A 144,179-nucleotide genomic window follows, 5' to 3' on the forward strand; every position below is an offset into this window, starting at 1 on the left:
AGGCAATTACGATATCTTTAGCCAAAAACAGAATAAAAGGACTCACCTTGCACCACTGACTAATGTGATACCAGACAGTCGACGCTACCCTGCACGAACAAAGAATGTGTTCTGCTGTTTCATCGCCATCTTCACACAGACAACATTTCACGTATCCGCCCCAACAGTTCCGATCCCGAAGTGCAGTCAGCGTGGGAATACGATCTAAAACCGCCTTCCAAACAAAAATATTGCATTTTTGGGGACCTATTTCGACCATTTCACAACGTGCCTGCTGCTGAAATCAGAGCCGCTATACAGGAAGTTTTTGACAGTCTTGACCGAAAAATCAGAGTCATTACCTCCCAACCATTCCCAACCATCTTTGCCATTGGACAAAGTGACATTATCGAGGAGCTCGATCAACTCGTGCCCATTCCAGTAATTCTTCAGCCGAGTTTGGGCTTCTCGACCAATTCCAAACACACATAAAGCTTCTATTATCCAGATCGTGCTATCACAACAATCGCCCCTAATCCCTCAAAAATTATATACATCACACCATTTTCACTAATGCATATATGAAACTAAAATTTAAGCCTCATATTCACATATAAAAGATCTGAATCGACCATTAAGCGTCATTTTAACATATAAACGTGCAAAACATAGTGTATAAACTTACAAATTCACAGAATGGTGTAATGACGCTGGATATTCTGACAACAAGCGAGTTCATTGGACGTTTGTTCTTCAAATTCTCCCTAATTATGCCACAATCTTCAATGATTTTATTCTTATTGCCCTAATTTCGCATATATGGTGATTTTTCAACAAACGGTTTAACTAATAGTTTAATAATATAAAAGATAGTATTAATTTTCCATACTATTTTTAGAGTTTCAATAAGTGTATATTTATTTTGAAAATATATATAAATACTTGGTCGAGTATGAGTTTCAATGGATATGGAATAGTTTTCCAAATAATAAATATATTACTCAGAAAATATATTTATTAAATGATTGGAATGTGTGTTGCGGCACAAATTTTCAAACCTGGTTTCGGGATGCGATCCCGACGTTGATGGAATCTATATGTTAATATATGTTATGTGAGAATGTATGTAATGGTAAAATGGATACCAACCATCAAAGGGTGGTTAAGTTAAACGTTTTCATACGAGTAAACATCTAATTTGATCAGTCTAGCGAGTTGGGTGAACAACTTGCCGTGTGGACACATCGATGAACCTTTAGTGTCTTATATGTTTTAGGAGATGTATATGTCAGGTTTTCATTTTCTAGGATGTTTTATTGTTAACACTTGCACGGAATTCAAGATGAGTTTCACGACCCATCTTATTGTTTTCATGCTTTGAGAGAAAAACATACTAGTTTTATGCTAAAACATACGAGTTTATGAAATGCATACAAGGTTTACAAAAACATTCAAAGTTTACATAAAGCATGTTTTCATTTATGTTCTACAGTAGCATGAGAATGAAATCTCTTGTATCATTTATGTGCGTATGAGTTGTTTCATATATCGTTGAGCTCAGGAAGTCTTCGTGTTGTTTTAACTATAGCCACTAGTCACTATGAGACTATGGAAGAGTCGAATAATACTATAGGGATTGACACCCCCTCGCTCTTGGTTAGTTGCTTGAACCCGATAAAGACAAAAGAGTTCGATGTATCCAAAATCGTTTGCATGTACGATGTGCGATGCAAATATCATTGTCATGGTTTGATTATAGGGTCATGTAGGCACATACGTTAGTGTCCAAGTTAGGCATTGATTTGATCATTATGATTTTCATTGGCTACCAGTACATTTTCGTAATCAAGTACAATGTTTGTTCAAATATTCAAGAGGGGATGGGTAACGAGTTTTCACGGGTATCCCACAGGAATGTCTTGTGTATTTAAGTATTCAAAGGGAATGACTCACATCTCACAAAATATTCCAAGGAATATCCTACGGGGGTTCCAATGGAAAGGTTTTCACAAATATTACCACGAATACCCTATAGGGATTCCAAAGGAATGGTTTTCATGAATATTTCAAGGAATACCCTACGGGGATTTTAAGGGAATGAGTTTCACAAATATACCAAGCGATACCTAGTGAAGATTTCAAGGGAACGATTAAATGATGTTCGAGTAACGGTTTACAAGCTTTCTTAAACGATTTGCTAGACTTTCAAATTATATTTTGAGAAAATGGTTTACGATGACACAAAACATGTGAACTCACCAACATTATGGTGACATTTTAAACATGTTTTCAGGTGTTTAATTCAAGATGGAGAAACTACATTCTGAGTTTGCATGCATACCGAGCTTTTAGACGAGTTTCATATTTACCTATCAGTGTAGGCTTGTATGTAGGCTTGTATCTGAGTCTTAGTGATTGAAACGATTTGTAAAACCTTTGGTATCAATGTGATGAAGTGTTTGCTTAGTCATATGCTTCGAAAACCTTTTTAGTTGCACCCTCATGTTTCCATTTTGATGGGGTGTGACCGATTGTTAAAAGATGTTAGAAAACTAAAATGAAAGGGCTTAAAGGTAAACACTTTATATAACTTTAATAGTTGTTTAACCTTTGGAAAATATATATTTGATAGTTATTTTGTTACTTTGAAAAGAGATTTGTTTGGTATATCATCAAAGCTACTTTGTACATCATTACATAATTAATACATATAGACTATACACTAAATAACGTAACACACGAAAGCATACTTGATGACGTAACAAGTTATCTTAGTCTTTATTATTTTATCAATATTAAATAACTTTAACCAAAATAAAAGTATGAATATATTAATCATTTTTGAAAACCAATATAATAAGATAAGGGATAGGAAGATAACTCGAAATTGGTATCCACTCTCTATCCCAATACATCTCACCGAAAGCCTTTAGCATCTCTACTACTGTATAATAATAATAATAATAATAATAATAATAATAATAATAATAATAATAATAATAATAATAATAATAATAATAATAATAATAATAATAATAATAATAATAATAATAATAATAATAATAATAATAATAATAATAATAATAATAATAATAATAATAATAATAATAATAATAATAATAATAATAATAATAATAATAATAATAATAATAATAATAATAATAATAATAATAATAATAATAATAATAATAATAATAATAATAATAATAATAATAATAATAATAATAATAATAATAATAATAATAATAATAATAATAATAATAATAATAATAATAATAATAATAATAATAATAATAATAATAATAATAATAATAATAATAATAATAATAATAATAATAATAATAATAATAATAATAATAATAATAATAATAATAATAATAATAATGTAGTAATAACAATAGTAATAGTAGTAATAATAATAATAATAATACTAATAATAATAATAATAATAATAATAATAATAATAATAATAATAATAATAATAATGATATTGTATTAAAATAATTATTCACTTAAAATTGTTTTTTTTAAATTAAATCCTTAGTTTCATGATATTGTTCAAAAACTTGTTTATTACATTTATTATCTAGAAAATATATAGAGAAAATTTGTTGATATGCATTTGGAAATTTTAAACACATAACTATTTGCATTTATTATATGATGATGAGTTTTTTTTTTTGGTTAACTCCTTTGTTTCTATTGTATAAAATATGAGTACTTAAGGTTATAGATCTTTATCATCAAACAAGATAGAATGAAAACAAAAAAAAAGTAAAAAAGTACATGTCAAAATAAAAATAGCATAAAAATTAATCTAAAGCAACTAATCAAATGCCATGATTTGTTTTGATCTTATCCTTAACAAACATCCTTTTGACTAATGGCAAGAAATTGATCAAATGACATTGGATTTTCTTTAATTACATAGATAACTAAGTCCAATATTTCATAAACTTAGAAAAATATTCAACAAAGCTATAGTTTGGATGTTTAAATATTTAAGAAATAACGACATATATGTTGATATTTTATAAGTTAAAGAACTTTATCATGGAGAAAACGTATATTTGTTAAAAAAATCGAAGAGCTTTTTGTTGAGTTTTAATTTACAAGTTAAAATATTTAAGTATGTACAGTTATAGTTGAAACTTATGTGATAATTTAATATTATCAATCACAATCATTAATCATTAATTAATTATAAAGGAATATTAAACTTTACAACTTTTACAGGGGATATGTTCATGCATTCTTTTAAAATCATTAAAACTTTCATATTTCTTAAGTCTACTAAAAATATATACCCATACAAAGTCCGACGGTTCTATCTTAAATGGAATAGAATCTTTAATATTTCTATGTATGTCAAAGTTTGTCCAAATCCTAAATATACATCAAGTATACATCAACTTACAAAAGTAAAAAAAACTAACATAAAAAAGTTAACGGATATAAAAAATATAAGTGTTGAAGATGGACTGATGATCGCAGATGAGTCAGATGTAGCAAGATCCGCATACAATGAACTATTCGATAAGAACCCCTCCAATGGACCGGATTTGCTACCGTTTGTAGGTTTCGTCAAATCCTTTCCAGATTTCCCACTGTATTAAAAAAAATGAGTGGTTAAGGATTTAGAACGTTAAATATTTTAATTTTGTACTCAAGTGATTAAAATCACTAAAACACATAAACTCAAAAAGTAATTTATTCGAAAAAATAATATGATGTTAAATAAACATTTAAAGTCTCATATGGAATCAAATCCTTTTGAAAAAGCTGGATAGAATGAAAAATATACAAATTAAAAATTGTGTTAGAAATTAAAATTACAATTATATTAAAAAAAATTAAGGTTGTTAAAAAAGTCAATTTTGAGAGTGAAAAGTTACCTTGGAAGTGAGGGACAAAAGGTTATTATATAATCAGCAGCTGTACATGTGAACGTACTTGTCGCATCATCGTACGCGTAGCTGTACGACCTCGGACACGCCATCTTAAAAACCTGCGAGTAGGCCGTAGGCCTACACGATTCTGGTGAACCAAACGCTCCCTTACAACAATACTCTGGAGTCCCAAACGCCTCACATGCACTTCTACATGCGCCGCCGCTGGCCACTTTCAACTCGTTTGGACACCGTCGGTTCAAGTCATTGACACACCCAGTCGTCCCACAACCACCCGACCCACCGTTAACCTCCACTATCATTTGTATATTATAGCCGTCGACGAGGCTGACGTCGTAGAAATCCTGTGCGGACGGACCTGAGCCGAGGGTGAATTCCGCTAGGGTGGCTGGAGGAGTTGCTCCAGCACCCTTGCACTCTATTTCTCCGGAACCGCAATCAGCGGTTCCACATGACCCGTGGCCGGATCCATCAAAATTGCAGCCCGTTCTGCCCCAGAACCGGCCTGACCAGCCGGCCGGAGCTTGTAGGGAACGTGAGTTCCCTTTTATAAGCTCAAATCCCGTGGTGTCAAGAACGGGCTGCCCGAGGATTCCTGGCCACACTGTGTAACTACACTTGTTCACGAATGTAAAAGTAGCCCCTGAAACGCCTACAAATGATCACACCGACCAAAATAATTAGAATTTCTTTCAAAATTAATCAACAACAATAGTAATAATAACGATAATAGTAACCGTAACAATAATGATAATGAAAATAACAGTTTTAACAATAACATTAATAATAGTAAAACCTGAGTCCAATATATAAAATTTGGACAAGTTTACCTTTGAGAATGAAAACAAGAAATGTTGCTACCAAAATCTGCATGAGTAGGCTGGAGCTACACATATGTAAGATCACGAGATGAGAGATCGGATTGTGTCACAAAAACAAAATTTGTTCAACACAAATCGATGAAAAACTAAGAACTATCAACTATGAAGCAGATAGGGTTTAATATAAGTGGAATTTTTCGCGTAAGTCTTCAAAGAAGTTATAAGGAAGAAGGGGAGGGAATGTTGAAGAAATGAGAGTATCTATTTATAGAAATTGCAAGCTAACCTGCCGATGCTTGAACAAGAAGAAAAGATATGGCCAACACCTTTTTTGAAAAGGCGATGATGATGATAATCTATTAATATTTATGCATTAGAATCAATATGTATATAAGAAATATATGAAGAAAAGGTTAATGGACCAAGAGTCTCAAGGATTTTTTCTGATAATAGATCAATAGCTTTATAAAAGTGTTATTGCATATTGGCTTTTGCGTGCGTATCGTATGTATACCCGTTACTACATATCCATCCGTGACTTGTAGTCATGGATAAACTTTTCACACTCCTAGCATCATGTAGTTCTCTTCGTTAGTAATTAACTAACAAAAATCCAATACCTACACGAATGTGACTCAAGTATTGTTCATTTTCGTCATGTTCAGTATCGGTAACGGCAACCCAATGCTTCGTGATATTAAACATATTCGTGTGATCTTGTTTTTTGTTGCTGATCCCGTAAAATTTGAATATTGATCTCTTGTTTGGTTGACGCCCACCTCAACCGTAGCATCAACCATATGTTCTTTTGATGTAATAGTTATATGATTTTTAATACGAATTGAAATGGTTACACAATTAGGTTTAGAAAAGGGTATTCACCGATGTACTAAAACAAACAAGACAGGCAAGTGTATCTATCAAAATGTAATATAGTAAAGAGTACACTGCAATTTTCGTACCTGTGGTATGATGGCGGGATCAACTTGTGTCCCTAATTTGAAAATCTCGCTACTTGAGTCCCGATGGTTTGCATTTCGATGCACTATCACTATGAGTATTTTTTTGGCAACGGTGTTAATTATTTAACGGAATGGGGGTATTTCGGTCAATTAACACATAAACACAAACCCTATATACCTCATTTATCATACCCCACCGTTTCACCCCCCTTCCATTTGCACCCCCACCTTACCACCCCCCCCCCCCGCCCCCCCCCCCTTTTACAATGATCGACATCCCACCGAACTCTAGTGATGGACACTCACCGAACCAACAATCAACCTTGTTCCTTCAACACCAGCAATTATTGACACCCACCGAACCAACGATCGACATTTACCGATGCCTAATCAAACCCGCTCCTCCGACATCTAAATGAACCTCCGATGGCTTTGTAACACCAGGCAGCCATGGATACACAATGCATGGCAGGTAATGACGTGTTCTTGATTACTACTTTTTTATTAGTGTAGTTATCTTGAAAATTGAACTTGATACAAGTTGAACATTTGTAGCCAGAATTAGGGTCAATGATACCATGAGCCACCTCCGACTGAACTTTGTAACATCCGTCAAAATCAGATCTTCAAAATCCAACCCGGATTTGGAAAACCGGACCCATTTCAATTTAATAAAAATAAGAATTTTTAACACATTCTATTATTTTTAATATTACATTGTCACGTATTAATTTAATTAAGCACGTATTAAAAATATTAGTTATGTATATAAATGTTAATTATAAATATAAATCTCTGTTATAATCGTTAAATATATAAACGGGGCTAAACTTGTAAATTAGAATTACAGAGTTAGCTTTATGTAGACCTGGCAAACGGGTCGGTTCGGGTCGGGTCGGGTCATGGGTCAAAACGGGTTCGGGTCAAAACGGGTCAATTACAAAAAGGGTTGTTTTGGTTCGGGTCGAAACGGGTTCGGGTTGGAACGGGTTCGAGTTGGAACGGGTCCGGGTCGAAACAGGTGCGGGTCGGAACGGGTTTTGGGTCGGGTCGGGTCAGTTAAAAATTGCTTTCTTTATAAAAAGAGGGAGGTTGTACATCAGGGGCAATTTTGTCCGGTCAGAACGGGTTTCGGGTCGTGTCGTGTCGGGTTGGTTAAAAATCACTTTCTTTAAAAAAAAAAAAAGAGAGATTGTACAATTGTTATACGGTTGTACATTTTCATAATACATAGGGATGATACATAGACTGACTGTATAACAAAGATGAAGTAATTCATGATTAACAACTTCATAATAAGAAGTCAAAAGATCTGTTTTTTATCAGCATATAGACTGTTTCAGTTTTTTAATTTTTGCTATTAACAACAACTAGCAGCGTAGTAATGAAGTTCACGATCAGCAGCTTTATAATAAGAACTAACAGCATATGTAGTAATGAAGTTTATGATCAATAACAAAACTATCAACTGTTTCTGTTTTATATTTTAACTAAATGAACTAATGATTATGAAAGAAGAGAACGTCAACAAGAATTTCTTACCAATACCCATGTACGTATTGACCCTAAAAATTCGCTATTATGGCGAACGAAATTCAGTGAATTGAAAAAGGAAATTCAATGAATTGATGCAGGAAATTCGCAGAATTGAATAGTATGATGCGCTGAATTGATGGAGCGAATTCGCGAATTGGAACCGTATTATACGCATACGTATTACGTACGGTACGCGTCGAAACGGTTTGATTCGAAACGGTACGGGTCGAAACGGTTCGATTCGAAACGATACTAGTCGAAACGGTACGGGTCAATTCGAAACGGTGCGGGTCGAAACGGTTCGATTCGAAACGGTACTGGTCGAAACGGTACGGGTCGAAACGGTTCGCGTCGAAACGGTTCGATTCGAAACAGTACGAAACTCGTCCGGACCCGAAACTCGTCTCGTGCGGAAACTCGTGTCGGCACAAAACCCGTTGCGATCCGAAACCCGTCCTGTGCAGAAACCCGTGTCGGCCCGAAACCCGACCGAACCGACCCCGTTCCGATCCAAAACCTGCGTCGTGCCGAAACCCGTCTCGGCCCGAAACTCAATTGGAACTGAACCCGTTCCGATCTAAAACCCGTTTCGTGCCGTAACCCGTCTCGTGCAAATACTTGTGCCGGCTCGAAACCTATTCCGACCCGAAACCTTCCCTGTTTCTTTAAGACACTAACCCACATCGACCCATTTATTTAATGTTGTCGACCCGCTTTGACCCGAAAATAACAAGGTGGAATTTCAAGTGACCCATTATGACCCATTTAGTTAAAATATCTTACCCAAACCAACCCATATAATTTTAAAAGCAACCCAAACTAACCCACTTGGAAGGCTTTAGGTCAAGATTGCCTCCCCTAGCTTTATAGAGTTGTTAAAGATTTATCAAATTTCCAAACGTCTTAAAATTTAAGGGAATAAACTTGTAAACTAGAATTAAAAAAAAAAAAAAAAACCTCATTCCTTTCATCTTTTCTTGAGAATGAGGTACACACCAGAAGAAGATTAATGAAATGAATCAATTTCTATAATTGCTATTAACTAAGGCAATAATTAGTGGAAGCCAGTGGTGAAGCTTGAGATTTCCGACTGCGGGGTCGAAAACATATATACTCAAAAATTTCTATAAAACGTGGGGTTGAAAACGTATATACCTAAAAATTTCTATACAAAAACTACATACTCTGCACTAATGAGCGAAAAGTTCTGGGGGTCAGCCGCCCCTTCCAACCCCCACTATGCTTCGCCAATGGTGGAAGCTCACGATCATTCAAAAGCGCAAAATCAACACCCGTTTCCACGTTATCACCGACCCACCATCCTAAACAAACCCGACGATCTTGCATCATGATTGGCATTCCTTTCCGACTCAGCTTAACAGTATGGAAACAATCGATCATCTCCGTTTGAGTTTTCAAGCCAATCTATTCGTCTGTTCCAAACCATAACAGACCGTCAACATAGCAATGTACATATGTGGCCAGCCATTAGTCTTTAAAGGGGTTGAGTGTAACAACTCGCGTTTTGGAAGTCAAAGTCAAAGTCAAAGGAAGAAAAGATTGCTAATTGCGATCTGTCACTCCTTGCTTGATTATTGATTGTACCCTTTGACCTGTAATCGATACTCTATTTTATGTTTCTTTAGTTGTATTATGTGGAGTATCTATAATAAATCGCCTGTTAATCGCTAATCTATTTGTCGATTTATCGCTAATCGCATCGCAACTCGAATTATGTGTTCTGAATATTGTTTTACGTGTGTGTGCTATTTATGTGTTACTTGTGCATGTTTATGTTATGTGTGTGGTGATTAATCGAAGACGTAATCGCAACACTATCACAACGCAATCTCATCGCGAACTGGAAATGCAAGTTTATTTATGTTGTTGTATGTTAGTTAGGTTATTGTGTAAATAGTGTTTAATCCTATCACATCGCTTACTCGCCACGCATCGCAACGCTCAACGCACGAAACGAAACATCGAAACGCAACTCGCCGGAGCCCTTCGATCGAATGACCATTCGATTGAATGATCCGTCCGGATGACCATCTGATCGGATGGCCATCCGATCGGACTGCCCTCCGATCCGTTACACTCCGCCGCCTTTCCTCTTTCGGCATCTATACATAGCACCTGTCACATCACTTGCACAGTGATGTGACAGCTCTGGTGCGACCCTTCGACTTCCAGCCCTATTTTCTCTCGATTTCTCGTGATTCTTGTAAGTTTCTACCTCAAATCTTGTACTTCTATCATCTATACACACTCTTTCATCTTTTTCACCATCAAATCTTCATTTTTCACCAAGAAATCGACTGGTTTGAGGTGTTCTAGGATGATGTCATCATGGGGTTCTTATGAACTTCAAGATTTGACCTCATTCCACCAAGAATAACTCGGATCTAACAGATTTCTACAGTGTTTAAACGTTATTCACACTGATTTCGCATAAAACTAAACATTTTTGAAGGATTAAAAGAGTTGAAAGATGTTTTCATAACTTTTCTCATTCTTTTACACTCTTGCACTCAAAACCGATATAATCGGAGCTCGTTCAGGCCTTCCACTTCTTATCTAGTGATGTGTCGGTTAGAGATCCGATTCCTATTGACAAGATAACCGACTCAGTGGGTTGAACATGAACAACCGTCAAGAACAGTTAACTGATCGGATCAGGGTGATTCCCACCTCGATTGGACGACTCGGACATGATGGAGTTCCCATTGTTTAAACGTTGTCATACCGTCTCGGTCAATCCGCAAACTTTTCAAACTTAGCAAAATAATTCAAGTTTCAAACGATCAGGTCACTGAACGGACTGCCGTCCGATCGGATGACTTATGTTCTCAACACTTAAACATTTTTACAATTTTCCAAGATCATTAGTTTCAACGGATTGCCATCCGATCGGACAACTATCTGATCGAATGACCATCCTGCTGTGAACTTGTTCTCTGAGAGGTGCCTCACTGGACGGATCGCCATCCGATCGAACGACCGTTCGACCGGACGACCTGAAAGGTAGAGATATGTGACAACTGTGCTATGTAAACGATGTACGATGTAAAACAATATAAATTATCAATAAAACGATGTGTTTTGGTGTTATTATATGAGTATTTGTGTTTGATGATTTTACGATTTGATTCGAGTTCGATTTCCATCTTTAAATCGCTTTCTTGAAAGTTATACGCAAACTGATGCATAAACGTAATTAGTTTAACGCAACAAGCACACCAGAATAGTGAAATAGGCTTAACATACCTTAAATAACCTTTACAAAACTTAGAAATAAGTTTTGGATGGTTTGGTGTGTCGAAAACAAGTTTATTCGATCGCAGGGACTATTTATGTCGAACTGCGAAAAACTATGCCTATTTGTACTGTAACGAACATTCCGGAACTTGATCATAAGCTAAACATACCCTAAATATTCTTTACATAGCTTAGAAATAGGCTTTGATGGGTTCGGTATGCGAAAATAAACTTATTTGATCAACAGGGACTAAAAGCATCAAAAAGTGCATAAGTTTGCATTTTCGCGCATATTTTACGTTATTAACATATCCGGACATCCAAAATTTTTGTAGTCATTAAAATATTTTATTTTAGTGATTGGAATGCAAAAATACCATTTATCGCGTAATTTGGATCGTTTTTTCGTCCGTTCGAGTTGTCGTTGTAATTAACCGAATAACGCAACCGTACGACCAAACGAACCGACATCCGAGATGTTTTCAAGCGTATTTTAATTTCCTATACTTTAACTTCATTTTAGAGCCTTGAAATGAGGTTAACGGGGCGTAAACCTGCCAAAAATCAAGTTTTAAGCATGCATGGACCTGTTCTGCCAATTTGGGAAACTTTAAACTGACCTCCCCCGTGCCACGCGCCAAGCCCAGTGTAACCTGGCATGCCACGCTACAGGGACCAAAACTCAGCAGCTTATTTTCAGCATCCAGCTTGATTTCCAGGGTTAATTATGCAAAATTCTCAATAACTTGAGCTGGTTTTGGACTTCCATTGTATTTAAAAACCATGTCCCGAAATGTATGGCTAGGATTGATCCTTCTAAACACATGTAATGATCTCATTCATCCTAACTTCCTATAAATAGAAGCGGGTTCTTGGCCATTTTTCCTCACATTTGATTTCAAACTTGCTCTAAGTTGGGGTTCTACACTTCATACCTGAGCAATTTGAATCAAAATCTTCATTGCTTGGACCTTTTGTAAGCTTCTTTCATGCTTTTTATGTAAGCATGAAAGTCAAACAGTGTTTGACTTTCTGCTTTGACCATGAATTGGTCAACACAAAGTTCGTTTGAACTTTGCAACGTGAGCGTAATCACGATGGTTATAGTCCCTTGTGACTGTACCTACTGATTACCACGTCGATTAGTCGAAGTCACGAGTCAAAGTTTCGTTCAAAATACGTGTTTATGCGTATTTTGCATCGAAGCTATTTTCGGGTATCAAAACACTTTGTTTTGATATCAAACCTGTTTTCTAATTTAGTTAAACATGTTTTAACATGTTTAACTCGTCACTTTTAGTCTAGTGCTTGTATAGGGTCGTAAGATAAGCGGTCTTAACAACCGCTTAGACTTTCGAACCCCACCCCTTTGGTCGATCGTTAGGATCCGACCAAGCACATTTAGTGACCATAGTTGTATAGGGAATAAGCTTCCGAGGTTATACCTTATGGTCACTTAGTTTAATTAGTTGTATGATAAGTAGTTTATATGCCTTAGGTAATGACCAAAATGCCCTTTTTATGCATAATTGGATTTTAAGCATATGTAACTTAACTTTGGTCACCTAAACTGATTATGCAACATATTTAAACATGTTAAGGCATATAATACTTGTCATAGGACTAGTTAGGCGTCTCGAATGTGCTTTTGCGCGAACGACGCATTAACGTAGCATAATATACCTTAATGGGTCATAAGGGTCGAAAGTACTTATGATAGGTTCCGATTTAGAATGTAGTCTTGTTAAACCATATCACATGAGTCCCAATACTCATTTGGTTTATGAGACCTCTTTCTACCCGATCTTCCGATTTAGGTGGCGATTTATTAAACTTCCGATTACTAGGTGCAACTTGAATTCCTTGGTTTACTCGAGCTTTGCTAGTTCATTTAATCAAGGATACTTTGCACTTCGATGTGAGTACATAGTTCCCCTATTTTACTGTTTTAAATTGTTTTGGGGTGATTAATATGTGTTAAACGATTTCGATGCTTTTAACGACGATTTCAAAAACGAATACTATGGTTTATAGTAAACAAAGAACAATTTCGATAATGTGAACGAACTTGTTGGAGTATTTACATAACGAATATCATTCATTAGCTTTGGCCAAGCCTACCAGTATTAGGTTATGGTACCATAGGATCTGACAAATCCCGTTATCGGACTGCACCCATGGTTATGTATGGGGGTTATGTGGGTAACGACTGCAACTGTTAATTATTAACTTACCGTTTGGTGGTTTGTTAATACGAGTTGAACGATGGACGAGTTACGAAGGTTTGAATGTATTCCACGAGACGACCAAAAGTAGTTTTCACAATTAAAACGAGAACGATTGAACGATTATGAACGATTGAACGATTTGAACGATTTAAACAAATGAACGATGGTCTATAACGAGAATGAGTTAAACGATTTACACGATTTAAATGATGGGTTTTTGGTTAGTGTTTAGATAACGAGACGGGTGTAATGTGATAAAAGCATGGTAGATACGCCGCTGGTACTTCTTATATATAAGTGTTTTTATCATATTATATGTGACAACTCGAGTTTCCAAGATTTCCATCTTCGCATTAATTGTGCGAGTTGTTTGTTTACACGACTTGTTTGTTTCACAACTGTACACGTTTGTAATAATGTCAAATCGTATTGTGATTAATATGTTATACATGGTGTGCCTTGTAAGTGTGTATGTTGTTATATGTCTTATATTAATATATGTGTTGTATGATTAATAAAATGGAGCCTTGGCCGAAATGACCCCACATGAAATCACCTAGCCGAAAACCCACTCCCCCCTACGAAATCACTAAGTGTTTTCGTCAAGTGGATGGTCGACAAAATCAAATGGGCTTTAGGCCCAGTAGTGAAGCAGTTATATTATTCCCAATCTTTACTTAAAAAGTCTAATCGTCAAACCCTAAAGCTTCCCTTAATCGCACGATTTCAGCAACAGACCCCCCCCCACCTCGAGACATCATCTTGTTCGACCTTGTTACTGGTTAGTAAACCCATACTTGTACTAATTGTTAAGTGTTAGTGACTGTGTGTTAGAATGATTAGTGTGTGTTTGTTAATAGAACAGTAAAGCCGAGATGATGATAAATCTATGATGAATGAACACTTGATTATTGGAAATACATGCTTGGTGTTTGAATCCAGTTACCGTGCTAACAATAAAGATGATTCTGATGTATAGTACTAAGTGATGATATCTGTGTTTGTTTTAAACTATCGATGAAAATTTGATTTGACTAATCATACACTATTATGGAAATCGCACAAGTCTTGGTGGTTTTGGGCCGGTTACATTTTTGGATTGCACAATCATAGCTAGTCATGTATCACTATTGGACCATGCACTTAAAATCAGGCCACACACATCTATTTTGGGCCGCACACTCACATAGAACTAGAACTGGGCCATGTATTTCTTTGGGTCACACACTTACGTGGTTTTGTATACATGATGGACTGCCTTAGCTATTGTTGGGTTAATAGGCTTGTATTATAAATCGGTAAGTGGCCCGACTATTTATTTATGTTGTCACACCCCGACCACGTAGAACATACAAAACGTGGCGGAAACGTCGGGGAGTGTTGTAACAGAATCAATTGTTTCAAATCCATGGCAAATGAAGTTTCGTTTTATAAATCAAACATGAAAGTTTACATTGTCTGAACAAGAATCAAAGTGTATATAACATGAATTAACTAGTTCTTGTCTCGTTTTAAGTCACTAAGGCACAGGTCCGCCTAAGTATGTCTTGATAAGTCCTATGCATCATCTCCTGAAAACACATGTGAAAATAGGTACGTCAGCATAAAAATGCCTGTGAGATACATTGGTTTTGTGAAAACGGAATTCATGACTTGAGTTTGAGAAAATGTTTAGTCATGAACCTCGTATTTTGCTTTATCTTGTAAATCATTTGAAAAATGGTAAGATCAAATGATATGTATAAATAAGAGAACAATGCCTGGTTAACTGAATAACCATGTAAAAAGAGTTTGTATAAGATTTGTTGTTTGTAAATCAATGTCTTGTGAAAAGCGTGTTATTTGTATAAAATGTTCTATGTCTCAAATTGAAATGATTCAAATAACGCTACGATATGTAATACCATACAAACACTTATATATAGGAAGTACCAGCGGCGTATCCACCATGCTTGTATCATATTACACATGCCTCGTTACTTAAATCACTTACTCAAACCAAACCATCAAGATGAAATGTTTAACAATGGTAGAAATGTTCATGTATAGTCAAATGTCTATTGTCAAATGTAATCCATGTCAACGGATACAACTGGTTTACACGGTTCAATGGTTACAGACGGTTCATGAAATCAAAGGGGTAAGACGGTTCACATAGTCAAATGGTTACAACGGTTCAAAATGTAGTGTAATGTGTTCATATGCTGGATGAGCATATGCAACAGACATGCAATGTGAAACAATGTACTACGTATGCACACAATGGGCGTACGTAGCATGAAATGTATTGTAGAGTACAACGGCTCAAAATGTAGTGTAATGTGCTCATATGCTGGATGAGCATATGCAACAGAAATGCGATGTGTAACAATGTACTACGTATGCACATAATGGGCGTACGTAGCATGAGATGTGATGTAAAGCAATGTACTATGTACGCACACAATGGGCGTACATAGCATAAACGCAATGAAATCATGTACTATATATGTACTATCGAACATAGCAATATATGATGTGAAAACCGGAAAGCATAAAAGTAGCAAGTAGGCACATGTGTTTCACCCCAAGACAGTTTGGAAAACAGTAAAAGAGGGGTTCAATGTACTCACCTGAGATTGCTTTGGAGTTCTTGTATAATAACCAGATAATGCTAAAGATCACGGGATATCAAACGGCACCTAATAGGTAGCTATGTTAATATACCGGACCAAATCGGAAGGATCGGACAGTACGCGGGTTCGAAAACCAAACGAGTATCGAGACTCGTGTAATATGGTTTAACAAAGCCTACATACTAAAATGGAACTTAACCTAAGTGCTTACGGTCCATTACGACCCGTTTAGGTAGCTTATGCCACCTTACGCGTCGTTCGCGTAGAACGCGTCTGGAACGCCTAACATCGTGACCACAAGGTATAACCTCGGAAGGTTATAGCTATGGTCACCTAATGTGTTTGGTCAGGTCCTAATGACCGACCAAATGGGTCGGGTTCGAAAGTATAAGCGATGGTTTAGATCGCTTACCTTACGACCCTATATAAGTACTAAACTAAAAGTGACGAGCTAAGCATGTTAGAACATGCTTAACTAAGTTTAGAAACAGGTTTGACATCAAAACAAACGGCCTTGATGCCCACGAGTAGTTTGGTTACAAAACATGCAAGAATGCACATTTTGGCCGAAACTACGACTCGTCACTGAGCCTAGATAACGTGGTGATCAGTAGGTATGGTTACTACGGACCATAACCATCGTGATCACGCTCACGTTATGAAGTTCCATGAACTTCGCATCGACCATAGGCTGGTCAATGCAGAAAGTCAACAAAACGTTGACTTTCGGACTCGAAAAGCGAATAAAAGAGCGAAAGAAGACTTACGGAGGGTCCCCGAGTGCTAATCAAGACCAAATAGCTCAGGTATGAAACAATGGTTTCAACTTAGAGCTTTAGGTCTGATTTTGTGGGTTTTAACTCAAATGGGGGGGGTATTTATAGGAAAGGTGGAACCGTTAGGATCGTTTTATCGAATATCGTGCCTTGATCTCGTGCGTACACGTGTCCCTGAATTAAATACACTGAATCTGACCCTTGGCCCTTCATTTGGGTGAAAAGGCATTGCCCTTTGATCGTTCGAAAGGCCAGATTTTGCATTAAATGCAAAATCTTTCTGTCAGACATGTTCACGCGCCCCGCGTAAGGATTTGGTAAATCCTTACGCGCCCCGCCTAAGGTTCCCAGACCAGAATTTTCAATTTTGGTCCCTGCACTTCAGAAACACGTAATTTGGCCCATTTTTGGCACTTTTAAGCCCCGTTAACCTCATTTCAAGGCTCTAAGATGAAGTTAAAGTGTAGGGGACTTGAAATATGCTCAAAAATATTCCGGATGTCGGTTCGTTTGGCCGTACGATTGCGATGTTCGCTTAATTACGACGGAATGCGCATAAGCGCGAAAGACGATCCAAATGACGCGACGAATGGATTTTTCTCATGCCCAACACTAAGGCATAATATAGGGATGCTTACATAAATTTTTGGATGTCCGGATGTATTCAGAACGTAAGTTATGCGCGAAAGTGCAAACTTGTGCACTTTTTGACACTTTTAGTCCCTGAATGATCCAAAAGTTTGTTTTAGCATACCAAACACCTCAAAGCCTATTTCTAAGCTATGTAGAGGATATTTAGGGTATGTTTAACTTATGAACATGTTCCGGAATGTTCGTTACAGTTCAAATTGGCATACTTTCACAGTTTGTCAAGTTTAGTCCCTGTAAGCGAATTAACTTGTTTTTGCTATACCCAAGCCTTCAAAACTTATTTCTAAGTTATGTAAAGGTTATTTAAGGTATGTTGAGTATATGTTGATGTTCCGGAGTATTTGTCGCATTAAACTGAGTACGTTTACGCACCAGTTTGCGTATAATGCTCTAGAAAGCAATGTAGAGTTTGAAATTGAACAATAATTGATATGTGCAAAGCATACACATATTTGTACAAGATTCCAAGTATGAAATACAATATTTCATCGGCTTGGTATTTGTTTGATGGTCGCGGTGACACAGGTGTCACAGTCTCCCCTACTTTAGGAAATTTCGTCCCGAAATTTATTTGTAGGAGTCTATTTGTGAATTTGCCAAATAACCACCAATGATATGTAAGGCAAAATCTTGTCATTTCCTTAACGGTCATTCTTCCGAAACGAAAATGAACAGACGGGTCATTTTCAATGGTTGCTTCATCAGAATTGGAAATGAAGGATTACACAACGGATATTCATTTCCTCAACGGATAATCTTCAGAAACGAAAATGAACAAACGGGGTCATCTTCAACGGTTGCTTCCTCAGAGTGGGAAATGAAGTATTACACAACGGATATTCATTTCCTCAACGGATAATCTTCAGAAACGAAAATGAACTAACGGAGTCATCTTCAACGGTTGCTTCCTCAGAGTTGGAAATGAAGGATTACACAACGGATATTCATTTCCTCAACAGATAATCTTCAGAAACGAAAATGAACAAACGGGGTCATCTTCAACGGTTGCTTCCTCAGAGTTGGAAATGAAGTATTACACAACGGATATTCATTTCCTCAACGGATAAATCTTCAGAAACGAAAATGAGCTAACGGAGTCATTTTCCTCGACGGGTATTCTTCAGATTTGGAAATGAAGGATTACACAACGGATATTCATTTCCTCAACGGATAATCTTCAGAAACGAAAATGAACTAACGGAGTCATCTTCAACGGTTGCTTCCTCAGAGTTGGAAATGAAGGATTACACAACGGATATTCATTTCCTCAACGGATAATCTTCAGAAACGAAAATGAACAAACGGGGTCATCTTCAACGGTTGCTTCCTCAGAGTTGGAAATGAAGTATTACACAACGGATATTCATTTCCTCAACGGATAAATCTTCAGAAACGAAAATGAGCTAACGGAGTCATTTTCCTCGACGGGTATTCTTCAGATTTGGAAATGAAGGATAAACGGATATTCATTTCCTCAACGGATATTCTTCAGAAGTGAAAAATGAATAGCTAGTTCATTTTTCCTCAACGGATGCTTCATCAGAATTGGAAATGAATAGGGTTAACTCTAGACACATGACAGAACTTGCTGTGATTTCTGTGCACTAAATTCCATAATTATGTATGCATCCATAATTACGTAATCCCTTGCACAGTCCGCACAGTTTGTTTTGTAATGTTTTGGGGAAGGATATCAAACTTGTGACGAGGGTGACTAGGCTTCCATCGGTTCCTTTTAATTAGATCGACAGGGGATCCTCTTGGTTAGGCCACCAAGGAGTCCTTCCAGCTATATCATCACATGATATCCCTAACCAGATTTTTGGATGAATCTGTTTAGCTAGACCACTCAAGGGGTCTAATTATGAAGTAGTACTTTATAATCCGAGGGACTTAACTATAACATAGAAGTCCATTGAGGATTTTAAGTAATACCTTTGGGCATCCTACTATGAATCTCTTGTACACAGACATGTAAGATTCTACGAAGATTTGGATAACATAATTTGGATCACACAACAATACATAAGGAAACACATAAGCACATAGTCACATAATTGTTTAACTTGATCATAATTTGTTATTAACTTGTTATCGATTGAATACGGATATGGAAACCTGTCGACGGATCTCAATGTTCACTGGTATCTACCTGAGAAGGTAGAAAGATCTCCCAAAATTCGATTTTTTGATTACAAGGAATCACCACATTCGAATGAAGGTATACAACAATTAAAGACTTACGGGAAATTCCTGGGTACCCTATTAAGGATTTATAGTGGTACCTTGGGTATTCGTCTTGTGTTGTAACCTGCGCCTTGTACTTCGTTTCCTTAGAATAAACGGGTACTTAGGAATTCCGTGGAAGATGCAAGCGATTATAGAATGGGAGAATTTTGGGGGTAGTTTGTTCTTCAAGGAATACGGTTCCTTGATTGTCGGTATTGCAAGGGATATGTCGTTTATACATGCAACCATCGAAATACATTGCAATGTAAATGAAAGATTTATTTATAAACAACGATATCAACTGTTCCTTGGATCTTGACAACAAAAGAAACTTAATACATATGATTATTTCTAAACGATGTTGTCTTCTAGTCAGTCGGGTGATCATCCTTGTGCTGGATTTGCATTAGCAAGCTTTGGGCAATTTCTTCGGAAATGACCCATCCCGCCACAGTTGAAACAAGAACCTGGTAGGAAACGACCTTGAGCGGGATTGTTGCCAGCTTGGTTTGGTGCAGCTGCAGCTGGGCAGATTCTTGTTGTATGGCCTATGAGTCCACAAGTTTGGCATTTGCGGCACTGTACATTGGCGTGATGATGGAGGCTACATTGGTTGCACAAGGGTGCAGTTCCATTGTATGGTTTTCTAGCAGGGGGTTGAGCTGGTTGGTTGGGGACGGCTTGACCATTGTGAGCGACCACGGCGAAGTTCTGAGAAGCCTTTCGCTTCCTTGACTTCTTAGGAGATTCAGTCCGTTCATCCATGGTCTTTGATTCCTCGATTGGGTTCGATTCCCCGGCTGATTTCTTGTCACCTTTTCGAAAAAGTTTATGCTTTCTGATCTGCGATTCAGTCAAGGTTGCAGATAGCTCAATGGCCTGACGGAGTGTGGTAGGGTTGCTACCAGTGACAATGTCTTGTACCGAGTCAGGCAGGCCGTCGATGTACCTTTCGATAGCCTTGTCGAGTGGGGCGACCATAGTCGGGCAAAGTAGACTCAACTCCTCAAACCTATCAGTATATGCCCTGTGTTCGCCACTATCTTGTTTCAAATCATCAAACTCCTTCTCCAACGCTCGTTGTTCACACTATTTAGGACCCAAAACTTTGACGGGAGTTTTGAAAATTCAAAGGGGTTCAAAACCTTATAACAAAGGGTTCAAAACCTTACAATAGAGGGTTCAAAACCTAGTAATCAATCATCCTAGAACAGATGATTAGCTTTCAAGGCGGTTTTGAAATTTATGTTCTCGTTGTGGTCGTCGCCTAAGGATAGGTGACGGTATTGTTTTGTGACTAAACGCAAGTAAACTCGCGTTAGGTTCCTAGGAAGGTTATAGACTAGGTCAAAGCATTACTAATAACCTAATTCCCTATAACCATTGGCTCTGATACCATCTTTTCTGTCACACCCCGACCACGTAGAACATACAAAACGTGGCGGAAACGTCGGGGAGTGTTGTAACAGAATCAATTGTTTCAAATCCATGGCAAATGAAGTTTCGTTTTATAAATCAAACATGAAAGTTTACATTGTCTGAACAAGAATCAAAGTGTATATAACATGAATTAACTAGTTCTTGTCTCGTTTTAAGTCACTAAGGCACAGGTCCGCCTAAGTATGTCTTGATAAGTCCTATGCATCATCTCCTGAAAACACATGTGAAAATAGGTACGTCAGCATAAAAATGCCTGTGAGATACATTGGTTTTGTGAAAACGGAATTCATGACTTGAGTTTGAGAAAATGTTTAGTCATGAACCTCGTATTTTGCTTTATCTTGTAAATCATTTGAAAAATGGTAAGATCAAATGATATGTATAAATAAGAGAACAATGCCTGGTTAACTGAATAACCATGTAAAAAGAGTTTGTATAAGATTTGTTGTTTGTAAATCAATGTCTTGTGAAAAGCGTGTTATTTGTATAAAATGTTCTATGTCTCAAATTGAAATGATTCAAATAACGCTACGATATGTAATACCATACAAACACTTATATATAGGAAGTACCAGCGGCGTATCCACCATGCTTGTATCATATTACACATGCCTCGTTACTTAAATCACTTACTCAAACCAAACCATCAAGATGAAATGTTTAACAATGGTAGAAATGTTCATGTATAGTCAAATGTCTATTGTCAAATGTAATCCATGTCAACGGATACAACTGGTTTACACGGTTCAATGGTTACAGACGGTTCATGAAATCAAAGGGGTAAGACGGTTCACATAGTCAAATGGTTACAACGGTTCAAAATGTAGTGTAATGTGTTCATATGCTGGATGAGCATATGCAACAGACATGCAATGTGAAACAATGTACTACGTATGCACACAATGGGCGTACGTAGCATGAAATGTATTGTAGAGTACAACGGCTCAAAATGTAGTGTAATGTGCTCATATGCTGGATGAGCATATGCAACAGAAATGCGATGTGTAACAATGTACTACGTATGCACATAATGGGCGTACGTAGCATGAGATGTGATGTAAAGCAATGTACTATGTACGCACACAATGGGCGTACATAGCATAAACGCAATGAAATCATGTACTATATATGTACTATCGAACATAGCAATATATGATGTGAAAACCGGAAAGCATAAAAGTAGCAAGTAGGCACATGTGTTTCACCCCAAGACAGTTTGGAAAACAGTAAAAGAGGGGTTCAATGTACTCACCTGAGATTGCTTTGGAGTTCTTGTATAATAACCAGATAATGCTAAAGATCACGGGATATCAAACGGCACCTAATAGGTAGCTATGTTAATATACCGGACCAAATCGGAAGGATCGGACAGTACGCGGGTTCGAAAACCAAACGAGTATCGAGACTCGTGTAATATGGTTTAACAAAGCCTACATACTAAAATGGAACTTAACCTAAGTGCTTACGGTCCATTACGACCCGTTTAGGTAGCTTATGCCACCTTACGCGTCGTTCGCGTAGAACGCGTCTGGAACGCCTAACATCGTGACCACAAGGTATAACCTCGGAAGGTTATAGCTATGGTCACCTAATGTGTTTGGTCAGGTCCTAATGACCGACCAAATGGGTCGGGTTCGAAAGTATAAGCGATGGTTTAGATCGCTTACCTTACGACCCTATATAAGTACTAAACTAAAAGTGACGAGCTAAGCATGTTAGAACATGCTTAACTAAGTTTAGAAACAGGTTTGACATCAAAACAAACGGCCTTGATGCCCACGAGTAGTTTGGTTACAAAACATGCAAGAATGCACATTTTGGCCGAAACTACGACTCGTCACTGAGCCTAGATAACGTGGTGATCAGTAGGTATGGTTACTACGGACCATAACCATCGTGATCACGCTCACGTTATGAAGTTCCATGAACTTCGCATCGACCATAGGCTGGTCAATGCAGAAAGTCAACAAAACGTTGACTTTCGGACTCGAAAAGCGAATAAAAGAGCGAAAGAAGACTTACGGAGGGTCCCCGAGTGCTAATCAAGACCAAATAGCTCAGGTATGAAACAATGGTTTCAACTTAGAGCTTTAGGTCTGATTTTGTGGGTTTTAACTCAAATGGGGGGGGGGGTATTTATAGGAAAGGTGGAACCGTTAGGATCGTTTTATCGAATATCGTGCCTTGATCTCGTGCGTACACGTGTCCCTGAATTAAATACACTGAATCTGACCCTTGGCCCTTCATTTGGGTGAAAAGGCATTGCCCTTTGATCGTTCGAAAGGCCAGATTTTGCATTAAATGCAAAATCTTTCTGTCAGACATGTTCACGCGCCCCGCGTAAGGATTTGGTAAATCCTTACGCGCCCCGCCTAAGGTTCCCAGACCAGAATTTTCAATTTTGGTCCCTGCACTTCAGAAACACGTAATTTGGCCCATTTTTGGCACTTTTAAGCCCCGTTAACCTCATTTCAAGGCTCTAAGATGAAGTTAAAGTGTAGGGGACTTGAAATATGCTCAAAAATATTCCGGATGTCGGTTCGTTTGGCCGTACGATTGCGATGTTCGCTTAATTACGACGGAATGCGCATAAGCGCGAAAGACGATCCAAATGACGCGACGAATGGATTTTTCTCATGCCCAACACTAAGGCATAATATAGGGATGCTTACATAAATTTTTGGATGTCCGGATGTATTCAGAACGTAAGTTATGCGCGAAAGTGCAAACTTGTGCACTTTTTGACACTTTTAGTCCCTGAATGATCCAAAAGTTTGTTTTAGCATACCAAACACCTCAAAGCCTATTTCTAAGCTATGTAGAGGATATTTAGGGTATGTTTAACTTATGAACATGTTCCGGAATGTTCGTTACAGTTCAAATTGGCATACTTTCACAGTTTGTCAAGTTTAGTCCCTGTAAGCGAATTAACTTGTTTTTGCTATACCCAAGCCTTCAAAACTTATTTCTAAGTTATGTAAAGGTTATTTAAGGTATGTTGAGTATATGTTGATGTTCTGGAGTATTTGTCGCATTAAACTGAGTACGTTTACGCACCAGTTTGCGTATAATGCTCTAGAAAGCAATGTAGAGTTTGAAATTGAACAATAATTGATATGTGCAAAGCATACACATATTTGTACAAGATTCCAAGTATGAAATACAATATTTCATCGGCTTGGTATTTGTTTGATGGTCGCGGTGACACAGGTGTCACATATGTGGTACATGATATTATAACATGGATGCAATGTGTTAGATACGTGTAGGAGTACGTGAATTACTTGTATACAAAACCTAACTAATATTGGTAACCATAATAGGGTGTGGTTGACTAACATAACACGAGTAAATTGTATACCGAGCAAACCAAAGTGAGTTCACACTCTTACTAAGGCATGGGATTCCCGGGGAATAGGGAATGGGTTGAATGATGGAATTGAACAATTACGTGTACATACACGGTTACTAGACTATCTACCATGGTCCTCGGGTTAAGCAGGACACTTACGTAAAACCTACGTAAACAGGAATATGCTACTGTCTTCCGGAGTCAGGAAGGACACTTACGTAAAACCTACGTAAACAATAACATGCTACTGTCTTCTGGAGTCAGGAAGGACACTTACGTAAAACCTACGTAAACCCCACGCGTACCACTGTCCTCGGGTACAGAAGGACACTTACGTAAAACCTACGTAAAGCTTGTACGTACTACTGTTCTCGGTTGTGAAGAACACTTATGGTTACGAATAGTCTAGTGAATATGCAACATGGGAAGCCCCCACCAATAGAACATACTATCGGCCCAGTAGAGCCACATGTTACAAACGAACTTACTATTACGCATTTACTTTCTGTGAACTCGCTCAACTAGTTGTTGATCCTCTGTTACATGCCTTGCAGGTTGTTAGGTACATGGAGCTTGCACAAGGAGGAGCTGGTCGTTGTGGGCAAGGATCGTGAATGTTTCATTAAACATTTTATGACATTTCACACTTATTTATGTTGGGTTTTTATTTATACGCTTCCGCTAAACAGTGATATCATACTTGTGTTTTGAACACCTTTCATATTGGTGATTGAATGGCATTTACTTTTACTTATTAATTACATGTTCAATATGATTGGTGGCTTGATCCTGGTCAGTCACGCTCCCAAGCGGTGATATTCCGTAGGTGGATTTTGGGGGTGTGGCAGATTGGTATCAGAGCCATTGGTTATAGAGAACTTGGTTTTAATATGGGAAAACGTTTTTATTAAAACCAGACTATAACCAGAACAGTGCTCTCAACGATCCACAACGACGCTTTACTCCACGTGCAAGACTCAACATACTAGGTAATAAGGTTTATGTTTATTACCTGCTTGCTAGAAATATATAGAACTTTGCTCGTAGTATGATTAGATTACACTGCTCATTACTTGCTATTGCATGAGAACACCTATGTGCTTACACTCTTCTGTCATCGCACTATTCGCGAACCTCTCTCACTTACGTTACATTTGCTATGAAGATCATGGCCGGACATATCAACATGACACAAGCCCAGTTGACGGCTCTCATTAACGAACGAATTGCTGCGGCACTTGCAGCCATACAAGCAGGAGGTCAACACGCTCAGTCACCTGCTTGCACCCTCAAAAATCTCAAGGATTGCCAACCTAGTACCTTCAGTGGAACTGAGGGAGTTGAAGGCCTCCTCCACTGGTTCGAAAGGCTCAAAACTGACTTTGAGGTGTGTGATTGTCCTGAGTCTCGTAGGGTAAAGTTTGCTTCTAGAACACTCGAAGGTGCTGCATTAACCTGGTGGGAAGCTCAGGTTCAAATGTTAGGACTGGCAGCTGCTAATGCCACTCCCTGGAACGAGTTCAAGGATCTAATTAAGGAAGAGTTTTGTAGTCGAGAAGACATCCACAAACTAGAGGTAGAGTTCCTCAACCTGCAGATGGTGGGGTCTGAAATTGAAGTTTATACGAAGAGATCGAATGAATTAGCCACATTTTGTCCCACTACGGTAGACTCTCCCACCAAACGCATCGAACTGTATCTCAAGGGTCTGGTGCCCGAAATTCAGAGCCATGTGACTGCAGCTAACCTTGGCACTATCCAGCATGTCACTCGACTTGCTCATCGTCTCACAGACCAGGCTGTAGAACAAAACAAACTACCGAAACGTGTTAAAACTGATACTGCATGTGCTTCTAGTGATAACAAACGCAAGTGGGATGAAAACCTGAGCAAGGGATTAATTTTGGTCCAGCCTCTGGCGCTGCAACAAAAGATAGATGACTACCAAAGCCCCAGACAGCAGTTTTCTAGTAGTCGTGGGCAGAGTGGATATCGAGGAAATCATCCAAAGTGTAACAGATGCAATAGACACCACAGCGGTCAGTGCAACAAGGGTCGTTGCCAGAGGTGTTTCAAGATTGGTCATGAAGCTAAGGATTGTCGAAGCTCACGTCCTATAACTCAAGAACAGCTACGGCCGCCTCAACCTTCACAGAATCAGCAGCAACAACAAAGTTTTAAAGGATGTTTTCAGTGTGATGCTAAAGATCACTACAAGAGACATTGTCCGCATATAAACCAGGACCAGACGCAGAACCACGACCATGGAAACAGGGACGACAATGGGGATAGCGTTGGGGGAAGCAATGGAAACAATGACGCCGGGCCGCATGTATGTGATTGGTCAGGGTGACGCAAGGAACGATCCAAACGTAATAATGGGTAAGTTTCTTCTCGACGACTTTTATGTTACTGTCTTGTTTGATTTGGGTGTCGATACCAGTTATATGTTCCTGAAGGATAGTCAAATGTTACAACGTACACCAACTCCCTTGAACACCAAACCTGTCGTAGTGTTAGCTTATGGTACAAGTCTAGTGGCTATTCATAGTTCAGGATTGTAATCTTATCCTCGCTGGCTAGACGTTCCCTATCGACCTCATCCCTATAGTTTTGGACAACAGCTATATCCCACGCACCGTATCGCTTAGCTCCACCAGAATTGGAAGAACTATCGACGCAGCTACAAGAACTCTTGGATAAGGGATTTATCCGACCTATCTTTTCGCCTTGGGGAGCTCTAGTTTTATTCGTGAAAAAGAAGGATGGCACTTTCAGGATGGGCATTGATTACCGCGAACTGAACAAGGTCACAGTAAAGAACCGTTATCCTCTTCCACGTATTGACGACCTATTCGACCAGTTGCAAGGGTCGAGCTACTACTCCAAGATAGACTTGAGGTCAGGTTACCATCAGCTGAGAGTCCGGGATGAGGACGTCTCCAAAACCGCATTCAGAACTCTCTACGGTCACTACGAGTTTCTAGTCATGCCATTCGGGCTTACGAACGCGCCTGCAGTTTTCATGGATCTTATGAACAGGGTGTGCAAACTCTATCTAGACAAGTTCGTCATTGTCTTCATCGACGACATTCTGATCTACTCCAAGAGTCGGGAGGAACACGAGCAGCACTTACGTCTTATCTTGGAACTTCTTCGAAAGGAACAACTGTACGCCAAGTTTTCAAAATGCGACTTCTGGCTTCGTGAAGTCCACTTCTTAGGCCATGTGGTGAACAGGGATGGGATTCATGTCGATCCATCCAAGGTAGATTCGATCAGGAACTGGCCTGCACCGCGTACACCAACGGAAATACGCCAATTCTTGGGTTTGGCGGGGTAATACAGACGATTCATTAAAGACTTCTCCAAGATCGCACAGCCGCTCACTATGTTGACACAGAAAGGTGTTACCTATCATTGGGGCAATACACAAGAAACTGCTTTTCAGTACCTGATGGACAGACTATGCAGCGCACCTATTCTCTCATTGCCAGAGGGCACGGATGATTTTGTGGTCTATTGTGACGCAACGATACCGGGGCTTGGTTGTGTATTGATGCAGCGGGATAAAGTTATTGCCTATGCTTCTCGTCAACTCAAAGTTCATGAACGGAACTACACGACGCACGATTTAGAGCTGGGAGCTGTTGTTTTTGCGCTTAAGATATGGCGACATTACCTGTACGGCACCAAGTGCACTATTTACACCGATCACAGGAGTCTCGAGCATATCTTCAAGCAGAAGGAATTGAGCATGCGTCAACGACGATGGGTCGAGCTGCTTAATGATTACGAATGCGCCATCAAGTACCATCCAGGCGAAGCCAATGTTGTGGCTGACGCTCTCAGTCGAAAAGATACTTTACCTAGGCGTGTACGAGCCTTACAGCTCACTATTCAGTCTGATCTTCCTGCACAGATACGAGGTGCTCAGGTGGAAGCATTGAAACCAGAAAACGTAAAGGCTGAAGCTTTACGTGGTTCGAGGCAACGATTGGAACAAAAGGAAGACGGCGCCTACTATGTAACAGGGCGTATTGGGTACCACTATACGGCGGTTTACGAGAATTGGTGATGGATGAAGCTCATAAGTCTCGCTACTCGGTACATCCAGGTTCGGATAAAATGTATCACGACATCAGAACTACATATTGGTGGCCTAGCATGAAGGCCCACATCGCTACCTACGTCGGCAAATGTTTGACTTGTGCGAGAGTCAAGACAGAGTACCAGAAACCCTCAGGCCTACTGCAACAACCCAGGATACCACAGTGGAAATGGGAAGAAATTTCCATGGACTTTGTTACTGGCCTGCCTAGATCTCAGCGTGGGAATGACACTATATGGGTGATCGTGGATCGACTCACCAAGTCTGCACACTTCCTGGCTATTAAGTAAACGGATAAGTTCTCCACGCTCGCAGACGTTTATCTTAAAGAAGTTGTTTTGAGGCACGGGGTGCCCACCTCCATTATTTCGGATCGGGATGCACGATTCACCTCAGAACTATGGCAAGCGATGCACAAATCTTTTGGCTCTCGTTTAGACATGAGCACAGCCTATCACCCTCAGACGGATGGGCAGTCTGAGCGCACGATTCAAACTCTAGAAGACATGCTTCGGGCATGTGTTATCGATTTCAGAAACAGCTGGGAAAAGCACCTCCCGTTAGTGGAGTTTTCGTACAATAACAGTTACCACACCAGCATACAAGCCGCTCCATTCGAGGCATTGTACGGGCGTAAATGCCGGTCACTTCTCTGTTGGGCAGAGGTGGGGGATAGTCAGATTACAGGACCAGAAATGGTAGTTGATGCTACTGAACGAATAGCGCAAATACGACAACGCATGGCGGCAGCTCGTGATCGCCAGAAAAGCTACGCGGATAAGCGTAGGAAGCCATTGGAATTTCAGGTCGGGGACCGGGTTTTACTCAAAGTTTCACCCTGGAAGGGTGTGGTTCGATTTGGTAAACGAGGCAAGCTCAATCCACGGTATGTTGGACCATTCGAAATCACTGAAAGAATAGGCAAGGTAGCCTACAGACTAAACCTACCAGCTGAACTCGGTGCAGTTCACAACGTATTCCACGTGTCGAATCTGAAGAAGTGTCTGTCAGATGAGACCCTCATAATTCCTTTTAAGGAACTCACTATCGACGAGCAGTTGTACTTCGTCGAGGAACCTGTAGAAATCACGGACCGGGATGTTAAGGTCCTCAAACACAAGAGAATCCCTCTTGTTCGAGTTCGTTGGAACTCCAAACGTGGCCCAGAGTACACCTGGGAACGCGAAGATCAGATGACAGAAAAGTACCCCCAGTTATTCGGAACCAATGAAACCACTACTGAGACTGAAGCTACTACTACGGAATTTCGGGACGAAATTCCAAATCAACGGGGGGATGATGTGACACCCCAGGAAAACCAGTAACGATACAACTTACCTAGCTTCCTCAGTAACCACGTGCTAAATTTCGGGACGAAATTTCTTTCAAGTTGGGGATAATGTGACAACTCGAGTTTCCAAGATTTCCATCTTCGCATTAATTGTGCGAGTTGTTTGTTTACACGACTTGTTTGTTTCACAACTGTACACGTTTGTAATAATGTCAAATCGTATTGTGATTAATATGTTATACATGGTGTGCCTTGTAAGTGTGTATGTTGTTATATGTCTTATATTAATATATGTGTTGTATGATTAATAAAATGGAGCCTTGGCCGAAATGACCCCACATGAAATCACCTAGCCGAAAACCCACTCCCCCCTACGAAATCACTAAGTGTTTTTGTCAAGTGGATGGTCGACAAAATCAAATGGGCTTTAGGCCCAGTAGTGAAGCAGTTATATTATTCCCAATCTTTACTTAAAAAGTCTAATCGTCAAACCCTAAAGCTTCCCCTAATCGCACGATTTCAGCAACAGACCCCCCCTCTCTCGAGACATCATCTTGTTCGACCTTGTTACTGGTTAGTAAACCCATATTTGTACTAATTGTTAAGTGTTAGTGACTGTGTGTTAGAATGATTAGTGTGTGTTTGTTAATAGAACAGTAAAGCCGAGATGATGATAAATCTATGATGAATGAACACTTGATTATTGGAAATACATGCTTGGTGTTTGAATCCAGTTACCGTGCTAACAATAAAGATGATTCTGATGTATAGTCCTAAGTGATGATATCTGTGTTTGTTTTAAACAATCGATGAAAAATTATGCCGATAACTGTTTGGACGATAAAGATGATGAGGATTGAATATGTATAACTATGTGATTTGAATATGATGATTTTCATCCGTAATGTGTGATGTATTTTTAATGAAGGGTACAAAGCCTATTGTAATGGCCGACAACATTAAACAAATAAACGCATGGACTGAGTTGTTGTGAATGTGCATGATAATGAAATTTCATTGCTGCCTCTTAATGAATCAAGAATTCTAGAAACAAATGCACAAGCATTGTCTGACAACCTCACAACTATGCTAATTACTATTGGACCAAATTATCCACTCAATTGTTTTGAGAATTCATGGCTGACAAGTAAATTGAACTCTAAATGCTTATTGGACCATCATTAGTTAGTGGCCTAGTTTGTGATGAGTGCCCATGTGGTATGATAAATTCCTTTGTTTTGATAGTGGAATATGTTGCCAACTGTTAGAGGTTTAGGTTGTTGCCATGAGATTGGAATGTGTTATCAGATTGGGTGTATAAATTGTTTGAACCGAGATTTTAAAGGGGTGATCATATAGAGATAGGAAAATTTGATTTGACTAATCATACACTATTATGGAAATCGCACAAGTCTTGGTGGTTTTGGGTCGGTTACATTTTTGGATTGCACAATCATAGCTAGTCATGTATCACTATTGGACCGTGCACTTAAAATCAGGCCACACACATCTATTTTGGGCCGCACACTCACATAGAACTAGAACTGGGCCATGTATTTCTTTGGGTCACACACTTACGTGGTTTTGTATACATGATGGACTGCCTTAGCTATTGTTGGGTTAATAGACTTGTATTATAAATCGGTAAGTGGCCCGACTATTTATTTATGTGGTACATGATATTATAACATGGATGCAATGTGTTAGATACGTGTAGGAGTACGTGAATTACTTGTATACAAAACCTAACTAATATTGGTAACCATAATAGGTTGTGGTTGACTAACATAACACGAGTAAATTGTATACCGAGCAAACCAAGGTGAGTTCACACTCTTACTAAGGCATGGGATTCCCGGGGAATAGGGAATGGGTTGAATGATGGAATTGAACAATTACGCGTACATACACGGTTACTAGACTATCTACCATGGTCCTCGGGTTAAGCAGGACACTTACGTAAAATCTACGTAAACAGGAATATGCTACTGTCTTCCGGAGTCAGGAAGGATACTTACGTAAAACCTACGTAAACCCCACGCGTACCACTGTCCTCGGGTACAAAAGGACACTTACGTAAAACCTACGTAAAGCTTGTACGTACTACTGTTCTCGGTTGTGAAGAACACTTATGGTTACGAATAGTCTAGTGAATATGCAACATGGGAAGCCCCCACCAATAGAACATACTATCGGCCCAGTAGAGCCACATGTTACAAACGAACTTACTATTACGCATTTACTTTCTGTGAACTCGCTCAACTAGTTGTTGATCCTCTGTTACATGCCTTGCAGGTTGTTAGGTACATGGAGCTTGCACAGGGAGGAGCTGGTCGTTGTGGGCAAGGATTGTGAATGTTTCATTAAACATTTTATGACATTTCACACTTATTTATGTTGGGTTTTTATTTATACGCTTCCGCTAAACAATGATATCATACTTGTGTTTTGAACACCTTTCATATTGGTGATTGAATGGCATTTACTTTTACTTATTAATTACATGTTCAATATGATTGGTGGCTTGATCCTGGTCAGTCACGCTCCCAAGCGGTGATATTCCGCAGGTGGATTTTGGGGGTGTGACATTATATTCCGTGGCGTTATTTAGTTTACTTGGATGAACGATTTTCAAACGATGTCACTCAACGATGTTTATTAAACGATATAAACTATACGAGTTTTATTACGAGAATGATTTACAATGTAGTTTACTTAAACAAATGCTTTGAGTTAAGATTCATGCCATTGAGGTTTTATAAACTATAACCAATCTATTTTGAATCGGTTATTTATTTTATAATACAAACATTTTACAAAAGAAGGTTTTCTACTATCAAATAACAAAGTTGTACGAGTTATTTTAACATGTAAATGAGACATGAATTTGATACTCACACAAAACCTTTGTGCTCGCCAACATTTCTTTGCTGACTTTATTTTACATATGTTTCAAGTGGTGTCGAATGACGTTGATTGCAAATAGGATGCATGCTAACTTAGGACTGGACGAGGCCTTAGTGACTAAATAACAAATGATAGACGATGTTTAACTTGCTTTTTCAGTTTCAAAGACAATGTTAATGTTTAATATTTAATAAAACGAAACTTTTGAATCCATGGTTGTGAAACAATAATTTTGATGCTCCACTCCTCGACGTTTCCGCCGCGGTTTCGTTGTTTTAACGCGGTCGGGGTGTGACAGAAGAGTTGGTATCAGAGTCGATGGTTATAGGGAATTTAGTTATTAGTAATGTTTTGACCTAGACTATAACTTTTCTAGGACCCTAACGCTAGAAATTTGTGTTTAGATTCTAAAACAAAACCGTCACCTATCTTTAGGTGATAACCACAACGAGAACACAATAATGAATCCGTTTTGAAAATCAATCATCTATTCTTGGATGATTTATTATATGGTTTTAAACCCTCTAAATTTTCAAAATCTCGTCAAAGTTTGGGTCTTATAATGTGAACACGTGCAATCTGGAAAGGTGGGTGCCTGTATCCTGAGTTTTATGTCTAAGGCTAGAGTGTTCGTACAAATCCTCATAATCGGACCAGTCACTCTTACCTGGGAACTTTTGGGATGAGTTTCCACTTATAGGCTAAAGCATGTCTTCGCGATACATTATGTTGATCTATTTACTTTGATTAGTCACTGTGTATCGTTTGTTTGTTCGAGGTAACAAACGAATGATCGCATTCCTTATGTTTTGTCGATGTTTTCAATACCTCTTTTGTTTATCCAATTGTCGATCTCACTCGTTTCTCATGTTTCCTTGTTCTTTTTAGAATATGCCACCTAGACGTGATCCCGAACAGGATGCTGCAATCGCAGCCCTTGTCGCTCAGCAAATTGCAGCAGTGCTTCCGAACCTAGTAACTCAGATTAATCAAGCGAACAACAATAACAATAATGCTCAGTGTAGTTTCAAGAATTTCAATTTGGCTAAACCACTGAAGTTTTCTGGGTCTCAAGGAGCAACTGCGCTCCTACAATGGTTTGAAAGTTTGGAAAGCACCTTCAGACATGTGCAATGTTTGAATGAGCGTAAGGTTGAGTTTGCGTCAACTGTTTTTGAGAAGTGTGCTCTAACATGGTGGAATTGTGTGATGCGTGGTAAGGGTGCCGATGTGGCGATGGCACAAACGTGGGAAGAGCTTCGAGCTCTCATGATGAAAGAGTTCTGTCCCCATCACGAGATTAGGGCTTTGGAACGAGAATTTGACGATTTGAAACAAGATGGGGGAGAACACCGTGCGTATACGGATCGTTATGAGGAGCTCAGTTTGTTGTGTCCTACTATGGTTACCCCGTTGGAGAAAGCGATTGAGAGGTACATCGATGGTTTGCCTGATACTGTACAAGATATTATGACTGGTAGTAATCCTACCACTGTTCGTCAAGCGATTGAGTTGGCTGCTACTCTGACTGAGTCTCAAGTCAGAAAGGGTAAATTGACCCGCAACGGTGACAAGAAGCAGTCAGCTGATGCAACTCAAGACAAGGGTAAGGGCAAGGGCAAGGGTAAGAAAGGCGAGTCTTCTAGGAGGTCGAGGAAGCGCAAGGCTTCCCAGAACTTTGCAGTCACTGCACAGAATGCTCAGAACCCACCAACACAACCTCCTACGAAGAAACAATGTGCTGGTACCGCACCTCACTGCAATAGGTGCAATGGTCATCATGTGACCCAACAGGCTTGTAAATAGTGTACTACTTGTGGTAAACTTGGGCACTTGGCCAACATTTGTCGTTTGGGTCAAAATCAAGCTGTTCAGAATCAAGCTCCAGTTCAAGGGAATGCTGCTAGATTTCCACCTGGCTCGTGTTACAATAGCGGTGAAATGGGTCATTTCCGCAACAATTGTCCAAGGCTTACAAATCCGAATGTGAATGCGAACGCAAATGTGAATCCCGCTCGTGGACGAGCGTACAACTTGAATGCAAACGAGGCGAGGGCTGACAACAAGGTTGTTAATGGTACGTTCCTTGTTAACCATCGACCTGCATCTGTTCTTTTCGATTCTAGTGCCGATAGAAGTTTTGTTTCGTTATCTTTTGAGCCTTTGCTTGCGATACCTAGAACTAAACTGAGGAAACCTTTATCTGTCAAAGTTGCTACTGGTAAACCGATCATACTCGATTCTTTTATTCGCGATTGTCAATTGAACCTCGATAACCATCTTTTTCCTATTGACCTCACACCGATGCAACTTGGGAGTTTCGACATTATTGTAGGGATGGATTGGTTAACTAAGTTTCATGCTGAGGTTGTTTGTTTCGATAAGATTGTTCACATTCCTCTTTCGTCTGGTGAAGTTCTAGAAGTTCGTGGCGAGAAACCATCAGTTGGTTTGAAACTCATGTCGTGTACTAAAGCCCAAAGTTATTTGCGAAAAGGATATGTGGCTTTTCTGGCACATGTCACTGAGGAGAAAGGCAAGAACACGTGTATTCAAGATATTCCGATTGTTCGAGATTATCCTGAGGTGTTTCCTGATGAACTGCCTGGTTTGCCTCCAGTTCGTCAAGTCGAGTTTCATATTAATCTTGTACCCAATGCTAACCCAATTGCGAAAGCACCTTATCGTGTTGCACCATCTGAGATGCAAGAATTATCGAAACAGCTTCAAGAGTTATCTGATAAAGGATTCATCCGACCGCGTTATTCACCGTGGGGTGCTTTATTCCTGTTTGTGAAAAAGAAAGATGGGTCTTTTCGAATGTGTATCAATTATCGTGAGCTTAATAAGCTTACCATCAAGAATCGATATCCCCGACCACGAATTGATGATCTCTTTGATCAGCTGCAAGGTGCTACATGTTTTTCTAAGATCGATCTGTGTTCTGGGTATCATCAGCTTCGTGTACTTGAAGAAGATATTCCCAAAACTGCATTCCGCACTAGATATGGACACTACGAGTTTACCGTCATGCCTTTTGGTTTGACGAATGCCCCAGCTATTTTTATGGACTTAATGAATAGGGTTTGTAAACCTTATTTAGACAAGTTCATCATTGTGTTTATTGACGACATTCTCATTTATTCGAAGTCTCGAGCAGATCACGAACAACACCTTCGTTTGACAATGGAACTCCTGAAGAAAGATCAACTGTTTGCCAAATTCTCCAAGTATGAATTCTGGCTTAAAGAAGTTCAATTTTTGGGTCATATAGTTAACGAGCAAGGTATTCATGTGGATCCTTCCAAAATAGCTGCTATTAAGGATTGGAATACTCCTACAACACCTACAAAAGTTCGTTCTTTTCTTGGTCGTGTTGGTTACTATCCTCGATTCATTTTGAACTTCTCAAAGATCGCGGTTCCTCTCACTGCTTTGACTTAGAAGAATAAGCCTTTTGAGTGGGGACCTAAACAAGAAGAAGCGTTCCAAACGCTGAGACGAAAACTCTGTGATGCTCTTATGTTATCTTTGCCCGATGGAAACGATGATTTTGTTGTCTATTGTGACGCGTCAAATCTAGGCCTTGGTTGTGTTCTTATGCAACGAGGTAAAGTCATTGCATATGCGTCAAGACAGCTGAAAATACATGAGAAAAACTACACCACTCATGATCTTGAGTTGGGAGCTATAGTTTTTGCACTCAAAATCTGGAGACACTATCTTTATGGAACGAAATGTGTGGTTTTCACAGACCACAAAAGTCTCCAACACATTCTCAATCAAAAGGAGCTGAACATGAGACAACGACGCTGGGTTGAGTTATTAAACGATTACGATTGCGAAATTCGCTACCATCCTGGTAAGGCGAATGTCGTAGCCGATGCGCTAAGCCGAAAGGAACGAGTTAAGCTTAATTCTGTTCGAACTCTATCTGATATTCAAACTCGCACCTCTTAAGCTCAACATACTTGTGTTACACAAGACTTGATGGGTAAGGAATTACCACGTCAACTAGAGCTTAAACTCGAAACGAAGGACGATGGGTTATTCTATTTCAAGGATCATTTGTGGATTCCGAAACAAGAGGATCTTCGCACTTTAGTGATGGACGAATCTCACAAGTCCCGATCTTCGATTCATCCTGGTGCTGACAAAATGTACAAGGATCTTCGTACTCAGTACTGGTGACCTGGTATGAAGAAGGATATTGCTTTGTATGTATCGAAATGCCTAACTTGTCTCAAACTGAAGGCTGAACATCAACGACCATCTGGTTTGCTTGTACAACCAGAGATACCACTATGGAAGTTGGAGAACATTGCAATGGATCTTATCACTAAATTACCACGTACATCTAGATGTCATGATGCTATTTGGGTTGTTATCGATCGATTAACGAAATCAGCACACTTTATACCGATTCGCGAGGATCTATCTGCTGATAAACTTGCAAAGATTTATGTTGATGAGATTGTGTCTCGTCATGGTGTTCCTTTGGATATCAGTTCTGATCGTGATGCTTGATTTTCATCTCACTTTTGGAAAACCATGCAATCTGCTTTGGGAACCCGGCTAAATCTAAGCACTACTTATCATCCCCAAACAGATGGACAATCTGAGAGAACGATATAAACATTGGAGGATATGCTTAGAGCATGCGTGATAGACTTTGGTGGTAATTGGGATTCTCACTTGCCGTTGATTGAATTCTCTTACAATAACAGTTATCATGCTAGCATCAATATGGCACCGTTCGAAGCTTTATACGGTCGAAAATGTCGTTCACCTGTCTGTTGGAATGAGATCGGTGAAGCTCAGCTTACTAGACCTGAACTCATTCTAGAAACAACAGACAAAATCAAGAAAATTCGCGATAATCTTCTGACAGCTAGAAGCCATCAAAAGAGTTATGCGGATATGCGACGCAAGCCCTTGGAATTTCAAGTCGGAGACTGTGTCCTACTCAAGGTATCCCCTTGGAAGGGAGTGGTGAGATTTGGAAAGAAAGGAAAACTTGCACCACAATATGTTGGACGATTTAAGATTGTAGAAAGAATTGGAAAGGTTGCCTATCAACTTGAGCTACCTCCTGAACTTGGGAATATTCACCCAACATTCCACATGTCCAATCTACAAAAGTGTTTAGCCGATACTGATCTTCACATTCCACTCGACGAAATTCAAGTTGATGAAACGATGCACTTTGTCGAGAAACATGTGGAGATAATGGACCGGGCAGTCAAACAGTTGAAGAACAAGCGAATACGACTGGTCAAAGTTCGCTGGGAGTCCAAACATGGCCCAGAGTTTACTTGGGAATGTGAGGACCAAATGAAAGCGAAATATCCACATTTGTTTTCACAAGTTTTCTCTAGTTAAAATTTCGGGACGAAATTTCCTAAAGTAGGGGAGTCTGTGACAACTGTGCTCTGTAAACGATGTATGACGTAAAAAAATATCAATTATCAATAAAACGATGTGTTTTGGTGTTATTATCTACGTATTTGTGTTTGTGTTTGATGATTTTACGATTTGATTCGAGTTCGATTTCAAGCTTTAAATCGCTTTCTAGAAAGTTATACGCAAACTGATGCGTAAACGTAATCAGTTTAACGCAACAAGTACTCCGAAATAGTGAAATAGGCTTAACATACCTTAAATAACCTTTACATAACTTAGAAATAAGTTTTGGATGGTTTGATATGTCGAAAACAAGTTTATTCGATCACAGGGACTATTTGTGTCAAACTGCGAAACTATGCCGATTTGTACTATAACGAACATTCCGGAACATGATCATAAACTAAACATACCCTAAATATCATTTACATAACTTAGAAATAGGCTTTGAGGGGTTCGATATGCGGAAATAAACTTATTTGATCAATAGGGACTAAAAGCGTCAAAAAGTGCATAAGTTTACATTTTCGCGCATATCTTACGTTCTGAACATATCCGGACATCCAAAATTTTGTAATCATTAAAATGTTTTATATTAGTGATTGGAATGCAAAAATACCATTCGTCGCGTAATTTGGATCGTTTTTGCGTCTGTTCTAGTTGTCGTCGTAATTAACCGAATAACGCAACCGTACAACCAAACGAACCGACATCCGAGATGTTTTCAAGCATATTTTAAGTTCCTTATACTTTAACTTCGTTTTAGAGCCTTGAAATGAGGTTAACGGGGCTTAAACGTGCCGAAAATCAAGTTTTAAGCATGCATGGACCTGTTCTGCCAATTTGGGAAACTTTAAACTGACCTCCCCCGCGCCACGCGCCAAGCCCAGTGTAACCTGGCATGCCACGCTACAGGGACCAAAACTCAGCAGCTTATTTTCAGCATCCAGCTTGATTTCCAAGGTTAATTATGCAAAATTCTCAATACCTTGAGCTGGTTTTGGACTTCTATTGTATTTAAAAACCATGTCCCCAAATGTATAGCTAGGATTGATCCTTCTAAACACATGTAACGATCTCATTCATCCTAACTTCCTATAAATAGAAGTGGGTTCTTGGCCATTTTTCCTCACATTTGATTTCAAACTTGCTCTAAGTTGGGGTTCTACACTTCATACCTGAGCAATTTGAATCAAAATCTTCATTGCTTGGACCTTTTGTAAGCTTCTTTCATGCTTTTTATGTATTTCAAGCATGAAAGTCAAACAGTGTTTGACTTTTAGCTTTGATCATGAATTGGTCAACACAAAGTTCGTTTGAACTTTGCAACGTGAGCGTAATCACGATGGTTATAGTCCCTTGTGTCTATACCTTCTGATTACCACATCGATTAGTCGAAGTGACGAGTCAAAGTTTCGGTCAAAATACGTGTTCATACGTATTTTGCATCGAAGCTATTTTTGGGTATCAAAACACTTTGTTTTGATATCAAATCTGTTTTCTAACTTAGTTAAAAATGTTTTAACATGTTTAACTCGTCACTTTAAGTCTAGCGCTTGTATAGGGTCGTAAGATAAGCGGTCTTAACAACCGCTTAGACTTTCGAATCCGACCCGTTTGGTCGATCTTTAGGATCCGACCAAGCACAGTTAGTGACCATAGATGTATAGGGAAGAACCTTCCAAGGTTATACCTTATGGTCACTGAGTTTAGTTAGTTGAATGATAAGTAGTTTATATGCCTTAGGTAAATGACTAAAATGCCCTTTTATGCATAATTGGATTTCAAGCATATGTAACTTAAATTTTGTCACCTAAACTGATTATGCAACATATTTAAACATGTTAAGGCATATAATACTTGTCATAAGATTAGTTAGGCGTCTCGAATGCGCTTTTGCGCGAACGACGCATTAAAGTAGCATAAGCTACCTTAATGGGTCGTAACGGGTCGAAAGCACTTAAGATAGGTTCCGATTTAGAATGTAGGCTTGTTAAACCACATCACATGAGTCCCAATACTCATTTGGTTTATGAGATCTCGTTCTATCCGATCTTCCGATTTAGGTGGCGATTTATTAAACTGGCGATCCGATTACTAGGTGCTACTTGAATTCCTTGGTTTACTCGAGCTTTGCTAGTTCATTTAATCAAGGATACTTTGCACTTCGATGTGAGTACATAGTTCCCCCTATTTTACTGTTTTCAATTATTTTGGGGTGATTCATATGTGTTAAACGATTTCGATGCTTTTAACGACGATTTTAAAAATGAATACTATGGTTTATATTAAACAAAGAACGATTTCGATAACGTGAACGAACTTGTTGGACGTATTTACATAACGAATATCATTCATTAGCTTTGGCCAAGCCGACCAGTATTAGGTTATGGTACCATAGGATCTGACAAATCCCGTTATCGGACTACACCCATGGTTATGTGGGTAACGACTGAAACTGTTAATTATTAACTTACCCCATGGTGTTTGTTAATACGAGTTGAGCAATGGACGAGTTACGAAGGCTTGAATATATTCCATGAGACGACCAAAAGTAGTTTTCACAATTAAAACGAGAACGATTGAACGATTATGAACGATTGAACGATTTGGAACGATTTAAACAAATGAACGATGGTCTATAACGAGAACGAGTTAAACGATTTACACGATTTAAATGATGGGTTTTTGGTTAGTGTTTAGATAACGGGACGGGTGTAATGTGATAAAAGCATGGTAGATACGCCGCTGGTACTTCTTATATATAAGTGTTTTTATCATATTATATTCCGTGGCGTTATTTAGTTCACTTGGACGAACGATTTTCAAATGATGTCACTCAACGATGTTTATTAAATGATATAAACCATACGAGTTTTATTACGAGAACGATTTACGATGTAGTTTACTTAAACAAATGCTTTGAGTTAAGATTCATGGCATCGAGGTTTTATAAACAATAACCAATCTGTTTTGACTTGGTTATTTATTTTATAATACAAACATTTTACAAAACAAGGTTTTCTACTATCAAATAACGAAGTTGTACGAGTTATTTTAACATGTAAATGAGCAATGAATCTGATACTCACACAAAACCTATGTGCTCGCCGGCATTTCTTTGCTGACTTTATTTTACATGTGTTTCAGGTGGTGTCGAATGATATTGATAGCAAATAGGATGCATGCTCACTTAGGACTGGATGAGGCCCTAGTGACTAAATAACAAATGATAGACGATGTTTAACTTGCTTGTTTAGTTTCAAAGACAATGTTAATGTTTAATATTTAATAAAACGAAACTTTTGAATCCATGGTTGTGAAACAATAATTCTGTTGCTCCACTCCCCGACGTTTCCGCTGCGGTTTCGTTGTTTTAATGCGGTCAGGGTGTGACAAGATACTTCTCTGTTTTTAAAATGCTACAACGAAAACTTCAAAGCCATCATACACAAACACATCCATCCCAAACGAATGCCAATCCGATCGAATGACCATCCGTCCGGATTGTCATCCGATTGGATGACCATTCGTCACTCAGTACACTCGTCATCGTTTAACGCACTGTTCATCGCTTATGTTATCGTTCTGTAATCAGGCTAACTTTCCAGCGCTCCCTTCAATCCAAGACGGTGTTTATTTAATTAAACGCTATCTGTGAGTATACTCGATCCCTTTTTGCTTTACGCACTTTTGGGTGTTACATACGTTACATATACTAAATCACATCAATCACTCAACGCAACCACTTTTATACGCTAACCGACTCTGCATGTTATACGTGTTACTCGATGAATGCTCATTTGTTATGTTTACCCTATGATTGTTGCCTGACACCTTAGCAACGATAGTTCTATAGTTTGGACTCAGCACCTGTCGTGGACATGGGTTGTTAAAGGCTTTCTTCACGTGTCACAGTGGTGATATGTGTTGCGCATTCTTCAACTCGCAGTCACGTTTGTGCATATTTCATTGTCGATAACCTACTAGCTTCACTTTGCTACATGTAACATGCTGGCTATGCGTAAAACGATTTCGCTATCTACTATACTATTAAACTTGTATGCTCACCATTACACTATGTGTATTGACCTCTATTTCAACGTATGTGATAGGTGTTTGAGATGCTAGGATGCTTGCTATGTGGAATCAAGTAGGAGAGTCTAGAAACAAAAACAATTTATATTTTGAGTTGTCGGAACAACCTTTATTTGTCTTTGAGATGTTCTGTCTGTAATAATTATTTTACTAAATATGTTTTGGTATGGGACGTAACTTAAAAATATTTGGTAATACTAGTTGTTATAGATTTCTCCTGGACAATCTGTTTCGCTCAGTGTCGTGCCGCGATGTTTCCGCCATCGGTTGGGGTGTGACAGATTGGTATCAAAGTCATAACTATAGGGAATTAGGCAAGAGTCGACCTAGTCCGGGTCGATGTCTTAGAAACGAACTAGTCTATAGTCTATGTACCAACAGACCAACTTGTGCGAACCCAATAGGGGTTTTGTACGAGCCTACTTGTTATTCTCGCCTGCACTCGCTAGACACTATCACTTTGCCTTTCCTAAGGCTGGCAACACACACAACTCTAACAAAAAGAGAGGGAGATCTGTGTCGAGATTAGGTGTGAAAACCGCAAACTCTCGACTAAATCACCCAATCGACGCACAATTTTTAATTTAAACACGAGAATTTGCATTGAATTAGGAGTGAAATCCATACTTCGACATGAATTCCCTCTCCATCTCATCAAAAAAGGAATGTAGTCATTAAGTTAGGGGTGAAACCCAAATCCTGATGGCTTATTCCGCTATTTATAATGGTTTTACAACACTCTCACCAAAGTCTCGACGGACTCCAACGACTTGAAGTCACGCTGAAACTGAAAGGATGCGTGCCGTTCGCCCATATTGAGGCGAGAGCACAGTCCAGAAGGCCAAAGTGTGTATTTAAGGTCCTTGTGAATAGTCGGATCACTTTGGATAGTCGACGTCTCACACCTAGACACTCCCATCACTGATTTTATGTGTTTCGATTCTGGATTTCGCCACCGCTGACTCTGTAATTTATCGTTTTTATGTGGATTTTTATGTGTTTTATGTGGTTTTATATGTTTATGTGTTTCGATTTTTGGTGTTTTATACGCTTCTCGCTTTTCGCTTTGATTAACACACACAACTCGCACTTCACATCTATCTCAAACCGTTAACAAATCGCATTCTATGCTACTCGCAATCTCGCTATTCGAACTCGTAACTCTCGATCACAACTTTGAATGATAAGAGAACATGTCTACCATAGGCAGGCGAATACGTGCAATATAGGAAGGTGAATACGTGCAAAATACGTGCTTATGTGAACTATGTGCTTATGTGCTTCTGTGCTTACGTGGACTATGTGCTATGTGCCTGTGTGATATCGTGTCTAAGTGATTGGTGTGTCCCTGTGGTTTATGTAAAGTAGCTTACAGAGAGATAGTAAACTATACTCGACATAATCGAAATTGTGTTTGAGTCCTGTGGCGATGTATGTTGCAGACAATGTCCTTATTCGGATCTCACACTGCTCGCTCCGTTCGTCGAAACACTTAGGACAAACGTATCACTGCTCTAGTCGCAAAGCAGATGGCTAAGGTCATTCCGCAAATAGTCAGCGAGCTGAATGAAAACGCTAGCAAGTCCTCAGAGGAATCAAGGAGTGACTCGCCTAAGGGTACTTTTAGCTTCAAGGAGTTTAAAGCCTGCGGTCCCAAAGAATTCACCGGAGAATCTGGACCTACCGCCATGTTTCAATGGTTTGATTCTATTGAAGTCACCATGCGCCAAAGCGGCTGTCCTGAAAACCTATGCACTGTTAACGCCACCGGCGTTTTCCAGTCCAGGACTCTGGACTGGTGGACTGCCGAAAGAAACAAGCGTGGGAATGATGCAGCCTATGGGCTTACGTGGGATGAGTTGAAGGACATCATGATGAAGGAGTTCTGCCTTCCCCACGAGCTTCAGAAGCTAGAGGACGAGTTCTGGCACATCAAGCAAGAGGGTGGCGACAACGCTGGTTTAACTGCCCGCTTCAAGCAGCTGAGTATCATTTGTCCGAGTCAAGTTACTACTCCCGAGATCACCATCAAGAAATACATCCGTGCTTTATCGGATTGTGTGGCTGATTTCGTGCAAGCCGTGAAGATGACAACTATTGAGGAAACCTTCCTGCTCGCTGCCGAGATTAATGATAAGCGAGTTCGGGTTGGTTACTTTGATAAAGCCTCAAAGAATCTTCACCAAGTCACCACTGCTCCCACCGCTGAAACCGCCGCCGCTCTGCAAGCTTCAAAGTCCTCCCACCGCAAGAGAAAGAACAACAACAATAGTAGCAAGAATTGTGCCGTTATTGCTGCTCCATTTCAAGCTATCCCTGCTCAGCCGCAACCCCAGAACTGCCAAGTAACGGCCCCGGTGACCAATGCACCGCCAGCCAAGCGTGTATATACTGGTCCTCACCCGCTCTGCCCTACTTGTACCTATCATCATCCTACTGGGGTTGCTTGCAGATTCTGCGTTCACTGCAATCTGTATGACCACTTTACTGCTAACTGCCATACTGGTCCCCGTCAAGCTCCAGCTCAAGGTCAAGCTCCTGCACCACAAGCTCTCCTTCCTGCTCCTCAGGGCCAACAAGCAGTTCCTGCAACCGCTGCTCACGCTAGAGCTTGCTTTGCATGTGGTGATCCCAACTACTTTGCAAACATGTGCCCCAACAGAGTGGTGAAGCAAGAGCTACAACAGCAGCCGCAACAACATCAACAGCAGCAGCCTCAGCAGTAGCAGTAGCCAGCAGCCCGCGAACGTGCTTTCAACATCAACACCCGCCAGGCTCAAGCAGACAACAACGTGGTTATTGGTACGTTCCTTGTGAATGGTATATATGCTTCGTGTTTGTTTAATACTTGAGCAGATAACTGTTTTGTATCGTTTGAATTCGAGAAGCTCCTTAAGCGTAAACGCGCCCATCTCCCTACGACGTTCGGTGTTGAAGTTGCCACTGGAAGAACCGTCGCTGTCAATTCTGTTCTACGTGATTGTATGCTTGAACTCAACAATCACGTCTTCCCTATCGATCTTATCCCGATGCAACTTGGTAGCTTTGATATCATAGTAGGCATGGATTTTCTTCATGAAAATCGTGCTGAAGTCGTTTGTTTCGATAAAATAATTCGTTTCTCGCTCGCTAATGGTGATCAACTTTGTGTGTATGGTGAAACTCCTTCGAAAGGTCTCAAGCTCATGTCATGTATCCAAGCAAGCAAGTATCTCCACAAAGAATACAAGGCTTTCTTGGCTAACGTCGTAGTTGCGGAGAAAAAGGAAGAGAAGGCAATAGACAAGGTGCCTGTGGTCCGTGATTTTCCTAACGTCTTTCTTGATGATTTACCTGGTTTACCTCTGAGTCGTGAAATCGACTTTCGTATCGACCTCATTCCTGGAGCAAATCCTGTTGCTAAAGCTCCCTATCACCTCGTTCCGTCTGAAATGCGCGAACTCTCGAGTCAACTCCAGGAATTACTTGACAAAGGCTTCATTCGCCCTAGCACCTCTCCTTGGGGTGCACCAGTTCTTTTCGTCAAAAAGAAGGACGGGTCGTTCCGGATCTGCATCGACTACAGGGAATTGAATAAGTTGACCATCAAGAATCGCTATCCTCTGCCCCGAATCGATCATTTGTTTGATCAATTACAAGGTGCTACGTGTTTCTCAAAGATTGACTTACGCTCAGGCTATCACCAATTACGAATCTAGGAGGAAGATGTACCGAAAACCGCTTTCCGCACCCGATACGACCATTATGAATTCGTCGTAATGCCATTTGGTTTAACCAACGCACCCACGGTTTTCATGGATTTGTTGAATCACGTGTGTAAACTATTTCTTGACCGCTTCGTCATCGTGTTGATTGATGATATCATTATCTATTAGAATACGAAAACCGAACACGCGCAACATCTACGTTTGGTTCTCGAACTACTCCAGGGGAATCGACTCTATGCCAAGTTCTCCAAGTGTGAATTTTGGCTGGAGGAGGTTCAATTCCTCGGTCACATGGTCAATAGCCAAGGTATACACGTCGACCCCGCGAAGATCGAAGCTGTTAAGAGTTGGATTACTCCAAAATCACCATCCGAAGTTTGTTTGTTCCTTAGATTGGCAGGATATTACCGTTGATTCATTGCTGACTTCTCGAAAATCGCCGTTCTTCTTACTTCCTTGACGCATAAAGACAAGCCTTTTGTTTGGGGAACCAGACAAGAGCAAGCCTTCCAGACTCTGAAGCATATGCTCTGCAATGCTCCTGTGCTCGCTTTACCCGACGGAAACACTGACTTCGTTGTTTACTGTGATGCCTTGAACCTTGGTCTTGGTTGTGTTCTCATGCAACAGGATAAGGTTATCGCCTACGCGTCTCGTCAGTTCAAGATCCACGAGAAGAACTATACAACCCACGATCTCGAGCTTGGTGCAGTTGTTTTTGCGTTGAAGATTTGGCGACACTACCTTTACGATACCAAGTGTACGGTCTTCACAGACCATAAGAGCCTACAACACATCTTAAACCAAAAGGAACTAAATATGCGCCAACACCGATGGGTTGAACTTCTTAATGATTACGACTGTGAGATTCGTTATCATCCTGGCAAAGCAAATGTCGTTGCCGACGCCCTCAGCAGACGAAGCTATTTGCATAGCGTTCGTAATATTCACGCCCAACACAATCTCGAAGCTCTTATCGGCACCGGGATGAATAGGAAAGGATGATCAATAATGGCGAACAGTTAGTGAATAAATCGAATGGTATATTCCATTATCTAGACCGAATTTGGATTCCCAAGGGCACTAACTTACGACAAATTCTGCTGGACGAAGCCCTCAAGTCTCGATATTCTATTCATCCCGGTGCCGATAAGATGTACCAGGACCTTCGCTACAAGTACTGGTGGCCGGGCATGAAGAAAGATATCGCTATCTATGTTTCGAAGTGCCTGACTTACTCGAAAGTGAAGGCCGAACAGCAAAGACCCTCTGGCTTACTCGTTCGACCCGGGATTCCTATGTGGAAATGGGAAAGTATAGCTATGGACTTCATAATGAAACTTCCGTGCACGCCATCAGGTCACGACAACATCTGGGTTATCGTTCACCGTTTGACCAAATCTGCTCATTTCCTGCGGATACGAGAAGACTACAAGGTAGAACGATTAGCACGGATCTACACCGACGAAATCATCAGTCAACACGGGACGCCTCGTGATATCATCTCTGACCGCGATGGTTGGTTTACCTCGCGCCTTTAGAAAACGTTTCAATCTGCTCTCGGTACTACTCTTAATCTAAGTACCGCTTTCCGTCCCCAAACCGATGGTCAGACTGAAAGACCGATTCGTACCCTTGAAGACATGCTTCACTCGTGTGTCATAGATTTTGGTGGTAATTGGGACGCGCACTTACCTTTGGTCAAAATCTAGTACAATAACAGTTATCATTCTAGTATTCAAATGGAACCATTTGAGGCATTATACGGAAGAAAATGTCGATCGCCTATTATATGACACGAGGTCGGAGATGCGCAAATTACCGGTCCTGAGCTGTTGCAAGAAACGACTGACAAAATCCTCCAAATTCGAGACAATCTGCAAAAAGCTTAGAGTCGTCGGAAAAGTTACGCCGATAGACGTCGCAAGCCCCTTGAATTTGACGTTGGCGATCACGTACTCCTAAAGGTATCACCTTGGAAGGGTGTGATCAGATTCGGAAAGAAAGGAAAGCTCGCACCTCAATAAGTGGGACCCTTTAAAATCCTGGAAAGGATTGGCAAGGTGGCCTACAGACTCGAACTACCGGAGGAACTTAGCAACGTCCACCCGACTTTCCATGTATCGAACCTCAGAAAGTGCCTGGCCGAGCAGAATTTAGAAGTGCCACTTAAGGATCTACAAGTGGACGAAACATTACACTTCATGGAAAAGCCTATCGAAATCATAGACCGAGAAACCAAGAAACTCAGGCACTCATGCATTCCCACTGTGAAGGTTCGCTGGGAAGGCACACGCGACGCAGAGTTCACCCGGGAACTCGAAAGTGACATGAAGGTGAAGTATCCACAGTTGTTTGTTATGCCTGCGCCTTAATTTCGGGACGAAATTCCCTGAAGCAGGGGAGGCTGTAACAACCCGCGTTTTGGAAGTCAAAGTACAAGTCAAAGTCAAAGGAAGAAAAGATTGCTAATTGCGATCTGTTACTCCTTGCTTGATTATTGATTGTACCCTTTGACATGTAATCGATACTCTATTTTAAGTTTCTTTAGTGGTATTATGTGGAGTATCTGTAATAAATCGCCTATTAATCGCTAATCTATTTGTCGCTTTATCGCTAATCGCATCGCAACTCGAATTATGTGTTCTGAATATTGTTTTACGTGTGTGTGCTATTTGTGTGTTGCTTGTGCATGTTTATGTTATGTGTGTGGTGATTAATCGAAGACGCAATCGCAGTACTATCACAACGCAATCTCATCACGAACTGGAACACAAGTTTATTTATGTTGTTGTATGTTAGCTAGGTTATTGTGTAAATATTGTTTAATCCTATCGCATCGCTTACTCGCCACGCATTGCAACGCTGAACGCACGAAACGAAACATCGAAATGCAACTCGCCGAAGCCCTTTGATTGAATGACCATTCGATCGAATGGTCATCCGTCCGGATGACCATCCGATCGGATGACCATACGATCGGACTGCCCTCCGATCCGTTACACTGCACCGCCTTTCCTCTTTCGGCATCTATAAATAACACTTGTCACATCACTTGTACAGTGATGTGGCAGCTCTGGTACGACCCTTCGACTTCCAGCCCTATTTTCTCTTGATTTCTCACGATTCTTGTAATTTTCTACTTCAAATCTTGTACTTCTATCATCTATACACACTCCTTCATCTTTTTTCACCAATAAATCTTCATTTTTCACCATGAAATCGACTGGTTTGAGGTGTTCTAGGATGATGGAGTTCCCATTGTTTAACACGTTGTCATACCGTCTCGGTCAAACTGCAAACTTTTCAAACGTAGCAAAATAATTCAAGTTTAAAACAATCAGGTCACTGAACGGACTGCCGTCCGATCGGATTGCCATCCGATTGAACGACAATCCGATCGGATGACTTGTGGTCTCAACACTTAAATATTTTTACATTTTTCCAAGATCATTAGTTTCTAACGGATTGTCATCCGATCGGACGACCATCCGATCGAATGACCATCCTGCTGTGAACTTGTTCTCTGAGAGGTGCCTCACTGGACGGATCGCCATCCGATCGAACGGCTATTCGAACGGACGACCTGAAAGGTAGAGATACTTCTCTGTTTTTAAAATGCTACAACGAAAACTTCAAAGACATCATACACAAACACATCCATCCCAAACGAATGCCAATCCGACCGAATGGCCATCCGGCCGGATGACCATCCGTCCGGATTGTCATCTGATCGGATGACCATTCGTCACTCAGTACACTCGTTATCGTTTAATGCACTGTTCATCGCTTATGCTATCGTTCTGTAATTAGGATAACTTTCCAGCGCTTCCTTCATTCCAAGACGGTGTTTATTTAATTAAACGCTATCTGTGAGTATACTCGATCCCTTTTTGTTTTACGCACTTTTGGGTGTTACATACGTTACATATACTAAATCACATCGATCACACAACGCAACCACTTTTATACGCTAACCGACTCTGCATGTTATACGTGTTACTCGATGAATGCTCGTATGTTATGTTTACACAGTGATTGTTGCCTGACACCTTAGCAACGATAGTACTATAGTTTGGACTCAACACCTATCGTGGACAGGGGTTGTTAAGGGCTTTCTTCATGTGTCACAGTGGTGATATGTGTTGCGCATTCTTCAACTCGCAGTCACATATGTGCATATTTCATTGTCGATAACCTACTAGCTTCACTGTGCTACATGTTACATGCTGGCTATGCGTAAAACGATTTCGCTATCTACTATACTATTAAACTTGTATGCTCACCTTTACACTATGTGTATTGACCTCTATTTTAACGTATGTGACAGGTGTTTTAGATGCTAGGATGCTTTCTATGTGGAATCAAGTAGGAGAGTCTAGAAACAAAAACAATTTATATTTTGAGTTGTCGGAACAACCTTTATTTGTGTTTGAGATGCTCTGTCTGTAATAATTATTTTACTAAATATGTTATGGTATGGGACGTAACTTAAAAATATTTGGTAATACTAGTTGTTATGGATTTCTCCGAGACAATCTGTTTCGCTTAGTGCCGCGCCCCGATGTTTCCGCCATTGTTTGGGGTGTGACAAGTGTAACCAACTAAAAAGATGACGGGGTATAAACTTTGTATACATTTTTGTTTCCTTTTTGGTACTAAACTCCAAACATATTCTATGATGAAATATATTGTTACAATAATAACAGATATATGCCTACATACTTCTATCTAATATAATATTCTATTAAAATATGTTGATGGGATATATATGTTACTTTTATATCAATATGCTAATCAAATGCGTAACTTCTAAATTGCTTTAGGGAATACTAATTATTCAGAAATAGTAAGGTCTTTGTCCGCAGACAATCGATGTGGCAATCATATAGTTGAACTAATATTCGTAATGTAAAAATAGGTTCGCGTTCTGTTTGAGGATGACTTGACTTTTGTTTCACTTTGCTTCCTAAAATAAGGATAATTCCTTTGGATTCTCTCAACAGAAATCAACGACCTTGCGTGAACTTTTTTTAGTTTCGCAACTTGTGAGTAGATTCGAATCTTTTTCCCCATTTTTGTCATTAAATTTTAGGGTGTATTTTGCGTTTACTTTAAATTATTTATTTCTATTTTTAACATGTTATTCGATGTGTCACTACGTGTTCCATGTTGCTATGTATCATTGTTTCACAATATGTATATCTATGTGTTACTCGCTTTGTGTCACATGTTTCGCGTGGATCCACCTGGCTGACCGTTTCCCCACGGCTATGGGTTGAACTCGGTATCACCACCATTGTTTCGCAGATTCGCCTTTCGGGGCTTGAATCTCTATGTGTCTATGGTCACTAATACTGTTATGTTTGTGTTGTTTATGAGATATGTGTTGAATTCTTGTTATATTGAAAGACATAGTTTCACATTTGATAATGCATGTTATAAAATAAGGTTTTCTTTTTTTTTTTCTAAAATAGTAAGACATAAACATTTTTAAATAAAAACCGAATCTATTCACCAACATGTTTGTTGACCCAATACTCTTTTACGCATGATACAGGTACACAAGGGTGGATGGATTTTTAGTTGAAGACATATAGGACTACTTTAGTAATAAACCAACTATGATATGTTGCTTTTATTTATTGATTTTGTAACTTGGTATTAATATTTGAATTCTATGTGTGACAATTTAATATTGATGCTTTAAATACTTCAAATTTTAAATAGTTGTTATAAGCTTTAAGCAATCAATCATGCCCCGTACCATTCTACTGCGGGTCGGGGTGTGACAAAGTTGATGGTGGTTTTCAAGTTCTAGAACAACATGAATTTCAATTTCCTATTTCATTAAGGATGCAGAGAAGAAGTATGATCGAGTATCTTTGATGTACTATGTTTTTTGTGTATCATGTTTCTTAGTTGATCGGGGTATTTTGTTGATCATAATTTTTGATGATCTAGGTTTTTTACTGATCATGACTTTTCGTTGATTAAACTTGTTGATCAATTAGTTATATACCTTCAAACAAGTTTTTAGTTATTAACTTTGTTGATCAATTCACTATATATTTAGAAATGTAACTGTAATCATAACATTTTATTTTTGCCTTAATCTGCATCATGGTTTATGTTTTATGTGGTTAGGTAGTTATATCAGAGGTAATCAACTCGGTGATGCAGATAACATTGGGGTGTATATAGAGGAGTCGAAATGATTGTGTGTTAACGACAAGAGGCCGCAGGTAGAATGAGTGATCAAGGAGGTAATAGTTTTATCTTTCTTGTGGACTAGAAATCGTGTGAAAGTACCTTCCTTTACATGAGATAGTTGGGTTTGTTTTGATGTATCTTTTTTGGTGGGTTGTTATGTATGTCTTTTCTTGGTGCATGTAACAGTTGAATAATGGCTTATTGTTGGACCGTGTTCCCACCCTGAATAGTCAGTTGAGATAGTTCATCTTCACGTATAAAGGCGGAATCAATATATGCGAAGTAACACAGCTTTTCCTTTTCAATTCCTTCTCTTTTATTGCAATTTGAATCAGTTTTGACAGAGTTTTAGCACCAATACAATGATCAGGTTCCGCTTCAGTATACACGCATGAATGATCTAGTTTCGCTTCATCTGCCTATATATAGTCCAAGTGGTTTCGCTTATAGTGCATGACACATAAGCGAAACTATCTAAATGACAACCAAGCGAAACTAACAACTGACACACAAGCGGAACCTCTTGTACATACAAGCGAAACCTTAAAATAAAACCTAATTTTGACTTTCTAGACCCTATGTTGACATATCTTGACCTAAGACGTGATGTAAACGAAGTCAACAGACATTCCATGCATCAACACACTCCCCCTTGGATGTTGACGTAGTCTTCAGCTCCCGAGTCTTCAGTCTTGGTCTTTTCTTCAACTCTCTGTCTTCACATCATAAGAATTTCTTCACATGTTTAGAATCACAACCTGACTCCATCTTCAGACTTCCCTTTAGCTGTTGATCCAGACTCCCCCTTTCACAGACTCCCCTTCTCAGTATGCTGGGATCTGAGGTTTCTGGTTCAAGCTTTGACATTTAGCTATCATTGGGAATAATGAAGTCCAAACCTGTTACTCAATCAATAACATTACAAACTATCTTTCCAACAATAAATCATTAACACAAATTCAATCAGTCTTATAGAAATCCACTCAGGTATTCAGGTCTAAATTAATGACCCTGATTACTCAATTAATCTACCAAGTTCAATTTAATGACCTTGGTTGATTATTTGACGAAACAAACTGATTTTGTAAAAACATTTTCCCATTTTCTAAAAACAATGTAACAAGCATCAACTTAATGAACTTGTTTTAACATTTCGAGAATCAGACAATCAACTTTCCACTATGGTTTGTCTAAACTAAAGCAGAATTGAAAAATCTTTTTGGATTTTTAATGTGTTCTAAACTAAGAAATGAAATAACAGAAAACTTAAATTGTAGAAAATAAAGAAATTGAACTATATACAAACTTATTTTTGGCGAGCGTGTCAGGGAATCATATCAGCTTTTCAGACAAATTACTAGTACCGTTAAGCTTAATTACATGCTCAAACTTAAACAATTCACCTCGATTGTCGATATACTGATCCATCTTAAATTCTCACATAGATTTCAATCTATTCAGGATACGATTTAGATGTTTTATGCAGTAAGCTCAATTCATGTGTCCCACTTCTTGAATATACTCCCGTATCCAGAATCCCAATATTCAGTCTTACAGGTAATAATACTACAATGATATCTGTACATAAATTAGGTATGCGAGGGCCGAGGGATCTCAGGTCGATACTTCCGTATACGCAGAGAGATATCAGCTTCGACTTTTCAGTATGTCCCCTTTAGAGGATCTTTTCGATACAACAGCAGCGGCTATCAATTTTATTGTTTCATCTGCATGCTGAGGGTTTATGCTATGTTTCAAGCATTTGGTGAAAGTATTAGTCAAGGACTAGGTCAGAACTTCCGTTCAGCAGAAGTCCTGGAATAATACCCCCGACATCATTGAGTATAAAAACCTAGTATATCAGAATACGAGACCTTTCAAACGAGATTTCAGGGGTTACCTATATATCCAAGTAGTGTTCCCCACGAATTTCACAAGTTTGAAAGTTTAGGTTTATATCCCGAATAAATCTACTAAATGTGCGAAAACCTATCGACACATCATCAGTGAGATTGTTTAACTCATTTAGTCTTTACAATTCTTTAGCATACTGTAATTGTCTAGCTGATGTACTATTATTTTCCCTATATACACAAGCTCTTTTTCAGATTTTATCATGTTTTTGTATTTTTGCATTTTTTACTGTTTTTGTATTTTCTGAAAATATATCTATTTACAAACTATCTACTCCCCCTAAATACCAAAACACGTAAAAAATCGACAAACCATTGTAGATTGTTTCTCGTCTTCATCCGCAACAGTACTCTCATCAACGCTCACAATTCCATCCGACACCGAAAGCAATTTCATACCATTAAGTTTTAACAAATATTGAAATCGATTTTTATCAAAAGCTTTGGTATGCAAATCAGCTTTTTGTTCGTTAGTGTGGATTTTCTCAATTCGTATCAACTTTTTCTCGAAGCAATCGCGAATAAAGTGATGACGAATTTCTATATGTTTAGTTTTAGCGTGATGTACTGGATTCTTAGTTACATTTATTGCGGCCTCATTATCAACAAACAGAGGTGTGTTAAGAAACTGCAAACCGTAGTTGCGCATCTGTTGCTGTATCCACAGGATCTGAGAGCAGCAGCTGCTAGCAGAAACGTAGTCCGCTTCACATGTAGATAACGCCACAGACGTTTGTTTCTTACACTGCCAGGTAACCAATATAGGTCCAAAGAACTGGCATCCTGCAGCATCCGAAATCCGAATCGGAATACCCTTCGAGCGTAAAATCGCCTTTTCTAGGATACCACAACCCCAATGTGCGTGTTCCTTTCAAGTAACGTAATATCCTCTTGACAATGATCATGTGCGAAGCTCTCGGGTTAGATTGATATCTTGCTGCGAGGCACGTTGGGTACATGATATCAGGACGTGAAGCAGTTAGATACATCAAAGAACCTATCATGGAACGGTAAAACGTTTCATCAGCCCTGTCTCCGGTGAGATCTGGGTGAATCCCATGATTAGTCGCAAGTGGGGTAGCAGCAGGAGTAGAACTTGACATTCCAAATTTCTCAAGAATATCATGCACGTACTTCGTCTGGTGAATAAAAATTCCCTCAGGAAGTTGTTCAACTTGTAAACCCAGAAAGAACTTCATCTCCCCCATTGATGACATTTCGAATTTTTGCTTCATCACCTGTATCTTTGCACAATTTCTCATTCGTTGACGCAAAAATTATATCGTCTACATAAATCTGAACGATCAGAAGATGTCCGTCGACCTCTTTAGTGAAGAGAGTGGCATCCACTTTCCCTCTGATAAAGCTGTTAGCGAGTAGATGTTGAGACAAAGTCTTGTACCAGGCTCTCGGGGCCTGGTGTAAACCATACAACGCTTTGTCCAGCAGATAAACTTTGTTCTTGTGGATTGGGTCAGTAAAGCCCGACGGCTGACCGACATAAACCTCCTCTTTGACCTTCCCATAAAGAAACGCCGATTTAACATCCAACTAATAAACTTTGAAGTTCTTCCAAGACGCAAATGCTAGGAAAATTCTGATTGCCTCTAGTCGTGCTACAGGAGCATAGACTTCTGTAAAATCAATCCCCTCCTGTTGACTAAAGCCCTGAACAACGAGTCGATCTTTGTTCCTTACAACAACTCCTCTGTCGTCTCTCTTACACTTAAATACCCATTTTGTATTAATTTTCCTTTGACCATCCGGTAAATCCACTAACTTCCACCCTCCTAACTTTTCAAACTGACTTAACTCTTCTTGCATTGCTATGACCCAAGAGTCTTCAGTAAGCGCCTCTTTGTAAGTTCTCGGTTCGACCTGCGAGATAAAGCAACTTAATGAAAATTCAGTTTGTAAAGGTGCTACCGTAGAATAAAAACATGTTAAGCCCTGGTCTATTTGACGTCTTGTACGAACGCCTGAATGCAGTTCTCCTATGATTAACTCCTCTAGATGATAAGAAAGAGTTCGCGGCATCACTTCGCTTGGAACATCAACATTTCCCTCCAGATTAGTAACATTCTGTTCTGCATCTTGTTCACTAACTTGGTTTGTTTGACTTGAAAACTGGATCTGCTCCCCCTCAGAGTCTGAATCACCATGATCAAAAACTGGCATGTTTTCAGCTTCTTGATTATCATTCACCTCCGACTGATTTCCAGGAGCAACTTCATCATCATGTTCACCAGCATGACTAGGACCTGCTTCATCATCATTTGAAGTTTCCCGAGGTCTTCTAGAATACTCCGCTGGGAACCTTAGATGCGACTCATACTCTCGCAAAATATCCAGCTCATCAAGGAAATCTTCATCATCCTCTGATTCTTCTCTCATGTCAAACGAATCCCAAAGTTTATCATAATGATATTTCCATGAATCACCAGGATTCTGCGGCGGCATAGTGTAACCTTGACATTCAACATTTGTTGCTTCAATAATCCGCTTCTCACTTGGAACGAAGACACGTCGCATTGGATTGGCATAACCAACAAATATTCCCTCGATGCTCTTCGGACCAAACTTTCCATGAGGCTCTATAACAGTACATGGTGACCCGAACGGTTCTAGATACTTCAAGTTCGGTTTACGGTTATTGATTAGCTCAAAGCATGTCTTGTTGAACTTCTTGACAGTAAGAACCCTGTTGAGTGTATAGCATGCGGTAGAAACAGCTTCAGCCCAAAAATTAATTGGTAACTTTGAATCTGCGAGCATAGTTCTAGCCGTCTCGATTAGCGTCCGGTTTTTGCGTTCTGCTACTCCATTCTGCTACGGAGTGTATGGAGCACTAAACTCATGCAGTATACCTCGTTCATCACAAAATTCTTCCATCTTACTGTTTTTGAATTCAGTACCATTATCACTTCTAATTCTACTAATAGGCCTCTGGTACAAATTCTCAATTCTTTTAAACAACGCCATCAATCTGTCAAACATTTCGTCTTTCGTTTTCAAGAAAGAAACCCACGAAAATCTGGAATAATCATCAGTCACGACCAAACAGTAGTAATCTCCTGTAATACTCTTAACGTTCACTGGACCAAACAAATCCATTTGAAGTCTTTCCAATGGTCTCGAAACTGAATTGACTTGCTTTGTAGGGTGTGACTTTTTCTTCTGTTTGCCTTTGACACAACTAATGCACTCCCCTTCCAGATGAAAACCTTTGACATGAACTCCTGTCACCAAATCATTATGCACCAAGTGATTCATCTTCCTTAGGTGAATATGCCCCATTTTCCGGTGCCACAATCTTGATTCTTTCTCAGTTGCTCTTGACCACAAAACAATGAGCCTGACCCATGGTTGTAGTCGCTACGCTCATGTCCCACACGTACAGATCATTGACTCTTGGTGCCCTCATGATGATCCATTCCTCAGGTATCACAAATCCCGGTTTCAAGATCAAACATTCTTTGTCAGTGAAATGAGTAGTATACATCCTGTCACAGATCTGGGAGATACTCAGCAGGTTGTTCTCCAGCTCAGCGATGTAGTTAACTCTCTCAAACGTTATGATCCCGTTGGATAACGTTCCTTCACCTATAATCTTTCCTCCTTGATTACCCGCAAATCCTACGTAACCACCATTGATATTTCTCACATCATACAGTAACGCAGTCTTCCCCGTCATATGTCTCGAAGCTCCACTATCCATGATCCATCTGGATACTAATTTTGGAAGATAACAAACTATGACTTAAAAAACTTCAAGAAAGATGCCGATTCATGCTTCGCGATCCAGGAAGCTCCGGCAATTCAAACTGTTTAGTCAAACATCGAGTCCACCCAGGCCTCATCAGCCTTAGGTGTAACCTTGACTCTCGCAATTTGAGTTTTGAAATTTTCAGCCTTGAGAGGTGGAAAATTTGCATCATAATCAATCGTAATTGATTCTTCAGCGTTTTTCACCTCAGAAGTTGAAATTTTCTTCTCAATTTTTGGCTTCCAAACTTGTTGAGATAATGCAACCCTTTTGTAAAATTTGTCGTTTTTAGTTACCAACTTCTTTACGGGATCATTTTTCACAATCTTTTTCTCAACAATGATTGGTGTTTTACCCTTCACCGCAACTTTCTTCTGTTGAGTCTTCACAGTTTCAGTCTTAGGCTTCACATTGGTACACTTTCGTGCAATGTGACCAACTTGATTACATCTAAAGCAAGTTCGAGTATCAACACCTCGACTCGTTCCTTCAGACTGAGACTGAGAAGCTCCTTTCTCAAAGAACTCTTTGTTTGATTTTGAAAAAATTTCTTTTTCTTCATCAGCAAGTGAACTTGAACTGTTCACAAACTGTTTCTTTTCGACAAACCTCTTGTTTGGAACATTTCTTTTCTGATATGATTTACCCCCCTGATAACCACCCGATCAGTTGTTTCTGTTGTTATTATAAACACGTGGTGGATTAACAGATTTCTTGTTGTAAACCTTTTCTTTCTCAAACCTCATTTTACTTTTCTTTTGACTCAGATTGTTCACTGCTGACAACTCAACTTCGACCAGTTTGAAAACATTTGTCAATTTGTTCATGTTTACATTCTCAATCGGAAACTTTGAATCCGAAAACAACTTATCCGAACCCAACATCTTGTACATGACAAGATTTGATTCATCACTTAAGTTGTTCTTGGACTTTTGTTTCGGAATGTATTTGTCCAAGAAACACCCATCTTCCTCAGTAGTGTCACTATCTGTTTTTAGCACATTTTCAACAACACCTTTTACAATATCATTTTGGACACTATCGTCATTGGAAGATGTGAACGTGACATCAATGTTCTCCGGAAGTTTAACTTCACTTTCTTCCTCAATTTCAACCAACCCAGATTCCTTTTTCGTGTAATTATGCAAAATCGGCGGTGGAACTTTGTGAAAACCCACCTCGGTTCCATCAGAATACACGTCTTCTCCAGCGTGGTTTGTCGATAGGTTTTGGAACAATATGTTGCAAAACAAAGCTTGCGGAGCTATAGTTGTTAAGCTTCAACTGGATTCGCTCGTTTTCAATTTCAGCCTCTTAAACTTTAAGTTTCAAATTAGCGATTTCATCCAGTTGTTTGTTAATTGATTCTTCTTTTACTCTCAGCACTGCTTTTAAATGCTCGTTTTCTTTAAAAGTTTTACCATTTCGATCATCACTATCTTTCACAGTGCTTTTGATTTTTTCAAATTTTTCAGAAATCTGACGATTTTCAAGAATTAACTTTTCATTTTCACGTTTAACTTTTTCATGTTCAATTTTATCAGTTTCAATTTGAGCAGTTAATTCTTTAATCCGTCCAGTTGAAGCTTTAACTGTTTTGTCACGACCAAGAATTTGATCCTCAACGTTTCTGACCTTTGCTGTCAGATTTTTAACTTTCTCATCATTGAGATACGTGACAGTGTTACAAAATTTGCAATCTTTGTTGCAATTTTTGCAATCAGCATTTCCTTCAAGCTTTTTACCTGACGCATTCGTTGACGAATTTGGACTGACCTGGCCTTTTCACTCAGACACGGAGTTAGAGTCTACCTCAAGTGCTTTAGCAGCCAGCACTTTGTCAGCCATTTTTCCCAGGTTCTCTGCAGTCAACTTCTGCGTTGTATCGATAATGCCAGTATCAATCTTCTTTGCTTTCTCAATCTCTTCTTTCTCCTTTTTCTCTTTCTCTTCTTTCTCTTTCTCTTCTTCTTTCATTTTCTCGGTTGGAGTTCCCTACCATTTGTTTTGCCAATACTCATCCTCTTCTTTATACTCCTTGATGATAGCTTCGATATCGAGTGTTTTGTCGTCGATCGCAATGTTTCCATACGGATCAAGGTAGCACTCTCTGTCCGGATCCCATCTTCTCGCTCTTCTCGCTTCCGAATAGATACCAGAAAGTCTAATGATTTTGTTTTCAGCAATCATTTTTCTGTATCTATACTTTTGTTCTTCAGTACGATTATCTTTCCACGGAATAGGTTCATTTTTTGCCATAAACGCATAACCAACCGCGTCTTCCTCCGGTAGAACTTCTTTGCTCCAATCATACCCCTCATCATCGTAGATCACCGCAAGAGCTCTAGATTTGTCTCTGTTATCTTCAGCCTGCTTCAATCTAGGCGGCTCAGATTTATTCTGATGGTATATTGCCTTCTTGTAGTAATCGTCTCTGAAAGGATTCTCCGACTCATCAGCATAAGCGTTTCTGCATTCTCGCTTGAAATGACCCTTCTGCGTACACTTGAAGCATGTCACCTTCGATTTATCGAACCCCAACTTTGTAGATGGACCACCGATTGTTTTTCTGCCGGTAATTTCCATGAAACGCTGAGCACGACGAACAGCACTAGCCATAGCCCAACGAATATCGATTAGCTCCATTTCTTCAGGATCTATTTGATCATAGTCCTCTTTCGTTAGGTTTGTATTGCCGATCTTCCCAGCTACTAACCCTTCGTATGATTCCAACACCGATGCCAAAAAAACCATCTGCTGCTTAGCCGACTCCTCGTCAAAATTCTGTGCATTCTTCAAATCTATTGCAATGTTGCACTGAAACTTAGCATCAGAATGACTTGCAGACTGCTTTGACTGCTTTGACTCTTTTTGCTTGCTGTCGACACATTTTCAGCAGAAAACGCAGTTTTATGAGAGGTTGCTTTTGGCATCATGCTTTTCGGATAGTACAGATCCAAATTCTGTTGATAAGATGAGTGATTGACTTTGTACGTTTTCTTCAGTTCCAACTCGTGACTTTCAAGTCTCTCAACCACCAAATCTGGTTTCAACTTTTCAGGAGCAATAGTGTTCTTCAACATCAACGCATAATATCTCCAATCCAACTCGTCTGGTAATGAATCGAACAGTTTGTCAACAAGTTCTTCATCAGAATATCTGATATCATGTCTTGCTAATTCCAGCTTCAGATGACCAAACCTTTCTATCATTTTACAAACTGACTCGTTCTTTAGACACCCAAACATATCAAACTCTTTCCTAAGCAGTTTCATTTTGTTTTTCTTGATTTCTTCACTACCTATACATTTCTTTTCTAACTTCTTCCAAAGATCTTTTGCATTCTTATAATCTATTAGTGAGATTATATCTTCACGAACAGACTGAAATAACAACGCTATACACTTCTGTTCGGCTACAAATGAATCAATCTCATCAGACGAAGTTAACATTTCACCGGATTTAGCTCCATGTTCATAGCCGTTCTTCAAACTCTTCCAACTAGCAAAAGCAAACGCCATCAACCAGTCTTCAAACTTTCTCCACCATCTACTGTAATCTTCGATAGCCATTAGCTTAGGGGTTTTGTTGAACGTTCCAAACGCACTTTCCGATTCCCAAGCTTCCTTTTTCTTCACAACCGTCGAATTTTCATTTGTATTACTTGACGAAGTATCATCGTTTCCGGTATTTCCTGCAAATGCGTACATATCGCTGAATGGATCGAAGAAAATATCATCCATTTTGAATGTACCTGCAAAATCAGCAAACACTTAGACAAATTTTCGAAATTTCAGAAAGTGATGACTGATAAGTGAAACTATCAGCAATGATGACAAACAAGCGAAGCTGATAAGTATCAGATAAGCGGAACCCAATGACCGTATAAGCAAAAGTAACAAGTGTCTGTATAAGCGAAACAATCACGTTGTCTTTATAAGCGAAACCAAACTTGATCGTTCAAGCGAAACCTATGAGCGAAAGGTCTAACAAAGCAGAACTATTTGTTCTTTCAAGCGAAACCTTCAAGCAACACTTCCAAATAAGCGGAACTAACTGGTTATTTCAAGCGGAACTATGTATTACAAGCGGAACCTATAAGCGAAACTAGGTCTTTGAAGTAGAACCTTCGATGTCCGTATAAGCGGAACCTAGTTCTAACCAGTTTTCACCATGTTTTAGTCCAAATTTTAACTTGAAACTTTCTAGGGTTTGTTATTACTGTGTTTCACACAATATAGTCAAAATTCAGGCCATTTCAACCGTAAGAACCAGTTCAAACAAAAAAAATATGAGAGAAAGAGAGTAGAAATCAGAGAAATCGGTAGAATCAAGTTGTAGTAGTATGAACTCCTCGTCCTGAGCTCTGATACCACTTGTTGGTCCGTGTTACGACCCTGAATAGTCAGTTGAGATAGTTCATCTTCACGTATAAAAGCGGAATCAATATATGCGAAGTAACACAGCTTTTCCTTTTTAATTCCTTCTCTTTTATTACAATTTGAATCAGTTTTGACAGAGTTTTAGCACCAATACAATGATCAGGTTCCGCTTCAGTATACACGCATGAATGATCTAGTTTCGCTTCATCTGCCTATATATAGTACAAGTGGTTTCGCTTATAGTGCATGACACATAAGCGAAACTATCTAAATGACAACCAAGCGAAACTAACAACTGACACATAAGCGGAACCTCTTGTACATACAAGCGAAACCTTAAAATAAAACCTAATTTTGACTTTCTAGACCCTATGTTGACCTATCTTGACCTAAGACGTGATGTAAACGAAGTCAACAGACATTCCATGCATCAACACTTATGGTTGTCCATGTATATATAATGAAGCTTTTCTTTGTCCGTTCAAAAAAAAGATCAAAGGTAATTGATGGTAAGTGATGCAAAACCGGTTTTTGATGCTAAAACATGCGGGTAATGATGCTGAAGCAATTTCTTTGTGATTTAATTTGGTTGGCTTTACTTTGGTCACATCATGTGGTTGGTAATTGATGGTAAAATATCTGGGACATTAATAATCCTAATTGTTTACATAATTTGTTTTCATAATACCAATGGTTAACATAATATGCATTTGAACTTGGAGAGAAAGAAAACATGTAAAGCACAGGGATAGAGGGGATGAAAAAAATATAAAGCACAAGGACACTTGTGAAAGGGACATAAAAATAATCTTTCGTTGCATACTAGTAGTGGCTTGTCTAAGAAGGACTCATTGTATTAGCGTAATGTGAACCCTGGTAGTGAGATTTTCATATTAGGGACACAAGTTGATACCGCTACCATATCACAGAGGCACAATTTGCACTTTACTCTATATTATATCATAATTATCGGGGATCAATACATGGACACAATATTTACTAATAATGTTTATCGATATCCAACTGACTAAAATGAGTGAATTTTTTAGTATATACCTCTATTAAAGGAAAGAAGGTTGAACAGTTCTTGACTCTCAGTGGTCCATGTGGTAGTTCCTTTCTTAAATTTATTTTTGTTGTCTCCATTTTCTGTTTATTCACGTATATAGTTTGATTTTAGGGATTAACCAAAAGCAGGAAATGGCATGGTGGTCACACCCTTCCACCCTCAGGGAAAAGAATCATGTTCGAGTCCCGTGGCACCCCCCAAGTTGTTTCCCGATTCTTTTCTTTTTCTTTTGTTTTGTTTGTTTTTTTGGGTGTTTTGTTATTTAGTTTGCTATTTATTAATTTTTTGTGTTATTAAACACTTAATGTTTTTTTAACTTCCACATATATCAACCAACTGTGGTAGCCCACTTGGCTAGTCCCACCCTTTCTCTTCCAAGAGACCCGGGTTCGACTCCAGTGATGGTCACAAGCCACACACCTCTTCCCAGAGGAAACGGAATCAACTCAGGGCCAAGGGTATTCACCGGCATGCAGTATTGGGACGGTACTAGCTTGTGGAGTGGGATAACTCCAGTGGCCGGGAGGTCCGTGCAATAACCCCCCCCCCCCCCCCCCCCCGCCCCAACTTCCACATATATCGCTGAGATATGCTTGTTTCTATCTATGTTTTATATAAATTTTGTAGGGGGTCCTCCCCTAGTTATGATAAAAATAAAGCTAAGAAAACTAAGAATAATGCACAAAATCGAGAACCAAGTAAACAACACAAGAACTAAGATGTACAAGAACTGAGATGTTGTCAGTTAGAGAAAGAAATCACCAAGGTATCGAATCTTTCTAACCATGCAGTTACTTCTTTGCCAACCTTACATATTATACTGCTATTTAAACCAACTAGACTCCTGCTAAGGTTATCTAATCATGTAAGTTACATATTATGCTGGTATCTAAACCAGCTAGACTCCTGCTAAGGTTATCTAATCATGTGGTAACTCAAGACACTGGGACTTCAAAAACATATAAGACACTGTGACAATCGACAAATACAACTTAAATTGTATAACCTATGTTGAACTGCTAGAGCGAACAAAATTTATATCCAAGGTTATCTAATCCCACAGTTATCTGGATGTCAACACAATAAATAATGCGAATAACCGTCAAATCATGAAGCAAACCTTAAGCCAATGAACTTATGACTCAGAGACTTCTAATCACGAGTAAGGAAGCGTACCTACGCTAGCAAATCTACAGTCTACCAAACAATAAAAATGGTGATTTCTAACACACGTAATGACTTTACAAACCAATTATGTATGGGTGCCCACCTATCTAACCAATTAGACTAATAAACAATATTAATAGATAAACGATCTAAGAATAACAATATCAACATGAGGGGTATCTCTACATTCCAAGGTCAATAAACTCACATAGTGAAGAAACACCGGTTCTAATCCGCAGGGGATAGAACCTAAGAGGGAGTCTCGACAAGGGGTTAATCCTTAATCACTTCTAGATCAACAATTGGGGATGTCTTTAGAGCTAATCTGCAAAACAATAACACAGTGAGCTCATTACAAGAAGGAGACGTGGGGGGTTCTTCTCGTAACCACCCTCCGACATGAGAATAAGAACCGCTTAAGAAGAATAAAGAAAGTGTGTGTTAAGAGTGAGAGTGAGAGAATTCGAACCCTTAAAACTATGGTTAATGGTTGGTATTTATAGCTGAATAGTGAGGAGAAGGAATTAGGCAGATGGGCCTTGGGCTAGACGTCGCCAAAGAGGAATATCATTTTTGTCCCCTCTTATATGACAAATGGTGCTTGTAAAGGTGGAGGGAGGTTGGCGCACGGTGGTAGGTGTCACGTGGTCTCCCGAGTGTACTTGTTGTCAAATCTATCATCATATGTGAGGGTGATCATAGAGCAATGAATAGCGCACGTTGATTGGCTACCATTGTTGTCTAGTTGTACTACTTGTCCCCTGCATGATTGATCATCATGGGAGTTGCATGGGCAAAGTCTGGCGCACGCTGATTGGCTGCAGGCTCCTAGCACTTATACTGCTTGTACTTTTATGAGTTCTCATGGTTGCACGTACGCGGTTGGTACCTACGTAGGAACCTTGGAAAAAAATGAGTGTTGTTGTGACTAAGTGTGGGTATGGTACCACGCGCATTCAGCGCATGTTAGTTTGGGACTATACCCCTTCAAATTCCCCAGTTCAGTGATGCTCCCATACGCGGATGGCAAGTAGGTGGTGCTCTAGACTAGATGAGTGTTACTCTCTTTTGGAATGTTAGCTGGCGCGGCCCAACTTGGAAGGTGCGCGGTTATGGTCCAATGAGGCATATACATCATACACTTGAGCAATGGAAATGGTTTTAGGACTACTAGTTCTTGGCGCACGACGCGTGATAACTTGGTTCTTTGGAGGGTGAATGATCTTTTAGCGCACGTGTAGATAGTTTTGAAATTTGAAAAAGGAATCTTCGTTGATAAGGTTTGGTGAGAAAAGGGCCTGATTTGACCACTGAGACTATAAGAGCATGACGCCAATGTCTTAGCGTTACCTTTACGTCTTCGTGTCAGGAGAGTGTGTGTCACGCGCGCGTGAGGCCATTGTTTCACTTTTTATCGCCTGAAGTCTTGCTCCCTGATTAAGCCTTTGAACCTATTGGGCTGCACAGTTACCCATCCCATTAAATGCGGTGGGTATAAATAGATAAGTTTGGGTTTCATAACACCAGTTTTCTCTCAAATTATCAACATATATTTAAATCCGTTAGGTTAATTCCTTTGAAGTGGAGGGGATTGGAGTTTGAGCCAGTTGTTGCAGGCTTGGAATTTCCGGCCAACTAGGGTGTCGTATACTGACATGTGCGTGTGATGTTATAATTTTTAGATATATTTTAGCTCTTTTTACTCGCTAATCAAGTTTTAAATTTATAAAACACGATATAATACTATAACTCTACACACACGTTAGGGCAAGTGCACCCATCGCGGACGTAGTATAGTGATGGCAAGATACTAAAGTCACACAAGAGCTTTTAATACATGCTTATCATTAACGTCTAATCTAAATAAATTTTGATGAAAAAGTTTTGAAAGTTATAAAAAGATAAACTAAAATGCAAAAATAAAATAGAAGAAAAAACAAATAGACAAGAAAGAATCACTTGGTTCCGACTCCTCTTTTATGCATCCTTTAATGATTTCCACACTTTGGGGATTTTAAGAGATTATCTTTAAGTTATAGTAGTAGGCCCCCTTCCAGGCAGCGTTACCCTCAACCTATTGGTACGATTCAGCAGGGATACAGTCCCACAAGGTCAGATGATTGAAAGATAATCAAGTAAGTTATTAATGCGAAAAGTGGTAGGCCCCCTTCTAGGTAGCGTTACATTCAACCCATTGGTCTGAGTCAGCAGGGATACAGTCCTGCGGGGTCAGTTTAAAGTTTTAATTGTAGTTTATAGATAAGGGATTCAAGCGGTTTCTTACTTCTCCCGAGGTGGATGTTACCACCCACTCGTGAAGTCTTACTAAGCTTGAACCAGGTACTCCCAGGATCTATACACAAAACGAGACATAGAATTAACCAACCACCCTTCTAACCCCCTTCCAAGTAGTTAACGTGCTTTATATAGACCGTAAAGACACGAATGTGTGAATCAACAACAGATGAAGAATGGTTAAATAAATTCGCCTTCAATATAAAAAAACTAGTTATTAAAGTCGTTAATACATACCCAAATAAAAAAAGAGCCAAAGGTTGGAAATCAAAAAGTAATACATAAAAGATTTTATCTTCACCAAAAGATGTAAGAGTTTAGCCAAGCATGGCCTTTGTTTGACAAGAACTCTTACAATCGATCTTGGATCCCGAGACTACTACACTCTAAATGATGGAAGATGAATGATGGTGGTGGGTGTTGGTGTTGTAGTGGTGGTGGAGTGGTGGCAAGTGTGTGTAGGTCCCCTTGTTCGTATGGATCGTCACAGAATTGTCAATCCAATCAAGAGTGCGGAATCCCCTTGATCAGAATATCACAGAATGAGTAGAAAGAGAAATCACTTTCAAACCGGATCTTTATTGATTATCTATCAAACTGATTACAATCAATCAAGATCCATAAAACACAATTTCGTCCAAGACCAGTATCTCTCATGAAATTCCTCACACAAACTGTTTTTGCTGATTAACCTCAACCCTAAAAGCATAACCTTGTTTATATAACACAAGGTTTGCAACTTGGGCTAGGGATTCCTACATGGGCAAGCCCAATTCGTCCCCCTATAACCCATTGTGGGTTTTGTTAAGCCCAAACTCTATTATTTCACTAATACAAAGCTAAACCCGCTAACCGTTTATCGTTTAACTAATTACATGATATCCAAAGACCAAATCTAAGTTGTTTTCATAGAATATACACCAACAAACTCCCCCTTGATAATAGTTGCATAACATAACTTTGTCTTCAGTCTTCTTGCAATCTTCATGTAATCTTGCATTGTCTTTGGTCTTTGGATAGCTTCAGCTTCAATAGCTTCTGTCAGCAACAGACTCCCCCTAAGCTGATGCATCCAATCACCAAATCTTCAAAACGTTAGCACTTGAGTAAACTCCAGTTTAGCATTTGCAAAGCAATCTTCAAACTCTTCAACTTTGTCCGCAATGTAGAAAGGAGGTTCTACCATGCATCCAATCAAACTCTCATCTTCACGACAACTTCTCAGCAACATAATGCTTCAATCTGTATACTATAAAACAAACATCTCGAGAAACCATAAAAATTTTTCAACAAAGTTAAATAAATTATTCTCTTCAAGAGATTAGTTAAATTGTATCACAGATTAAGCATTTTCAACTTATCACCAACACGCAAAACTTTTTGTTCAACACACAAGAACCTGCATGGTTTAAAATTTTGAACTCACTTTCTAACCCCGTCTCCCCCTATCAGTAACAATTCCTCCAAGAATAACAGTTCTCCGAACATTAAGAATTTTTAACAGAAAAAGACACTATTTTTGGATTTTTACATTTTCTGAAAGCAAGTAAATAACAAAAGCAATAAACACTCTATTTTTGTGAGAATCACTAGTAAGAAGATCATATCAGCACCATCAAACTGTTTTCACACTATTAGATAATTCTTTATTTAATTTTCCGTGAAAAGCAGTCCAAGACGATTACCAGTATGTTTGTCCACTTAAACAAAATGCATGAACATTTCAAGTACCATTACCATATGATACGTTAAGGTAATTTTAATTACTGATATACTAGCGTGTCCCACTTCAGGATATACCCCCGCGATCAAGGTATGCACAAAGATTCATCGTAGTAGGTGAGTATACTGAATTCAACCGTTTTGTTTTTCAACGTTTAGATAATTGGTGATCAGGTCAGTACTTTCGTACAGCAAAGAGACCAAAATATCTAACGAGGGCTAAGACAATTACCATTTTTGGTACGATTTATGCATTTTGCACTTTTTGAATGACTCTCTAGGAGAGCTTCTTCATTTATGGGATTTGGCATTTTTTGCTCTTTTAAGATATCCTGTTTGTGTGACAACTGTGATCTGTAATCATCGTATATTTTAAAACACTGTCCGTTATCAATAAAACAATATGCTTTGGTGTTATTATGTGTATTTTGGTGTTACTATATGTGCAATTGTGTTTATTAATTTTACAATTTGATTCGATACCGATTTCAAGCTTTAAATCACTTTCTGGAATGTTATATACGCAAACTGGTGCTTAAACGCAATCAGTTTAACGCGACGTACACTCCGGAACTGTGACGTAAGCCAAACATACCCTAAATATCCCTTGCATAACTTAGAAATAAGTTTCGAAGGATTCGGTATGGCGAAAACATGTTTATTTGAACTAAAGAACTAATTACGACAAAACTGCGAAACGAACATTGGTGACCGCCCGGATAATATTTAATCCCACAAATATTCTGTTATGATTAAAATTTTATTTTAATCAGGTTCGTGTTGAAAAATAAACTAAAACGATTAAAAACGTTATTTTTCAAGTTTAAGCGCGTACCGTGTGTTCCTACGCGACACAGTGCTTACACTGCAAAACGCAGACAACGCAGCAAACCCAGGAATATACCAGGAATATGCCAGGAATATGCGAGGAATATACCAGGAATATACCAGGAATATGCCAGGAATATGCTAGGAATATGCCAGGAATATGCCACGAATATGCTAGGAATATGCTAGGAATAATCTAGGAATATGCTATAGAAAGTCTATAAATACCACCATTCCATCACTCCATCTTCACCTCTCTCTCTCCCCTCCCTCTCTTCTTCATTTCGGCAGCCACAACCATCCACCATACACCCGCCATCAAATTCCCTTCAAGCCATTTTTCATATACTCTAAGGTGCAAGAAGTCCAACAACGAAGCTTGGTGCGTGCGGAAGTCGAAGGACCACTCTCATCTTCTTTTATCCACCACTTTTACGCTTTGAAACTCCCCTAGCCTTGTGCTAGTAGTAAGTGCCTTAAATCTTCCTCTTGTTCATATTTTTATGTGGTTAATGATGTTTAAAGATCAAAAAGATAGAAAGTCCAATGAACATAAACAAGTCTTGAAGTATAACTAACTAAAGATGAAGTATGATAAAGTAGTGTTAAAAATGATGATGAAATATGATATTGCTTGATAAATCTGATATAAATAAGTAATAATCTGCTGTAAGTATTGTTGTGATCGCTAAACATGTTAACGGAATCAATCGAACGCACTTTATGATGATAAAAGACTGAAAACAGCATGCTGATCTGCTTTTCCAGCCACATTTAACTGGCTGTAACTGCATCGTAACTTAACAAAAACTTGATTTTCTTAAGTCTATAATGTTTTGTTATAAAATACGGATCTAATGACACCGGAATCATAATTTTTGGACTCCGTTTACTATTTTTAAAGTGTCTTTTCGTAACAGCAGCTTAAGCTGAAATTTTTCTGCTGAAAATGTGTGTCCTGTTTTCAGTCATAACCTGGATTCTGTGTAGGATTAGATCAAGAAACTTATACTGTAGATCGTCACTGTTGTCGCCGTGATCCTCCAACTGGAATTACGTTAAACGGACTTACGATTAATTTTTAGTGAATTATTCTGTAGACTGCGATCAGAAAGTATCAAATCTGAATTGCAGTCAGGAAAATGTATTTTTATAAAATATTGGTAATGAACTAGACCCCGATATTTTTACACAATAATATTTGGTTCGTGTAGGACGTTCTGTAAAAATTTGGAAATTTTTGGAATAACTTAACCAGTTTATTTAAATGTCCGAAAACAGTCCAGTTTCATATATATTAAAAAAGAAGTGACATAAGTAGTAATTGCATGCCAAAGTGTGGGTTTTTTATTATTAAAATCATTCTTATTTAATCTAGGGCGGATAAACAATTTGAGGGATTGTGTAACATTTAAAAACGCACCCGAAGGTGAGTACATAGTTCCCCTATTTTACTGTTTTCAAATGTTTTGGGGTGATTCATATGTATCAAAACGATTTCGATGTTTTAACGATGGTTTATGTTAAACTAATAACGATTTCGATAATGTGAACGAGCTTGTTGGTTGTAATTACATAACAAATGACATTCATTAATTTCGGCCAAACCGACCAGTATTAGGTTATGGTACCATAGGATCCGACAAATCCCGTTATCAGACCGGACCCATGGCTATGTGTGGGTTAGGTGGGTAACGACCGAACCAGATGATTGTTAACTTACCCTTTGGTGGTTTGTTAATACGAGAACAAGTGGAACGATGAACGAGTCACAAAGGTTTGAATGTTGTTAACGAGACGACCAAAAGTAGCTTCACGATCTAAAACGAGAATGATTTAAACGACTAAAGCAATGTTTAACGAATTAAACGATTTGGGAAAAACAATTGGAAGCAATGTCACACAAACGAGGTTTTCGGAACGATATAAACAATACGAGTTTTATTACGAGAATGATTTACGATTTGGTTTGCGAAAAACAAATTTTTGGGTAAAGATTCATGGCTCGAGGTTTATAAATTATAGCCAAACTATTTTAATTTGGTTATTCATTTTACGATACAAACATTTTATAAAACAAGGTTTTCTAATGACAATTAATGAGGTTGCACAATTTATTCCAACGTATAAACGAGCCATGAATCTGACACTCTCACAAAACCTATGTACTCGCCAGCATTTCTTTGCTGACTTTGTTTTTACATATGTTTCAGGTGAAGTTGCTTAGTCTTGATTGCAAATAGGAAGCATGCTCACTTAGGACCGGACGAGGCCTTAGTGATTTAATAATGATATTAGTCTATGTTTGATTTGCTTGTTTAACTTTAAAACAATGTTTAATATTTAATGAAATGAAACTCTTCGTATCCATGGTTTGAAACAATAATTCTGTTACAACACTCCCCGGCGTTTCCGTCACGATTTGTCGTTTTACGTGGTCGGGGTGTGACAGAAGAGTTGGTATCAGAGCCAATGGTTATAGAGAATTAGGTTATTAGTAAAAATTTCGACCTAGACTATAACTTTCTAGGACCCCAACGCAAGTTGATTTGCGTTTAGAATTTTAAAAACGAAATCCGAATCTGCTTCGAAAATTAATCATCCGTTCTAGGATGATTGATTACTAGGTTTTGAACCCTCCCATTTTGATTCATTTTTGGCTTAGTGCCTTCTGAGTTTTCAAAATCTCGTCAAAGTTTGGGTCTAAATAATGTGAACACGTGCAAACTGGAAGAGTGAATGCCTGTACCCTGAGTTTTCTGTCTAAGGCTAGAGTGTTCGTACAAATCCACATAATCGGACCAGTCACTCTTACCTGGGAACTCTTGGGGTGAGTGTTCACTTATAGGCGAGCATGTCTTCGCGATACATTATTTCGATTCATTACTTTGATTAGTCACTGTGTGTCGTTTGTTTGTTCGAGGTAACGAACAAATGATCGCCTTCCTTAGATTTCGTCGATATTTTCAAAACCTCTCTTGTTTTTCCTAATTGTCAACCTCACTCGTCTATCATATTTTCTTATTAGACGATGCCTCCTCGACGTGATGCACAATCTTTTACTGCTGAAGAAATCGCAGCCCTTCTCACTCAGCAAATGGCTGCGGTGCTTCCAGGCGTGGTGACCCAAATCCACGAGCTGTACAACAACAATAACAATGCACAATGCAATTTCAAGAGTTTCAACTCTGCTAAGCCGCTAAAGTTTTCTGGGACACAAGGAGCGACTGCACTCCTCCAATGGTTCGAAAGTATCGAGAACACATTCAGACATGTGCAATGTCCGAATGGGTGTACGGTTGAATTTGCATCAAGTGTGTTCGAGAAGCGTGCCCTTACTTGGTGGAACGGAGTGATGCGCGATAGGGGTGCTGAAGTAGCGTTGGCACAAACCTGGGAAGAGCTTCGAGCTCTCATGATGAGAGAGTTTTGTCCCCGTCACGGAATTCGAACTTTGGAACGAGAGTTTGACGATCTAAAACAAGATGGGGGAGGACACCGTGCGTACACGGATCGATTTGAGGAGCTCAGTCTTTTGTGTCCTACTATGGTTACCCCGTTGGAGAAAGCGATAGAGAGGTATATCGATGGGTTACCCGATTCCATACAAGACATTGTGACTGGTGTTAATCCTACTACTGTTCGCCAAGCGATCGAGTTGGCTGCTACCCTAACTGAGTCGCAAGTCAGGAAGCGTAAACTTACCTGCAAAGGTGATAAGAAGAAGTCAACTGATTCTGCTAAAGACAAGGAAAAGGGTAAGGGTAAGAAGGGTGAGTCTTCGAAGAAGTCGAGAAAGTGAAAGGGTGCTCAGAACTTTGCAGTAACTGCACAAACTGCTCAGAACCCACCAGCTCAACCTCCTGCAAAGAAAGCATATGCTGGTACCGCACCCCATTGTGCTCGCTGCAACGGTCATCACGTTGCACAACAAGCTTGTAGGCAATGCACAACGTGTGGTAAGCTTGGGCATTTGGCCAACGTCTGTCGTTTTAGTCAGAATGAGAATGTTCAAAATCAAGCTCCAGTACAGGGGAATGCTGTTAGATTCCCACCGGGTTCATGCTTCAATTGTGGAGGGTATGGTCATTTCCGCAACAACTGTCCGAGGTTGGCAAATACGAATGCAAATCCGAACGTGAATGTCAACGTCAATGCGAATGCGAATCCCGCTCGTGGATGAGTATTCAATCTGAATGCAAACGAGGCGCGAGCCGACAACCTCGTCGTCAATGGTACGTGTGACAACTTGAACTTTAGACTTACTTTGATGTAACGTTACGTGTCTATGTGATACCATGATTTAATGAATGTTTTGTTATTATGTGCATATGTGTATGTATTGCATGATTGTATGTATGCATTGAACCGCACAACACTAGGCAACCCGAACCACACAACATTCACACTCACACTCGCATAAGCCTTTGGGCCGTTTTGCTTGTATTTGGACTTCAAGGGCAGCCAAGTAAGGGCCGACCCATTACTCTTTCTTTTACACGTACAAACACACATATGAGGGGATTGCATCTTATTTGTTACAAAATATCACAACACACAAACCCTAACACATCTCTTGAAGCCGGCGACCCTCCACACCTCTTGAAGCTCTCTTTGATGTCGTTTCTTCTCAAACGGTTAGTGTCTTATGTTGTTTTCCTTATTAAACGATTATATGATTTCATGCTTAGACTAGAATGATTAGGGCTGTTGATGTGATGAACAATATGAATTATGTGTTGATGTTCTTGCGGGTTAGGTTTCATGAAAATAATTTAAAACCGATTAGATGTTAATCGGCTAACATGCTATGTTTTGGATTATGGCATCATGATTAGAACGTTGATAAATGTAATCGGCTGTGATATTGATGGATAATCGTGTGCTAGGGAATCGGGTATGCATGTAGTCGGCGTGTATGTGTTGTAGTATTGTAAGGTTTGATCCAACTAAATAGTGAGGAATTATTTAGTGTTCATGTCTTGTTGTTAGGGTTCATAAGAATTGGTGATGAAATCCCATGTTTGATCGATAATATGCAAATTGTTAATTGTTAATTGAGTGTGTGCAAGTAAGGAAACTGATTAACTGATAATTGATTGAATGAAAATTGGAAGTTTGTTAATGCTTGTAACCCAACAAGGCATATAATCCGGAATTAGTAAACAATCGCACAAGTGTAGCTCGGTCGTACAAGGCTCAAGCTTCTGGGCCGGGTATTATGATTTGGGCCGCACATGCCTATTGCACAGCCCAAGTCCACTCGCACAAACCGAACACACAAGGTCCAATCGCACATGCACTAACCGCACAAGAGGCCCAGATCGCACAAGGGTCTCTAAACGCACAAGCCCAAAGTCAATCGCACAAGTCATGTTAGTGAGTTCGGGCCGAACACATTGGGCTTATATCTTTAGTCGCACAAGATGTTTTGAATCGCACAATGCCACTTATACGTTATCTGTTGGGCCAAGAATGTATTGCTGATCCGTTATGATATTTGGGCCGTATAACCTAAAACCCAATCGCACAAGTCATTCCTAATCGCACAAACAGTTGTTGTCGCACAAGATTAATTGAATTGCATAAGTTAAAGTGTTTGATTAATTGTTGGGCCGCACCAGTCTTGGACTTCATATGTTTATTGGGCCGGCTATTCATAATGGGCTTTTACATAAACTCGTCTGATATTACTCTATGCGTATGGCATGAATACTACGTGTTCGTAACTTGCTAGTTCTATGTAAACATACGTGTTTTACCTGAACCCAACCTGACTTGTATGATAAACCTGCTAGGACGTGGTTGATCACATTGTAGCTTAACTGAACCTTTTCGTGTATCATACCGAGCAACCCCAGGTGAGTTCATTGCATTTTCTCAAGCATGCGTCCCGGTGGTTTGGGACAACTGGTAAACATTTGGAAGGGAAACATTGGGTAAGCAACTTAATCGGTTTTGGTTATTGCCTGGAGGGCAATGGGGGTAATTAGTTGATAGCGCTATTAGGTGGGAAACCTCACACCGGGCCGTAAGGACGGGCGTGAACTAATTATCTGGATAGGGCTATGGTTGTTAGAGGCACACTCCTCGGATACATATGGGCACACTCCCTAGGGTATCTAACGATGGCAACATAGCAAACAAGGGATAACCACTCCCCGGATACACATGGGCACACTCCCTAGGGTATCTAACATGAGCATCATTGTAATGCAACATTGAATCGCATTAACATATATCTGGTAACTCAACACGTTAACGAAACCTTGAACTCACCAGCGTAGTCTGACACACTTGTTTGCATGCTTGTAGGTCATTAACGTTTGGAATATGGACTTGCGATCTGGGAGTGCTGGAGTGGTCATGGATCGAGACTCTTGGATGACTTATAAACGATACATTGATTTTGATTGTTATCATGAAACTATTACCAAACGAATTAATACATGCTTCCGCTACACAACTTTTGAGAATTGATAACATGTTGACATTTATATTTAATGTCATGACTTATTTACATATCTATCATTGGTTCAATGTGATTGGTGGCTCAAACTCTGATGCGTAACACGCCTCGCGGGGTTTCCGCAGGTGGAATTTTGGGGGTGTTACAGTTGGTATCAGAGCCACTGGTTATAGTGAACTAGGTTTTAAAACGATTTGTAAAACCAGACTATAACCGAACAACTTCGAAAATCGATCATGACACTCAGCTCCAGATTGCAAGGTTCGTCTCTCTCACTTTATATATTACTTGCTTAACAGTCACACACTCACAACGTATATCAACTGAAACATCTACACCATAGTGACTCGGTAGTGTGACACTACTCTTCGACTCATGTAAACCATAGACCTGTGATACCATCTGTTGTGTTATTTGAACGGGGTGCATGCAAGTCCTAGTGAGGCTTATCGAGCGTGAGAAGGGTTCTGCCTAACTATGTGTGAACTTGGTAGTACGTAAATATCAGTATGATCCTTGACTCCTATCTCGTTTCGATTTCTAAATCGGTTTATTCCCAACTATAGAGACATGAGTGGACGAGGACACGGACGTGGCAACATCACCATGACTCAGGCTGAGTTGACTGACTTAATCAATACCCGCGTGGCTGAGGCTTTAGCAGCCTATCAAGCTGGTACGGAATGTACCAAGTATTCTTACCCTCATATCGCGTACACGTCTTTTCACTTCCATAATGTGTTCCCTTTCGTCATTTAGGTCAACAAGCACAACCTCAACCTAACCAGCATGCGTGTACATTCAAAATGTTTATGGACTGTAAGCCACAGACCTTCACCGGGACTGAAGGGGCTGTGGGACTCCTAAGATGGTTCGAGAAAGCAGAGTCTGTGTTTGCTATCTGTGACTGTCCCGCTGGGGACAGGGTGAAATATGCTGCGGGTACCTTGGCGGATGGTGCCCTAACGTGGTGGAACGCCCAGGTACAGTTATTGGGCATCGCGGCAGCGAATGCGACAACCTGGGAAGACTTTAAAGAACTGATCAGGGAGGAGTACTGTCCTCGGGATGAAGTCCAGAAGTTGGAAAACGAGTACTACGACTTGAAGATGGTTGGATCTGAAGTCGAAGCGTATGTGAAGCGATCGTATGAACTGGCCGACATGTGCCCGAACTTGTCCCGGCCTATGTCTCGGAGGATTGAGTTATTCATCAAAGGGTTGCCTCCGCGTGTGAAGAGCTTGGTCACTGCAGCCCATCTCAATGATCTGACACAGATCGTTCGTCTGACTCATAAGATTGTGGACCAAGAAGTAGAAAGCGAATCGTTACCCCCGCGTATTTCGGCCGCTACTGCTGCTACACCCACTGCCACTGCGTCCGCTAATGTTAACAAGCGGAAGTGGAGTGATCATGACAAAGCATCCAGTGCTGGCCAGACTCAGAAACGGCCAGACAACAGCAACCGCAACATCAGCCAGTCGTCTTCTGTCAATCAAGGCCAGGGAAGTGGCCACAGCCAGGGTTCGTATGCAGGGAAGAAGCCACGATGTAACGAGTGCGGCTATCATCATTTCAGGGCGTGTAGTCGGATGTGTAACAGGTGTGGTAAGGCGGGCCATGAGGCCAGGGATTGTAGGGCCCCATAGCCCAGACACCAGCAGCAACAAAGCCATCAGAATCAGAGACAACAGGGACAACCACCCCAGCAGAACCAAGGTTTCAGGAAGGGGTGCTATCAGTGTGGTGACGAGGGTCACTTTAAGCGGGATTGCCCTCAGTTAAACCAGAACGCCAACGACAACAACCGCCCGAATAACGACAATGCTGGAAACAACAACAACAATGACAACGAGGCAAGAGGTTGAGCTTTCGTGTTAGGACGGGGAGACGCAATGAACGATATTTGAACTTATAACTTATTTTGGGTTTCATTAATATGTTTCCGCTACTCAAACAAAGTTTGGTTTGAACATTAATCGTATTGGGTTTTATGAATTATTTTAACTACTATACTTTATGTTTGATATGATTGATGGTTTGATATTATTGAACGCACCTGCCGTATTTATGGACCTTATGAACAGGGTGTGCAAACCCTAACTAGACAAGTTCTTCATTGTCTTCATCGACGACATTCTGATCTACTCCAAGAGTCAGGAGGAACACGAGCAGCATCTACGCCTTATTTCGGAGCTTCTTCAAAAGGAACAGCTGTACGCCAAGTTTTCGAAATGTGACTTCTGGCTTCGTGAAGTCCACTTCTTAGGCCACGTAGTGAACAAGGATGGGGTCCATGTCGATCCATCCAAGGGAGGTTCGACCAGAAACAAGCCTGCACCACGTACGCCAACGGAGATACGCCAATTCCTGGGTTTGGCAGGTTACTACAGACGGTTTATCAAGGATTTCTCGAAGATTGCGCAGCCACTTACACTACTGGCACCGAAGGGTGTCACCTACCGTGGGGAGATCCCCAGGAGACTGCTTTTCAGCACCTAAAGCATAGGCTTTGCGGCGCACCTATTCTCTCATTTCCAGAGGGCACAGACGATTTCGTAGAATATTGTGACGCATCCATCTAAGGTCTTGGATGTGTGTTAATGCAGCGCGACAAGGTCATTGCTTACGAGATTCATGAACGGAACTACACGACGCACGATTTAGAGCTGAGATCTGCAGTTTTCGCGCTTAAGATATGGCGACACTACCTGTACGGTACCAGGTGCACGATTTACACCGATCACAGGAGTCTCGAGTATATTCTTAAGCAGGAGGATTCGAACATGCGTCAACGATGATGGGTTGAACTACTGAACGATTACGAATGCGCTATCAAGTACCATTCAGGCAAGGCCAATGTTGTGGCTGACGCCCTCAGTCGGAAGGACACTTTACCTCGGCGCGTGCGAGCGCTACAGCTTACGATTCAGCCTAGCCTTCCAGCACAAATACGAAATGCTCAGGTAGAAGCATTGCAACCCGAAAATGTCAAAGCTGAAGCCATACGTGGCTCACGACAGCGATTAGAACAGAAGGCAGACGACGCTTACTACGTAACTGGACGCATTTGGGTCCCATTCTTTGGCAAGCTTACTTTCCGACGCGTGAGACATTCGGATTACTGGAACAAACGGTGACTTGGCTCACAAACTCAGGCTAATTGATGAAACGGGATAACTATCGTAATGGTATGTATGCCCTAGGTTTAAGGCAGTGGTTGCCCGATGAAAGCCTGGTGATACCCTTACCGGAATTGAGGCTATCAGATCAGTTGTATATATCAGGGAATCTATCGAAGACATGGACTAAGAAGTCAAGGTTCGCTAGTATGAGTCATATGACAGTCGTGAGGGCTTGTTAAGCTTCAACACGTGGATTGAAGTTCACATAGGAACGGAAGGATATGTTAAAACTTCAATATTCTCAATTGTTTAAGGGATTGAACCAACTCTTGATACCACTAGTAAATTTCGGGACGAAATTTCTTTTTAGTTGGGGATACTGTGACAACTCGAACTTTAGACTTACTTTGATGTAACGTTACGTGTCTATGTGAGACCATGATTTAATGAATGTTTTGTTATTATGTGCATATGTGTATGTATTGCATGATTGTATGTATGCATTGAACCGCACAACACTAGGCAACCCGAACCACACAACATTCACACTCACACTCGCATAAGCCTTTGGGCCGTTTTGCTTGTATTTGGACTTCAAGGGCAGCCAAGTAAGGGCCGGCCCATTACTCTTTCTTTTACACGTACAAACACACATATGAGGGGATTGCATCTTATTTGTTACAAAATATCACAACACACAAACCCTAACACATCTCTTGAAGCCGGCGACCCTCCACACCTCTTGAAGCTCTCTTTGATTTCGTTTCTTCTCAAACGGTTAGTGTCTTATGTTGTTTTCCTTATTAAACGATTATATGATTTCATGCTTAGACTAGAATGATTAGGGCTGTTGATGTGATGAACAATATGAATTATGTGTTGATGTTCTTGCGGGTTAGGTTTCATGAAAATAATTTAAAACCGATTAGATGTTAATCGGCTAACATGCTATGTTTTGGATTATGGCATCATGATTAGAATGTTGATAAATGTAATCGGCTGTGATATTGATGGATAATCGTGTGCTAGGGAATCGGGTATGCATGTAGTCGGCGTGTATGTGTTGTAGTATTGTAAGGTTTGATCCAACTAAATAGTGAGGAATATTTAGTGTTCATGTCTTGTTGTTAGGGTTCATAAGAATTGGTGATGAAATCCCATGTTTGATCGATAATATGCAAATTGTTAATTGTTAATTGAGTGTGTGCAAGTAAGGAAACTGATTAACTGATAATTGATTGAATGAAAATTGGAAGTTTGTTAATGCTTGTAACCCAACAAGGCATATAATCCGGAATTAGTAAACAATCGCACAAGTGTAGCTCGGTCGTACAAGGCTCAAGCTTCTGGGCCGAGTATTATGATTTGGGCCGCACATGCCTATTGCACAGCCCAAGTCCACTCGCACAAACCGAGCACACAAGGTCCAATCGCACATGCACTAACCGCACAAGAGGCCCAGATCGCACAAGGGTCTCTAAACGCACAAGCCCAAAGTCAATCGCACAAGTCATGTTAGTGAGTTCGGGCCGAACACATTGGGCTTATATCTTTAGTCGCACAAGATGTTTTGAATCGCACAATGCCACTTATACGTTATCTTTTGGGCCAAGAATGTATTGCTGATCCGTTATGATATTTGGGCCGTATAACCTAAAACCCAATCGCACAAGTCATTCCTAATCGCACAAACAGTTGTTGTCGCACAAGATTAATTGAATTGCATAAGTTAAAGTGTTTGATTAATTGTTGGGCCGCACCAGTCTTGGACTGCATATGTTTATTGGGCCGGCTATTCACAATGGGCTTTTACATAAACTCGTCTGATATTACTCTATGCGTATGGCATGAATACTACGTGTTCGTAACTTGCTAGTTCTATGTAAACATACGTGTTTTACCTGAACCCAACCTGACTTGTATGATAAACCTGCTAGGACGTGGTTGATCACATTGTAGCTTAACTGAACCTTTTCGTGTATCATATCGAGCAACCCCAGGTGAGTTCATTGCATTTTCTCAAGCATGCGTCCCGGTGGTTTGGGACAACTGGTAAACATTTGGAAGGGAAACATTGGGTAAACAACTTAATCGGTTTTGGTTATTGCCTGGAGGGCAATGGGGGTAATTAGTTGATAGCGCTATTAGGTGGGAAACCTCACACCGGGCCGTAAGGACGGGCGTGAACTAATTATCTGGATAGGGCTATGGTTGTTAGAGGCACACTCCTCGGATACATATGGGCACACTCCCTAGGGTATCTAACGATGGCAACATAGCAAACAAGGGGTAACCACTCCCCGGATACACATGGGCACACTCCCTAGGGTATCTAACATGAGCATCATTGTAATGCAACATTGAATCGCATTAACATATATCTGGTAACTCAACACGTTAACGAAACCTTGAACTCCCCAGCGTAGTCTGACACACTTGTTTGCATGCTTGTAGGTCATTAACATTTGGAATATGGACTTGCGATCTGGGAGTGCTGGAGTGGTCATGGATGGAGACTCTTGGATGACTTATAAACGATACATTGATTTTGATTGTTATCATGAAACTATTACCAAACGAATTAATACATGCTTCCGCTACACAACTTTTGAGAATTGATAACATGTTGACATTTATATTTAATGTCATGACTTATTTACATATCTATCATTGGTTCAATGTGATTGGTGGCTCGAACTCTGATGCGTAACACGCCTCGCGGGGTTTCCGCAGGTGGAATTTTGGGGGTGTTACAGTTGGTGTCAGAGCCACTGGTTATAGTGAACTAGGTATTAAAACGATTTGTAAAACCAGACTATAACCGAACAACTTCGAAAATCGATCATGACACTCAGCTCCAGATTGCAAGGTTCGTCTCTCTCACTTTATATATTACTTGCTTAACAGTCACACACTCACAACGTATATCAACTGAAACATCTACACCATAGTGACTCGGTAGTGTGACACTACTCTTCGACTCATGTAAATCATAGTCCTGTGATACCATCTGTTGTGTTATTTGAACGGGGGAAACTTCGGGCGCAAGCTAAGAGGCTCTGAGATGAACATGCAAATCGCCTTATTATTATGGGTGCACACTTAATAATAACGCGGGGTGCATGCAAGTCCCAGTGAGGCTTATCGAGCGTGAGAAGGGTTCTGCCTTACTATGTGGAACTTGGTAGTACGTAAATATCAGTATGATCCTTGACTCCTATCTCGTTTCGATTTCTAAATCGGTTTATTCCCAACTATAGAGACATGAGTGGACGAGGACACGGACGTGGCAACATCACCATGACTCAGGCTGAGTTGACTGACTTAATCAATACCCGCGTGGCTGAGGCTTTAGCAGCCTATCAAGCTGGTACGGAATGTACCAAGTATTCTTACCCTCATATCGCGTACACGTCTTTTCACTTCCATAATGTGTTCCCTTTCGTCATTTAGGTCAACAAGCGCAACCTCAACCTAACCAGCATGCGTGTACATTCAAAATGTTTATGGACTGTAAGCCACAGACCTTCACCGGGACTGAAGGGGCTGTGGGACTCCTAAGATGGTTCGAGAAAGCAGAGTCTGTGTTTGCTATCTGTGACTGTCCCGCTGGGGACAGGGTGAAATATGCTGCGGGTACCTTGGCGGATGGTGCCCTAACGTGGTGGAACGCCCAGGTACAGTTATTGGGCATCGAGGCAGCGAATGCGACAACCTGGGAAGACTTTAAAGAACTGATCAGGGAGGAGTACTGTCCTCGGGATGAAGTCCAGAAGTTGGAAAACGAGTACTACGACTTGAAGATGGTTGGATCTGAAGTCGAAGCGTATGTGAAGCGATCGTATGAACTGGCCGACATGTGCCCGAACTTGTCCCTGCCTATGTCTCGGAGGATTGAGTTATTCATCAAAGGGTTGCCTCCGCGTGTGAAGAGCTTGGTCACTGCAGCCCATCTCAATGATCTGACACAGATCGTTCGTCTGACTCATAAGATTGTGGACCAAGAAGTAGAAAGCGAATCGTTACCCCCGCGTATTTCGGCCGCTACTGCTGCTACACCCACTGCTACTGCGTCCGCTAATGTTAACAAGCGGAAGTGGAGTGATCATGACAAAGCATCCAGTGCTGGCCAGACTCAGAAAAGGCCAGACAACAGCAACCGCAACATCAGCCAGTCGTCTTCTGTCAATCAAGGCCAGGGAACTGGCCACAGCCAGGGTTCGTATGCAGGGAAGAAGCCACGATGTAACGAGTGCGGCTATCATCATTTCAGGGCGTGTAGTCGGATGTGTAACAGGTGTGGTAAGGCGGGCCATGAGGCCAGGGATTGTAGGGCCCCACAGCCCAGACACCAGCAGCAACAAAGCCATCAGAATCAGAGACAACAGGGACAACCACCCCAGCAGAACCAAGGTTTTAGGAAGGGGTGCTATCAGTGTGGTGACGAGGGCCACTTTAAGCGGGATTGCCCTCAGTTAAACCAGAACGCCAACGACAACAACCGCCCGAATAACGACAATGCTGGAAACAACAACAACAATGACAACGAGGCAAGAGGTTGAGCTTTCGTGTTAGGACGGGGAGACGCAATGAACGATATTTGAACTTATAACTTATTTTGAGTTTCATTATTATGTTTCCGCTACTCAAACAAAGTTTGGTTTGAACATTAATCGTATTGGGTTTTATGAATTATTTTAACTACTATACTTTATGTTTGATATGATGGATGGTTTGATATTATTGAACGCACCTGCCGTATTTATGGACCTTATGAACAGGGTGTGCAAACCCTAACTAGACAAGTTCTTCATTGTCTTCATCGACGACATTCTGATCTACTCCAAGAGTCAGGAGGAACACGAGCAGCATCTACGCCTTATTTCGGAGCTTCTTCAAAAGGAACAGCTGTACGCCAAGTTTTCGAAATGTGACTTCTGGCTTCGTGAAGTCCACTTCTTAGGCCACGTAGTGAACAAGGATGGGGTCCATGTCGATCCATCCAAGGGAGGTTCGACCAGAAACAAGCCTGCACCACGTACGCCAACGGGGATACGCCAATTCCTGGGTTTGGCAGGTTACTACAGATGGTTTATCAAGGATTTCTTGAAGATTGCGCAGCCACTTACACTACTGGCACCGAAGGGTGTCACCTACCGTGGGGAGATCCCCAGGAGACTGCTTTTCAGCACCTAAAGGATAGGCTTTACGGCGCACCTATTCTCTCATTTCCAGAGGGCACGGACGATTTCGTAGAATATTGTGACGCATCCATCTAAGGTCTTGGATGTGTGTTAATGCAGCGCGACAAGGTCATTGCTTACGAGATTCATGAACGGAACTACACGACGCACGATTTAGAGCTGAGATCTGCAGTTTTCGCGCTTAAGATATGGCGACACTACCTGTACGGTACCAGGTGCACGATTTACACCGATCACAGGAGTCTCGAGTATATTCTTAAGCAGGAGGATTCGAACATGCATCAACGATGATGGGTTGAACTACTGAACGATTACGAATGCGCTATCAAGTACCATCCAGGCAAGGCCAATGTTGTGGCTGACGCCCTCAGTCGGAAGGACACTTTACCTCGGCGCGTGCGAGCGCTACAGCTTACGATTCAGCCTAGCCTTCCAGCACAAATACGAAATGCTCAGGTAGAAGCATTGCAACCCGAAAATGTCAAAGCTGAAGCCATACGTGGCTCACGACAGCGATTAGAACAGAAGGCAGACGACGCTTACTACGTAACTGGACGCATTTGGGTCCCATTCTTTGGCAAGCTTACTTTCCGACGCGTGAGACATTCGGATTACTGGAACAAACGGTGACTTGGCTCACAAACTCAGGCTAATTGATGAAACGGGATAACTATCGTAATGGTATGTATGCCCTAGGTTTAAGGCAGTGGTTGCCCGATGAAAGCCTGGTGATACCCTTACCGGAATTGAGGCTATCAGATCAGTTGTATATATCAGGGAATCTATCGAAGACATGGACTAAGAAGTCAAGGTTCGCTAGTATGAGTCATATGACAGTCGTGAGGGCTTGTTAAGCTTCAACACGTGGATTGAAGTTCACATAGGAACGGAAGGATATGTTAAAACTTCAATATTCTCAATTGTTTAAGGGATTGAACCAACTCTTGATACCACTAGTAAATTTCGGGACGAAATTTCTTTTTAGTTGGGGATACTGTGACAACTCGAACTTTAGACTTACTTTGATGTAACGTTACGTGTCTATGTGATACCATGATTTAATGAATGTTTTGTTATTATGTGCATATGTGTATGTATTGCATGATTGTATGTATGCATTGAACCGCACAACACTAGGCAACCCGAACCACACAACATTCACACTCACACTCGCATAAGCCTTTGGGCCGTTTTGCTTGTATTTGGACTTCAAGGGCAGCCAAGTAAGGGCCGGCCCATTACTCTTTCTTTTACACGTACAAACACACATATGAGGGGATTGCATCTTATTTGTTACAAAATATCACAACACACAAACCCTAACACATCTCTTGAAGCCGGCGACCCTCCACACCTCTTGAAGCTCTCTTTGATTTCGTTTCTTCTCAAACGGTTAGTGTCTTATGTTGTTTTCCTTATTAAACGATTATATGATTTCATGCTTAGACTAGAATGATTAGGGCTGTTGATGTGATGAACAATATGAATTATGTGTTGATGTTCTTGCGGGTTAGGTTTCATGAAAATAATTTAAAACCGATTAGATGTTAATCGGCTAACATGCTATGTTTTGGATTATGGCATCATGATTAGAATGTTGATAAATGTAATCGGCTATGATATTGATGGATAATCGTGTGCTAGGGAATCGGGTATGCATGTAGTCGGCGTGTATGTGTTGTAGTATTGTAAGGTTTGATCCAACTAAATAGTGAGGAATATTTAGTGTTCATGTCTTGTTGTTAGGGTTCATAAGAATTGGTGATGAAATCCCATGTTTGATCGATAATATGCAAATTGTTAATTGTTAATTGAGTGTGTGCAAGTAAGGAAACTGATTAACTGATAATTGATTGAATGAAAATTGGAAGTTTGTTAATGCTTGTAACCCAACAAGGCATATAATCCGGAATTAGTAAACAATCGCACAAGTGTAGCTCGGTCGTACAAGGCTCAAGCTTCTGGGCCGAGTATTATGATTTGGGCCGCACATGCCTATTGCACAGCCCAAGTCCACTCGCACAAACCGAACACACAAGGTCCAATCGCACATGCACTAACCGCACAAGAGGCCCAGATCGCACAAGGGTCTCTAAACGCACAAGCCCAAAGTCAATCGCACAAGTCATGTTAGTGAGTTCGGGCCGAACACATTGGGCTTATATCTTTAGTCGCACAAGATGTTTTGAATCGCACAATGCCACTTATACGTTATCTGTTGGGCCAAGAATGTATTGCTGATCCGTTATGATATTTGGGCCGTATAACCTAAAACCCAATCGCACAAGTCATTCCTAATCGCACAAACAGTTGTTGTCGCACAAGATTAATTGAATTGCATAAGTTAAAGTGTTTGATTAATTGTTGGGCCGCACCAGTCTTGGACTTCATATGTTTATTGGGCCGGCTATTCACAATGGGCTTTTACATAAACTCGTCTGATATTACTCTATGCGTATGGCATGAATACTACGTGTTCGTAACTTGCTAGTTCTATGTAAACATACGTGTTTTACCTGAACCCAACCTGACTTGTATGATAAACCTGCTAGGACGTGGTTGATCACATTGTAGCTTAACTGAACCTTTTCGTGTATCATACCGAGCAACCCCAGGTGAGTTCATTGCATTTTCTCAAGCATGCGTCCCGGTGGTTTGGGACAACTGGTAAACATTTGGAAGGGAAACATTGGGTAAACAACTTAATCGGTTTTGGTTATTGCCTGGAGGGCAATGGGGGTAATTAGTTGATAGCGCTATTAGGTGGGAAACCTCACACCGGGCCGTAAGGACGGGCGTGAACTAATTATCTGGATAGGGCTATGGTTGTTAGAGGCACACTCCTCGGATACATATGGGCACACTCCCTAGGGTATCTAACGATGGCAACATAGCAAACAAGGGGTAACCACTCCCCGGATACACATGGGCACACTCCCTAGGGTATCTAACATGAGCATCATTGTAATGCAACATTGAATCGCATTAACATATATCTGGTAACTCAACACGTTAACGAAACCTTGAACTCACCAGCGTAGTCTGACACACTTGTTTACATGCTTGTAGGTCATTAACGTTTGGAATATGGACTTGCGATCTGGGAGTGCTGGAGTGGTCATGGATCGAGACTCTTGGATGACTTATAAACGATACATTGATTTTGATTGTTATCATGAAACTATTACCAAATGAATTAATACATGCTTCCGCTACACAACTTTTGAGAATTGATAACATGTTGACATTTATATTTAATGTCATGACTTATTTACATATCTATCATTGGTTCAATGTGATTGGTGGCTCGAACTCTGATGCGTAACACGCCTCGCGGGGTTTCCGCAGGTGGAATTTTGGGGGTGTTACAGTACGTTTCTTGTTAACAATTGACCTGCATCCATTCTTTTTGATTCTGGTGCCGATAGAAGTTTTGTTTCATTATCTTTTGAGCCTTTGCTTGCGATACCTAGAACTAAACTAAGGAAACCCTTAACTGTCGAAGTTGCTACTGGTAAACCTCTTGTTCTTAATTCTGTTATCCGTGATTGTCAGTTAAACCTTGATAACCATCTTTTTCCCATCGACCTCACGCCGATGCAACTTGGTAGTTTCGATATTATCGTGGGGATGGATTGGTTAACCAAACATCATGCTGAGGTGGTTTGTTTCGATAAGATTGTTCGTATTCCTCTTCCATCTGGTGATGTTCTGGAAGTTCGTGGAGAGAAGCCATCAGGTTGATTGAAGCTTATGTCATGTACAAAGGCTCAAAGTTATTTGCGAAAAGGATATGTCGCTTTCCTGGCACATGCCAACGAGGAGAAGGGCAAGAGCAAGAGTATTCAGGATATTCCGATTGTTCGGGATTATCCAGAGGTGTTTCCTGATGAACTGCCTGGTTTGCCTCCAGTTCGTCAAGTCGAGTTTCATATTGACCTTGTACCCAATGCCAACCTGGTTGCGAAGGCGCCTTATCGTCTTGCACCGTCGAAAATGCAAGAGTTATCGAAACAGCTTCAAGAGTTGCCTGATAAAGGATTCATCCGTCCGAGCTTTTTGCCTTGGGGAGCTCCTGTCCTCTTTGTCAAAAAGAAAGATGGATCTTTTCGAATGTGTATCGATTATCGTGAGCTTAATAAGCTTACCATCAAGAATCGATATCACCTACCTAGAATTGATGACCTCTTCGACCAGCTGCAAGGTGCTTCATGCTTTTCCAAGATCGACTTGCGTTCTGGGTATCATCAACTTCGTATTTTCGAAGAAGATATTCCCAAAACTGCTTTCCGTACAAGATATGGGCATTACGAGTTCACTGTCATGCCTTTTGGTTTGATGAATGCCCCAGCTATATTCATGGACTTAATGAATAGGGTTTGTAAACCTTATTTAGATAAGTTCATCATTGTGTTCATCGACAATATTCTCATTTATTCAAAGTCTCGAGCCGATCATGAACGACACCTTCGTTTGACATTGGAACTCCTAAGGAAGGAACAACTTTTTGCTAAATTCTCCAAGTGTGAATTCTGGCTTAAGAAAGTTCAGTTCTTGGGTCATATTATTAATGAGAAGGGTATTCATGTAGATCCATCCAAGATCGCTGCAATTAAGGATTGGAATACACCAACGACACCAACAGAAGTTCGTTCTTTTCTTGGTCTTGCTGGTTATTATTGTCGATTCATTTCTAATTTCTCGAAGATCGCGGTTCCACTCACTGCTTTGACTCAGAAAAATAAGCCTTTTGAGTGGGGACCTAAGCAAGAAGAAGCGTTCCAAACACTGAAACGAAAGCTCTGTGATGCTCCTGTTTTATCTCTTCCTGAGGGAAATGATGATTTTGTTGTCTATTGTGACGCGTCGAATCTAGGACTTGGTTGCGTTCTTATGCAACGCGGTAAAGTCATAGCTTATGCGTCTAGACAATTAAAAATTCACCAGAAGAACTATACGACTCACGATCTTGAGTTAGGAGCTGTGGTTTTTGCGCTTAAAATCTGGAGACACTACCTCTATGGAACGAAGTGTGTGGTTTTCACAGACCACAGGAGTCTCCAGCATATTCTTAATCAGAAGGAACTGAACATGAGGCAACGACGTTGGGTTAAACTCTTAAACGATTATGATTGTGATATCCGCTACCACCCTGGTAAGGCGAATGTCGTAGCCGATGCGCTTAGTCGAAAGGAACGAGTCAAGCTTCATTCTGTTCAAACCCTATCTGATATTCGATCTCGCGTCCTTCAAACTCAACGATCTTGTGTGATCAAAGACTTATTGAAGTATGAGCTACCACTCTAACTTGAGCTTAAACTCGAAAGGAAAGACGATGGTTTACTCTATTTTGAGAATCGTTTGTGGATTCCGAATCAGGACGATCTTCGCACCTTAGTAATGGACGAATCTCACAAGTCTCGATATTCTATCCATCCTGGTGCTGATAAAATGTACAAGGATCTTCGTACCCAGTATTGGTGGCCTGGTATGAAGAAAGATGTTGCCTTGTATGTATCGAAATGCCTAACTTGTCTCAAAGTCAAGGCGGAACATCAACGACCTTCTGGTTTGCTTGTACGACCAGAGATACCGGTTTGGAAATGGGAGAACATTGCAATGGATTTCATCACCAAGTTACCGCGTACGTCTAAAGGTCACGATGCTATTTGGGTCGTAGTTGATCGTTTGACAAAATCTGCTCACTTCTTACCAATCCGTGAGGATTTCCCTGCTGAAAAGCTAGCCAAGATCTATGTAGACGAGATTGTATCACGACATGTTGTTCCTTTGGATATCATTTCTGATCGTGATGCTCGATTCTCATCTCGTTTTTGGAAGACCATGCAATCTGCTTTGGGAACCCAACTGAATCTAAGCACTGCTTATCATCCCCAAACAGATGGTCAATCTGAGAGGACGATTCAAACTTTAGAGGATATGCTTAGAGCATGCGTGATAGACTTTGGTGGTAATTGGGATTCTCACTTGCCATTGGTCGAGTTCTCATACAATAATAGTTATCATGCTAGCATTAAGATGGCACCATTCGAAGCTCTCTACGGTCGAAAATGTCGTTCACCTATCTGTTGGGATGAGACCGGTGAAGCTCAGCTTACTGGACCTGAGATCATTCTGGAAGCAGCAGGCAAAATCAAGAAAATTCGCGATAATCTTGTGACAGCTAGAAGCCGTCAAAAGAGTTATGCGGATTTGAAATGCAAGCCCGTAGAATTTCAAGTCGGAGACCGTGTCCTACTCAAGGTGTCACCTTGGAAGGGAGTGGTGAGATTTGGAAAGAAAGGAAAACTTGCACCACGATATGTTGGACCATTTAAGATTGTTGAAAGAATTGGAAAGATTGCCTATCGACTAGAGCTACCTCCAGAGCATGGAAATGTTCATCCGACTTTTCACGTGTCCAATTTGCGAAAGTGTTTAGCTGATGCTGATCTTCACGTCCCTCTCGACGAGATTCAAATCGATGAAACGATGCACTTTGTCGAGAAACCTGTGGAGATAGTGGACCGTACATACAAACAGTTGAAAGGCAAACGGATTCATTTGGTCAAGGTTCGCTGGGAATCCAAACGTGGCCCCGAGTTTACTTGGGAACATAAGGACCAGATGAAGGAGAAATATCCGCATTTGTTTTCACAAGATTCCTCTAAGTAAAATTTCAGGACGAAATTTCCTAAAGTAGGGGAGACTGTGACAACTGTGATCTGTAATCATCGTATTATGTAAAACACTGTCTGTTATCAATAAAACAATATGCTTTGGTGTTATTATGTGTATTTTGGTGTTACTATATGTGCAATTGTGTTTATTAATTTTACAATTTGATTCGATACCGATTTCAAGCTTTAAATCACTTTCTGGAAGGTTATACGCAAACTGGTGCTTAAACGCAATCAGTTTAACGCGACGTACACTCCGGAACTGTGACGTAAGCCAAACATACCCTAAATATCCCTTGCATAACTTAGAAATAAGTTTCGAAGGATTCGGTATGGCGAAAACATGTTTATTTGAACTAAAGAACTAATTACGACAAAACTGCGAAACGAACGTTGGTGACCGCCCGGATAATATTTAAACCCACAAATATTCTGTTATGATCAAAATTTTATTTTAATCAGGTTCGTGTTGAAAAATAAACTAAAACGATTAAAAACGTTATTTTTCAAGTTTAAGCGCGTACCGTGTGTTCCTACGCGACACAGTGCTTACACTGCAAAACGCAGACAACGCAGCAAACCCAGGAATATACCAGGAATATGCCAGGAATATGCCAGGAATATACCAGGAATATGCCAGGAATATGCTAGGAATATGCCAGGAATATGCCAGGAATATGCCAGGAATATGCCAGGAATATGCCAGGAATATGCTAGGAATATGCTATATGGAAGGTCTATAATACCACCATTCCATCACTCCATCTTCACCTCTCTCTCTCTCTCCCCTCCCTCTCTTCTTCATTTCGGCAGCCACAACCATCCACCATACACCCACCATCAAATTCCCTTCAAGCCATTTTTCATATACTCTAAGGTGCAAGAAGTCCAACAACGAAGCTTGGTGCGTTCGGAAGTCGAAGGACCACTCTTGTCTTCTTTTATCCACCACTTTTACGCTTTGAAACTCCCCTAGCCTTGTGCTAGTAGTAAGTGCCTTAAATCTTCATCTTGTTCATATTTTTATGTGGTTAATGATGTTTAAAGATCAAAAAGATAGAAAGTCTAATGAACATAAACAAGTCTTGAAGTATAACTAACTAAAGATGAAGTATGATAAAGTAGTGTTAAAAATGATGATGAAATATGATATTGCTTGATAAATCTGATATAAATAAGTAATAATCTGCTGTAAGTATTGTTGTGATCGCTAAACATGTTAACGGAATCAATCGAACGCACTTTATGATGATAAAAGACTGAAAACAGCATGCTGATCTGCTTTTCCAGCCACCTTTAACTGGCTGTAACTGCATCGTAACTTAACAAAAACTTGATTTTCTTAAGTCTATAATGTTTTGTTATAAAATACGGATCTAATGACACCGGAATCATAATTTTTGGACTCCGTTTACTATTTTTAAAGTGTCTTTTCGTAACAGCAGCTTAAGCTGAAATTTTTCTGCTGAAAATGTGCGTCCTGTTTTCAGTCATAACCTGGATTCTGTGTAGGATTAGATCAAGAAACTTATACTGTAGATCGTCACTATTGTCGCCGTGATCCTCTAACTAGAATTACGTTAAACGGACTTACGATTAATTTTTAGTGAATTATTCCGTAGACTGCGATTAGAAAGTATCAAATCTGAATTGCAGTCAGGAAAATGTATTTTTATAAAATATTGGTAATGAACTAGACCCCGATATTTTTGCACAATAATATTTGGTTCGTGTAGGACGTACTGTAAAAATTTGGGCATTTTTGGAATAAGTTAACCAGTTTATTTAAATGTCCGAAAACAGTCCAGTTTCATATATATTAAAACAGAAGTGACATAAGTAGTAATTGCATGCCAAAGTGTGGGTTTTTTATTATTAAAATCATTCTTATTTAATCTAGGGCGGATAAACAATTTGAGGGATTGTGTTAACATTTAAAAACGCACCCGAAGGTGAGTACATAGTTCCCCTATTTTACTGTTTTCAAATGTTTTGGGGTGATTCATATGTATCAAAACGATTTCGATGTTTTAACGATGGTTTATGTTAAACTAATAACGATTTCGATAATGTGAACGAGCTTGTTGGTTGTAATTAAATAACAAATGACATTCATTAATTTCGGCCAAACCGACCAGTATTAGGTTATGGTACCATAGGATCCGACAAATCTCGTTATCAGACCGGACCCATGGCTATGTGTGGGTTAGGTGGGTAACGACCGAACCTGATGATTGTTAACTTACCCTTTGGTGGTTTGTTAATACGAGAACAAGTGGAACGATGAACGAGTCACAAAGGTTTGAATGTTGTTAACGAGATGACCAAAAGTAGCTTCACGATCTAAAACGAGAATGATTTAAACGACTAAAGCAATGTTTAATGAATTAAACGATTTGGGAAAAACAATTGGAAGCGATGTCACACTTTCGGAACGATATAAACTATACGAGTTTTATTACGAGAATGATTTACGATTTGGTTTGCGAAAAACAAATTTTTGGGTAAAGATTCATGGCTCGAGGTTTATAAATTATAGCCAAACTATTTTAATTTGGTTATTCATTTTACGATACAAACATTTTATAAAACAAGGTTTTCTAATGAGAATTAATGAGGTTGCACAATTTATTCCAACGTATAAATGAGCCATGAATCTGACACTCTCACAAAACCTATGTACTCGCCAGCATTTCTTTGCTGACTTTGTTTTTACATATGTTTCAGGTGAAGTTGCTTAGTCTTGATTGCAAATAGGAAGCATGCTCACTTAGGACCGGACAAGGCCTTAGTGATTTAATAATGATATTAGTCTATGTTTGATTTGCTTGTTTAACTTTAAAACAATGTTTAATATTTAATGAAATGAAACTCTTCGTATCCATGGTTTGAAACAATAATTCTGTTACAACACTCCCCGGCGTTTCCGCCACGATTTGTCGTTTTACGTGGTCGGGGTGTGATAGGTTGTGCCTAGATCAGCACGTATCTGGATGCAGCAGAAGGACAACCCTGATATCCCCAGATGAAATAACAGTATAAAGACCCAAAACCTCAGATTTTGGCAATCTATCAACGCAAGAATTAAGGTCATTAAACCATACACCACTGATGTGTTCCCCACTCATATTCAGTTTATTTTAGGTTTATATCATATTGGTAAGTTGATTATTTCTTGCTTTTTGCCTACTGGTACATCGTATAATGAAGCTGCTATCACACTTAAGCAATTTAATTCAGTTTCAGTGTGATAATCTAACTTGCTGATGTACTATCATTTCTCCTTTTTCACACAGTAATAACTCATTGTTAATTTTCTTTTTTTTATTTTTTTTTAATGTTTTTGTATTTTTGATTTTTAAGAAAGCAGTAAACTATTTACATAATTCTTATGAAAAACTAGTTATTCAGGATTCCTCATCCCGTTGAGTTCGACTAAATGTTCAAAGCGAGCCCTGTCAAATGCTTTAGTATAAAGATCTACCAGGTTATCTTGTGTGTCGACTCTATGAAGTTCAATTTATCTCTTTTCAGCACTTTGAACTTCATTATAAATCAATTAATATTCACATTTCCATCATCATAATTTTCAAACTCTGTCAAAAATGTCACATCCCCCGTCATGTGCGTAGAGCAGCCACTATCAACATACCATAAGTTGATAATCCTCCTTAGCAGCTCCTACACACACCAACTTAAGAAATTAGTTAGATTGGGGGACCCAAGCCTTAATGGTCTTGGGTCGTCCAAATTCACCAACTACTGGAACATCCATCCAATATCCATTACTCCTAACTGGAGTCTTGGATCTCAGACCTGTTGATGGAATTTGATTTGTATTTCCACTAGGTCTATGGTCCTGAGGGTTCCTATATGTGTTTGGACTATTTGACCTTTGAAAATTTTTATTTTGATATCTTGAATATTGATTCCAAGAAGCTTGATTGTTATAATTTCTAAATCCAGTTCCTATATGTGTTTGGACTATTTGACCTTTGAAAATTTTTATTTTGATATCTTGAATATTGATTCCAATAAGCATGTGTTTGGACTATTCTCTGGTTGCTTAAGAGCAGATTTCTTTGGAGAGTTGGACTCTTTCTCCTTTTTATCACCACTCTTCTCTGGTGACTTCTCTCCCTTCCTCTCACTAACTTGTGCTTCATTCTTTTTGTTAGGACAGCAGCTAGCTACATGTCCTTTGGTGTGCCATTTGAAGCACGATCTCTTTTTCGAAGACTTCTTATCTGAAGCCTTTGAACTAGATTCAGGTTTTGATGATGATGCCTTAGAAGGATTTGGTTCTGTTTGCTTAGTTTCGGAATTTTCTTTATCTTTGTTTTTAGCAAACTCAACATTTGACTCGTTTTGAATAACAGCTGTTTCGTTTTTCATGTCACTTCCTTGAACAAAATTAATCTTTTTAACAAAAGTTGTATTCTTATTCTTAGGATGTGAAGTTTTCTTTTTCAAAACAGGTTTGCTGTTATTATCCTTCTTAGCATCATCACCCTCAGACTCATCACCTTGACTTGATGTGGATCTACTTGGTGCTGTTGACATAAAATTTGTTAGCTCATCTTCATCAGGTAGGAATGAATAATCATGGCTAAGAGGAGGTGGGACTTCATTAAAGCCCTTGAATCCCACACTAGTCTTGTCATTACTCTTCTTTAACCCACCCATCATGTGTTTCATAACAAAAGTAGAGTCCCTAAATTGACCTAATTTCTTTTCAAGTTCAACAATTTTGAGTTGTGCATCTGACAACTCTTTGCATTTTTCAGAAATCTCTTTTGTTTCTCAGCCATCATGTCATGAGCTAAGTCTATGACTTGAAGTTTTTCGTTTATTTTGCATGTTAAAGCTTCAGTTTCACTTTCATACCCTTTTATCTTCTTCAAGTATGAAGTTTCGTTTCTTTTAGCAAAAAAGTTTGATTCTTTAATGTTAGACATCTCGCTTACCAAACTTTGGTTTTGTGTGGACAACCTGTCAACCTTACCCTGTAATTCACGACATTTTAAACACACAGAATTAGACTTTACCTCTCCTGTTTGTTTGTCAAGGTTGGCCATTAGAGCTGCAAATTGAGCTTCCATTCTTTTGTAGTTAGCATCCTTTTCTTCAGCCTCCTTTTCATGGTCAGACTTTTGCTTTTCCTCATCAGCATCTGTTGTCTGATCACCCTTCTTTTCTTCAGCTTTACTCTCAATCTCAGCCTCAACATCCACTTTTGCTTCAGCATCTCCCACAGTAGCTTCATCACCATCAACTGGCACTATCTCTGCCATGAATGCCTGAGTGGCATTTTCATTATCTTTTAGATGAATACTCAAATCAAATGAACCTTCTCTTGCTGTAGAGATCAAAGCCTTTAAGCTAGAATTGTTTGATGCATTCCTGTTGTTTGAACTCTGACTCGAAGTCTCTTGCTTTTGTTTTTGACATTCCCTAGCGAAATGCCCATAACTTTGACAGTTAAAGCACCTCACTTTGGTCTTGTCGAAACCAACAGTCCTCCCTACAAACTTCCTTCCTGTTCTGTTTATGAATCTCTTCACTCGTCTAGAAATCATGGCCATTTGCCATTGCAAATCCATCTCTTCAAGATCATCAGGGTCAATCTGATAGTAGTCTTCATCTAAAGTAGCAGGATCAGATATCTTTCCCTAAATGTAGTTTTCATAAGAAGCAATAAACGAAGCAAGTAAAGCTAGATGTTCTTCAGCAGACTTCACACTCATAGGCATCGACTTAGCACTACTACTCTGCTTAGAAGCTGATGTTCTCTTGGCTCCTGTTGATCCTCCTGAAGCTACTACAAAACAAACATCACCATCCTCATTCACTGTGACCTGCTCATTCTCACACGATCGAAACGCAGTAGCAGAGTCATTAGAAGCGTTGTGAGATGAAGAAGATGTAAGCCCATTGTAAATCGCTGGATCTTGAACCTGATCATATCCAGTGTCTTTCTTCTTCATACTGAGCTCATAAGCTCTCAGCTTGCCAACTACTTCTTCCAGCTCCTTTGTCTCATAATCTGCTTCTCCCTTGATCAAGAGAGTGTAGATATCCCACTTAGTAGGTAAGGCATCGAGCAGCTTGTCATTCTTCTCTATGTCAGAATAGCAATCGATCTCATAATTTTCCATTTCTGACATCAGATGGTAGTAACGAGTGATGATGTCCTGAAGTGACTCATGTTTCATGTACTTGAAAACAGCAAACTGCTTCTTCAGTAGATCAATCTTGTTCTTCTTAACATCTGCATTTCCCGCATATCGCTTTTCTAATGCATCCCACATATCTTTTGAATTTGTGTACTTCTTGAAGGTATGCTTGATGCTATCAGGTAACGACATCTTTATTGCAGCCAAGGCTCTCTTTTCAGCCTCATACATATTTTTATCAGCCTCTTGCATGTTCACATAAGCTGTTCTACGTGGTCTACCTTCAAAGTCGTGTGTTGGGTTTGTGTACCCATCTTCAATACATATCAACATGTGAGTGTCCTGATATTCAACGAAGGATTGAAAACGATCCTTCCATGTCAAATAATTTTCCACCTTCATCATCTTAGGCGGTTTGTTGGTAGTGCCAACCTTATGCTCCATTTTCAAAAGCTCATTCAAAGTAGACATGTTCGACATTTTAAACGTTGCAGACTGATAAAACAATATAAAATATTTCCGAAAACAGTGGTTACCAAATTACACCGTTAGAATCGTCTCGAAAAGACGAATCTAATGACATGCTCCATTTTTTTCTTTTTTTTTTGTCCTAAAAATGCAAGGAATTTAACGGTGTAGACGGTTTTGTCAAACGAGCTACGGGTCACTTTCTATTTACAAAAACGTGAATTTTTTCTTACGCTTGCCAGAAAATATTCCACCACTTTAATTATGCTATTAATTTCACTCAACAGGTCAATTTAGCTGGTTTTAATTCCTCTGTTAATTTCGTTGGGTCAGTTAGTTAATTTTGCTGGTCTATTTCGCTGTCAAGTTCAAGTTCGCTGATCAATTAATTTCGCTGGTCAATTTTGCAATTACGACGACCAGTAAAGTCGTCGAACACCGTGATAATTTCGCTGAGGAAAATTATACGGTTACCAATGTCACCTTTGGATTTTAAGTTTGCCGGGTCAAACAATTTCGCTGGTCACCGAGATGTCAAGTCACAAATTTGCTGGTCTGTTAAATTCATTGAACCAGTAAATTCGAAAACCTAATCTGTTGAACTTTTTGAAGATTCTATCTCTTCTCCAACACAAATCTGCAAAATCAAACAACCTAATCAGCACAATATTTTCGAAAAATATGAAGAACTGATCGAAAAACACGAAGAACAGTCTTCGAATATTCAAGTCTATCAGCCAAAAACTTTTCCAGAATCAACAAAATCTTTCTTGAAATCCTGCAAAACAGCAATCAAACAAACCAGAAGATCAAAAACAGCCAACAATTTCTAAAATTTTATCAAACCAACAAAAAATTTCAAAACCCTAATTTTTCAGGTTTCAAAATCTTCGAAAAACTTCCTGATTCTGCCAAGCACAATTCTGAACCGAGCCTTCAAGAGCCTAATGCTCTGATACCAATTGTAGGTCCCCTTGTTCGTATGGATCGTCACAGAAATGTCAATCCAATCAAGAGTGCGGAATCCCCTTGATCAGAATATCACAGAATGAGTAGAAACAGAAATCACATTCAAACCGGATCTTTATTGATTATCTATCAAACTGATTACAATCAATCAAGATCCCTAACACACAATTTGTCCAAGACCAGTATCTCTCATGAAATTCCTTACACAAACTGTTTTTGCTGATTAACCTCAACCCTAAAGCATAACCTTGTTTATATAACACAAGGTTTGCAACTTGGGCTAGGGATTCCTACATGGGCAAGCCCAATTCGTCCCCCTATAACCCAATGTGGGTTTTGTTTAGCCCAAACTCTATTATTTCACTAATACAAAGCTAAACCCGCTAACCGTTTATTGTTTAAATAATTACAAGATATCCAAAGACCAAATCTAAGCTGTTGTCACAGAATATGCACCAACAGTGTGAGATAAGGGGTTTACCAAGGACCCCTAATTGCAAGATATCCAAAGACCAAATCTAAGCTGCTAGCATGGCCCCGTGGCCGTCCTTCTCTCTCTTCCTCATTAACTGCAGTGTCAGTCTTGTACTAACACGGCTTCGTACTTGCTGTACTTTCTCAGATTCTACAAATCTTAGACTTGACCATGCCCCGTGTTGCCTTAGCACGACCCCATGTTGGTGGTCTGGTTTGTCCTTTGCTGTTGTCTTTTTCTTCTAGAGAGAATCTTGACTGAGCACGGCCCTGCCTGGTGAGCATGGCCCTGTGCCAGAGCTTCTGATCTTGTTATTTTGTTGATTTGGATGTGGATGGGGGCTTGGCGAGTCGTGGCAATCCTCCTTCTTTTTATTTAAGTTGGTTTTTGCTGTTAATTTGCTTCTTTTGTGCGTTTACGCTCTTTTGACACTGTAAATTTAAAAGGAACAAAGAAACATGCTTTTTCCAAACATTAGTACCGAAAAAGGGTTGATTTAAGCTGTATTTGATGTGGATGGGGGCTTGGCGAGTCGTGGAAAAGTAAGTTTTTTTTTTATTAAAGAAGCTGTGATGCCGGTGGCCATGATTTTTTGGAGGCACCGATGAGTTAGCTAAAGAAGAATTGCTTATCTCCAAAGATGAAGCGTGGTACAAAGACCGACGCCCTTTACTGTGACAACTCGAATTTCCAAGATTTCTATTTCGCATTTATTGCACGTTCATTGTTTGTGTAGTTAATTATTTACACAATTTATTGCTATGGAACTTTATACGTTTTGATACAATGAATCGTATTGTGTGATTATGCATGGTTGTTTGATTAATTGTGATAGACTTGCCAATTACGTGAACTTGGTGGTCAAACTGTGAAATGCTTGTAAGATGGTATGCTTGTGTAAAAGATAATTATTCAGGGTGTATTGAGTAATTAGTGAAAACTTAATTATACTTAACCCTAATCCTTCACTAAACCACACACACACACAAATCCAAGCACGTAGTTCACAATTCTCTGGAAATCATCACCCAATCATTGGCAAGACATCACAAGTTTGATTCCTCTCTTTCTCTAGGATCAACACAAGGTAATTGTTAATCATTGTTTATTGATTGTTGATTTGTCATCTATTCTTGATTCTTGTAATTCTTGCAAACCCTAGTTCTTGATATAATGATCCTGTATTTGCTGAATTGAATCTTGATTATCGTGTTATGATAATGGTTAGTCGTAAAATCATTGTTGATGGCAAAATATGCTTGGTAATATGAAGTTGTTAACTGTTAAAATGATTTCCTGCTATGCAAAAGTGATGAATTTAGGGTTTCTGTTCGTATGAAATCAAGAATGTAACTGCTACGATCGAAATGGAATATGAACATTTGTTTGTCTGAGTTTTGAATATGTGATGTTACATGTCCGAGTTTATTATGATGTTACATGTCCGAGTATATTATGATGTTCCTTGTCCGAGTTTCCTCACATATACATGCCCGAGTTTTACGTTCAACTAATGTGGTCCGAGTTTGTGATAGGAAGTAGGTCCGACCTTTTATTTATAAGTAGAGGCTGCCCGAGTTTAAAGAGGGGGAAACCTTGGTCCGACTTTGTTGATTGGAAACCTCCTTGTCCGAGTTTAATATGAGAGTCCTTGGACCGAGTTTGAAATGATCACAAGAGGTCCGAGTTATGGCCTTGTTCCTTTAGTCCGACCTTGTGAAGCCCCCACCCTCTTGTCCGAGTTTAAGCTTAGAACCCCACCCCCCTTGGGTCCGACTTTGTGAAAGGGATCCCTCCCATGTCCGAGTTTAGCATGGCAGCCCCTGGTCCGAGTTTTAATGAATAATGAAGTCCGAGGTTTATAACCATGCTCTTGTCTGAGTTTTGTTAAAGAAATGTTAAGTCCGACTTCTTGTATAACACAAAGGGATCAGAACCTTAGTTCAATTAAAGTGGTTCGTAATTTTAATAAGATACATGTAGTCCAACTTTCATGCTTATACTTGTTGTCTGAGTGTTGTCCTGATATGATATGATGTTAACCCTGTGATCTGCTCGTAAACCTGTTAAGTATGTAAGGCAGTAGAGCATGTAAACCATTGATAAGTTACTAAGCTGTTAACCCTAATTGTTAGTTAACTCTGTTAGTTAACTTGTACCGTTAAGCTATTATTCCTGTTCCATGTGTTAACTGTGTTAAGTGTTAACCAGGTTAAGTGTATCAGTTCTGAGAAAGACGTGTTATTTTGCTAAGTATGTTGATCTTGTTAAACATGACGACCCTGTTAATTGTGTTACTGAATAACCCTGTTCGTATTAACCAAGAACTCTATCGTATGTGATACATGATGTTGACTGTGAAATGCTTTATGATATGGATTACCTGCGTATTAATACGAACATGAACTGATTTATTACACGTGCACACAATAGGACTTGACTGATTACTTGTGAGTGCATTACATAACATACCGAGCAAACCAAGGTGAGTTCACACTCTTACTAAGGCATGGGATTCCCAGGGCACGGGAATTGGGATTGAAGGATTGTGATTGAATAGAACTGTACTTACACTATTTCTAGACTACCATACCATCGTCCTCGGTTGTGCAGGACACATACGTGCAATCTACGTACGCATATACTTACTACTATCCTCGGTTGTGAAGGATACTTATACATATTACTATCCTCGGTTGTGAAGGATACTTATACATATTACTATCCTCGGTTGTGAAGGATACTTATACATATTACTATCCTCGGTTGTGAAGGATACTTATACTTAATTACTATCCTCGGATGTGAAGGATACTCACGTAAGACCTACGTGAACTTATACTTACTACTGTTCTCGGATTGTGAAGAACACATATGGTTACGAGTAGTCTAGTGGTTATACAACATGGGAAGCCCCCACCTATAGAACGTACTATCGGCCCAGTAGAGCCACATGTTACAAACGAACTTACTATTACGCATTTACTTCTGTGAACTCGCTCAACTAGTTGTTGATCCTCTGTTACATGCCTTGCAGGTCGTTAGATACATGGAGCTTGCACAGGGAGGAGCAGGTCGTTGTGGAGCATGGATCGTGGATGCCATGTTAAAACATTTGAACATTTGAACTTATGTTACACATTGGGTTTTCATACTTATGCTTCCGCTATACTTTGAAACTATGATTATGTTTTGAACACCTATCGTATTGAATGATTGGTTTACATTTATTATATTTGATATTAATTACATGTTCGTTATGATTGGTGGCTTGATCCTGGTCAGTCACGCTCCCAAGCGGTGATACTCCGCAGGTGGATTTTGGGGGTGTGACAGATTGGTATCAGAGCCATTGGTTATAGAGAACTTGGTTTTAATATGGGGAAAACGTTTTTATTAAAACCAGACTATAACCAGAACAGTGCTCTCAACGATCCACAACGACGCTTCGCTCCACGTGCAAGACTCAACATCCTAGGTAATAAGGTTTATGTTTATTGCCTACATGCTAGAATTTGCATAGAACTTTGCTCGTAGTATGCTTACATTACTTTGCTCACTACTTGTTATTGCTTAAGGACACCTATGTGCCTACACTTTTCTGTCATCGCACTACTCGCGAACCATTCATACTTATGCTACCTTTACTGTTCGATCATGTCTGGACGTGTTAACATGACTCAAGCCCAGTTGACGGCTCTCATTAACGAACAAGTTGCTGCGGCACTTGCAGCCGCACAAGCAGGAGGTATAACCTGCTATTCCAAACCTATTCTAGGATGTTAGATCCTACTCTCGTGACCCAACTCTCGCGCTTAACCTTGACCTATCTTTCTCGTGCAACGGGTCGGAACGCACAGCAACATGTCTGCACATTCAAGAACTTCATGGACTGTCGTCCAAGCACATTCGGAGGCACAGAAGGAGCAGTGGGACTACTCCATTGGTTTGGGAAGCTCGAGTCGGTATTCGAGATGTGTGAATGCCCTGAGGCTCGCAGGGTCAAGTACGCCACTATTACGTTGGAAGGAATCGCGCTAACCTGGTGGAACGCGTAAGTTCAGATATTAGGGCTGGCAGCTGCTAACGCCACCCCTTGGAATGACTTCAAAGAACGTACTATAAGGGAATACTGCACGCGTGATGACATCCACAAGTTGGAAGTGGAGCCTTATCATTTGAAAATGACGGGGTCAGAAATTGAAGCTCATACGAAACAGTCGAACGAACTGGCCATCTTGTGTCCAACCATGGTGGACCCTCCAAGCAAGCGTATCGAATTGTACCTCAAGGGTCTAGCCTCAGAGATTCAGAGCCATGATACATCGGCTAACCTCGACAATATCCAAGACATTCAGCGTCTTGCTCATCGCCTCACGGATCAGGCAGTGGAACAGAACGGGCTGCCTAGTTGTATCGGCGCTATTACTATCGCTACCACTTCTGCTACCCCCGCTACTCCTAGTGACAACAAGCGGAAATGGGATGGGTATTCCAGCAAGGGTTCGGCTACCGTTCAGTCTCAAGCACAGCAACAGCGCAAGAATAGTGATCACCAGAGCCGAGTCAGCCAACTTCTGGTGGTCAGGGGCAGGGTGGATATCGGGGAATTCACCCAACGTGTAACTAATGCAACAGACACCACGGTGGTTAGTGCAACGAGGGACGTTGCCAGAGGTGTCTCAAGATGGGTTATGAAGCTTAGGATTCAGGAGTCCACTACCTGCAAATCGGAATCGCCAGCACCGTATCGCTTAGCTCCACCAGAATCGGAAGAACTATCGACTCAGCTACAAGAAATCTTGGATAAGGGATTTATCCGACCTATCTCTTCGCCTTGGGGAGCTACAAGAACTCTTGGATACCATTTATCTGTGAAAAAGAAGGATGGCACCTTCAGGATGTGAGCTTGATTACCGTGAACTGAACAAGGACACAGTGAAGAACCGTTACCCTCTTCCACGCATTGACGACTTATTCGACTAGTTGCAAGGGTCGAGTTACTACTCTAAGATTGATCTAAGGTCAGGTTACCATCAGCTGAGAGTCCGGGATGAGGACGTCTCCAAGACAGCATTCAGAACTCGCTACGGTCACTACGAGTTTCTTGTCATGCCATTCGGGCTTACGAACGCGCCTGCAGTCTTCATGGATCTTATGAACAGGGTGTGCAAACCCTACCTTGATAAGTTCGTCATCGTCTTCATCGACGACATTCTGATCTACTCCAAAAGTCAGGAGGAGCACGAGCAGCACTTACGTCTTATCTTGGAACTTCTTCGAAAGGAGCAACTGTATGCAAAGTTTTCAAAATACGACTTCTGGCTTCGTGAAGTCCACTTTCTAGGCCATGTGGTGAACAAGGATGGGATTCATGTCGATCCATCCAAGGTAGATTCGATCAGGAATTGGCCAGCACCGCGTACACCAACAGAAATACGCCAATTCTTGGGTTTGGCGGGATACTACAGGCGATTTATCAAAGACTTCTCCAAGATCGCGCAGCCGCTTACTATGCTGACACAGAAAGGTGTCGTTTACAGATGGGGTAATACGTAGGAAACTGCTTTTCAGTACCTGAAGGATAGACTATGCAACGCACCTATCCTCTCACTGCCCGAGGGCACGGATGACTTCGTGGTTTATTATGACGCATCAATACAGGGGCATGGTTGTGTATTGATGCAGCGGGATAAATCTATTGCCTACGCCTCTCGTCAACTCAAGGTTCATGAACGGAACTACACGACGCACGATTTAGAGCTGGGAGCTGTTGTTTTTGCGCTCAAGATATGGCGACACTACCTGTACGGTACCAAGTGCACCATTTACACCGATCACAGGAGTCTCGAGGATATCTTCGAGCAGAAGGAATTGAATATGCGTCAACGACGATGGGTCGAGTTACTTAATGATTACGAATACGCCATCAAGTACCATCCAGGAAAAGCCAATGTTGTGGCTGACGCTTTCAGTCGAAAGGACACTCTACCTAGACGCGTACGAGCCTTGCAGCTCACTATTCAGTCCAGTCTTCCTGCACAGATACGAGATGCTCAGGTGGAAGCATGGAAACCAGAAAACGTAAAGGCTGAAGCTTTGCGTGGCTCAAGGCAACGATTAGAACAAGGGAAGACGGCGCCTACTATGAAACTGGACGTATTTGAGTCCCACTATACGGCGGTTTACGAGAACTTGTGATGGATGAAGCACACAAGTCTCGCTACTCGGTACATACAGGGTCGGATAAAATGTACCACGATCTCAAAACTACATATTGGTGGCCTAGTATGAAGGCTCACATCGCTACTTACGTCGGCAAGTGCTTGACCTGTGCAAGAGTCAAGGTTGAATATCAGAAACCCGCAGGCCTACTTCAGCAACCCAGGATACCACAGTGGAAATGGGAAGAAATTTCCATGGATTTTGTTACGGGCTTACCTAGATCCCAGCTTGGGAATGATACTATATGGGTGATCGTGGATCGACTCACCAAGTCTGCACACTTCCTAGCTATAAAGGAAACGGATAAGTTCTCCGCTCTCGCAGACATCTATCTTAAAGAAGTTGTTTCGAGGCACGGGGTGCCCACCTCCATCATTTCGGATCGGGATGCACGATTCACGTCAGAACTATGGCAAGCGATGCACAAGTCTTTCGGCTCACGATTAGACATGAGCACAGCGTATCATCCTCAGACGGATGGGCAGTCTGAGCGCATGATTCAAACTCTAGAAGACATGCTTCGGGCGTGTGTTATCGATTTCGGCAGCAGCTGGGAAAAAGCACCTCCCTTTAGTGGAGTTTCCGTACAATATCAGTTACCACACCAGCATTCAAGCCGCTCCATTCGAGGCATTGTACGGACGTAAATGCCGGTCACCTCTCGGTTGGGCAGAGGTGGGGGATAGTTAGATTACAGGCCCAGAAATGGTAGTTGACGCTACTGAACGAATTGCACAGATACGACAACGCATGGCGGCAGCTCGTGATCGCTAGAAAAGCTACGCAGATAAGCGTAGGAAGCCATTGGAATTTCAGGTCGGGGACCGGGTTTTACTTAAAGTCTCACCCTGGAAGGGTGTGGTTAGTTTTGGTAAAAGAGGCAAACCCAATCCACGGTATGTTGGACCGTTCGAAATCACTGAAAGAATAGGCCAAGTAGCCTACAGGCTGAACCTACCAGCTGAACTTGATGCAGTTCACAATGTATTTCACGTGTCGAATCTGAAGGAGTGCCTGTCAGATGAGATCTTCATAATTCCTTTTAAGGAACTCACTATCGACGAGCGGTTGCAGTTCGTCGAGGAGCCAGTTGAAATCACGGACCGGGATGTTAAGGTCCTCAAACACAAGAGAATCCCTCTTGTTCGAGTTCGTTGGAACTCCCGACGTGGCCCAGAGTACACCTGGGAACGCGAAGACCAAATGAAAGAAAAGTACCCCCAGTTATTCGAAACCAATGCAACCACTACTGAGGCTGAAGCTACTACTACTGAATTTCGGGACGAAATTCCAAATCAACGGGGGGATGATGTGACACCCCAGGAAAACCAGTGAACGATATAACTTACCTAGCTTCCTCAGTGAGTGCGTACCAAATTTCTTTTAAGTTGGGGATAATGTGACAACTCGAATTTCCAAGATTTCTATTTCGCATTTATTGCACGTTCATTGTTTGTGTAGTTAATTATTTACACAATTTATTGCTATGGAACTTTATACGTTTTGATACAATGAATCGTATTGTGTGATTATGCATGGTTGTTTGATTAATTGTGATAGACTTGCCAATTATGTGAACTTGGTGGTCAAACTGTGAAATGCTTGTAAGATGGTATGCTTGTGTAAAAGATAATTATTCAGGGTGTATTGAGTAATTAGTGAAAACTTAATTATACTTAACCCTAATCCTTCACTAAACCACACACACACAAAAATCCAAGCACGTAGTTCACAATTCTCTGGAAATCATCACCCAATCATTGGCAAGACATCACAAGTTTGATTCCTCTCTTTCTCTAGGATCAACACAAGGTAATTGTTAATCATTGTTTATTGATTGTTGATTTGTCATCTATTCTTGATTCTTGTAATTCTTGCAAACCCTAGTTCTTGATATAATGATCCTGTATTTGCTGAATTGAATCTTGATTATCGTGTTATGATAATGGTTAGTCGTAAAATCATTGTTGATGGCAAAATATGCTTGGTAATATGAAGTTGTTAACTGTTAAAATGATTTCCTGCTATGCAAAAGTGATGAATTTAGGGTTTCTGTTCGTATGAAATCAAGAATGTAACTGCTACGATCGAAATGGAATATGAACATTTGTTTGTCTGAGTTTTGAATATGTGATGTTACATGTCCGAGTTTATTATGATGTTACATGTCCGAGTATATTATGATGTTCCTTGTCCGAGTTTCCTCACATATACATGCCCGAGTTTTACATTCAACTAATGTGGTCCGAGTTTGTGATAGGAAGTAGGTCCGACCTTTTATTTATAAGTAGAGGCTGCCCGAGTTTAAAGAGGGGGAAACCTTGGTCCGACTTTGTTGATTGGAAACCTCCTTGTCCGAGTTTAATATGAGAGTCCTTGGACCGAGTTTGAAATGATCACAAGAGGTCCGAGTTATGGCCTTGTTCCTTTAGTCCGACCTTGTGAAGCCCCCACCCTCTTGTCCGAGTTTAAGCTTAGAACCCCACCCCCCTTGGGTCCGACTTTGTGAAAGGGATCCCTCCCATGTCCGAGTTTAGCATGGCAGCCCCTAGTCCGAGTTTTAATGAATAATGAAGTCCGAGGTTTATAACCATGCTCTTGTCTGAGTTTTGTTAAAGAAATGTTAAGTCCGACTTCTTGTATAACACAAAGGGATCAGAACCTTAGTTCAATTAAAGTGGTTCGTAATTTTAATAAGATACATGTAGTCCAACTTTCATGCTTATACTTGTTGTCTGAGTGTTGTCCTGATATGATATGATGTTAACCCTGTGATCTGCTCGTAAACCTGTTAAGTATGTAAGGCAGTAGAGCATGTAAACCATTGATAAGTTACTAAGCTGTTAACCCTAATTGTTAGTTAACTCTGTTAGTTAACTTGTACCGTTAAGCTATTATTCCTGTTCCATGTGTTAACTGTGTTAAGTGTTAACCAGGTTAAGTGTATCAGTTCTGAGAAAGACGTGTTATTTTGCTAAGTATGTTGATCTTGTTAAACATGACGACCCTGTTAATTGTGTTACTGAATAACCCTGTTCGTATTAACCAAGAACTCTATCGTATGTGATACATGATGTTGACTGTGAAATGCTTTATGATATGGATTACCTGCGTATTAATACGAACATGAACTGATTTATTACACGTGCACACAATAGGACTTGACTGATTACTTGTGAGTGCATTACATAACATACCGAGCAAACCAAGGTGAGTTCACACTCTTACTAAGGCATGGGATTCCCAGGGCACAGGAATTGGGATTGAAGGATTGTGATTGAATAGAACTGTACTTACACTATTACTAGACTACCATACCATCGTCCTCGGTTGTGCAGGACACATACGTGCAATCTACGTACGCATATACTTACTACTATCCTCGGTTGTGAAGGATACTTATACATATTACTATCCTCGGTTGTGAAGGATACTTATACATATTACTATCCTCGGTTGTGAAGGATACTTATACATATTACTATCCTCGGTTGTGAAGGATACTTATACTTAATTACTATCCTCGGATGTGAAGGATACTCACGTAAGACCTACGTGAACTTATACTTACTACTGTTCTCGGATTGTGAAGAACACATATGGTTACGAGTAGTCTAGTGGTTATACAACATGGGAAGCCCCCACCTATAGAACGTACTATCGGCCCAGTAGAGCCACATGTTACAAACGAACTTACTATTACGCATTTACTTTCTGTGAACTCGCTCAACTAGTTGTTGATCCTCTGTTACATGCCTTGCAGGTCGTTAGATACATGGAGCTTGCACAGGGAGGAGCAGGTCGTTGTGGAGCATGGATCGTGGATGCCATGTTAAAACATTTGAACATTTGAACTTATGTTACACATTGGGTTTTCATACTTATGCTTCCGCTATACTTTGAAACTATGATTATGTTTTGAACACCTATCGTATTGAATGATTGGTTTACATTTATTATATTTGATATTAATTACATGTTCGTTATGATTGGTGGCTTGATCCTGGTCAGTCACGCTCCCAAGCGGTGATACTCCGCAGGTGGATTTTGGGGGTGTGACATTTACCTTGCAAGTCCTTAGGCGAATGAGCTTTGGTTGCGGTAGCCATTAGTGCCCGACGGGACACAGAGCAAGCATGTGCTAGTGTATTTAGGGAATAAGATGGTTAGACATGCGTTGTTCCTAGTTTGTTCTTTTGTTTAAATTATGTTATCTTATTTGTCTTTTCCGTAGAGAAACCAATTCATAATGTGCTTTATGACAATGCGCAAAGGACCATGGGTGTTAGGGGATTGATGCTAGGCGAGGAGCCTTAGATGGACTAAATCATGGGAAACGTTTTGTTCCCACAAGAGGAGACATTGTTCGAGGCTTTATCGGAGGGCCCAGGTGTGTAGTTTCCCAATTGTAGACCTTGTAGGGTCGTGACTCTTGTTGGGGAGGAAGTTATGATTCTTTCCAGTGTGAAGTCAGTGGTATCTTCTGCTCATGGACTAACTCGTTCCCATCATGTGTCATTTTCAGCTGAGTTTCGTGGGCTTGGTGTGGGCCTAGAGGCTGCAAGCAAGGCTTAGAAAGCTCCGTGCAAAAAATCGATGAGCGCAACTTTTGGGTCAAAGGAAAAGAACATTGAAATTGCCACTATTGCTTCTGATGCGGGTTGTAGATGAGGTAACTCCCACGCCAGAAAACTACTCTGGATGACTGGGTGATCGTTTCTAACACTCTTGCTGGCCTTGATGATGCAGGTGGAGATAAAGGGGGGAAAACGAGAGTGGTGCGTGTGCGGGGAGCGCATCGATTGAGGGCATGTATGTTATTACGACCCCACTTCTACATTTGTGGATCTCGAGGGGAGTCTTATTCACAAGATAGAACAGAGGATACTTAGCAAGAGGAAACGTTCGGAAGGTGTTGATGAACCGGATCGTGTGGCTAAAGGAGGTTTCGTTTGAAGCGGCTTTGATTATTTTGAAGAAAGGTAGCCTGAAAGATGTGATGTCCAAGATATCGTCTAGTATGCTCACTTGTTGACTTTGTACATCTTTTCTCTTTTTATATCTTTAGTTACGCTTGTTAATCATTACATTATGTAAACAAGTGCAACCTCTTCGTGGCCGAAGTTCACATTTATTCATTCAAAGGATGCATCGTTGATTGTTTCTTCCTCATCCACTTCGGTCAGTGGTTTGCCTCCCCCGCCCCAACCCACACCTCCGCTCCTCCAATCCAACCAAAAAATAAACCCTTTGAGAGGGGTACAGGGGTCGAATCTTATGGGGATGGAGGCTTTAAAGGATGTTGAGACGAGTAAAGATATGCCTGAAAAAACTATTGTGACTGATGAACCCGGAAAGGATGCGCCGAAAAAGTAGAAAACGAAGATCCAGACAAAGATGGTTCTGATAAAACAGTGAAGCCTATTGAAGAACCAATTTTTCAAACTTCTGGGCCTCATGTGGGCAAAAGTATGGGCACTTTTAGTCATGATTCCCACTTAGAAAGTGAAGAGGAGGAGGAAAACACGTCCTTAGTTGGGCGCACCGTGCAGAGGGAGCATGTTGGGAAGCTTCTGGAACCGAGGGTGAAGGTAGTGTGAATGTTGATGATGAAGGAGTTGAGTACACCCCCCCCCCATGTTTCCCGATGAGACCGATTTGGGGTACTACTATCACACATAATCTCCTTGTTGGGACAAGGAAATACATCAGCCTAAATGCAATTGAAGAAGGGTGATACCTTTGGGAACGCCTCTAATTGTTGCAAGTTTTTTCGTGGATCTATTCCACCGAAAAAAGTGAGACATCAAAGGGCACACATACATGACCAGTTATAATCAACATGTGTTTGCCAAGTCCAATGCCTTTTCAACAAGTAACAAAATCACGCCATTGGCACATCCTGATCATGGAGAGGGATGCCTTTGCTTCGCAGCAGTCCCGACTTCAAGCTGAAAGACAAAAAATTGTTGTTGCGCAACCTCAATTTGCTTAGGCACAAAACAAGTTCTCAAAAGAGAAACAAACCATGGAATGGGCTAAGACTGGCGTCACTAATAGGGCCAAGAAAGCTGAAGAAGAATTGGTTGATGTGCGCAAACAATGGACAGAGGTTTCCAAAAAGGGTAACCTTGTTTTGCCTGGGGTTCGTGAAGAGAACACAACTTGAAAGCGCAGAATAGCACTGTTCAGATAAGGAATGATGATTTGCAGGTGTTGCTTGATGAAGCGAAATCCCATCGTGAATGGTCCGAATACAATGAGGTTGAGGGGAAAGCACTCGTGGTTAAGAAGGATGCAAAGATTAAGAAGCTGAAAACTAATCTTACTGAGGTTGTAGCTGTTAACCGTTTGGTTGCGCAAGACAAAGATTTGATGGCCAAAGATGTGGAGATTGCTGAGTTGAAGAGGCGGTTCATAGAGAGTAAATAAAAATGTAACTATTGGAAATCAATGAAGGAGCGCAAAAGGCTTCTGCCGATGCATTTGAAGAGAACTTAACCACTAATGAATCTGCGCTAGATATTGCTAAGAAGGCCCGCACGGGTGCGAGGGCTCAGCTGGAGATGATTAAGATTGATAACTTGTGGATGCCACGATGTGGGAATGCGCATGTAAGTAACTCCTTCCTTTGTCTTTATGCTTCAAGTTTATTTTGTGTTGAAACTCTCTTAATCATGTGTAGGTGGCAGATGCAATGCTAAACTCTACTAAGCTCGATAACATTGTGGTGGCGTTAATTGGTGTCGCCCACCGCATTGGTTATCAGGATGGTTACCAGGAATGTGTATCTCATTTCAGGGAAGCGTTGCAAGTTGAATAGGACGATAAGTATTCTGACATGCATGGCATATATACGCAAGAAAAGCTGGACTCTGCCCGAAAAGCCTTTCCATGATGGACCTTGTAATTGCTGCTTTACAAAATGAAGATTTTGTTGAACGGTTGAAAATGATTTTCAAACCACCCACTAACCAAGGCGGGGATCTTGAAAATGATGAAGGTGCCTCAGGAGTTTGAGGTGACCCAGCCTGTGTGCCATGTATGGTCATCAGCCTTTATAATTGGCTATTAGGATTTAAAGACTAGTTTTATCCTCCCACATCTTTTGTTGTTTGCGGGAGTTATACAAGTTATTTTGACCCGGCCTACATTCCCTGGATTTGGCCCTCATGGGCGTGAACAATTTCTAAGCTTTCGCGACCTCTGTTGGTTACGGAAGTTAAAAACTAATTCGGCGCACTGTGTACGCATTTTTAGCTTTATGAGGCATATGCATATACTAATTTTGAATGTAAATTGTTGTCTACAATATCCGTGTGTGTATTACCACTTTGTGTAGGCATCGTGAATGAGAATTGGGTCAAGCTCATGGTAGGACGATAGAGTGGATACCCGAGCCTGTGTAAAAGACTTGTATCTGAAGAGGATTTTCATATGTGGTACAATGTACAATCCAGCTATATGCATGGGACTGTTGCATGCCTTGAAAGATTTCATATGTGTAAATATGAAGTCGTAATTTAGCCAATATGTTTTTTGCGTATAATTGAAGTGGTGCGCGCATTTGTAGCACATTTTATATGAATGTAAGCATGAAAAATAATGTAAAGGACACTTTGTATTAATAAAGATTCATTTGGCAAAATGCCTTGATTACAATAGATTGTTCCCTTACATGTAACATTTTTCTTAGCTGAGCAGCGTTCCATGTGCGTGGAATGATTGTGCCATCTAACTTTTGCAGTTTGTATGCGCCTTTTCCCAGGACCTCATGTATGACATTGGGGCCTTCCCATTTTGGGGCAAGCTTTCCTGGGTGCTCTGCATATGATGCTTCAGTATCACAGAAGACGTAATCTCCCGAGTTGAAGGTACATATGCGAACTCGCGCATTGTAGTATTTTTCTTACTTGGACTTATACGTGGCTTCATTTATGGCCTCGTTTTTGCGCCTTTCTTCCAATAAGTCCAGGTTTAGACAACGTTTGAATTCATTGCTGATGGAACTGATCGTGAGCATGCATGGCGCCGGGAGCCCAATTTTGGGTGTGATAACCGCTTCAGAGCCATAAGTCAGGCTGAAGGGTGCCTCGCTAGTAATTGTTTTGGGTAGGGTGCGATGGGCCCAAATGATGCTCGATAACTCATCGACCCACCCTCTTTACCAGCGCCTAGTCTTGCTTTGATTCCATCAACAACACTACGGTTGACGAGCTCCACCTAGTCATTTCCTTGTGGGTCGGCCACAGATGTAAATATGTGCTCGATGTGTACGTCGTCTAACTACTTCTATAAATCTTTGTGCGTGAAGTTGGTGCCATTATCCGTGACAATACACATCGAGAGGTCAAAACAACAAATGATGTACTCCAATATGAACTTCTTGACTACAACAGCTGTTGTGGATGCAAGTGCCTTCGCTTTGACCTACTTTGTAACGTAGTCGACAATGACGATGATGAACTTTACTATGTCGGGGGCTTCTGGGAATGGGCCAACTACATCGATGGCCCATTGTTGGAAGGGCCAAGTTGTGGTAACAGGGACCGACTTGTTCTTTAGGTGCATAGTTTTTGACGTATATCTCTGAGAATTGTCGCACTTGCCATCCCGATCTAGTAATAGCCAGTGTTCATCACCTTTGCTACCACCATACGCAGGCCTGCATTAATACTGCAAATGCCCTCATGAATTTCACATATGAGGTAATTGGCATCCTCGAAATCCACACATCGTGGGAGCGGGCCCATTAAAGATCTTCGATACAATATCTAGTCTGACAACTAGTGTTGCCAGGCTTTGTGTTGCATTTTTTTGACCTTTAATAGTGGGCATTGGCTTATAGATTAGGTTATGTCCCCCCAATTCTATAGCACATTTGGCTAGGCGGCCCGATATCTTCGGTCTAGCTAGGATATGACCAATCTTGTAATATGTGAGAACGTTGATAATGTGCCCGTGAAGTATCGGCGCAAATGCATGGATGCTTGAATAAGTGCTAACACAATCTTTTCCATTATGGAGTGGAGTTTCAGGATCAGTGAGTACTCTGCTGACGTAATAAATTGGCGTCTGAACCCCTTCCCTGTCCACAAGGAGCACTACGTCTATCGCTCTATTGGAGGCGGATAGGTAGAGAGTCAATGCCTCTTTTTCATGAGGTGCGGTAAGGGTTGGGAGCTTGATCAAACATTATCGCATCTCTTTGAATACACACTCCGCCTCTGGTGTCTACCCGAATTGGTTGTTCTTTAGGAAATTTGCAGATAGTGCTGATGAACAAGAATGACCTAGCAGCATGATTAGCTAGAAACCTATTTATCACAGTTAGACGTCCCACTAGGGTTTACATTTCTTTGATAATTCCTAAAAACTTAACCTTCTCCATTCCGAAGGAATACTTGCTTAGGTTGAGTTTCATGCTGATGTTATGAAAGGTCTTGAAAGTTTTCTCATTATCCTTGAGCATAAGATCTTCTTCCATACTCATGATGACAAGATCGTTGATGTAAATTTCTACAAGTTTGCAAATTGATCGACGAACATCCTGCATTCTGCAAGCCGAATGGCATCTTGGTGTAACAAAGTATACCCATCTCGGTGTGGTAGGCAGTTTTATCTTCATCCTCTAGGGCCATTTGCACCTGGTGATACCCTTTGTAGCAGTCGAGGAAACATTTCCATCCGAAGGGTGCGACATAATATACCTTCTTGTCGATCTCTGGAAGGGAGCAGCAGTCTTTGGGGCATGCCTTGTTTAGGTCCTTTATAATCAACACACATGCGCCAGCTTTCGTTTGCTTTGGAAACCATGACCATATTGGCGTCCCAAGTTTGATACCTTACCTCACGAAGTATACCTGTTAGTGCATTCATCTGTCGTCTTCGTCTTATGTCAAGTCTCGGGTTCGTTGCAGATTTGATCAAGGCTTATGTCATCATCTTTGAGGATGACATCACTATGATGACATCATCATTAGATAAGCATATAAGACAAAAATGGTGATGGTCCAATTAGAAGGCACCTTTTAATGGTCCAATCATGTGAAAATTCCGTTTGAAGATCTAAACATTTGAGAGGCCACCATATGAAGACAAACCGTTTGAATGTAACTTGTAATCGTTTGAAAGCTTGGCCGTTTGAGGCCTTTTCGTTTGAAAGTTATTGTAACCGTTTGAAAGAGTTTCAAACGATAGGTCAGGTAGTATAAATACCATTCAAACTGTCAACATTTGTAACGGTCAGGTCAGTTGATACCGAAGTGCTGCCGGTATTTCCTCTCGCTGTAAACTTTGTCAATTGAATATAAAAGAGGATTAAAGTGATTTTCTTGTTGTTTTCAAGTGCGTTTCTTAGTTTCCGCCTCTGAAACATACGAGAGCTCTTCCGAACGACTCATTCAGGTCGAAACCGGTCCTACAAGTGGTATCAGAGCTCAGGACGAGGAGTTCTTGCCATATTCAGCGTGAAAATCTGATTTTCTACTCCTTCTTTCATAAAATAGATATTTTTCACGGTTAAAATCGGCTATAATTTTCACAATGTGTGTGTAATAGTGTTTTGACAAATCCTTGAAAATATCAGCTAAAAATTCGAATTAAAAGTGGCATAAATGACTTGAAATCTGGCTTCCTTTTGAACGAAGCATAGCTTTCCGTTTGAAAACTGATGCTTATCGTATGAAAATTGGTTCCTATCGTTTGAAAATCATGTCTTCCGTTTGAAAACATGTTTATCGTTTGAAAATGTGTCCTATCTTTTGAAAATGTGACATCCGTTTGAAACACCGTTTGAAATCTGATCCTGACCGCTTGAAAAGTGTACCGTTTGAAACATTGAATTGTGTCCGTTTGAGTTTGAAAGAGATCACGTTTGAAAAAGGTGTCCGCTTGAAAGTACTTTGTAAAATGTGAACCACTTGTAAACACGTATCATATGTTGAGAAAGTGCATTGAGTTGGAAGTAGTGTATTTGACGGTTCAATTAGTTTGTGTTGAACAATTAAAAGGGTATCAACTCATTAGATTTTGCATATGAAAAACTTTGAACAGTGTGTCACCCCCATTTATTCAGACTGTTCAATAGGTGTTAAAGGGGTTGTTGGGTTTTGAAAAAGTTGCATGTGATTCAAGCTTAAGGTATTGGCCCATGTGCATTTGGTTGACAAAAACTAGACAGTACAATCAAAGATGTCGGCTTATTAATACAATAGATAAAAATTATCAATCCACTTAAAAGCTCGGCCCAATCACTAAAAGACTTCAGCCCACTACATAAAACTGAGCCAATAGGATTGATATGTATTTGATAAGTGACAGTTCTTGTTCCTGCCGTGCATGTGAGGTGAAAGATTAAAAGTTAGTGAAAGTTGTGGTCCAATCAGCATGATAAAAAATCACGGCTCAATTATAAAACTTGTATAAGAAAATCATCACAGTTTGACGGTTTGCATTCATTGGGTAGGCTCATGTGCACCGCCCATTCATAGTTTGGTCCAATCATTTGAGCATATTTTTTTTTTTACTTTGTCAGATTTTTTTTTTTTTTTTGGAACAGCAGCATTCATAAAGAACAAGGGGAAAACAACCAGCGATAGCTGGCAACAAAGAGATAGAAAACAGAAAAACCAAAGCTGGCCAAAAGCAAAACAAAAAAAAAGAGAAACAAAAACACCCAAGCAGCAAAATTACATTACATTACAATAAAGTGGAAAAAGGATTAGAAATCCATTCCTCCCATCCACCAGCCAGGTTCTTGGACCTAAGTTTAATCCAATTGAAAAGAGTCGACACAACCTCTTCCATCCATGATGGCTTCCCCTGTCCGATTTATCCCCCTAAAAAGAATTTCGTTTCTCGCTTTCCACAAGCCCCATAAAACCGAGTAGGCGATACTCAACAGAAGCTTATGCTGCGGAGCCGAGTCCGCCTCTTCCAAAAGAGACTTGAGCTGCTCCATATTATCGTGTGTATCGTGTGTATCGTGTGTATATGATTGTCCAAAATTAACATTTTAAAGCCTTTGTTTTTCGGCCCTATTTTCTAAGTTGTCGGCTGTACTATTGTCAAGCCCACGTCAATTTCTCGGCCCATCTCGACCCATCAAACAGTTTGTGTTGTGATTTGTAGCTCAGTTGGCATAAAATTCAAGTCATATCAGTTGGAAGTCGGGCAAGTTCGTTTGAATGTCTATCAGTTCGTTCGTAGTGAATCTGGTCATTTGAGTTTAATCCGAGTCACAGTAGTTCGCGGGTTTTGACAAGTTAAATCTCAGATCGCATAAATTTCAGTCTGTACAGTTTGTCAACATTCGGTCCGCACAGAATATTCACCGGTTTGAGTATCAGTTCGTTTCTGTTAATCGATAATTTTTAAACTGATCGTGTTTTGTTTGTTTGTGTTACGTCAGGTAATTCAAGATCATCTGGTAATTCGAGATCGTCAGTTGATACAAGTGTGAAGCATGGATTCTGAGTTTTACAACGCGTTTGCTACAACTCCTGCTAGTCCGACCGACATTGCTAAGAACATGACAATGGAGAATGAAACCGGAACAATGCAAAAACCTCCGAAACTGATGGGAATTGAAGATTATCACGGATGGAAGAAACGTTTCGAGAATTGGGTGCAGGCGAATCATCTAAAAGCTTGGGAGAGCATCGAAACTGAATATGTTAGACCACAAAGCACTATGAATGTCGATAAAATCATTTCTGAATTCACTGATCAAGAGAGGGAAAGTTATAAAGGTGAAAAAATGATGATCAATCTGTTACAGCAAGCAGTAAAGAAGGATATATTTGTGTTGCTTCAACATGATGACAATGCGTACTCTATCTGGGAAGCTCTTAAGAAGAAGTTTGAGGGAAGTACGGAGATGTTACAGAGTAAAGCAGCGTTGTTGAAGAAAGAGTTTGAATTGTTTACTTGCATGCCTGGTGAAACAACAAAGACTCTCATTGAAAGATACTGTCATCTTGTTCGCACCATGTCGCAGTTAAAGATTACAAAAACTCCAGCTGAATGGGTTGAAAAGCTTGCTGATGCGTTACCGCAAAAGGAATGGGGCACATATCTGATGATATTGAAGAATTCCGGACAGTTTAGCAGGCTATCGATTGCACAGTTTATAGAGAAGTTGGAGGCACAGGATCTGGAGCAGCAGAAAATTGCCAGAATGAACAGTTCTACTCATCAGCAAGATATCAAATTGTACTATAAAGGAAATGTTCAAACTGCTGAAGCCAGTCCAAAGATACAAACTGCTTTTAGTGCTGGAAATCAATCTGAACCAAGTAGTCAAGGATCAGTGAACACTAGTGGGTTCTCAACGGTGAATCCTCCAAGTGTTCAAAGTGCATCTGCTGGAAATGGACATTCAATTCAGTGCAATGTAGCTCTACATCTTCAAAATGGTCAAAATTATTCTGAAGAAGTTGTAAAGCATCATATGGGATTACTGGTCACTGCATTGGAATCTTATGAAGGGTTGATTGCCGGAAGAATTGGTAATCCGATGCTGACAAAAGAAGATTATGACCAGATCGATGCAGAGGAGCTAGAATTGATGGACATCAAGTGGGCCTTGGCGAGCGTTTTGAGGAGAGCAGAAAAGTTTAGATTGGTTACTGGGAGAAATGATTTCTTGGATGCAAATCTTTCTAATCTTGGATTTGATAAATCTAAAGTTGTTTGTTTTCGTTGTAGGGAGAAAGGTCACTTTAAAAGAGAGTGCAAGAATCAGCAGCCAAGAGGAGAAAAGGAATCGTCTGGGAAAGATGATTATTACAGGAAAACCATTTATCAGCAAATCACTCATCAACTGCATCAACAAAAGGAACCTCAAACGGCACATGGAAGAATGATCGAGGATGCAAACAGGAAAGCTTATTATGGCACCATTGATCAAGATGATGAGAAAATGGCTGAAGGTTTTAGCTGGGACAAGTTTATTCCAGCTGATTCAAATGTTAAAGCATTCATTGCACATATTATTCGAAAGCCAGATATGCTGAAGGAATGGATGGAAGTGTTATCTGATGAAGAGAAGAGTGAAGATGAAGGATCTGTTTCTTCTGAAAACAGTTCATCAGAAACAAGTGATAGTGATGAAGAAGTTGAACATATTAATATTGGAAAAACTTACTTATCTTCTGATAGCTTTGAATTTTATTTTGCAGAAAAACTGAAGAAACTGAAATAGAGGAAAGCTGCAAAAGAAATGAAAGAAGTCAAAGTGATTGAGAAGATTGTGGAAGTTGAAAAGAGAGTTGAAGTCGAGAAGATCGTTGAAGTCACAAAACCTTGTCTTACATGTTTAGAGTCTTGTAAAAAATGTATAGAGAAAGACGAAAGGTTTAGTGAGTTAGAAAAGTTGAAAGAACAGTTGTTGTTTGATGTAAAAAAACTTGAAAAAGTCATATGATGTATTGAATAAGCATGTGAATGGTCTGGAGAAGACTAACTCAGAAAGAGAAAAAGCTTTGAAGATGCTAAATGCAACAATGATGACAAAGCAGAAAGAGATCAACATGTACATAGAAGAATGTGCAAAGTTGAAGAAAGAGTTGGATAGTGAAGCATCTGAGAATGAAAGAATCAGAAGATTGCTGCAAAGTTACAAAGGTTGTGACTACATAATCGACAGAATTTATCCAACAGTTGAAGGTTTCGAGGCGTTTAAAGATGAAGAAACAAAATCAAAGAAGAAGAAGGATACTGGTAAGAAACAGGGTGTCTGTTATAATAAGTGTCCGCCTCCGATTTGGGAAGAGTATTCGCCTAGAAAACCTAACGAGGAAGAACTAAAATAGGCGGTCAATATTAAGCTAGAATCCGAGATAACCGATGTTTTACCGGACAATATTGACGTCACGTTCACAGCGTCCGACACAGATCATGAGTCTGAACTGATAAAATGAGTGGTCGATCAGGTGTTGGATAAGGATGAGGAGTCAGAGTCAAAGTCCGAATCCGAAAGTTCGTGTCAGTCAGTCAGGAGTTCGAGTTCGTCTGAAAAGAGTTCTAAATCATCGGGAAAACGGGTTTATAGTAAAGAGTTTTTGCTATCAAAATCTAATTTGAATGATGAAACATTTGAAGTTGTGTATACTTTGAATGGTTCTGACAAATTATATTTTGATAAAGAGTTTCCAATAAGAGGTGTTAAACCAGAAATGATTAAAAAGGTTTTCAAACTAACAGAAATTAATATTTCTGAAATAAAAGATGAAAATCTTATTGTAAAACCTAAATTTTACACCTCAAGAGTTCAACAACGACTAAAAAAGAAAAAAAGGTTATAATTCTGGTTCGGATTTTCAAAAGAAATCAAACCAAAATCGTAGCTACAAAAAGAAAGGACTTGGTTTTACTCCACCAGAAAATTATAAAAACGGAAAATTTTCTAAAACAAATACAAAATTTGTTTCAGGTACAAGCTCGGAAGAGGAAGCAAAAAGCTCATTCTGGAAACAATCTAATCAAGAATTTCTTGCTGAGAAGAGAAAGAATGGAGCTTACGTGAAGAAAGAAACCAGAACCTGTTTCCGATGCAATGAAGCCGGTCACATTGCATGGAATTGTCCGAAAGCGACAAACACAAAACAGGGAGTTTCTGGAAAATTGAAAGAAGTTATTGTTGATAAAACCGAACCACCGACTGAAAAATTTAAAGTTTTCAAAAATTCAACATTTGAAGTTGGTGAGTGTTCGAAGAGATTTTACAGGCGAAGTGTAAAACTTGACAACCAAAAATGGGTTGTTAAGAAATCTGAGGTAAAATCTGGTGATGAATCTGATTCCACAAAATCAGAGGAGCCACAGTTTGATGAGAGTGATGAAAACTCAGTTCCTTCAATGGATGACGAGAACTTTCCACCATTGAGGACTGAGAATTTTAAAAGAAAAGTTGGGAAGACTGAAATCTCAAATCAGGATTATTCTGGAAAGAATAAATTTGATGTTGAGAAAGCTTTTAACGGGAAAGTTAAGAAGATTTTCGGAAAAATGGTTGATAGGAAGGTGAAAGGGGTAAAAGACTTCTACGCTACAAAGAAAGCAACTTACACCCCAACTAAATCCGAATTGAAATCACCCAAGGCTGGTCAGGCTTGGGTGGACATTTTCTTCATTTGAAAAAACCTGACTTGCCGGAGATCCCAAGTTTGTAATAGTGGATCAGGAATCGGCATCATTCATGTATTATGAGTTTGTATGAAAAATTCTTAAAATTGTTAAAAATCTACAGGCTAAAGGACTACGCCGGAGCTTCCAGGTTGGTAAGTGCGAAGCAGGAATCGGCATTCTGATTGGTAAAATGGTTTGTGTAGAAGTAACATACCTACAAGTGATATTGTTTGGTTATTTTTACAAGTGGTACAGGTTGCATGATTGCAAACAGTGAATCAAGGACATTAAGTTGTACTTGATTTACTACAGTTGATAAAACTGACAAGATAATGAACCATATCCCCGTACATAAACAAGTGGTAAACTTACAAGTGGTAAAAACAAACTCCTTTTCCAGAAAAATCATTTTGATTAAAACAAACTTAAGTGTTTTGAAATCATAATGATAAAATGGTTTGTGATAGGGGGAGTTCTGATTGTTTATGCCAAGTGAATGGCGAATTGATGCGATTTGATATCGGTTGTCATATTTCTGTACAGTTTGTTTTCAATTTTCTTTAATGTGTTTGCATTTTAGGGGGAGTAGAAATTTCAGAAAATCCAAAAACATTAGAAAATTTGAAAAAGCCAAAAACATGATAAAATTAAAAATAAGTTTTGTTGTGAAAAGAGGAAATGATAGTACATCAGTGGACTGTCACAACATGCTAAAGAATTGGAAAGTTTAAAAGTGATAAACAATCTTACTGCGGATGTGCCAGTAGGTTTTTGCACATTTAGTAGATTGTGACGAGATATAAACTAAATTTCAAACTTGCTTGTTCTGTGGGTTAACACATCTTGGATATATAGGTAACCCCTGAAATCTTGTTTGAAAGGTCCCTTATTATGAGATACTAGGTCTTTATGTTCAGTTATCTGGGGTATTATCCCGGGACTTCTGCTGTATGGAAGTACTGACCTAGTCCCCGGATAATACTTTCAGCAAATGCTTGAAAAAGCGTCGCCCTCAGCAAATTGATGAAACAATAAAATTGATATTCATTGCTGTTGTAAAAAAGATCCTCTAAAGGGGACCCACCAAAAGTCAAGCCGTCATCTCTCTGCTGAACGGAAGTTCTGACATGAGCTCTCACGGTTTCGCACCTAACCCCTTACAGATATCATCTGTGGTATACTCACCTGTAAGACTGAATATTGGGATCTAGATACGGGAGTATATTCAAGTAGTGGGGCACACGGATAAGTTTAAGTGCTTAAAACATTAATATCGTATCTCGGATCAGTTGAACTTTGTGTGGAAATTTAAGTGGACCAGTATACTGACAATCTAGGTAAATTGTTTAAAACTTAAAATGAAATGAAGCTTAACGGTGTTGGCGATTTGTCTCATAAACTGATATGATCCTCTTACACGAACTCACAAAAATATTGTTTGTAAATATTTCTTCTCTGCATTTCATATTTCTTTCAGAAAATCCAAAAAGATTTTGTGTGTGTTTTAGCATAAACTTTTGAAAAATTCAAAAAGATTTTTGACAACTGGTATTGAAAAGCAGATTTTCAAAATTCCGAGTGCTAAACATAATGAGCAATATTTGAGGGGGAGTGTATGTTTGGAATTAAATGTTTTGATAATCTAACCCTAAAGTGGTTCATCAGATTGGAAAATCAGTGTTTGTTTTGAAGGAGAGTCTGAATTAGTGCGAGTGTTTATTTTTGAGATATATATGTGAGAGAAATTTATTTTGGGGTAGAGTTTTTGCAGGATAAGATGAAAAGCTGAGAAATGGAAAGACAGACAACGATCCTAATGCTGATGATGCTGATGATCTGAAGAAATGCCAGCATATCGCAAGGGGAAGTCTGAAGCCCTGCAAGAAAAGACTGAGAGTGAAGCCCAGAGAAAGATCAAGACTGAAGATTGTGAAGACTTGACACTTAAGACTCGTCAACATCTGAGGGGGAGTCTGTTAGTGCATTCATCTGTCATCTTCGTCTTATGTCAAGTCTCGGGTTCGTTGCAGATTTGATCAAGGCTTATGTCATCATCTTTGAGGATGACATCACTATGATGACATCATCATTAGATAAGCATATAAGACAAAAATGGTGATGGTCCAATTAGAAGGCACCTTTTAATGGTCCAATCATGTGAAAATTCCGTTTGAAGATCTAAACATTTGAGAGGCCACCATATGAAGACAAACCGTTTGAATGTAACTTGTAATCGTTTGAAAGCTTGGCCGTTTGAGGCCTTTTCGTTTGAAAGTTATTGTAACCGTTTGAAAGAGTTTCAAACGATAGGTCAGGTAGTATAAATACCATTCAAACTGTCAACATTTGTAACGGTCAGGTCAGTTGATACCGAAGTGCTGCCGGTATTTCCTCTCGCTGTAAACTTTGTCAATTGAATATAAAAGAGGATTAAAGTGATTTTCTTGTTGTTTTCAAGGGCGTTTCTTAGTTTCCGCCTCTGAAACGTACGAGAGCTCTTCCGAACGACTCATTCAGGTCGAAACCGGTCCTACAATACCCGCTTTGAGGAGGTCAGGGACTTGTTCATTCATCGCTCGGGTCTTCTCCGCACCAAGGCTTCTATTTCGTTGTACAACCAGCTCGATAGAAGGGAAGGTGTTTAAATGATGCTCTGTGACGTCGCGCGGGGCCCTAACCATGTCGGTCTGCATCCATGTGAAGATATCTTTTGTTCTTGAATAAATGTTGCTTCATGTGAGAACGTATGTTTCCGACATGGCGGCCCCCAACGTGATTGTCTTCCCCGGATATTTGGGGTTGAGAACCCGTATCTCCAATTCAGTCAATGGGTGTCGGTTTGGTGAACTTTCTTGGGTGTGCCTCTTCACTGACAAGACACCCTTTCCTTGCGTAGATGAAAGTAACCCATGTTTCCGTTGGGAAACCAATTGTTGAATGTGGGGTTAATGTCACCATGTTAAAATCTCCCTGGAACTCTCTTCCTTATAGGATGTCAAGACGAGAGTGTGCGGGCAACACCATGAAGTTTATGATTTCAGTCCTTGAACGTTTGCCATCAGTTAGCCCAACTAGGAATGAGATCTGGCCAATCGGTAGTATTGTCTCGTTGCAGAATCCAGTCAATGGTATGTCGACGGGATCAAGTCTAGCTATGTCTTCCTGGTCGAATTGGTTGAAGCACTCCTCGTAAATAATGCCAGTGGTGCTTTCGCTTTCCATAAAGACATAATTTTATCGGTAATGACCTATCACTCATGTGATGACTAGTGGGTGTCTATTTCTAGGACCGTCGTGCACCATGGGAAAAGTGACTTGTTGCTCGTGCCAATCTTTTGTCAGCAGGTGTTATCGCTTTTTGTTCTTCTGATTGTTATTTCTGGGCTTCCTCGGTCTGCCTTGGGTCATGTGGGTATCCAAGTTATGAATCTTCTTATTACTTGAGCCTTCATCCTTGTGTTCAATAAGGTGCGTCTCTTTTTGAACATTTTGTAGTAGGTGTGTGAGTGATATGCGGTAAAATACACATATTTGTCCCGTGTAAATTGTATAATTTTTGTATAGTTTTATTTGTTTTTATTTAGTTTTAGTATTATATTATATTCTTTTGTGTTTTTCCAGGTCCTGGTGCAAATGAAGCAAAAACGAGTAATATGGAAATAACCAGCTAGTTGGACAGAGTGAGATGCCAGAGACCGAAGTAAAATTGCTGCATGAAGTTTGGGCTGCTAAAATACCCGTTAGACGAAAGAAGCTGTCATATTACTATTACTATTATTTACTATTACTATTATAATATAATATAATTGGGAGGAAATACATGGACTGGACGTGAAGGTCTCATGCATGAAAAAGAGAATTCTAATTGAATCATAGTATTATTCTAATTGGGAGTAGTGTTGGACGGCTGAATATGGGCCAAGCCCATTACGATTAAAAGAAAGGAATTAGAGGGGATTCGAGGATAAAACATAAGGCGGCAGACGAGGAAGGTGGGAGCCGCACATAATTCACGAAGGAGGTTTTTGACGATCAGCGACAAATTTTGATAAGGTTTTCAGCGAAGAATCAAGTTCAAGAATTATTAGGTTTAAGCAAGAGGCTTAGGGAACAAGAATTAAACGGGTCTTATCTATTTAATTCTCTTGTTTTCTTAGTTTCTTTATTTTACTTCAATGAATTCTGTTATTGAACCTTGTTTATTATCTTCGTTCATGACTTTGATTAGCTAAACTTTTATGCCACTTAGGCTTGATGAATGGATTAATTTAAAGTTTTTACCATTTATGTTATTTGCATAATTGTTATGGATTAATTGTGTTTTGTAAGCGGTTTGATTTAATGATTTGATGTATATGCATGCTTTGATTCGGTTTATAGTTATTATTTGCTTCATATGATTCTTAGTGACGGTCTATATGACAACATAGAGTCATATTAGGGTTTAGGGTTTCGGTGAGTGTCTATATCACGTTAGAAAACCTTCACTCTTTAGGGAGAATTGCGCAATAACCCCTAGAAGTAATTGGTAATAATTTGCTAAGTCTTAGTGTTCTGCTAGTCCTAATACCTGGAAAGTGAGGGGCTATTGGTAGGTCTTACCCGACGAATTGCTTTAGATAGTCCTTGGAAAAGATCATGTCTTGGTTTACCTGTCGGTCTTATTAGTCTATCAAGTCAAATTAATTACTTCAAACTACCCAGATCTAGGATTGGAAAAGAATAGGTCAACATTAGGGTACTTACACAATAATTAGACAACTGGAAAGGCGTCTAATAACCGGTAGGATTAACGGCCTAGGTAGCTCCACAGGTTTCTCCTTGAGAAGGGTCGAGGGGCCTCGATGGTTCTTAATAGGTTTAGTACTTTAAGATCCCGGTTCCATAACTCGTGCACTTAACTTAATCGGTAATCTCTTAAAAACAATCCAGGATTCTTGTCTAGGTGGTCTCGTTCTCATATAAGGAAAGTCCTCAGTCTTAATTCGTATTAGTTTAATTCTAGTTTAATTTAGTAGTTTAATATAGATTTCCTAGATTTTTCGTAACCCCCCCCAACCAATTAAACAGTTAGAGTCTGTGTCAGTCTAGCTCTATATAGAGTCTAATTAGCGTAATTAGAGAGTCTCGTGGGTTCGATACTCAGACTTACTGTAGCTATACTGCATTGATCGGTACACTTGCCGGTTGCGTGGTTTAGTTTTAGATCGAGTCTAAGTTTATAAATTTAAAGCTTAGAGTGTCTAGATTAGGTTAATTTTAGTAGTTTTTTATTTAACCACTTTTAACACATCAAGTTTTTGGCGCCGTTGCCGGGGAAAAGTGACTTGTTGCTCGTGCCAATCTTTTGTCAGCAGGTGTTATCGCTTTTTGTTCTTCTGATTGTTATTTCTGGGCTTCCTCGGTCTGCCTTGGGTCATGTGGGTATCTTCTTATTACTTGAGCTTTCATCCCTGTGTTCAATAAGGTGCGTCTCTTTTCGAACATTTTGTAGTAGGTGTGTGAGCTTCTCGTTCTTCAAAGCCTTTTCAATCTCCATCCAAAGACTGTAAAAGTTGTCTGTGGTATGGTCATTATCTTTGTGGTAATCGTATTATTTCTTTGGGTCTTAACTCCTCTTGTTGCGCATAGCTTGTGCAGGCTTGAACGTTTGGTTTTTCAGTACAGAGAATCTCCATTGGAGTTTTAGTGAGAGGGGTCCAGTTCTTTTGCTTGTCTTCCAGCTTGACTGTATTCCTGTAACTTGATCGGGTGATAAGATGACGGCCATCGATTGGCGTGCTGGGTTTCTCTTTCGCATAACTGGTGTCTTGTACGCGGTTACAGGCAAAATTTCTTCCCGTTTTGCCACGCCTCCCATGTTCGCGTTGGTTACCTGACTGCTGGACCCTTCCACCGGTGAGAGCCCTTTCGGTTTGTGCCTAGACTTTCGCATTTCATAGGATTTTGTCCTAATCTTTGGGCATACCCTCCTTACCGATGATTGTGTGATTCAGGTCTTCACAGGGAACTGCCATCCTAAAGTGTGTGCACATGAGGTCTTAAATGACGTTGTCGATTTCCAAGCATTCTTTGTCAAATATGGTGATGAAGTATTCAACTCCAACATTGTCTCGATGCTAGCTTTCCATGACATCTGCTGAATCTTTGGTATGTCGGCGTTGTTGACTAAAAATTTTGCAAGAATTTGGCGGACAATTCTGGCCATGACTCTATTTTGTCAACAGGTAGATTGTCAAACTATGCGCGAGCCGCACCGGACAGTGTCTGTACGAACAAATGGCACCACTTAGGATGGGCCTATCCTCCTTCTATACCAGCGCTTTTGAAAACCTGGATGTGGTCATCTAGGTCGGCCATACCTGTAAATTTGCCACCATTATGTGGGAGTTTTGCTTTCTTGAGTGGAGTGGAGCTAAGGCTATCTTTTGACAAAACTTGGAGTTTTCAACAGCAGTTGCTGGCTTGTAAACTAATGTGTAATCTTCGTCTGCGCTTGGGTTTTACGTCGGTTGCGCAAGTGGTTTATAGGTAGCATGGTTATCTTGCACTCTTGTGGTGTCGACGTTGTTATTGTCAGCCTCCTCATACGCATGATCGTATGTAGGATAATATGTAGTGTCAATCTCCTATGTGTGCATATCCCAGTCATCTAAGATTGTTCGAGGTTGTAGGTGTGCGTGGACGGTTGTCCCTGCATTCGTGTTGCATTTAGTGCCCACGCTCTGATGAACATCCCTGCTTCTGTGTTCTCGCTGACTCCCACTCGCATGGTCGGCCGACACGTGTGACGGTGCGCGGGTTCGAGGTGGGGTGGGGTGGGGTGTAGTGGGGTGTGACAGTTGTGGAGTCTAAGCACACATCCGTGTGTATAAAGCAGTGATCGTTGCTTGTTGCTTCATGATCTAGGAGGCGGGAGTTTCACCCTCTAGTAGTAATGGCGTGAGCTGTGCGGCGAGATCTACATGTTGTATATTCATAGACGAGTTTAGGTTCGCCTGCGCAGTACTGCTGTCAATGTGGTTGAATGTGCCACTGTTATATTCGTTGTTATGGGTTTCGGGACCGTGCGAGATAGTCCCTATAGCCGCAGACTTGGACATGGAATCGAAAGGTGGAAGTGGTGGGGCTTGATTAGCCATGTGATCTAAATGAAGTGAAAAAAAATCAAAGGAGTTTTAGCATTGGGACGGTGCCAATGAAAAAACATTGGTTCTAATCCGCAAGGGACAGAATCGAAGAGGTAGTCTCAACAAGGGGTTAGTCCATAATCACTTCAAGATCAACAACTGGGAATGTCTTGAGAGATAATCTTCAAACAATAACATTGTGAGCTCGTAACGAGTAGGAAAGTTAGGATTCTCTTCTCGTAACCACCCTCTGGTGTGAGGATAAATATCGCTTTAAGAAGAATAGAGCAAGTGTGTGTTAAGTGTGAGAGAACTCGAACCCTTAAACATGTGATTGAAGGTTGGTATTTATAGCCGAAGAGTGTGGAGAAGAAATTAGGCTAATGGGCCTTGGGCCAGATGTAGCCAAAAGGGGATATATTCTTTTTGTCCCCTCTGACACAACAGATATTGCATGCAGAGATGGACGGACGTTGGCGCACGGTGACTGGTGCCACATGGCCTACCAAGTGTACATGTTGTCGAGTCTGTCATCAGCTGTGAGTGGAGATCGTGGAGCAGTGAATGACGCATGATGATTGGCTAGGCGTCATTGTCCAGTTGTACCACTTGTCCCCTGCACAATTGTTCATCCCGGGAGTTGCATGACAGGGCCTGGCACACACTGATTGGCTGTAGTCTCCTGGCACTGTACTAGTTGTTCTTTTATGAGTTGTTATGGCAAACTTGAAAAAAACTGGGTGTTTGTCACACCCTGACTTTTGCGAAAGCGTATGGTGTGAGACTTGTTTAATATCATTGCATTCAATCATAATAAACAACTATATGATCAAAAATATGTTCATCCATCCATTAAGTTTAAAGTATTATAAACACCATTTATTTAAGTTTCAAACAGCACAACCTTCAGCTAAGTTACAGATCAACAAGAGTGGATGACATCTAAACTTGGAATTTACTTCAGGAAACAACACCCGTGCCCAAGATCCAACTTGTTACCTGAAATACATGTAACTTTGGAAAACATAAATAAAAGTTGAGCGGGTTCATGCGTTTTGTATAAATACTGACAAACTTGTCGAATTCCCCTTCGACTATGTCAATTTTACCCTTGACCGTTGTCGATTCACCTCGACTGGGACACCAAAGAACTCAAGTGGTCACATAAGGACCATGAGTGGGGTTTGGCCGTACCCGTTAGATCTAACCTTCGTCCCTAATTAAGAGTTAATGGCATTTCAATTTCAATCTATGCTCACATGACCTACAATTCATTTCATAGCCAATTCATACAATTTAAACGTATGTAACATGTATTCCACCCCGAGAGTTATAAATCTGAAAACAGTTAAGAGAAAAAGGGAGATATGAACTCACGGTTTTGCGTTTTTCAATCCGACGTAACTCAAGCTGCTACTAGTGTGCACGACTACCTACAACGTACTACGAGACGAGCGGGTCGTGCCAAGACTTAGTATGAATTAGTGTCTTTGAGTTACGTTTCTTTGTGTCTTCAATATTATTCCATGTTATATAATTATTTGTTAAAATAATAAATATCTTAACTTAATTCATATTTATTAAATCTTGGAATAATTGTTAAAACAATATAATTTAACTTGATACCTTTCAAGTATTTATACATGTATTTCCTTCCCAAGGATGGGTGTATTTGTATTTGTATCCTTATACTTGTATATTTTTGCCATGTATTGGTGTCATATTCCGGAGTGTATTTATACGTTCGAGAATACGTATTTTCTTGTAATTGTTAAGTATTCTTATACTTAATTTTGTATTAATTTTTCCGGAATAATATTTTTAATAAAAATCACATCAATATATATTTCCAAAATATATATTTAAGAAATATCACTTGGAAAAATTATTCATAATTTTTCTCTTGGCAAAAAATATTTATAAGTCTCAAAAATAATATATTTCCAAGTCTAACTTAGAGAATATATATAAATCCATTTTTCTTCCAAAAACAATATATTTCATGTTTATTTGAGAAAATATATATTTCTTTCAAAAATAATATATCTTTTAATAATTCCAAAAAAATATATATATTTTTATTTGCCCAAAAAATAATATATTTCCTCTTTGTCAAAAATATGATATATACTGTAATAATTGTAAAAATCATATTTTTGTTCTCTTGGTGTCCAAAATATTATTTACCAAAAATATACTTGGAAATAAGTTTTCCGGAATATTTTTGTGAGCTATATTCCTTTGTTCGGTTTCACCAATATTTTGTGTATTCATTCTCTTGGAATTTTGGTAATATTTTGGATTGTAATTTCTTGGTATTTTGATGAGTTATATTATTTCTAGTCCTAAAATCATATAACTAATACACATAATATACAAATATTCACACACATGGTGACATCTAAATATATATTTCCTAAATACATATTTAGTCACTTTTATTTATAAAAACCAACCTCCAATATTTATAATTTTTGTAACAAAATTTATGACAAACTTTATGTGAAAATCCATGGTTTGAAATATACTTGTAAATATTTGTTTAGAAATATTTTTCTAAGTGTTTAATTTTTAGAAAAATTTTGCCACAGTTTCCCCTAAAAATGGAGGTTTCCATGCCTTCAAGGCATATCATTTTCTTTTGTAAATCAACACAATCAACCAATAATCAATCTATACTTACCAATTTTGCCAAAAATCAAGCATAATCAACTACTTCATGAACTTGAAAATTTACAAAAATTTGTAGTAACTTACTAGTGTGTTTCGTAAGTCGTGTTTCCCTTTAAAGTGTGGTTGTTTCTTTAAAAACATCATTTTTAAAGAAAATGGTTCTTTACAACTTGTGATCACATTTTCTAAAAATGTTTCTTCTTGAATTTTTCTTGTTACACATGTGTTTCTACACTTGTTTATCCTTTAAAAATATGATTGATTTCTTTAGGAACCAAGATTATGTAAACTTTATATTTTTAACTCGATTTCTTGAAAAATCATCCTTGAAATCTTAGATCTACAAGACTTACATCTTTTACTTTAATCATCATTTAACAAGAAAACAATTTATTCTTTCAAGTTCATGACTTTTGTGAGGATGATCCATTAATCTCTAACATTTTCATCCTCTCATCTTGCTAGATTATGTTTTTAATCATCATCTAGTAAGATCATATGATGATCTACATCATTAACATAACCAATCAATCATCAAGTAGCATAATCAACACTAAACATCAAGATTTGCTTAAGATTTAAGCTTGTGTTCATGTTCCATTCTCTTGATTCTTAGTGTTCTTTAAGACTAACATCATGTGTCTTCTTTTAACCACTTAAATAACATGTAAAATGAAAGGATTAGTGTTCTTACTACTAGCTCAAGGTTAGGGATGATCAGGAGAAGAAATGAGGTGGATAAAAGCACTAGAGAGAGGTCCTTCCAATTCCGTTGCTTGCAACCTTCTTAGATAGACCCGAGACACCTTAGAATCACCTTGGATTACTTGGAAATGGTCTATAAAAATTTAGAGATGCATGGGAGTGCTTGGCCATGAGCTTATGGAGAGAAGGAGAAGAGTTTCTGCTAGTTGAAAGTGTTAGAATGATCATGAAGGAAGGACTTGTGGTTTTTAAGCAATTCTTCCAACATTAATAAGGTATAAGGTATAACATATCAAGAATATACCCTACAAATCTTATAAAATATTGAGATAAAATCAATATGTGGGGCCCACTTCCTAACCGTCCACTAATTGGGGGGGGGGGGGGTTAAAGTGTAACATTTCAATGGTTAGTTACTTGATTTAGTTGGAAAGTAATGGTGCTAGTTAGGTATTTTATGTATTTAGTGTTTATGAGATGTGTTATGATGTCCGGTGACCATAGCTAGCTTTGTAACACTAAAACAATGCTTCTAGTGAAAATTTTATGTTTCGGGTAGTGTCCTGTTGTTCGTTTCGTTACTGTTTGTTAAAGTGCTAAATTGCGCAGTTTAGTGTGCTTTATGTTGTCTTTCAAGACAGTTTTGATTTCCGACACTTAAGAAAGTGTTATGGACCATTATATCATAATTCTGCATTATATTTAGATGTTAAAATCTGAATTTTTGCTGAATTTGTTTATTTCTACAGAATCTTGCAGTTTTAGTGTGTTTCTGGCACTTTCCGGTACCTATATCATCACTAGGAAGGCAGTTTTGTAATCCCTACTTTCCTACACACTATACTAGTGTAACACTTGGTCTTGGGGCTTATTTTGTGTCTTAACACCATGTCTGTCTAAGTACTGAACTCCCGTCAGTACTTCTAGTTTGTCTAATAACTGTGTCAACTCTTTTCTGTGCATTAATAGAACTATATTGTGTTGCATGTAGCAATGATAAAAGTTTTGCAACATGAAATGCCATTGTATGTATATAACAGAAATCATAAATTCATTCGTCTTGTAAACTAGATCATGCACAGTCATTAAAGCACAGATTATTGTTTAATTATTGTACGGAATGCATGGAAAAGTGCTAGTTGTCAAATTTTCCCCCCGTTAAAGGAATTTTGTCCCGAAATTCAAGCAATGCCATCAGTCGCAGGGGAGTTGTGAATCAAATGTGGTCACTTAGGTCTAAATTGGTCTTCATGTTCCCAAGTAAACTCTGGGCCATGATATGAATTCCAACGAACTCTAACAAATCAATTACGACTTTTCCGTGTTTTTTGGACTTCCGGTCTGCAACCTTAACAGGTTCTTAATAAATTGGAGTTTGTCGTTGACATGAATCTTGTTTGCGGGAATAACGATTGTTCCTAGATCCAGGCTCTTCTAAAGGCTAGACACGTGAAACGTGTCGTGATCACTGCTAAGTTCTTCTGGGAGTTTCAGCTTGTGAGCAGTGGGCTTGATCCTTTCCAGGATCTCGAAAGGTCTACTATACCGTGGGTCCAACCTCCCACGCTTTCCAAATCATACAACGCCTTCCTAAGGCGAGATTTTCAAAAATGTCATCTCTCCAAACTCAAATTCCAACGGTTTCCGCCACTTGCCGGCGTAGATTTTCTGTATACCACATGCTTGACTTGATACTATTACGTATCCCATCGATCTTGTCTGTAGTATCCTGGACCAACTCGGGCCACTAGATTGTTATCTCCGGTCTCCGTCCAACACAACTGGGATCGACACTTACGTTCCCTCTAAAGCTTCACACAAGGCGGCCTAAACGACGGTGCGATAGATGTTATTGTAGGAAAATTCCACTAAGGGCAAGTGAGTATTCCAACTTTTCATCAAGGTTCATCACACAAGCACGTAACATGTCCATACAGTCTGTATCGTTTGTTTGCTCTGGCCGTCCGTCTGAGGGTGAAATGTAGTACTAAGGTCCAATCATGACCTAAAAGCCTATGAACGTCTGCCATATCTTTGGCACAAAACGGCCATCTCGATCGGACATGATAGAATCAGGCACTCCATGACGTGCCACAATCTTTTTGGGCTAAATCTCTGCTAATTCCCTTACGTTGTCTTCCTCATTGTTTGGTAGGAAATGTGTAGTCTTGGTGTGTCGGTTAATAATCACCCAAAACATATCGTGACCTCTTTGGGTTCTTGGTAGCTTTGTAATGAAATCCATTGAGATTCGTTCCTACTTCCACATGGGAATCTCAGACTGTTGCAGCAGTTCTGATGGTTTCTGGTATTCTGTCTTAACTTCGGCACAAGTAAGACAGTTACCCACATATGTAGCTATATCAGCTTCCATCTTGGGCCACTCATGCTAATCCTTCAAGTCTTGGTACATCTTGTCGGATCCTAGGATGGATCGAGTATCTTGACCTATGAGCCTTGCCCCAAAATAAGCGCTCGTAAATTGTTGCGAAACGGAACCCAAAGTCGTTCCAGGAAGTATAAGGTTCCATCTTCCTTAGGCAATACTGCACTTCCATTCTGCGTAACGCTTTAGCTTGAAGGTTCTCTGGTTTGAGCATCTCATGCTCAGCCTCACGAATACGAGTAGTGGGGTTTGTCTGTATGGTCATCTCTAAGGCTCGCGCCCTCAAAGGCTTTACGCGATCGTTGCGTCTCAAGGCGTCTGCTACCATGCTTGCCTTGTTCAGGTGTTACCTAATTTCACAGTCGTAATCATTCGGTAACTCATTCTATCTAGTTTCCTCATGTTTAAGTCCTTCTGATCAACGGTGTGCTGCAAACCCATGTGATTAGTAAAGATCGTGCAGCGTTTGCCTATACAAGTAATGACGTCAAAATTTTTAACGCGCAGTTACTGCACCTAGTTCAATGTATCTTCTCATGATCCTTTAATCAACGTGACGCATATGCGATGGCTTGGTCTCGTTGCATCAACGCGCAATCGAGACCTTGTCGAGAAGCGTCACAAAAACCGCAATTCTATTGGTACTGTCAGGTGAAGACAAGATAGGTATCGACTAGGTTAGGGTTGTTAGCGGTTGAGCAGTCCTTGAAAGGTTTTCTAGGGGTCGTTTGATACAGCCTACGATCCCCAAAAATTCTTAGTAGCGTCTTGGGACTCCTTAGTCCTTGATTAGAGGGTCGACATGAATCTCATTCTTATCCACCATGTATCCTAAAGATCTTACCTCGTGAATCCAAAGTTCGCACTTCGACATCCTAGCACATAACTGTTCTTTCTCTAAGAGTCACAAGATAAATTGCAGATGTTGCTCATGACCTTCCTTGGTCGTTGAGCATATAAGAATGTAGTCAATAAATATAACCATGATGTTATCCAGGTATGGCTTACACACCCTGATTCATGAGGTCCACGAATACTGCCAGTGCATGTGTTAAGCCTAACGGCACGACAAGGAACTCGTAATGCTCCAAGCGAGTCCTAAAGGTCGTTTTTAGGGATACTTTCTTCGTGTATTTGCAGTTGAGGACATCCTGACCCTAAGTCGATCTTCGAGTAGTAACTAGAACCTTACGATTGGTTCAATCATGTCATCAATCCTTGGTAAAGGATACCGGTCCTTGATATCCAATTCTCTGAAGTTGATGCAAAATGGAAACTGTCAACTTTCTTCTCGTGGCCTTAATTAATGATACCTTGTCCTTAAGTCCACTTTGGAATAGTAGCTGGGACCTTGCAGTTGGTCGACAGGTCATCGATTCTCGGTAAGGGGTACCGATTCTTAATGGTTAGTTGTCTATCTCCCTGTAACCTATGCATAATACCTTTTTCCTTCATTAGTTCTTCTGAGTTCCTCTCGGATTAGGCTATGTACGCGTGTAAGAACTATTGTCCTACTTCCTAATGAATAACACTGGGGCTTCCTAGGGTGAGAAGCTCGGCCTGGTAGATTTCCTCTGTCTAGCAGCTCTTGCAGTTGCATCGGAGGCTCATGTATCTCAGATGGAACTAGTTGGTAAGGCGTCATCTATCACTGGTGCCGCTCTTGGTACTAGGTTATCCTAAACTCCTCTTGTTTCTGTGGAGGTATTCCTGGCAAGTCTTCAGGAGAGGCTTCTGGAAATTCCTCCACCACGGGGATGTCTTCAGGCTTTGGCTCCTTGGTCTCCTTATCATCAATATGAGTAAGGAAGGCTATGCAGTCTATTCGGAGGCACTTCCGCGTCTCTATAGCCAATGTGAGGTGTCGCAAATCCACCGCCTTACGGGGCCTAGAGCCCTCGCACCTATTGCAAGAAGGTTGTGTACTATAAGTGTTTCATCATTCGCAAGAGGGATGCGAATGATTTTCCTTATAACGAACAACTTCAGCTCTATACTTGGATATCCAATCCATGCTGACTACCATATCATGACTTCCCATGTCAATGGTAATAGAAGGTTCCGGCCTTCTAAGTTCCCAAAATACAATCCTTAATCCTCTCTTTCGCTAAACTAACCTTCCATCCGCCAATTCTAACGTATACGAGACATCTATTCTACTCGAAATTAGGATAAGCAGTTGTTGGGATTGAACCCTATCAGACGAACAGATAATTAAAGCCAAAACTGGTTCACAACAGTGGATTTTTCATAAGCAGTAGTTTACTTCAGGCTTTCCCCTTGAAAGTGTTTATAACATCTGATGTCCTCTATCCACTGTCCGTATACAACAGTTGTTGTCCTTCAAACTGCTGATGAAGCCCTAAAGACTGTTAAAGATTAAACACTGTCGGTTCAATCTACCGATGCTATCTAAGTACTGCTGTTGATTTAAGAACTGCCTACTCAAGGACTGATCAACTTTGAGGAAAGCACTGATAGTCAAACATCAGTGCTTGACATGCAATAATGGAAGGAGAAAGCAGTAGTTTAGTTTGTCACTTGTATTGTATAGAATCAGTGGTTAAGTTAACAGTGTTTGTATAAGAACAGTGGTTAAAGGTTGTTAGGTTGTTAGATGTCACTTTCATGACGACGTCAGCTTAGATGCTTCAGTGGTTTGTTTTGCCTATAAATGGAACAGTACCCTGTACTGTTACATTTGGTTGACTGGGTGAGTTTATCTCCTCCAATCCTTTCATCTTGAGCAATCAACCAGTGAGCATCATGCTGAGGGGGAGCTTTAGTATGTAAGCATATCTGTATTCATTTCTGTATTGTAAATCTTTCGATTAATGAGAAACATGTGTTTACTGAAAACTGTTTCCCTTTGATTGTGTTTACAAAGTTTGTTTTCAATTCTGCTGCATTAGATCTCTGTTTTACATTCATTCATTGTTCAAGTATTACAAACAAACACAATCATGAGGGCCTCTGATCCTAACAATTGGTATCAGAGCTTGGACAGTCAAATTCGATCCAAAAAATCAATTTGACATAAAAAGTTCAGCTCAAAATTCAGTGATGCTAAGGTTGATTGTATTTGTTGAAAAACAGAGTAATGAGTAATCACGTTCAAAGTTGTTTATTCAAAAACTCTAGAAAACAACCAGGATGTCATAAGACACACAAAATTCTCAAAACAAGCGGTTTCATGCATAAATCACCAATAGTTTCAGATCTGAAAAACTCGTCTGGTGACTTTGGTTGATTATACCTCTTACAAAATTGATTTCAAATGTTATTTTGAAGTTTGTGTTGTTTCCATCATGAACTGCTAAGGTGTTTTACCTCTTGTTAACACAAATCTATGTTTAGTAAAAACATTAGTGTTTTTGTTAACATAAAAAGAGGGAAATTAAAAGTTTAGTTATTAGATCTTATGTATTAAAAACAGGTTGAGAATCCTCAAAAAGGAACCAAATCAATTTTGTTAAAAATACATTAAGAAAATCAGGAGTCAAAATAGTCCAAATGATATGTAATGTGAGATTTGACAAAAGCATGTGCAAAAATGACCAAATCTCTCTAAACATTGCTGTAAAATGAATCTGGTCTAAGGTTCTGTTTGTTTTTGCTTATAATGTCTGTAAAGAGCTTATGTCTGCGGGCGGGCAGACATAAGCCCTTGAAGACTGTTTGTTTAAAAAAAAAGATCTTAAAATAGCTTTTAATAGCTTCTAAAAAAAGCTATGTATAATAGCTTCAAAAAAAAAGAAGATCTTCATACAACCATCTTCTTCCTCTTCTCCCCTGCCACCACCTCTCCTCCCACATCACCTCCACTTCCCCTGCCGACACCACCTCCGCCACCACCACCTCCACCTGCCACCACATCTCCGCCACCACCTCCTACCTCTCAGCCACCACCTCCACCACCACCATCGTCAAAACCGGACCGTTGAGAGAGAGAGAGATCTGTGAGAGAGAGAGATCATAGAGAGAGAGAGATCGTAGAGAGAGAGAGAGATCTGTGAGAGGGAGAGAGAGATCGTAGAGAGAGAGACCGTAGAGAGAGAGAGATCTGTGATGGCGGTGGTGTGATGGCGGAGGTGTGACGGCGGTGGTGTGATGGCGGTGGTGTGATGGCGGAGGTAGTGCGGTGGTGGTGGCGGAGGTGGTGGTGGTGCGGTGGTGGTGGTGGTTGTAGAGAGAGAGAGAGTTTGTAGAGAGAAAGAGAGCAGACTTGTTGTGTGTGTTGTGTGTGAAGTTGTTTTTGAAGGAAAAAAAACAAACCCTCTTCTCCTTGCAGACTGCAGACATTTGGTCCACATCTTCTCTTACAGATGCCTGCAGATGTGGTTCGCAGACTACAGACATTTTACATCTGAAAAAACAAACAGCACCTAAGTGTTCTTTCTATAAAAACCTCCTAGTGAGTATATCAGTACTTACAGATGGGAAGGGTAAAATCGGAAAGAAGAAATATTACAAAAACTCTTAAATGTGTTTGTCTCAAAACTTTTGAATTCAAAAGAAAAGAGTATAAATTCAAAACACTTAAGAGTCCACAGGAGATCTACATATTTGGTCAAACATTTGTCATCAAGCAATCATGTAAAATCACTGTATCAGGGAAGTTCAGGTAACAAAGGTATCTCCATTCATATACTGATAAAGAGGTTTAGGCTAAAGTTTCAAAAATTCTTCACAAGGTAATGAGGTTCACAAAGAACTCTCAAAACCTTTGTGAACAGGCAACCTCACAGTTACCATCATCAGACAAGGAAATGGTATCAAATAGTGGTTATGAGACTTTGATTTAAACCAATGATCATTTTCCTTAAAATGAAGAAATTGACCTTGGAAATACACCAGATCCAATTGATGTCATTTTCAGAAAATCTTTACTTATTTTTCTTGTAAAGTTATTCAAATAAAACAGGATATATTATGTTTTTTTAAATAATATATTTTGTACTTTTACTTGTTTTAGATGGTAAAAATCCAAAGTTCCTGGCAAGATGTAAAACCCTTTTATTTTTGCCTAGTGTCACACCCCGACCACGTAAAACAACAAAACGTGGCGGAATCGTCGGGGAGTGTTGTAACAGAATCATTGTCTCATAACACATGGAAAATTGAAATATTGTTTTATTGATTAAAAGAGTTACAATGTCTTAACAAACAATTAAGTATAACAAAATTAACTTGTCTTGCATCTTTTATTGTCACTAAAGCCCAAGTCCGCCTATGTGTATCTTGATCAATCCTATGCATCATCTCCTGAAACACATGTGAAAATAGGTACGTCAGCATAAAAATGCCGGCGAGTACATAGGTTTTATTGATTTAGGATTCATGACTTATAGGTTTAGAAAAAGTTGCTTAACAAAAGTCAGTCATGATCCTTGTAGAATGTTTTGTTTTATAAATCATTTGAAAAGCGATGATAGATATGTATATGTACAAGTAAAAGAATAGTGTATGGTTAAAAGGATAACCAAGTAAAATGAGATGTATAAAATGAACTGTTTTGTAAAACATTGTCTTGTGAAAATCTGTTATTTGTATAAAATGTATAGGTCCAAATTGAATGATTTAAATAACGCTACGACATTTAATATAATACAAGCACTTATATATAGGAAGTACCAGCGGCGTATCCACCATGCTTGTATCACATTACACACGTCTCGTTACTCAAATCACTTACCCAAACAAACCACCAATGTAAATTGCCCATGTCTAAACCATTTGCCAAATGTCTTTGTGAAAACCATGTCAAAATGTTTATGTCGAAATGTTTATGAAATGTATATGTCAATATCAAAATGTTTATATCAAATGTCAATCATGTAATGTGTAAACAAAATGTCATGCATGGCAAGTGATATATGTATCAACTACACCATAGGTAAAAATGCACAAAACAATGCATTGAAGTAAAACGTGGTTTAAATCAATGTTATGTTTTGCGGAAAATGCATGCTATAATGAATATAGACATTTATGCGGTATTGTGAAAATGCATACATCCAAGCCTTGCGACTGTGGTGATAAACCTTTAAACAAATTAAAGGTCTATCTGTCTAAATGTTTTTAATCGAATTCGGTCATTCCTTCCACCCAAACATACCCAGGATGTCAGGAACGGGAGTTGTCAATTCCTATGGTACCATTACCTACTAACGAGCGGCGTGATCAAAGTTAATGAATGTATATGGTCCCACTTAAACAAACCAAATGTCATACCCAATATGTAAGCATGTGAAAACAATGCACTAAGTATGATGAACATACATAGCGTGAAAATGTCATGTAAAATAAATGCACTAAGTATGATGAACATACATAGCGTGAAAATGTCATGTAAAATAAATGCACTAAGTATGATGAACATACATAGCGTGAAAATGTCATGTAAAATAAATGCACTAAGTATGATGAACATACATAGCGTGAAAATGTCATGTAAAATAAATGCGCTAAGTATGATGAACATACATAGCATGAAGATGTCATGTAAAACAAATGCACTAAGTATGATGAACATACATAGCGTGAAAATGTCATGTAAAGTAAATGCACTAAGTATGATGAACATACATAGCGTGAAAATGTCATGTAAAGTAAATGCACTAAGTATGATGAACATACATAGCGTGAAAATGTCATGTAAAATAAATGCACTAAGTATGATGAACATACATAGCGTGAAAGTGTCATGTAAAACAATGTACTAATGAACATGGCAAGTATATAACGCGAAAACCTGAAACAGTATGAAAGTAACAAGTAGGCACATGTGTTTCACCCCAAAATGTTTGGAAAACAGTAAAAGAGGGGACTATGTACTCACAGTAGTGCGTCTTGAATCGAATCTCAAACCCTGTCCGCTACACAACAACCTACAACGTACTAATGTCTATTAGACGAGCGGGTCGTGCCTTGGCTTAGAGTTTAGTGTTTTGATTTGCGTTACTTAGGTATTATTTTGTTAAAACAATAATAATTATTTTAACTTAACTATCGATATTAGAAAAATAGTTAGACAACTATTTCGTACCTACTTTCTCTAATATTTTACTAAGTGTTCGGATTCTCGGAAAATTTTGGTAGGGTATCCTCTGTAAATAGAGGTGTCCATGCTTTAATAGCATATCATTTTCTTTTATATAAAACCAATAGTTCATTTTCAATCACCAAATCGACATATCGACAACCAAAACGTTGCATACTTCATTTCAGCTTTATAACTCGAAACCGGACTGTTTTCGAGGATTTTTATAAAATAGTTAACCTTTTCTAAAAATCTCCAAATTTTTACAGAATATGACATATGTTCCAAAATTTATTGTGCAAAAATATCAAAGTCCAATTTGTTATCCATATTTTACAAAAAATCATTTTCTCGACTGCAATCAGATTTGTTACCATTCTGATCGCAGTTTACCGAAATATTCACTAGAAATCAACCGTAAGTCCGTTTGATGAAATTCCAGTTGGAGGGTCGTCCTGACAATGGTGTCCATCTACTGTAAAAATTTCATGGGTTGATTTTATTCAGGTTTTAAGTTGTTACTCCGAGAATGTCATACTTTTTCTGCAATAAAAATGCAGCTTGAGCTGCTGTCTAAAAATAACCTTTTAAAAATAGTAAACGGTCTCGAAAAATTATGATTCCAGTGCCATTTGCTTAGTTATTCCAAAACACTCATTTTAGGCTTTAGAAATTCCGTTTTTCGACTTAAAATGACCCCGTTACAGCCTGTTGAAGTTGGCTGGAAATCCAACTCAGCAAGCTGTTTGAGTTTTTGTGTGTGAAAAAAAAAATCAACAATCGAACAAAAATCGAAGTGAGACAAGAGTATGAATGGACTTACTACTAGCACAAGGCTAGGGTAGAAATTCTAGTGAAGATGATGGTGAGAAAGATGATGAACAAGACTAGAACAAAGCTCCTTTGAATGCCCTTCAACTTGCAACCTCCATGGATCACCTTCAAAGCTTTGAATGAAGAACAAGTCTTGAAGATTTGAAGGTAGAGAGAGAGAGATGGGGGACGAATTTGAGGAGAGAGGGAGAGTTAGGGTTGAGTGTGAATGATCTTGGTTAGATTGTGAAGATATATGTAGAAGATTTTGTAGAGATATGGACATGGCATGCACTAACACTTGGCAATACAAAGATCAAAGGAGATATTGCCATATCTTGCAAAATTTGGTGGGTCCCCATTTATATATATAACCGAAAATTATATGGGGGAGGGGGTCCAAGTGTTAGTTTTTATATAAATATGCTATATGTAGGCTAAAACGGGTATTTAATTGGATACCAGGTATTTTATCTAGCGTTTAAATCCCGATTTATGGCGCTCTAAATTATTTTTATTTTTATATAAAAATAATCTTGCCAAAATATTACTGAAATAAATTTCAGTTGCCGAGAGTTGGCTGCGTTGTCCGCGTTTTGCAGTATAAGCACTGTGTTGCGCAGAAACACGCGGTACGCGCTTAAACTTGAAAAAACGTTTTTAGGCGTTTCAATTTATTTTTCAATACAGACCTGATTAAAAATAAATTTTTAGTCATAACATAATATTTTTGGGATTTAAATATTATCCGGGCGGTCACCAACGTTCGCTTCGCAGTTTTGTCGTAATTAGTTCTTTAGTTTAAATAAACATGTTTTCGCCATACCGAATCCTTCGAAACTTATTTGTAAGTTATGAAAGGGATATTTAGGGTATGTTTAGCTTATGTCACGGTTCCGGAGTGTACGTTGCGTTAAACTGATTGCATTTAAGCACCAGTTTGCGTATATCCTTCCAGAAGGTGATTTAAAGTTTGAAGTCGAAATCGAATCAAATTGTAAAATCATTAAACACAAGAACACATATAATAACACCAAAGCGTATTGTGTTATTGATAACTAACATTGTTTTACATTATACGGTGCTTACAGAACACAGTTGTCACAGTCTCCCCTACTTTAGGAAATTTCGTCCCGAAATTTTATTTAGAGGAAACTTGTGAAAGCTTGAAACATGAAGTCGAAAAGATCGAACAATCACTGGTTAGAGTCCTGAAGTTCTAGTAACTTTTATTAACATCATGCTTGCAATGTGAGAGGGTCACTTATATACAAGTATATAAAGCGTTATTGGTGCGTCCACCGTACCTCTATTACATTGTTCACATTTCGTTATGGTTGTCGCTATCGGTTCTTACACATAGTAAGTCTTACCATGGTTTCTTGTGCACTGAACTTCGTAATTATGTATGCATGCATAATTACGTAATTCCTTGCATAGTCACGTAGTGCATCTTAGAATGTGTATGGGAGGAAAACAATAAACGAGCCTGGGATGATTGTGATTTGACTACACTGGGGTCCTTTTTAATTGAGTCAATAAATGATCTCCAGACCGCCAAGAAGTCTTTTCAGCTTATATCATCACATGTCATTCTCAACCAGATCTTGAATCAAACCTTTGACTAAACCACTCAAAGGGTCTCTTTTTGAATCTTGGAATGGTACTATATAATCCAAGGGTCTTGACTATCACGTAGAAGCCCAATAAGGAATTAAGGTAGTACCTTTTTGAATATCCTACTACGAATCCCTCATATGAAGATATGGAAGGTTCTATGAGGATTTGGATAACGAATATCCAGAGTATTCAAAAACACAAAAATGCATAAAAGAAAACATAAATTGCATAAACACATAATCACATAACCACAAAATTG

At 39.7% G+C, this 144,179-nt stretch overlaps 1 protein-coding gene across 1 annotated transcript; it reads right to left on the reverse strand.

The window, feature by feature from the left end:
• Nucleotides 1-4,229: 4,229 nt before the first annotated feature.
• LOC110891500 (thaumatin-like protein 1) lies at nt 4,230-5,943 on the reverse strand. The gene is made up of 3 exons (XM_022139200.2): nt 5,720-5,943; nt 4,875-5,541; nt 4,230-4,586 (listed from the first exon to the last, which is right to left on the reverse strand). Exons 1-3 carry the CDS (start codon nt 5,781-5,783, stop codon nt 4,388-4,390), a joined length of 930 nt encoding a protein of 309 aa, XP_021994892.1. The 5' UTR covers nt 5,784-5,943; the 3' UTR covers nt 4,230-4,387.
• Between the last annotated feature and the right edge of the window lie 138,236 nt (nt 5,944-144,179).

The sequence above is a fragment of the Helianthus annuus genome, chromosome 15 (assembly GCF_002127325.2).
Source record: "Helianthus annuus cultivar XRQ/B chromosome 15, HanXRQr2.0-SUNRISE, whole genome shotgun sequence".
Lineage (NCBI taxonomy): Eukaryota > Viridiplantae > Streptophyta > Magnoliopsida > Asterales > Asteraceae > Helianthus > Helianthus annuus.

Excerpts from the sequence above, each read along its gene's own strand:
- LOC110891500 (XM_022139200.2), bottom strand. The coding sequence starts at position 5,783 with ATGTGTAGCTCCAGCCTACTCATGCAGATTTTGGTAGCAACATTTCTT. Across the intron at positions 5,542-5,719 it reads TCTTGTTTTCATTCTCAAAG|GCGTTTCAGGGGCTACTTTT; the intron begins GTAAACTTGTCC and ends GATCATTTGTAG. Across the intron at positions 4,587-4,874 it reads TTTTGTCCCTCACTTCCAAG|TGGGAAATCTGGAAAGGATT; the intron begins GTAACTTTTCAC and ends TTTTTAATACAG.